This window comes from Pipistrellus kuhlii, unplaced genomic scaffold, assembly GCF_014108245.1.
Source record: "Pipistrellus kuhlii isolate mPipKuh1 unplaced genomic scaffold, mPipKuh1.p scaffold_m20_p_120, whole genome shotgun sequence".
NCBI classification, from domain to species: domain Eukaryota; kingdom Metazoa; phylum Chordata; class Mammalia; order Chiroptera; family Vespertilionidae; genus Pipistrellus; species Pipistrellus kuhlii.
Window position 1 is genome coordinate 1 of NW_023425428.1, and position 108978 is coordinate 108978.

The 108978-nt window shown below is 67.5% G+C and overlaps 4 protein-coding genes across 17 annotated transcripts; all 4 read left to right on the forward strand.

Annotated features, from left to right (window-relative positions):
• Positions 1-76: 76 nt before the first annotated feature.
• ADGRD1 (adhesion G protein-coupled receptor D1) lies at positions 77-20152 on the forward strand (the record flags this gene model as incomplete). The annotated part of the gene is made up of 17 exons (XM_036434299.2): positions 77-202; positions 262-381; positions 1016-1126; positions 1622-1697; positions 2471-2612; positions 7757-7830; positions 8171-8294; positions 10060-10163; positions 11970-12081; positions 12847-13000; positions 13859-13925; positions 14639-14705; positions 16000-16091; positions 16964-17090; positions 17772-17813; positions 19256-19348; positions 19974-20152. Coding segments are annotated over 17 exons (1727 nt in total), but the record flags the coding sequence as incomplete, so codon positions are not given.
• A 21721-nt stretch (positions 20153-41873) lies between these two features.
• LOC118716851 (splicing factor SWAP) lies at positions 41874-64944 on the forward strand. Of its 7 annotated transcripts, XM_036434308.2 has the most exons (19): positions 42113-42251; positions 43901-44030; positions 44447-44569; positions 45167-45298; positions 45588-45673; positions 46544-46769; positions 47682-47788; positions 48283-48418; positions 52578-52815; positions 53398-53529; positions 54289-54382; positions 54460-54631; positions 56202-56432; positions 56995-57185; positions 59119-59386; positions 62264-62387; positions 62909-63073; positions 64390-64462; positions 64711-64944. In XM_036434308.2, exons 3-19 carry the CDS (start codon positions 44560-44562, stop codon positions 64774-64776), a joined length of 2451 nt encoding a protein of 816 aa, XP_036290201.1. In that variant the 5' UTR covers positions 42113-42251; positions 43901-44030; positions 44447-44559; the 3' UTR covers positions 64777-64944. The 7 variants fall into 7 exon arrangements, with proteins under 7 accessions (XP_036290198.1, XP_036290199.1, XP_045436261.1 ...); XM_036434305.2 differs by lacking the exon at positions 43901-44030 and having other exon boundaries at positions 41874-42251; positions 44447-44616; positions 59119-59384; positions 62268-62387; XM_036434303.2 differs by lacking the exon at positions 43901-44030 and having other exon boundaries at positions 41875-42251; positions 44447-44616.
• A 2493-nt stretch (positions 64945-67437) lies between these two features.
• MMP17 (matrix metallopeptidase 17) lies at positions 67438-82537 on the forward strand. 7 transcript variants are annotated; one of them, XR_006741346.1, is made up of 11 exons: positions 67438-67660; positions 72653-72785; positions 73368-73497; positions 74508-74791; positions 75568-75744; positions 76520-76619; positions 77212-77294; positions 77646-77798; positions 78543-78800; positions 80531-81257; positions 81358-82537. XR_006741346.1 is itself a non-coding variant. In XM_036434361.2 (10 exons), exons 1-10 carry the CDS (start codon positions 67523-67525, stop codon positions 80860-80862), a joined length of 1788 nt encoding a protein of 595 aa, XP_036290254.1. In that variant the 5' UTR covers positions 67438-67522; the 3' UTR covers positions 80863-82537. The 7 variants fall into 7 exon arrangements, 1 of the variants encoding a protein (XP_036290254.1); XR_006741347.1 differs by having other exon boundaries at positions 81421-82537; XR_006741350.1 differs by having other exon boundaries at positions 81442-82537.
• A 9593-nt stretch (positions 82538-92130) lies between these two features.
• ULK1 (unc-51 like autophagy activating kinase 1) lies at positions 92131-108076 on the forward strand. Of its 2 annotated transcripts, XM_036434300.2 has the most exons (28): positions 92131-92522; positions 92790-92882; positions 92995-93036; positions 97461-97493; positions 97730-97766; positions 97949-98122; positions 98201-98274; positions 99073-99174; positions 99437-99495; positions 99581-99663; positions 100838-100888; positions 101037-101125; positions 101852-102002; positions 102153-102213; positions 102342-102431; positions 102705-102830; positions 103163-103311; positions 103401-103487; positions 103756-104024; positions 104366-104538; positions 104687-104796; positions 104889-105032; positions 105158-105351; positions 105705-105877; positions 105971-106089; positions 106288-106445; positions 106684-106819; positions 106896-108076. In XM_036434300.2, exons 1-28 carry the CDS (start codon positions 92412-92414, stop codon positions 106946-106948), a joined length of 3141 nt encoding a protein of 1046 aa, XP_036290193.1. In that variant the 5' UTR covers positions 92131-92411; the 3' UTR covers positions 106949-108076. The 2 variants fall into 2 exon arrangements, with proteins under 2 accessions (XP_036290193.1, XP_045436277.1); XM_045580321.1 differs by lacking the exons at positions 104889-105032; positions 105158-105351.
• Positions 108077-108978: the final 902 nt, after the last annotated feature.

Sequence of the window (108978 nt, forward strand, 5' to 3'; positions counted from 1 at the left end):
CCCCCTCCTCCTCCCTCCCTGCCCCTCCCCTGCCCCTCCCCCTCCCTCTAACAACCGAACACACTTTCCTGGTGAGGACCCACCACACGGGGGGAGGGGACGAGGTGCAGCCCCGGTCCACATCGCCCCCTCCCCCCGGCCCCGCCCCCGGCCACGGGGCTGGGCCAGCGCGGGCGGCTCCCGTCCCCCTCGGCCGTGTCCCGAGCACGCGTGTGGGGCCGGCGCCGGGCCTGGGTCGGTCTGAGCGGTCGGTGTGTTGCCAGGACGCCGCCGCGGTGCTGGGCCTGGTGGAGACGGTGGACGTGGTCCTGAGCCACATCGCCTCCTGCCTGCAGGCGCCCCACCCCCGGGTGGCCATCGCCGGCTCCTCCTCCGTGGCAGGTGCCTGGGGGGGCGGGGCGGGGGGCGGGGGGCGGGGTGGAGATGCGCGGGGGGGGAGGTAGGGGGGGGCCTGGCCCGGGGCCCCGGGGGGCGGGACGGACACTGAGCCATGAGCTGGGGCGCCCTCCCGGGACGCCCGGGGTGTCAGCCCTGCTTTGTCACAGGATGGCACCCCCAGAGCTGGCTGCACCCCCAGAGCTGGCTGCACCCCCAGAGCTGGCTGCACCCCAGAGCGGGCTGCACCCCCAGAGCTGGCTGCACCCCCAGAGCGGGCTGCACCCCCAGAGCTCGCTACACCCCAGAGCTGGCTGCACCCCAGAGCGGGCTGCACCCCCAGAGCGGGCTGCACCCCCAGAGCGGGCTGCACCCCCAGAGCTGGCTGCCCCCCCAGAGCGGGCTGCACCCCAGAGCGGGCTGTACCCCAGAGCTCACTGCACCCCCAGAGCGGGCTGCACCCCCAGAGCTCACTGCACCCCCAGAGCGGGCTGCACCCCCAGAGCGGGCTGCACCCCCAGAGCTGGCTGCACCCCCAGAGCGGGCTGCACCCCCAGAGCGGGCTGCACCCCCTGAGCAGGCTGCACCCCAGAGCAGGGCCCAGCCCGCCCGGAGCACTGACCGCCCCCCCTGCACACAGAGTTCTCGGTGGCCAAGCTCCTGCCCGGGACCCTGAACTCCTCCAGCTACCGCTTCCCGGCCCAGGGCCCCAGCTACATCGAGGTCCCAAAGGAGGCCTTCCGCGGCCACGGTGCGCTGGCGGGGGGGGGCCGGGCGGGGGGGGAGGGGGGCACCGGGCAGGGGAGGGGGGCGCCGGGCAGGGGAGTGGGGCGCAGGGCAGGGGAGGGGGGCGCCGGGCAGGGGAGGGGGGCGCGGGCGGGGCGGGGGGGGAGCCGGGCGCGGGGAGCCAGGCCGGGGGGGGGGGGGGCGCCGGGCAGGGGGGAGCCGGGCAGGGGGGACGGGGCAGGGGGAGTGGAGGGAGTCGGGTGCCCTGGGCGGGAGGCGGCCCTGCAGGCAGGAAGGACGGGGGGGGGGGGCGCGGGAGTAGAAGGCGTTTGGGGGGAGGGGGTTTGGGGGGTCGTGTTGCTGTAAATGCCCCGAGGCAGTGGCTGTGGGAGAGTTAGGAGCCGGGGCCCCGCCCTCTCCTCCCGGCTCTGGGGGAGGCCTGGGGGGCTGGGTGTCGGGGGGCTGGGGGGCCGCGTGCCCCTCCTTTCGCCCCCGGACGCTGAGGCCGCCTCCCCCTCAGCCTGGACCACGATCGTGGGGCTGCTCTACCACACCATGCACCGCTTCCTGGGCCCCATCCGGCCGGAGCGCACCCGGTGAGTGCGTGTGCGTGTGCGTGTGCGTGTGTCTCTCTGTGTATGTGTGTGTACGCGTGCGTTTGCACGTGTGTGTCCGTGTATGTGTCTGTGCGTGTACATGTGTGTGTGTGTTCATGTGTGTGTCCATGCATATGTCTGCGTCCTCCTGGGGGCCGGGGTACCGGGGCCGATCTCACCATGAGCACGCAGTGCGTTAACTGGATTTTTTGCTTTTTTATTTGTTAATACTTCTGTTGACTTCAGAGAGGAAGGCAGAGAGAGACACACCCAGAGAGGGACACCCATGAGGAGAGAGATGGGCCGGCTGCCTCCTGCACGCCCCCCTGGGGATGGAGCCTGCACCCCGGGGCTGTGCCCTGACTGGGAGTCGAACCCTGGCCTCCTGGTCCATAGGGCGGCGCTCACCACTGAGCCACGCTGGCCGGGCCAGGAACAGGGTTTGGTGGGTGCAGTTGGAGCTGCAGGACTCACACACTGAGCGTGGGACCCGCCCTGGGGGCCAGCGCCCAGCCTGGCGGGAGCCGCGGGCACAGGCGGCTGGAGATCCCACATCCATCCCCGGCCCCCGCCCCGGCGCCCGGCGCCCCGCTGCCCCGCCCCCGTCCTGACCGTCCCTGTCCCGCCAGGATCCCCGAGGCGGCCGCCTACCCCGGCTGCCCGCTGCCCCGCCCCCGTCCTGACCGTCCCTGTCCCACCAGGATCCCCGAGGCGGCCGCCTACCCCGGCTGCCCGCTGCCCCGCCCCCGTCCTGACCGTCCCTGTCCCGCCAGGATCCCCGAGGCGGCCGCCTACCCCGGCTGCCCGCTGTCGGCCGCCAGCTACCTCATCTCCCTGGAGGTGGTGCCGCCGCCCGCGCTGGCCCACAACCTGTCCGGCTCCCCGCTGACCACCGTCCGGCTGCAGCACCAGCTGGTGAGTGAGGCGGCCGCCATCGCACCGCCCTCCTCTCTGCTCGGGATCGGTGGACAGAGCGGGGCCGGGGGCGTCCGGGCTGCCAGCGCATTAAGGGGGGAATTCATTAACCGTTCGACCACGGATCACCGGCCAGTGGTTAAGTGGATGCATTTTGGCAAGTCCGTGCGGATGCGCTTTTTTTGCTGAGTCATGGTATTGGTTTTTTGCTGAGTCATGGTATTGGTTTATGCTGAGTCATGGTATTGGTTTTTTGCTGAGTCGTGGTATTGATTTTTGCTTAGTCATGCTGGCGATTTTTTGCTGAGTCAACTAGTCAATCGCCAGCATGACTAGTTGTGCTGATTTTTTGTTTGTTTGTTTGTTTGTTTGTTTGCTGGGTCACGGTATTGGTTTTTTTCATATTCACGCCGATGAATTTTTTTTTTTTTGCCGAGTCATTGATCCGTTGCCCCACACTGGGGACCTGGGGCTGTGCCCTGACCTGGAATCGAACTATGACCTTTTGGCTCATAGGTCGGTGCTCAACCACGGAGCCACGCGGGCCGGGCTGGCGGGGGCTTTTGCGGCCATGAGACGCTCAGGTCTGTGGTCGGGGCAGGCAGCGCCGAGGAAGGCGGTGGCGGGGACGAGGCGTGTGAGGCTGGCGGTTCCCCGGGGGGAGGCGGGAGGGGCCGCGCGAACCGGGGCCGCGGGCCCGTCCTGGGACCGGCTCCGTCCGAGCCTGAACGGCGTGGATGAGGCCGAGCTGGGAACCTGCGTTGGACCCGGGGCCGGGCCCTGCGGCCGAGGGTGGCGCGGCTCTCGGAGCTTCTGCAGCTCCTGGCGCTGGGACGCCGTCCCTCCTCTGGCTGTAAATCAGCTCCGGGCGTGTGGCCGGCAGCTGATCGCGTTTGCTTTTAACGTCGTCATCCGGGATAAATCCGTGGTGGACGCCAGCCAGGCCAGCCCGCTCGCTGCCTCTCCCTGCTCTTCTCGTCTTGGCTTTTCATCTGAACTCCGACATCCCAACCAGTTCTTGGACCGAGTTCCCAACCGTTCAGCCACCGCACCCTGGCATTAATTTTCTTTTAAAGAAAGTGATTCCTTTTATATTTATCTTATTGATTTTAGAGAGGAAGGGAGAGGGAGAGAGAGAGATAGAAACATCTAGAAACATCGATGAAAGAGTCAATGATTGGCTGCCCCTTGCACGTCTGCCACTGGGGATCCAGCCCGCAACCCAGGCCTGTGCCCTTGGCCGGAATCGAACCTGGGACCCTTCAGTCCGCAGGCCGTTGCTCCATCCACTGAGCCAGACCGGCCAGGGCCAATTTTGATCTTCAGTCTCAGCCTACGTTCAGTGTCGCCGTGGATGGCCTTCGGGCGTCCGGCACAGCCGTTAGACGGCCCGGCCCTTGGCACGGCGGTCCCGTATCGGTGCCAACGCAGGACAGAGTGGGGAGGCCAGGTCCCCACCCCCTGACCGCTCCGTGACCGTGCGTGTGTGTGTGCGTGTGTGTGTCTAATGCACGTCTGGACACACGGCACTCCTGCTGTCGACAACACAAGACGCGTCTTATAGATTGAAGGTTAGACGCTCCCACGCCCGGGGCCCGGTGGGAGCCAGGGCCGGCCTCCGGGGGCCGGGAGGTTCCCGGGAGCCGGGGACAGAGGGGGCGGCAGCCGGGTTATTTCTGAAGCGGAGGCTCTGAGCGGCGGCCGGCGGGCGGGCGGGCGTGTCGTCCCAGAGACCCGTAATTGAGGCCGGGCGGCCGGCTCTCCCAGGCTTCGGGTTTCCTTTGAAGGTCGCTGCTTTCTCGTTTCTGAGGGCGTTCGGCGCTTTGGAGCTGAGACCGTTTGTTCGGTGGGAACCGGGGGGGGGGCTGGGAGAGAGGTGGGCCTGCACTCGGTCCCTGCCCTCCTGGACGGGGCCCGGGGCCCGGGGCTGAGGCACTGGGTTCTCCTGGCCTGGAGTGGGGGGGGGGGGCCGGCGGGACCCAGGGCCTGTCCCGGGGGGAGGCGCCTTAGACTGAGGCGACCGGACGTCCCGCTTTTTAACAGTTTGTCTAGCCCAAACCGGCGTGGCTCAGTGGATAGAGCGTCGGCCTGCGGACGGAAGGGTCCTGGGTCCGATTCCGGTCAAAGGCATGGACCTTGGTTGCGGGCACATCCCCGGTGGGGGGCGTGCAGGAGGCAGCTGATAGATGACTCGCTCTCATCGATGTTTCTAACGCTCTCTCTCTCTCCCTTCCTCTCTGAAAAGTCAATAAAATATATATTTTTTAAAAATCGGGTCTGTCCTGCCAAAAGCAGGACATCTGGTCACCTCCCCTCAGAGGGGATCTCGGCCTGCACCGGGGTGTGCCCGCGGGCGATGTGGTGTCGTCCGGCCGGGAAGCCAGCTCCCGAGGCCCCCCGCCCCCCGCCCCCCCCACCCCACACCCCCCCGCCTCGGCCCCCCTGCCCCGCCCCCCCGCCCCGCCCCCCCCCTCGGCCCCGTGGAGACACACGGTCTGATCGATCGGCCCCCCGCCCCCCCCCCCTCAGCCCCGTGGAGACACACGGTCTGATCGGTCGGCCCCCCGCCCCCCCCCCTCGGCCCCGTGGAGACACACGGTCTGATCGGTCGGCCCCCCGCCCCCCCCCTCGGCCCCGTGGAGACACACGGTCTGATCGGTCGGCCCCCCGCCCCCCCCCCCCGGCCCCGTGGGGACCCACGGTCTGATCGGTCGGCCCCCCGCCCCCCCCCCTCGGCCCCGTGGAGACACACGGTCTGATCGGTTGGCCCCCCCCCCCCCCCCCGGCCCCGTGGAGACACACGGTCAGGATCCATCGGCCCCCCGCCCCTCCCCCGGCCCCGTGGAGACACACGGTCTGATCGGTCGGCCCCCCCGCCCCCCCCTCGGCCCCGTGGAGACACACGGTCTGATCGGTCGGCCCCCCGCCCCCCCCCCCGGCCCCGTGGAGACACACGGTCTGATCGGTCGGCCCCCCGCCCCCCCCCCTCGGCCCCGTGGAGACACACGGTCTGATCGGTTGGCCCCCCGCCCCCCCCCCGGCCCCGTGGAGACACACGGTCAGGATCCATCGGCCCCCCGCCCCCCCCCCCGGCCCCGTGGAGACACACGGTCTGATGGGTCGGCCCCGTGCAGACACACGGTCTGATCGATCGGCCCCGTGGAGACACACGGTCTGATCGGTCGGCCCCCCGCCCCCCCCCCCGGCCCCGTGGAGACACACGGTCTGATCGGTCGGCCCCGTGGAGACACACGGTCTGATCGGTCGGCCCGCGGAGCTGCCCGCACGGAGGTTGTAGCAATTTCTGTCGCCGCCGGAGGCCCACTCAGCCTGTGCCGGACCCGGTCTTGTTTTGTTTGCATTTCCTTCTTTAAAAAAAAAATAAAATTGTTTTTTATTGATTTCAGAGAGGACGGGAGAGGGAGAGGGAGATAGAAACATCCATGAGGAGGCCTGGCCGGCCTGGCTCCGTGGACAGAGCGTCGGCCTGCGGGCTGAAGGGTCCCGGGTTCGATTCCGGTCGGGGCCCAGGCTCAGGTTGCGGGCTCGATCCCCAGTGGGGGGCGTGCAGGAGGCAGCCGGTCCGTGATTCTCTCACCATGGGTGTTTCTGTCTCTCTCATTCTCCCTTTCTCTCTGAAATCAATAAAGAATTTTTTTTTTTTTAAGAAAGAAAGTAACATCCATGATGGGAGGGAATCACGGACCGGCTGCCTCCCACCCGCCCCCTGCTGGGGATGGAGCCCCCAACCCTGGGCTGTGCGTTCCCACGGCCGGAGGGCGGACGGGTGTGACCTCGGCCGCGCCCACCGGGCAGCCACCTCCGCCCGCTGACCACACACAGACACACACACACATACACACACACAGCAGCCACCTCCGCCCGCTGACCACACACAGACACACACACACATACACACACATACAAACACACACAGCAGCCGCCTCCGCCTGCTGACTACACACACACACACACACATACATACACACACATACACACACACATACACACACACAGCAGCCGCCTCCGCCCGCTGACCACACACAGACACACACATACATACACACGCACACGCACACTCACACACGCACACACATACACGCACACACACAAACACGCACACACATGCACACACGCACACGCACACACAAACACACATGCACACACGCACACGCACGCACACACACACGCGCACACACACACGCGCGCACGCACGCTCACACACAGCGGCCGCCTCCCCTGCTGACTACACACACATACACACACGCACGCACACGCACACACACGCACACACACACACTCACACACACTCACACACACACACCATCTCTCTCACACACACGCACGCACACGCACACACACACACAAACATACACGCACGCACACACACGCACACACACACAAACATACATGCACGCACACATACACGCACACATACACACGCGCGCGCACACACATGCACGCACACACACAAACATACACGCACGCACACATACGCGCACGCACACATACACGCACACATACACACGCGCGCACACACATGCACACACACGCACACAGCGGGCTGCAGGGGGGGCTGAGCCTCCGCCGAGGTGGGAGGTGGGGGGAGGGAGGGCTGGGCTGGGCGCCGCCCTGGGTGGGAGTGGGGCCTCCGGCCCGGCTGCAGCCGAACCCTCCTCCCCCGCCTGGGCCTCGCCGGCCGCCCCCGCGGTGCCCTCCCGGACCTCCACCTCCGGGGGCTGTGTGACCGCCCGGGGCTGTGTGACCGCCCGGGGCTGTGTGACCGGGGCTGTGTGACCGGCCGGGCTGTGTGACCGGGGCTGTGTGACCGGGGCTGTGTGACCGCCCGGGGCTGTGTGACCGCCCGGGGCTGTGTGACCGCCCGGGGCTGTGTGACCGCCCGGGTCTGAGCACAGGCAGAGCCGACAGCGTGGAGCTGGGGTGAGGGTCCGAGGTCCACGTGTGGATGTCGGGGAGCAGGGGAGCGGGGGCACAGCTCTGTGTGGACAGGGGGTCTGGGGACGGGGCCCCGGCAGCGAGGTCCCGGGGAGCAGCGAGCGGGAGGGGCCCCGCCGTGCGGAGCCTGAGGCGGAGCCCGGCCCCCAGCCCGTCCGAATGGCCTCACGGCGCCCGTCCTCTTCCAGACCAGCCGGCAGCAGCGCGAGGCGGCCAATGAGACCAACCGCGTGTTCCTGTACTGCGCCTTCCTGGACTTCAGGTGCGGCCCGAGGCGGGGATTGCTGGGGGGCGGGGGCTCAGGGGGCGGGCAGTGGGGGCGCCAGCGGCCGAGACCTGACCTGGGTCCCTCCTGTGCGTGTCCTGTCCCCCCCGGTGTGTCCCCCCGGTGTGTCCGTCCCCGGGCGGGCCTGGGTCACCGGCCCCATCCCCCTCAGTGAGCACCCGGTGCCCGGTGCCCGGTGCCCGCGCTCAGAGGGCCCCAGCAGGACACGTCCCGCTGCCTAATGGGCCAGGCCTGGGCGCCGTTCGGCCGCGTCCCCCCCCCAGAGGCCCCTCGCCGGGCCGGCCGCCGCCTCCGCTGACCGCCCTCCGGCCCGCAGCTCCGGGGAGGGCGTCTGGTCCAGCGCGGGCTGCGTCCTGGCAGAGGGGGACCTGGGCTACTCCGTCTGCCGCTGCTCGCACCTCACCAACTTCGCCATCCTCATGCAGGTGGTGCCGCTGCAGGTGAGGGCCCGCGGGTCAGGGGGTCCCGCTGGGTGGGGGGCCCCCGGCCAGGCAGTCCCCCTGGGAGGCAGGGGGCAGGGTTTGCCCCCCGGGTGCAGGCCTCCTCCAGGTCCCTCCCTCTCTGGGCTCAGGGCTGGGGGGTAAGCAGAGGAGAGGCAGAGGGAGGCAGAGGGATGCAGAGGGGAGGCAGAGGGAGGCAGGCAGAGGGGAGGCAGGCAGAGGGGAGGCAGAGGGAGGCAGGCAGAGGGGAGGCAGGCAGAGGGGAGGCAGAGGGGAGAGAGAGGGGAGGCAGGCAGAGGGGAGGGAGAGGGGAGGAAGGCAGAGGGGAGGGAGAGGGGAGGCAGGCAGAGGGGAGGCAGAGGGAGGCAGAGGGGAGGCAGAGGGAGGCAGAGGGAGGCAGAGGGAGGCAGAGGGGAGGCAGAGGGGAGGCAGAGGGAGGCAGAGGGGAGGCAGAGGGAGGCAGAGGGATGCAGAGGGATGCAGAGGGGAGGCAGAGGGAGGCAGAGGGGAGGGAGAGGGGAGGCAGAGGGAGGCAGAGGGAGGCAGGCAGAGGGGAGGCAGAGGGAGGCAGAGGGGAGGGAGAGGGGAGGCAGAGTGAAGGCAGAGGGAGGCAGAGGGAGGCAGAGGGGAGGCAGAGGGAGGCAGAGGGATGCAGAGGGATGCAGAGGGGAGGCAGAGGGAGGCAGAGGGGAGGCAGAGGGAGGCAGAGGGAGGCAGAGGGAGGCAGAGGGAGGCAGAGGGGAGGCAGAGGGATGCAGAGGGGAGGCAGAGGGAGGCAGGCAGAGGGGAGGCAGGCAGAGGGGAGGGAGAGGGGAGGGAAGCAGAGGGAGGCAGAGGGAGGCAGAGGGGAGGCAGAGGGGAGGCAGAGGGAGGCAGAGGGAGGCAGAGGGATGCAGAGGGGAGGCAGAGGGGAGGGAGGCAGAGGGGAGGCAGAGGGAGGCAGAGGGAGGCAGAAGGGGAGGCAGAGGGAGGCAGAGGGGAGGGAGAGGGGAGGGAGAGGGGAGGCAGAGGGAGGCAGAGGGAGGCAGAGGGGAGGCAGAGGGGAGGCAGAGGGAGGCAGAGGGAGGCAGAGGGGAGGGAGAGGGGAGGCAGAGGGAGGGAGAGGGGAGGCAGAGGGAGGCAGAGGGGAGGGAGAGGGGAGGCAGAGGGAGGCAGAGGGAGGCAGAGGGGCGGGAGAGGGGAGGCAGAGGGAGGCAGAGGGGCAGGAGAGGGGAGGCAGAGGGAGGCAGAGGGAGGTAGAGGGATGCAGAGGGAGGCAGAGGGAGGCAGAGGGAGGCAGGCAGAGGCAGGCAGAGGCGGGCAGCTGGGCAGCCGGGTCCCCTGAGCTGAAGGCAGAGCGGGCGCACAGGCAGCGCGGGGTTCAGCCCGGCCCTGGGTGTCTTCCTAGAAGCACATCCAGCCACTCATCGCAGGCCCGGCGGCCTCAGCGGTTCAGAATCATCCCTGCGCCACCACGGCTGCCCACGCTGACAAATAACCAGATCCCCCAAATAAATGAACAGCCAGGTCCACGCCCAAGGGGCACCGTCCTGCGAGCTACGGGGAGGGGGCCCCGGGGGAGGGAGGGTTCGCAGGCGCAGGTCAGGCTGGGGCCATTGGGGCATCGGCCACGTGCCGCCCAGGGCTGACCCGGAGGCCACGCGCACCCCGGAGGCGGGGCCGGGGCCCGGGGGCCGGAGCGCCCGCCGTGCCCACCGGTTCGGTCCCCCGTCCCCTGATCCCGGTCCCGGGCCTGACCTCCGCTCCCGCGCCCCCGCCCGCACAGCTCACGCGCGGACACCAGGTGGCGCTCTCGTCCATCACGTACATCGGCTGCTCCCTGTCGGTGCTCTGCCTGGCGGGCACGCTGGCCACCTTCGCCATGCTCTCGTGAGGCCCGCCGCCCCTGTGTCCTGTCCTGTTCGTGCCCTGTCCGTGTCCTCTCCGTGCCCTGTCCGTGTCCATGTCCGTGTCCTCTCCGTGTCCTGTCCCTGTCCTGTCCTGTCCGTGCCCGTGTCTGTGCCCATGTTCATGTCCTGTCCGTGTCCATGTCCTGTCCTGTCCGTGTCCTGTTCGTGTCCTCTCCGTGCCCTGTCCGTGTCCTCTCCGTGTCCTATCCGTGTCCATGTCCGTGTCCTCTCCGTGTCCTGTCCCTGTCCTGTCCTGTCCGTGCCCGTGACTGTGCCCATGTCCATGTCCTGTCCGTGTCCATGTCCTGTCCTGTCCGTTTCCTGTTCGTGTCCTCTCCGTGCCCTGTCCGTGTCCTCTCCGTGTTCTGTCCGTGTCCATGTCCATGTCCTGTCCGTGTCCATGTCCGTGTCCTCTCCGTGTCCTGTCCATGCCCGTGTCCTGTCCTGTCCGTGTCCTGTCCGTGCCCGTGTCCTGTCCTGTCCGTGTCCATGTCCTGTCCTGTCCGTGCCCTGTCCGTGTCCTGTCCATGCCCATGCCCGTGCCCATGCCCGTGTCCGTGTCCCAGGAGGCTCCGTGCAAACAGGACCCCCTGCCCCCCCCCGCTTGGCCCCCTCTCCCCCCTCGGCCCCCCCGCCGGCCTTTGCATGAGCTGGGTCTGCAGATTGACTCCTCAGTCACTTTGTAAGAAATACGTATTTTTTTAAAAAATTAATTGATTCTTTACAGAGAGGAAGGGAGAGGGATAGAGAGCTAGAAACATTGATGAGAGAGAAACATCCACCAGCTGCCTCCTGCAACGCCCCCCACCGGGGATGTGCCTGCAACCAAGGTACATGCCCTTCACCGGAATCGAACCCGGGACCCTTCAGTCCGCAGGCGGATACTCTGTCCATTGAGCCACACCGGTTTCGGTGAGATACCTATTTTCTAGCCCGAGGCTTGGCCCAGTGGACAGACCGTTGGCCCTCGGACTGAAGGGTCCCAGGTTCGATTCCCGTCAAGGGCACGTACTTGGTTGGAGAGAGGGAGAGAGAGAGAAACATCCATAATGGGAGAACCATAGACCGGCTGCCTCCTGCGGGCCGCCTGCTGAGGATGGAGCCCGCCACCCGGGCCTGTGCCCTGGCCGGGATCGAACCCCGACCTCCTGGTTCGCAGGTCGCCGCTCAGCCCCAGCCCCGCGGCCTGCGTCCCCGGTCGCTCCCCGGGCTGAGGCCTGGGCTGCAGGGGGACCTGGTGGCGCTGGAGGACATGGGCTTCCACTAAGCCGCGGGGCTGCCCAGAGCGGGCCATTTCCCAGGGCAGCCGGAGCCATCGAGGGGCCGAGAGGGAGGGCATCTGGGCCCGCTTCCCATGGGGCTGGTCCTGGCTTCACCCCTGCCCCCTGCCCCTGCCCCCTGCCCCTGCCCCTGCCCCCTGCCCCTGCCCTCTGCCCCCTGCCCCTGCCCTCTGCCCCTGCCCCCTGCCCCCTGCCCCCTGCCCCCTGCCCCTGCCCTCTGCCCCTGCCCCCTGCCCTCTGCCCCTGCCCTGCCCCCTGACCCTGCCCCTGCCCTCTGCCCCTGCCCCCTGACCCTGACCCTGACCCTGCCCCCTGCCCCTGCCCTCTGCCCCTGCCCCCTGACCCTGACCCTGACCCTGCCCCCTGCCCCTGCCCTCAGCCCCTGCCCCCTGACCCTGACCCTGCCCCCTGCCCCTGCCCCTGCCCTCTGCCCCTGCCCCCTGACCCTGACCCTGCCCCCTGACCCTGACCCTGACCCTGACCCTGCCCCCTGCCCCTGCCCTCAGCTCGGTCAGCACCATCCGGAACCAGCGCTACCACATCCATGCCAACCTGTCCTTCGCCGTCCTGGTGGCCCAGGTGCTGCTGCTCGTCAGCTTCCACTGCCAGCCGGGCACGGTGAGCCCCCAGGCCCCCCAAACTCCCCTGCTCCCCAGGTGCCCGGCGGCGCCTCCTGCAGCTGGAACCCTCCGGCCCGATGCAGAGGGACCCCCCCCCCCCCCACAAGGCCGGGTCCCCCAGGGAGACGACGCGCTGGTGCAGAGGACACGGTGTCCGGCTGGCGGGCACCGCGAGGCGGACAGACGGGCGTCCCGGAGTCCAGGGGGAGGCCCCGCCTCTGAACCCCGTGCCCCAGGCCCCCCAGGGGCGGGGACCAGGGTTCCGGAGGGAGGCGGGAACCCTGAGCCAATCCCGTCGCTGGGAATGGGGACACGCGTGCTGATTGGCCGGACCTGATTCCCACGTCTTCCTGGAACCAATCACGGTGCCTGGGAGGGCACCTGGGGCGCTGATTGGTTCCCCACGAGTCACGTGCCCCCACCAGACCGGAAGTGGGAAGGAGCCCTGACTCCCAGGGCTGAAGTCAGGCCACGTGACCCCCGAGGATGCCCCAGAGGGGGCGCTGGGGGGCCTGACGGGGGCGCTAGGGGTCCCGCACCCCGGGAGCGCCCAGGGGGGCCTGACGGGGGCGCTGGGGGGCAGAGAGGGGCTGGGGCCGCACCCCGGAGCGCCCGCGGGGCCTGACGGGGGCGCTGGGGGGCAGACGGGCTGGGGCCGGGACCCGGAGCGCCCAGGGGACCTGACGGGGGCGCTGGGGGGCAGACAGGGGCTGGGGCCGGGACCCGGAGCGCCTGGGGCTGACCCGGCCTCCGCCCTCCCCAGATGCCCTGCCGGGCGCTGGCCGTGCTGCTGCACTTCTTCTTCCTGAGCGCCTTCGCCTGGATGCTGGTGGAGGGGCTGCACCTATACAGCATGGTCATCCGGGTCTTCGGCTCCGAGGACAGCAAGCACCGCTACTACTACGGCATCGGCTGGGGTGGGTGCGGGGCTGGGCGGGGGCGGGGCTGGGGCGGGTGCCACCAGGCTGGGTGGGTGCGGGGGCTGGGGTGGGTGCGGGGGCTGGGGTGGGTGCCACCAGGCTGGGGTGGGTGCGGGGGCTGGGGTGGGTGCGGGGCTGGGGCGGGTGCGGGGCTGGGGCGGGTGCGGGGCTGGGGCGGGTGCCACCAGGCTGGGGTGGGTGCGGGGGCTGGGGTGGGTGCCACCAGGCTGGGGTGGGTGCAGGGGGTTGGGGTGGGGCCCCGGGCAGGGCAGGTGCCGCCTGGCTGGGGGCGGGGTGTGGGGGCGGGATGGGATGGGGTTTGCTCTCCTCTTGGCCTTCTCTGCACCTCGGAGAGGCCAGGACATAAGGGAGAACCACGTTGGCCAAACAGAGCAAAGGTCTCACATCCTGGGAATCACTTGCTCCCCGCGATTCTGACGTCTATGGGGGTCCTTTTAATTTTCTTATTTATTTTAAACATTTGCATTGATTTCCGAGAGGAAGGGAGAGGGGCAGAGAGAGGAATATCCATGAGGAGAGAGAATCATGGACCGGCTGCCTCCTGCACGCCCCCTACTGGGGACGGAGCCCGCAACCCAGGCCTGTGCCCTGACGGGAATCGAACCCTGACCGCCTGGTTGGTAGTTGGATGCTCAACCCCGGAGCCACCGGGCTGTTCCCTCTTGTTAAGGTCGGAGGACTCGGCTGCTCTGCGTCCCAGCCTGCCCGTGGCTCTTGGCGTGAATCGGGCGTAACTGCCCGTGGCTCTGGGCGTGAATCGGGCGTACACGAGTGAATGACCTCGGGAGTGGGAGGCAGGGCAGGGCTCACGGGCGCCCCCTGGTCTCCCTCCAGGGTCCCCGCTGCTGATCTGCGTCGTCTCCATCTCCTGTGCCCTGGACAGTTACGGGACCACCAACAAGTAAGCCGGCTCGGCTCCCGCGTCAGCCGGCTCCCGCGGGGACGGGCAGAGAGGGTCCAGGTTCCCGGGGGCGGGGCTGGCCGGGGCGGGGCGGGGACCGGCCGAGAGGGTCCCAGGTTCCCGGGGGCGGGGCTGGCGGGGCGGGGCGGGGACCGGCCGAGAGGGTCCCAGGTTCCCGGGGGTGGGGCTGGCCGGGGCGGGGACAGGACAGAGAGGGTCCAGGTTCCCGGGGGCGGGGCTGGCCGGGGCGGGGACCGGCCGAGAGGGTCGAGGTTCCCGGGGGCGGGGCTGGCGGGGTGGGGACAGAGGCATGGGGGGTGGAGGAGCCGGTGGGCAGAGGGTGCGGACGGAAACGTTTTATTCCTGTGGACTCCCTAGACATGGGTCAGCCCGGATCCCCGGTCGGTGACTGTAGCTCTATTGGGGGAGGGGGGTCCGCAGGGGCCTAGGGCGCCCCATGCCCCGTAATTGCAGCTGGGAACCCAGGGGTGCGGAAGTGCAGGCGGGCGCACAGGCCGGGCCCGGCGTGCAGGGCGCAGCCGAGGGGATTTCCCGGGCGTCGCCGCCTCCCGCCACGTTCCCACGGGCGGTGGACGGCCCTCGGACCCGGATGAGGAGGGATGGCTGGGGGCCAGGCCGGGGGTCGCGTCCCAGGAGAAGGCCCCGCCGTCCGTAGAGAGAGAGACGGGCTGAGTGGTCGCTTCCCTCCCCAGCTGCTGGCTGTCCCTGCACAGCGGAGCCATCTGGGCCTTTGTGGCCCCCGCCCTGCTGGTCATCCTGGTAGGTGCCGCCTGAGGTGGGGGGGGAGCAGGAGCTGGGGGGACCCTGGAGCTCCCCCTGGTGGACCCCTCCCGGCTGTGGTCTGGTGCCGGGAACCAGCTCCAGCCTCTCCTAATTACGAGTGTCCTCGAAAGGTTGCTGAGGCTTGGGGGCTGAGCCACGTATATAAATTACCTGTTGGAACAGCTAAAAAGCATGTCCCCCAAACCTGACTGGGATGATCGTCTGCTGCCAGACAGCTCAGGGCATCTTAATCTGTTCGTTATTGCCTCCTGTTGGCCAGACACCTGAACAGCGGTGGGCTATTCCCCAATCTGACGATGCTTCTGTAAACCCTGCCCTCTGAAGTGCAGGATCTCCACCTTGCCTTAGGGCGGGATCCTGAGACAAGGGGTAGGCTTAGCTCCTTCAGCTGAAGCCCCTCTGACCCCCCAGTGCCTGCAAAACTACCTTTCGTCCTCGGACTGTATTGAGCCTACGCACAGCCTTTCTCCAGATTGCTGAGGACCCCTTTGTAACGCTGGGACAGAACCCCCACGTTCATGGCCACCCGAACTGGGGCTCCAACCCTGGAAACACCAGCGTTAATGATACCGTTTACGTCGGGTTTAAAGCTTGAGCCTGGACTCAGGTCCCAGGGTCGCAAGGCCACTCGGGGTCGAACCGAAATGGGATTCCTAAGCTGGTGGTCAGGAGCAGGTGCCTTCCGTGCTGGGTCAGGGTCAGGGGTCAGGGGTCAGGTCAGCGCCCTGCAGGGTCTGGGTCAGGGACTGTCCCTGGGATCCCATGGGATTCTAACACCAACCGCAGCTGGGAAACACCCTTGTTCTTTTTAAAAAATACTTGTTTTCATGGATTTCAGAGAGGAAGGGAGAGGAGGTTAGAGAGAGAGAAACATCCCAGAGAGAACCATGGACCGGCTGCCTCGTGCACGCCCCCTCCTGGGGATGAGCCCGCCACCCGGGCCTGTGCCCTGCCCGGGAATCGAACCCTGACCTCCTGGTTCCTAGGTCGATGCTCCGCCCCTGAGCCACGCCGGCCGGCAGGACGGGCCTGTGCTGCTGTCCTCTCTCTGCCCCACGGATGGGCCCCCAGAGGGCAGTCCTGGGGGGCTGGGGGGCTGGGGGGCAGGTGCTCAGGGGCCGGGGAGGGCGGTGCCAGGAGGAGGCGGGTGCTGGGCGGGTGCCGCCCAGCCCTCACCTGCCCCTTCTCTCCCCCCTCCTCCCCCCTTCCCTCCTCTCCCCCCCTCTCCCCCCTCCTCCCCCCCTTCTCTCCCCCCTCCCCCCGCCCGCAGGTGAACGTGGGCATCCTCGTCGCCGTCACCAGGGTCATCTCCCAGATCAGTGCCGACAACTACCAGGTCCACAGGGACCCCAGCGCCTTCAGGTATGTGGGCCCGGGCCGAGGGCGCCCCCCGAGGGCGGGCTGGGCCGAGGGCGCCCCCTGAGGGCGGGCCGGGCCGAGGGCGCCCCCCCTGAGGGCGGCTGGGGCTGAGGGTGCCCCCCGAGGGCGGGCCGGGCCGAGGGCGCCCCCCCTGAGGGCGGCTGGGGCTGAGGGTGCCCCCCGAGGGCGGGCCGGGCCGAGGGCGCCCCCCCCGAGGGCGGCTGGGGCTGAGGGTGTCCCCATGAGGGTGCCCCCCCGAGGGCGGCCTGGGACGGCGTGGGGAGGTCCTGCCTGGCTCCGGGTGCAGTCAGACGCCCACACCCAAAGCACAGGCAGGAGGTGGAGGGCGGCTCCTCCGGGAACCGGGGCTGGAAAGCGGGGCGCAGGGCCGGCGGAGAGGGGGGACTGGCCTTGGCGCCCGGCCCTGGCGTCAAGGAGGAGCCGCCCTCACCGGCCAGCGTTTGCCGACCGCGGGGCCGAGGGGACAGGCGGCCCGGCCCTCGGGCTCTTCGGCCTCCGCAGAGTGGAGGGCTGGGCCCTGGCGCAGGTCGACCCTGGGTCAGGGGTTACGGGTCAGGGGTCACGCCCTGCGAGGCCGCCCGTCCCGGCCGGAGTCGGGCAGCCGGGCACAGGACCCTGCATACCCACACTCTGTCCTCTGTCCCGGCACTCGGGGCGCGGGGGCCGGGTCCCTTTGCCCACGGAGCCCTCCCCAGCGAGGACACGGGGTCCCCCGGGCCGGCTGCAGGGGCCGGGTGCTGGGCACGTCTCCCCTGCACCCTCTGTGGGCGCTGGGGACCCGTCCAGGCTGCTCCGGTGTCCGGGGTGCCTGGGCCCGGAGCCCGCCCGCCCCCAGCACCACCCCTCGCCCCCAGGCTGACGGCGAAGGCGGTGGCCGTGCTGCTGCCCATCCTGGGCACCTCCTGGGTCTTCGGGGTGCTGGCCGTCAACAACCAGGCGGTGGCCTTCCAGTACGCCTTCGCCGTCCTCAACTCCCTGCAGGTGGGCGTCCGGCGCTCCCCTCCCTCCCTCCCTCCGCAGCCCCTTCTCGGCCCCGCCCCCGCCCGCCCACCCCTGCCCCCAGGTGCAGCCTCTCCCGGAATCCGGGCCGAAGCACAGCCCCCCCCATCCACACCTGCTCCCCCACCCACACCTGCTCCCCCACCCACACCTGCTCTCCCCACACACCTGCTCCCCCCACACACCTGCTCCCCCACCCCACCCACACCTGCTCTCCCCACACACCTGCTCCCCCACCCCACCCACACCTGCTCCCCCACCCCACCCACACCTGCTCTCCCCACACACCTGCTCCCCCCACACACCTGCTCCCCCACCCCACCCACACCTGCTCCCCCCACACACCTGCTCCCCCACCCCACCCACACCTGCTCCCCCCACACACCTGCTCCCCCACCCCACCCACACCTGCTCTCCCCACACACCTGCTCCCCCCACACACCTGCTCCCCCACCCCACCCTCACCTGCTCGCAGCTGCTGCCTGCTTGCAGGTCATGTGACCGCCATCCAGGATGCCCCTCCCTCCTCAGGGACCCAGAGCACCGAGCTTGCTCCCTCGGGCTCCCCAACAGCAGGCGGGCCGGGTGCGAGCCAGGAGCCCTGGGGGTGTCTGTGCGCGGGGGCGGCAGTGGGCCTGACTCTCCCTCCCTTCCTGCCCCCAGGGCTTCTTCATCTTCCTCTTCCACTGCCTCCTGAACTCCGAGGTAGGCGCCCCTCACTGCGCTGGGCGGGGGCAGCTGGGAACGGGTTTTCGCTCCTTTTTTTAAGAATAAATATATTTTAATTGATTCCAGAGAGGAAGGGAGAGGGGGAGAGAGAGAGACATCCATGCTGAGAGAGAATCATGGGCCGGCTGCCTCCTGCACGCCCCCTGCTGGTGGGGATAGAGGCCACACCCGGCCTGTGCCCTGGGGGAATGGAACCGTGACCTCCGGGTTCAGAGGTTGGAGTTCAGCCCCTGAGCCAGGGGCGGGCGGTGTGGGTGGCAGGTCTCAGCCCCTTCGGCTCTTCCCGTCGCTAAGCAACCACCAAGCCTCCCCCGGATGTCCTGCGGGGAGAGGGTGGTGCGGGGTGAGAGTGGGGCTGGGTGGAGGGTGGGGTGCAGGGTGAGGGTGGGGCTGGGGTGCGGGGAGAGGGTGGGGCAGGGGTGCGGGGTGAGGGTGGGGCTGGGGTGCGGGGTGAGGGTGGGACTGGGGTGCGGGGTGAGAGTGGGGCTGGGTGGAGGGTGGGGTGCGGGGTGAGGGTGGGGCTGGGGTGCGGGGTGAGGGTGGGGCTGGGGTGCGGGGAGAGGGTGGGGCTGGGGTGCGGGGTGAGGGTGGGGCTGGGGTGCGGGGTGAGGGGGGGGCTGGGGTGCGGGTGAGGGTGGGGCTGGGGTGCGGGGTGAGGGTGGGGCTGGGGTGCAGGGAGAGGGTGGGGCTGGGGTGCGGGGTGAGGGTGGGGCTGGGGTGCAGGGAGAGGGTGGGGCTGGGGTGCGGGGTGAGGGTGGGGCTGGGGTGCGGGGAGAGGGTGGGGCTGAGGTGCGGGTGAGGGTGGGGCTGGGGTGCGGGGTGGGGGTGGGGCTGGGGTGCGGGGAGAGGGGTGGGGCTGGGGTGCGGGTGAGGGTGGGGCTGGGGTGCGGGGAGAGGGTGGGGCTGGGGTGCGGGGAGAGGGTGGGGCTGGGGTGCGGGGTGAGGGTGGGGCTGGGGTGCGGGGTGAGGGTGGGGCTGAGGGTGGGGCTGGGGTGCGGGGAGAGGGGTGGGGCTGGGGTGTGGGGTGAGGGTGGGGCTGGGGTGCGGGGTGAGGGTGGGGCTGGGGTGCAGGGAGAGGGTGGGGCTGGGGTGCGGGGTGAGGGTGGGGCTGGGGTGCAGGGAGAGGGTGGGGCTGGGGTGCGGGGTGAGGGTGGGGCTGGGGTGCGGGGAGAGGGTGGGGCTGGGGTGCGGGGTGAGGGTGGGGCTGGGGTGCGGGGAGAGGGTGGGGCTGGGGTGCGGGGAGAGGGGTGGGGCTGGGGTGCGGGGAGAGGGGTGGGGCTGGGGTGCGGGTGAGGGTGGGGCTGGGGTGCGGGAGAGGGTGGGGCTGGGGTGCGGGGTGCAGGGAGAGGGTAGGGGTGGGTGGAGGGGGGAGACCTCCTCCAGGAGCCCCGATTCCCACGGCCCCGTCCCGCCCGAAGGTGAGAGCCGCCTTCAAGCACAAGACCAAGGTCTGGTCCCTGTCGAGCAGCTCCGGCCGCATCGCCCCCCCGAAGCCCTTCAGCTCCGACGTGGTGCGTGCGGGGGGGCCGGCACCCTCACACCCCCCTCCGCCCCCTCACACCTCCCTCCTCCGCCCCCTCACGCCCCCTCCGCCCCCTCACACCCCCTCCGCCCCCTCACACCCCCCTCCGCCCCCTCCCACCTCCCTCCGCCCCCTCACACCCCCTCCTCCGCCCCCTCACACCCCCTCCGCCCCCTCACACCCCCTCCGCCCCCCTCCCACCTCCCTCCGCCCCCCCTCACACCCCCCTCCTCCGCCCCCTCACACCCCCCTCCGCCCCCTCACCCCCCCTCCGCCCCCTCCCACCTCCCTCCGCCCCCTCACACCCCCCTCCTCCGCCCCCTCACACCCCCCTCCGCCCCCTCACACCCCCTCCGCCCCCTCCCACCTCCCTCCGCCCCCTCACACCCCCATCCTCCGCCCCCTCACACCCCTCCCGCCCCCCTCCGCCCCTTCACACCCCCCTCCGCCCCCTCACACCCCCTCCGCCCCTTCACACCCCCTCCGCCCCCTCACACCCCTCCCGCCCCCCTCCGCCCCTTCACACCCCCCTCCGCCCCCTCACACCCCCTCACGCCTCCCCTCCGCCCCTCACACCCCCTCCGCCCCCTCACGCCTCCCCTCTGCCTCCGCAGACGAACGGGACCCGGCCGGGCACGGCCTCCTCCAAGCTCAGCCCCTGGGACAGGAGCAGCCAGTCCGCCCCCCGCGCCGACCTGCCCCCCGCGTGAGCCCAGCCCGAGCCCCGGGCCCTCAGACAGCGCCCTGACAGCACGAGACCCCGCCCCGCCGGGACCCCCTCCCGCCGTCCGGCTGCGGGTCCCGGACAGAGACCCCGCCCCGCCCGGACCCCCTCCCGCCGTCCGGCTGCGGATCCCGGACAGAGACCCCCGCCCCGCCCGGACCCCCCTCCCGCCGTTCGGCTGCGGGTCCCGGACAGAGGCCCCCGCCCCGCCCGGACCCCCCTCCCGCCGTTCGGCTGCGGGTCCCGGACAGAGACCCCGCCCCGCCCGGACCCCCTCCCGCCGTTCGGCTGCGGGTCCCGGACAGAGACCCCCGCCCCGCCCGGACCCCCTCCCGCCGTCCGGCTGCGGGTCCCGGACAGAGACCCCCGCCCCGCCCGGACCCCCTCCCGCCGTCCGGCTGCGGGTCCCGGACAGAGGCCGCCCCCGGCTCCGCCCCCGCCGGCGGCCGGCGGACAGCCCGGGGCTCCCGAACTCGGGGCGCTGACCTGCCCCCGGCCTCCCCGTCAGACCCGGGACGGGGCCCGAGGCCCAGCGGCCGGCACAGGAGGCGGCTGACGTCCGCTCCCAGAAGGGGACTCGGACCCGGGCCGGGCTCAGGCCTCCGCGCAGCCCCAGGGCCGGGCGGGGCGGGCGGGGCCGTGCGGGGAGGGGAACGCCAGCCCGCCGCGCGCCCGAACCCGCTCCCGGAACCGGCCGCTGGGGCGCGGGGTCCCAGACCCCCGGCCCCGGGGAGCGGGAAGAGGCCGGGGGCCCGCCGGGACGGAGGCCCTCGTGTCTGTGAAGGGGCGGGACGTAGACACTGGAACCCTCCCCCCGCCCGCCCGCACGCCCCCGCGGCCTGTGTGGCTCCGCGGCCGCCCACGCCGGGCACCCCCTTCCTCAGTCTGCGCCTGGGATGTGTTCTCCTTTCGGAGGAGCGAGGGAGGGAGGGGGCGCTGGAGAGAGAGACGGGGCTGGTTGCCTCTTGCGCCTGCCCCGCGCCCAGGGCCGGGCTCGAACTCGCCGCCCCCCGGGCAGGACGTGCCCTCGACTCTGAGTCGAACGCACGCTCCTGCGGTCCACCGGCCGGCTCTCCAACCCTGAGCCGGTTAAAGCCGCGGTCGGCAAACCCATCCGTCCACAGAGCCAAACACAGCAGCCCCACGATGGACATGTCCGTGGAGAGCCACGTGTTTAAACGTAGACTTCCAACGCCACGTCTTCAGCACAGACGCCCGGGCCGGGGTGTTTCGTGGAGGAGCCGCCGTCCCGGGGCCAGAGCCGCGTGTGGCTCGCGAGCCGCGGTTTAAAGAAAGGGCATTCGAGCCCTGGCCGGTGTGGTTCAGTGGGTAGAGCCTCAGCCTGAGGACTGGAGGGTCCCGGGTTCGATTCGGTTCCAGGATACGTGCCCGGGGGGCAGGCTCGATCCCGGAGGGGCAGAGGGGGCGTGCCACGATTCTCATCATGGATGCTCCTCTCTCTCTCCCTCCCTGTCTCTCCCTCTCTCTCTCTCTCTCTCTCTCTCCACCCCCATCACCCTTTCTCTCTGAAATCAATAAAAATTTATTTGACAAAAAAATCTTAATAAAAAATATTTTTTTTAAAGGAGGGAAGTGGGATGCGAAGTTGCAGGCGGCGGTGGGTGAGCCGGGCCCTCGCAGGCGGGAGGCGGGGAATCCGTCCCGGTGGGACCTTCCCGGACTCCGCACGGCGGCCACGGGGCCCGTCCCACGGGGCCCGGAGCGACGTGGGGGCCGTGGCTCTCACAGGGCCTCTGCGTGTCCCTCCCCGTGCGCCCGCGCTCTGCGGGCGGACGGACGGACGGACGGTCGGGCGTGTGCTGGGCCGGGGCCGGGGCCGGGGCCGGGCCGGGGCCTCTGCGCCGGCCCAGGCGGGGGCGCAGCCGCTCTGAGCCGGCGGATGCGGGCACACCTGCCGCCGGGCTCCTCGCCGCCCCCTCCCCCCCCAGCACGGGGGCGGCCGCTGAGTTTCAGGAAATTACACCCACGTCCTCCGTTCTGGAAGGTTCTGCTCCCACCTCGCTGCAGCAGCACTGACACCAGCCCCTGCAATCCGCCGCCAAGGTCTCGGTTTCCATGGAAACCGTGTTCTTCCCCCGGGAGAACGGGACCAGAACCTGCCAGGTGCGCGGGGGCTGCGGGGGGGGGGGGGTCCCCTCCGAGGGCGGCTCTGGCCCCGGGGCCTCCGGCTGCGGCTGCTGGAAGCCGGAGCAGCCGGGATCCGGCGATAAGTCCTCCCCACCTTGAACTTGAGGCTTTAATTAAACGGAAACATCGCTCGCCCAGCGCTCCTGCCTCCCTCCCGCCCGCCCGCCTGGCTCACCTGGGCCCGCGGGAAGGAGGGGACGGGATGGTGTGGAAAACACGGTGTTTGCCGAGACCGGTGTGGCTCAGTGGATAGCGCGTCGGCTTGGGGACTGAAAGGTCCCGGGTTCGATTCCGGTCAAGGGCATGTACCTTGGTTGCGGGCACATCCCCAGTAGGGGTGTGCAAGAGGCAGCTGATCCATGACTCTCTCATCGATGTTTCTAACTCTCTATCCTCTCCCTTCCTCTCTGTAAAAAATCAATAAAATATATTAAAAATGCTCGGGAGCCCTGGCTGGCCTGGCTCAGGGGCTAGAGCGTCCGCCTGCAGACGGGAGGGTCCGGGTTGGATTCTGGTCAGGGCACAGGCCTGGGGCTGCGGCCTGATCCCAGTAGGAGACCTGCGGGAGGCAGCCGGCCCAGGATTCTCTCTCCTCGCCCACGTTTCTCTCTCTCCCTCCCCCTTCCTCTCTGGAGTCAGTAATGACACGCACCGCCCAGTGGCTCTGCAGAACGCATGCAGAGCAGACGGGCTCCACTGAGGATGCAAAACGCAGGCTGCATGGAGAGCATCTGAGAAGTCGTGCGGGATGGACGTCCCTGTTCCTGTCCCAGAGGAACCCACTCGCGCTCTCTCTATCTCTCTTTTAAAATATATTTTATTGGCTTTTTACAGAGAGGAAGGGAGAGGGATAGAAAGCTAGAAACATCCATGAGAGAGAAACATCGATCACGTGCCTCCTGCACACCCCCTACTGGGAATATGCCCGCAACCAGGGTACATGCCCTTGACCGGAATCGAACCCGGGACCCTTGAGTCTGCAGGCCGACGCTCTATCCACTGAGCCACACCGGCCAGGGCCGCTCTCTCTTTTTCTTGCTAAAATGCAGGTGCTGGGAGCTTATGGGTTGCACGTGGGGGCGGCGAGAATGTAACGCACACAGTTCCAGCATGGCCGCCAGAGAGCGGGCGGGGGCACGCCGCCCACTGGGCAGCCCAGGGGAGGAGTTGAAGGCCTGCAGGTCGAGAGGGCGCCAGGGCCTCACAGACAGGCTGACCCTCTGGGACCGACGGGGAGTTCCGGAAATTCCAGAAGCCCCTCAGGATGCTCCTCTGGAAGCACCCTCACCAGAGCAACAGGAAACGGGGTTAAATCACCAAAACACAGCGGGCCGGAGGCTCAGGAGCTGAGCATCAACCCCCGCACCAGGAGGTCGCGGTTCGATTCCTCATCAGGGCACCTGCCCGGGGTTGCGGGCTCCATCCCCAGCAGGGGGCGTGCAGGAGGCAGCCGGTCCGTGATTCCCTCTCATCATGGACGTTTCTAACTCTCTCTCCCTCTCCCTTCCTCTCTAAAATCAATAAAAAATATATTTCAAAATAATAATAACCGTCAAAACTCAATTTTTCCCGTCTAGACATCACTAATGTGATTTCCCTAGAATTGTAATTCTGAGTGCGCCGTCTCTCTAATGTAATTTTCTCCCGTAGAAATGGATCAGCCGGACGGCCTGGTCTGGGGACAAACGGTGGAGACGGCTGAGCCGGGACGGGAGCCGGTCCCCGCTCCCCGAGCCACGCCCGTCCATCCGCTCACCCCCACATGGCACACACCCTGTGGCCAGCCGGGGGGACAGGCTGGGGGGACGGACCCCCTGCCCAGGGTCAGGACTGGTCGGCCGGCCCCTGGGAGCTGAGCTGAGCGACCCCCTCCACCCTAGACAGAGGCAGGGACTGCAGTTTCAAGGGACCGGGGCCGAGACCGCTCAGCACAGGAGACACCCCAAAACCCGCTGCCCTGCTTCGTGGGCGTTTGACTCAGTTGCAGGCTTTTCTGCAGGTGAAGGGATGGGGGTGGGGCTCCTGGTGGAACTTGGAGGCACGGGGGGAGGGGGGGACAGCCAGGGCCCGGGACACTGGGGGGCAGAGGGCGGTGAGGGGAGGGGGGTCTGGGGGATGAAGCTGCCCTGGTTGTGGAGAGTGAGGGGCTCCCAAGGGGGTCCAGTCAAGTCCTGTGTTCGGCAGTGGCTCTCCTTGGCCGCAGCCCAGAGAGACATGATTTGTCCACGGACAACGCTGAGCGCCATGTGAATGGGGTCTTTATTTTTTAATATATATTTTATTGACTTTTTTTACAGAGAGGAAGGGGGAGAGAGAGAGAGAGAAACACCCATGACGAGAGAGAACCTTGCATCAGCTGCCTCCTGCACACCCCTAATGAGAGAGAGAGAGAGAGAGAGAGAGAGAGAGAGAGAGAGAGAAACACCCATGACGAGAGAGAACCTTGCATCAGCTGCCTCCTGCACACCCCTAATGAGAGAGAGAGAGAGAGAGAGAGAGAGAGAGAGAAACACCCATGACGAGAGAGAACCTTGCATCAGCTGCCTCCTGCACACCCCTAATGAGAGAGAGAGAGAGAGAGAGAGAGAGAGAGAGAGAGAGAGAGAAACACCCATGACGAGAGAGAACCTTGCATCAGCTGCCTCCTGCACACCCCTAATGGGAATCAAGCCTAGAACCCGGGCAGGTGCCCTGACGGGGAATCGGACCCTGACGGAGCCCGCCTGGTGGGCCCGTGGGAGCTATTGAACCTGTGAAGGTGAGGGTGCGGGGGGGGAGTGCTGAGCCCGGAGTGAGGAGTGGGGGGACGGGATCCCCGAGGACGAGCTTGCTGTGCACAGCGAGGAGGAAGGGCTGGCGCTGACGGCTCCCGGTGCTCACGGGAAGCTGTAAAAAGCCACCTGCCGGTTAGCACGCTCACCGAGGGCCCGGGAGCAGGAGGAAATTTTGCTGCAATAAAACCCGCCATCTGGTGCGGACCGAGCGTGGGGAGCTCAGACCCCAGAGGCACCTGCACGCGCCAGGTGGGGCCGGCGATGAGGCGGCTAATGAGCCCGGAGATTTCCGCAGACGTGAGCGGTGCTCGCCGACACCGTGTGGCTCAGTGGATAGAGCGTCGGCCTGCGGACTGAAAGGTCCCGGGTTTGATTCAGGTCAAGGGCATGTGCCTTGGTTGCGGGCACATCCCCAGTAGGGGGTGTGCAGGAGGCAGCTGATGGATTTTTCTCTCTCATGGATGTTTCTAGCTCTCTATCCCTCTCCCTTCCTCCCTGTAAAAAATCAACAAAATATATTTTTTAAAAAGAAAAGAAATGGCGGTGCTCCTTGAGGGCAGTAATTGGTTACAGGTGGCGGTAGCCGGAGGGGTTCCTGCCCTGGCTCCGGGGACAGAGCCTGGGCCTGTGCCCCGGGGTTGATCCCAGTTTAGGGCTCAGGCCCAGGCTGCTGGCTCCAACCCCAGTGTGGGCGTGCGGGAGGCAGCTGATCCATGATTCTCTCTCCTCATGGGTATTTCTCTCTTTCTCCTTCCCTCTCCCTGCCTCTCTGACATCAATGAAAATATATTTGAGAGAGAGAGAGAAAGGGGGGGGGGCGCCTTAGCTGGTGTGGCTCAGTGGATAGAGCCTCTACCTGCAGACTGAAGGGTCCCGGGTTCAATTCCCAGCCAGCGCACAGGCCCAGGCTGCTGGCTCCATCCCCAGCGTGGGGCGTGCAGGAGGCAGCTGATCCATGATTCTCTCTCATCATGGCTGTTTCTGTCCCTCTCTCCCTCTCCCTCTCCCTTCCTCTCTGAAATCTATAAAAATACATGCATTTTTTAAAAGAGCAGCTCTCCCGCTTACACCCCAAACACAGGGGTGGGGCGTGGGCCCTCCTCCAGGGACAGAACTCGGGGACCCAGTGACCCGGGGCCAGGCGAGCCCCCCGCGCCCCTCGGGCTCCCCCGGCGCCCCCGGAGCTCCGCTTCCTCAGCCGCGGCTCCGGCGCAAATCGAGCGGAAAATCCGGGCTCCGCTCGGGCGCTCAGGCGGCGGCTGCGGGCGCGGAGTGTTAAACACTCGGATCCCATCGGAGCCGCCGGAGCCGAGGGTGCGGAGCCCGCTCTTCCCGCCGGTCCACGCGGACCGGACCGTTCAGGGAGCACAGCCCGGGGCTGGGAGGAGGGGGAGGCGGGGAGGCCCCCGAGCAGGGGAGGGGGAGGGGGGAGACCGGGGAGGGGGGGAGGGGGAGGTGGGGAGGCCCCGGGGCAGGGGAGGGGAGGCCGGGGAGGGGAGAGGCCGGGGAGCGGGGAGCGGGGAGAGGCCAGGGGAGCCGGGATGCAGGGAGGTCGGGGGAGGGGCTGGCCTGTGGAGCCTGGACCGGCATCCGCAGGACCCGGAAGGCTCAGGACAAGGCAGGGGTAAGGGTGGGGGTTGGGGTGTTGGGGGCGGCTCTGCCAGGACTGTCCGGGCGGCCCTGGTCCTTTGGGTCCAATCAGGGGCCTAGACTGGGGGGGGGGGGATAATGCTCAGGGGAGAGGGTGTCTGTGGGGGGCACGGGAAGAGACTGGGCAAAATCACACCCCTGTGGGTGAGGACAGGGGGTGGGTGGGGGTGGGGGGGAGGTAAGGGCAGTGGGTGGGGTCGGGACCAGGTGGAGGGAGCTGGGGGTGGGAGAGGAGAAACAATTGTAATGATCTGAACAATAAAGGTTTATTAAATTTAAAAAAAAAAGACACAGGTCCAGGGCCGGAAGTGAGGAGGAAACAATGGGGTCCCCCGTAGGGGCATCGGGGCATCATGGGGGCATGGACCCAGATCCTGCTGGCGGACTCCCAGCATGCACCTCTCCTGCTACCACCCCAAGTTCTCACCCCTGTGATCTGGGCGGGGCTCCCTGGGAAGGCCTCCCCAGGACTGCAGTGATTGGTTCAAGGACGGCCCCCACGGCCTCAGCACATCCAATCAGAGTGAGCACCAGGGGTTGAGCAGGACCAATAGGAAAGGCTCTTACTTGCCACTGGCTCTGCCTGGGCTGCAGGGATTGGTTTGGAGATGGTCACCTGACCTGCACATGGCCAATCAGAGAGCACTGGGGTTTGTCCAGGGCCAATAGGAAAGGCTCTTAACCTGCCACGGACGCTGCCCAGGCTGCAGTGATTGGTTCAGAGCTGGTCACCTGACTCCATGTGGCCAATCAGAATAAGCACCAGGGTTTGTTTGTCCAGGGCCAATAGGAAAGGCTCTTACCTCCCCTGGCTCTGCCCGGGCTGCCGTGGTTGGAACCTGGAGCCCTGGATCCAGCTGTACCTGAAGCCGGCCCTGACCAGGCAGGTCTCAGGTGAGGAGCCGGCTTGCGGTGGGTTTCTGTCGCTTTTAACCGGAAGAGCCCGCCTGCGTACAGGGTGGGACAGATGGGAATCTAGGATTGGGATTCGGCCCCTCCCAGCTGTGCAGCCTTGAACCCGGGCCCCGCTGGCCTCAGTGTCCTCGGCTGTCAAAGTAGCAGCCACCCCGGGGTGCCTGTGGGACGCCCACGACGGCCGCAGGGGCACTGCTCGCACCCGGAGCACGGGTCATGTGGAGGGGCAGCAGATCCAGGAGTCTCTCTCATCATTGATGTTTCTCCCTCTCCCTCTCCCTTCCTCTCCTCGAAATGAATAAAAAAGAAATAAAGAATAAAAACTGCAGAAAGAGCCCTGGCTGGTGCTCAGTGGTAAGAGCGTCGATCCACACACCGGTGTCTCGGGGTTGATTTCTGGTCAAGGGCGCATGCCTGGGTTTGGGGTTCACTCCCCACCCCCAGTTAGGGCGCATGTGGAAGGCAGCCGGTAGATGGTCTCTCCCACATTGAGGTTTCTCTCCCCACCCCACCCCACCCCCCGTCCCCTTCAACTCTCTGCAAAGCAATGGGGGAATATCCTCAGGAGAGGATTAACAACAAGAAACACTGGGAAGGAACTGTGAGCTTCCTGAGAAGAGGGCCCGTTAGTGAGGCTCGGATCCAGGCTGCGGACTGTCCCCGCCCCGGGGAGAAACCGGATCTGCCGGGTGGACCACGGGAGAGCCAGCCCCTGGAGCAAGCCGTGCCTGAAGCCATCGCCCCGGACGCCCCGCCAGGGGAGGCGGTGGAGCTCCGGCTTTGCACCGGCTGCGCTGAGCTGTGTTTCTGCCCCGTGAGACGGAACTGAGAGAAGACAGAGCTGCCTGGCCTCTTTCATGCTGTGGCAGAGTCTCTCGGGAGGACTGGGAGTTGGAAAGAAGCTCGAAGACGAAGAAACACACTTTTAAAAACAGGCTTTCCGTCCTTCTTCAGAGAAGGGCCCCGAGGTCACAGAGCTGCGGGCGCGCGGCCTGACGCGGGCGGCCTTTCTGGCCCTCTCTCTCCCGGGGCTTTGGCGGCTCAGAGCCGGTGAGCCTCCGGGGGGGGGAGGGGGGAGGTGCAGGGTTCTGGGGAGCCAGCGCCAGGGCTCACGTCCGCACGCACCGCGGATTCCCGGGCGAAGCCCCAGGAGTCCGTTCTGTTTCTGCCCACAGCCCGCGCTGGCCCGGGAGGGCCGCACCCTCAGGGCCCCTGTCTGGGCAGCCGAGCTGAGACGCTGAGACGGCAGCCTCTCCCTGGCTCCCCGGCAGTGGGGCGGGCGGGGGCGGGGGGAGGGAAGGCAGCCACCCACCCCCGTGCCACCCGCGGGCCCTCCCGGAGGGTGTTCAGCCAACAGAACGCAGAGCTGCCTCCTGGCCGCCGGGAGGAGGAGTGGGGCAGCAGGAGCCCAGGGGCAAGTGCTGGGGTTCTTTGGGCTTCGAGGCCGAGGCTCCTGCGTCCCGGAGTGGGCTCTGAGCCCAGCTCTGGAGGGCCACAAGGAGGAGGGGGAGGAGGAGGAGGAAGGAGGAAGGAGGAAAAAAAAGGAGGAAAAGGAGGGGGAAGGAGGGGGGGAGGGAGTTGAGGACGAGGAAAAGGGGGGGAAAGGAGGAGGAGGGGGGGAGGAGGAGGAACAAGAGGAGGAGGGGGATGTAGAGGAGGAGGAGCAGGAGGGAGAGGGAGAGTAAGTGAATAGAGTGTTGGCCTGCAAACAGGATTCCGGTCAAGGGCACATCCCTGGCCTGGGCTCCTGGAAGAGGCAGCCCATCGATGTGTCTCTCTCACATCGACATGTCTCCGTCTCTCCCTCTCCCTCCGCTCTCTCTAAAGGTCACTGGGAATAGCCCCGGTGAGGATTAACAACACAGAAAAGGCAGCTTCGGGCCCTGGGCCCGAGCTCCACAGCGCTGGGCCCCTCGGGGTGCTGAAGGCAGAGCCTGCGCCGTCCCCGGGGTGACAGGGAGCTTGGGGGGCCCGGTCCCGCCTCTGAAACTCCGCCCTGTGCGTGGGAAGCAGGAATTCGGGGGGAAGAGGTCACAGGATAACGGAAATAGCCACCCCTCGATGCACTGTCCCCTCTCCCTTCGCGGGTGCCCTCCCAGCACCTTTGTTTTGTTTTTTTTTCCTCAGTATCCGTGTAGTTTGGGCTGCAAAGCTATTTTACAAGCATTTGCCGGCTGCTCCAGCTGCTTCGCATAAAAGCGCGTGTGGTGTTACATTGTTGCCATAAAAGGCAGGTGCGGTGTTACATTGTTGCAGTAAAAGCACTGGTGGTGTTACATTGTTGCGATAAAAGGCAGGTGTGGTGTTACATTGTGCAGTAAAGAGCATATGTGTGTTACATTGTTGCCATCACTGCGGGATAAGCAAGCGCCTCTCGCTGACACCACCTGTCCCAGGAAATCACTAATGAGACCGGAATCGGTCACTTGGGAAACACCCGAGGGTCCGCAGGCCCGAGCTGAGTCTGCGACGGGGCCGGGCCGAGCAGGTGCGGGAGCGGAGACCACGGCTCCCCCCTGAGAGGAATCGGCGCCCCCAGGCCCTGCCCCGGGACCCCGCCCCGGGGGCTCCATCCGCCAGCGGCCCCCAGGCCCTGCCCGGGGACCCCGCCCCGGGGGCTCCATCCGCCAGCAGCCCCCAGGTCCTGCCCCCAGGCCCTGCCCCGGGACCCCGCCCCGGGGGCTCCATCCGCCAGCGGCCCCCAGGCCCTGCCCCGGGACCCCGCCCCGGGGGCTCCATCCACCGGTGCCCGACGCCCGGTGCCCCCGGGAGGGGCAGGCCGCCGCTCAGAGCCCCAGGGTAGGCTCTTTGCGGTTTGTTAATCCTCGCCCGCGGGCATTATTTTTTCTGTGATGTGGAGGCCTTGGAAAGGGAGACGGGGAAAGACAGGGAGAAAGAACATCGATGTGGGAGAGGCCCGGGACCGGCTGCCGCCCACACGGGCCTCAACGGCGGCTGGGATGGGGCCTGCGACTGAGATGCGTGCCCTTGACCCGACGTGAGCCCGAGGCTCCGCCACGGCCACCCCAGCCGGCGGCACGGGTTTCCACGTGACAGTCACCCCGGCAGGCACGCGTGGGGCCCGCCCCGGGGTGGGGGCGTCTGAGGACCCCGGAGAGCGGCCGCCACGCCCTCCGGCCCCGGGGGATGGGCCGGGCGGACAGGCAGCCGCGGGGACAGGCCGCCGCTCCCTGGGAAGCTGACCTTGGAGCCCGGACGTTCTGGTCTCCGAACGGGGGAGACGTCAGAGCGGGGACAGCGGGTGGCCAGGAACCCGCGGCCGTGGGAACGGGGAGGAGGCGGCCTCTCCCCCGGACACTGGCTGCCCGCTGGCCCTCACTTAGTCCACCCGCCCCCCTCCCCTCCCCCCCTTTCCCGCTCCTGCCCCCCGAGGGAGGGACGCCCCGGGAGCTGAGGAGAGAGCGGGGCTGCACCCACGCCCTCTGGGGAGGGGTGGGGGGACTCCCCGGTGGGCGAGCCCCCCGCCTTCCCGGCTGTGACCATTTGCACCAGAATCTGTCCCTTCTTCTCTTTCTCTCCTTTTTCTTCTTTAGTTGATTCCAGAGGGACAGAGAGAAACATCCGTGATGACAGAGGATCATGGACCGGCTGCCTCCTGCACGCCCTGCCCTGGAGCCCCCAGCCCGGCCTGTGTCCTCGATGCTCCACCGTGGGCCCTGCCGGCCCGGCCGGAATCTGTCCCGTTCCCCTGCCGCCGCCTCTGTCCCGCCCTGAGGGCCAGAGCTGCCCGGGGTGGGGGGGGCCCTAAGGAGCCCCCTCCTGCCCTGCGTCTGGGAGGGGGCTGGGGGGAGCGGGGCAGCTGTGCGGATCCGGCTCCTTCACGGCCCGCCCCCCACAGCTGTCTGCTCCCGTCCTGGCCAGGTCCCCCCACGAAGGGCCTGCCAGGGTCCCTGTGGGAGAGGCTGCGGCTGGGCCTCCGGGGGCAGAGGGGGAGGTGGCGGGGGTGTCAGGCGGCCATAAAGGGCCTCAGAGAGCCGCACAAGGCGGCCTTGTCCGGCCGGCCGCCCACGGGCAGGAAGGTGACCCCGGGGCCCGGGGCCCTCGCCGTGTGGGGTCACCGCGGGTCTATTTCTAGCTCCAGCTGCTGGCCCTGCCGACCTCGACCCGGGGCCGGCCGTGAATGGAACCATTTAGGCCCCAGCGTCCTGTCCCCCGCCGCCCCCATGTCCTCCCGCAGCTGGGCCTCCCCTGGGGCAGAGGGGCCGGCCGCAGGGGGCGGGGCTGGGCCCAGCGGCCCCGGGAGGCCCCCGGGGGCAGAGGCAGAGGGACCTCCCTCTACAGCCTGCCATGGCTCCCCGCCGCCCTGGAGGAGCCCGAGCGCCCCTCCCCCATCATAACCGCCCCTCAGCGCCCCACCTCCCGCCTCCACCTCGTCCCCCTGCTGAGGCCCGAGCCCCCCAAGGGGCCTTTTCCTGGCTCCAGCTCCTGGAGGGCAAGCGGGAGGGGGAGGGCGAGGGGAGGGGAAAGGGGAAGGGAGAGGAAGAGGGAGGGGAGGGGAGGGGAATGGGAGGAGAGTGAGAGAGGGAGGGGAGGGGAGTGAGAGAAGGAGGGGAGGGGAGGGGAGTGAGAGAGGGAGGGGAGGGGAGGGGGAGGTCAGAAGCAACAAAGGAACAAACAAAACCAACCCAAACTCACAGCACAGGCAGCAGCAGGGGGTCCGGGAGGGGAGGAAGAGCATCAGGGGTCAAACACAGGGACAGAGAGAGACTGGGGGGCGGCGGGGGGGGGGGGGGAGGTTGCAGCAGCTGCATGGAGAAGCCTAGTGTGGAAGGCAAGGTCACCATCCAGTTCCTCCTCAGAACCCTCAGCGGCCGGCGGGCGCTGTGGGAGGGTAAATGATGAGCTGGCGGCGGCAGGCAGCGGGCGGCCGGCGGACCTGCGGGCAGACAGCGCCATGTGGTGCCCAGACTGCGACTCCGGGGTCCGGAGCAATCACTGCTCTTCTCCGCGAGCATTGGTCCGGGCGGGAAGGAAGACAGAGCGCCAGGCAGGCCTGCTCGTGGGAAAGCACCTGTTTCCGAAGTCTGAATCCCCGGCCGGCGGGCTCAGGGGCTGAGCGGCCACCTCGGAGCCAGGGGCTCAGGGTCCGGCTCCCGATCGGGGCACAGGCCCGGGTGGCGGGCTCCATCCCATGTGGGGCGTGCAGGAGGCAGCCGGTCCGTGGTTCTCTCTCTCTCTCCCTCTCCCTTCCTCTCTGACATCCATACAAATATATATTAAAGAAACAAGAGCGAGGGAGACCCTCCAAGGTCCCCAGAGAAGGTGTAGGCCCCCGGAATGCCTTCCCTGGGGCTCCATGGAAGGACCCCCGTTTCCACCGGCGACAAAATGACTGCTGACGGACAACTCACTGCTTTGCTGTTTATGTGGCTAGTTATGTCTTCCCACAGCCCTTCTGACAAACTTTTACATTTATTGTAGAAATAATTTTTAAAGAGAATTCTAAAAATCCCCCCCAACTTCTCTAAAAATAGGAATAGTTCATGTGCCATGCAATCGCCCCCAAAGACAGGCTAGGGACAGCTCAGGGGGATCCAAAGTGGATTATTGCCAAGACCGGTTTGGCTCAATGGATAGAGCGTCGGCTTGGGGACTGAAAGGTCCCGGGTTCGATTCCGGTCAAGGGCATGTACCTTGGTTGCGGGCATATCCCCAGTAGGGGGTGTGCAAGAGGCAGCTGATCGATGTCTATCTCTCATCGATGTTTCTAACTCTCTATCTCTCTCCCTTCCTCTCTGTACAAAATCAATAAAATATATATTTTTTAAAAAGTGGATTATTAATGTGGACTCCTCTCTGCGCCTGGACCTCGGGCTTCGGAACCCCCCTTCCTCCTGTAGGCTCCCACCGGCCCCCTCTCCTCCTCTCCCCCCTTCCCACCATAACTCAGGTCCTGGGGGGCTCACCGGCCTCCTGGCTCCTGCACCCCCCTGCCCCCCTCCCACCTTCAGGCTGCCCTGCAGGGCTGTGTGCTTTTTATTCTTAAATAACCGACCTCCTCGCAGGTGGCTATGGAACGTTTCTATTTAGGATGTAAACGCACTTTTGCAAAAAAAAAAAAAAAAAAAAAGTAAATACACCGTCTCTGCCATTCCTCATCTGCGGCCAATATTGGCATTTAGACAAACTGCTACATCATTCTTCTCCCCGCTCCTGGGGAGACAGGAACCCGCGGAGCCGTGCCAGCCGCTTAGAATTGTGTCATCTGTTTAAAGTGACACGCGAGACGGATGCGTTCCCGCGTCCCCGGACGCTCGGCGATGCTCGATACTGATGGCGAGATTGTGCCGCCCCATCACGGGAAGACATCCGCCTAAATACCAGTCTTCCAGGCTCACAGAAAACAAATGGTGCGTCTAAAAGGCCTCAGGTGCTCAAGTAATTCCTCCGGATTGAGTCGTAATCGCATTTCAGTAGCAGCCAATTCTTCTAAACAACACAAACAGATTAAATGTTTATATCATGTGTAAAGAGAAGTTATAGTTACATAAGTATATTGCATATATTTTAGATGATGCGTGAGATAAATACTGATATGCATAATATAGAAAGGTTTTATATATATATATGTTTATATTTTTTATTGATTTCAGAGAGGAAGAGAGAGCGGGGGAGAGAGAGAGAGAGAGAAACATCCATGATAGAGAATCAGGGATCGGCTGCCTGCACGCCCCCCACTTGGGATCGAACCCGCAACCCGGGCCTGTGCCCTTGACTTGAATCGAACCCGGGACCTCCGTCCGCAGGCTGACACTCCTCCCCTGGGCACACCCGCTGGTGCAGTCGCACACTTTTCCAAAACCAAATCCAGGAAGGGAAACGCTTTGACAACCTGAGGGATGGCCTACGTCGTGCCCAGCGATTTAAAGAAAAAGAGAGACGGCTGTGCTCCTAACCCCACGCCGTGTTGCGGAAAATGGATGTGCGGCCCGGGCCCATGCATTCTCAGGAGGGCGTTTCTGCGGAAGAAACCGGAGCCCACGGGTGCCCGCCGCTCCCGCACTCCCGCGTGCCTGCGCTCATCTCCGGGTTCTGGGCGGGGCCGGGGCGGGGCCTTCTGCTGAGTGACAGGTGCGGGGAGGCAGGAGCAGGAGCACCTCCGGGTTCTGGGCGGGGCCAGGGCGGGGCCTTCTGTTGAGTGACAGGTGCGGGGAGGCAGGGGCAGGCCCCCTGAGCACCTGAGGCAGCAGCAGGTCCTGGGCTCGGCTTGCGGCCCGGGGTTTGCAGACGGAGCTGCAGCGAGTCCGCGTCCAGCCGTCCCTGCCCGGCGGTCCTGGTCCTGGGCCCGGCAGTCGCGGGCTGTGCGGGAGGAAAGTCTCGGAGAGCGAGCGTGGGGGAGCCGTGTCCTGGGCCCGCCGTGGGCTGAATTGAGGGGAGGGGTCTCCTTTTATGTGGGGAGGGGTAGCCGGGCTGCTGGACACACCGTTTCTGGAACTTAATTCCCATGAAGGCCCCTGGCCGGTGTGGCTCAGCGGGTAGTCAGCCTGTGACGGAAGGGTCCCGGGTTCGATTCCACCCAAGGGCACGGACCTCGGTTGCAGGGCTCCTCCCTGGCCTGGGCAGGGGGCACCCCATCGATGTGTTTCTCTCACTTCCACTCTCTCTAAAAATCGAGGGAAATATAAACTGGGGTGAGCATCAACCTAGGAACCAGGAGGTCAGGGTTCGATTCCCGGTCAGGGCACAGGCCCGGGTTGTGGTCTGGATCCCCAGCTGGGGGGGTGCGGGAGGCAGCCGGTCCATGATTCTCTCTCATCACGGGCGTTTCTCCCTCTCCCTCTCCCCTCCTCTCTGACATCAATAGAGATACGTTATATTTTAAAAGGATGGTTCTGGGGCCGCTCTCTGCCCTTCCAGGCCCTTCGGGCACAGGGGCTCCAGGCAGCGGTCAGGGCTGGGCCGGGGGAGGGGGCCTCCTGGTCAGCGATGACTCACGCCCGCCCGTTCCCCAGAGAAATGCCCGGAATGGAATGTCCCTGCGCCGCGGGAGGCGGCTTCCAGGAAAGGAGGGCGGACCGGGCGGCTCCCAGCCAAGCCCGCCCTCCCGGCCGCCTCCCAGCTGCAGGGCGTGGGCTCCGGACCGGGGAGAAGGAGGCGGATCCGGTCCCGGCGGCCAGGAGCCAGGCAGGACCGAGAAGCTGAGCCCCCGGCACCTCGGAAGGACACAGCCCCCCGTCCTGTGTGTGACCAGGCCCGGGGTGACCGAGAAAGAACAGAGTTTACATCAAAAGGGCAAAGGCGCCGGTCGGTGTGGCTGAGCGTCGACCTAGGGTCCTGAAGGTCAGGGTTCGATTCCCATCAGGGCACAGGCTTGGGTCGGGGGCTCCATCCCTGATCCCCAGTGTGGGGCGTGCAGGAGGCAGCCGATCCACGATGCTCTCTCATCAGGGATGTTTCCCTCTCTCCCCCTCCTCTCTGAAATCATTTTATTAAAATACATTTTAAAAACACACTAGGAGTTAAGGGGGGAAAAAAGAGCAAAGGCATATGTTGGGTTAAGGCACTGGAATCTGAGTTTGCCCTGTTTCTCTCCCTCTCCCTCTCTCTCTCCTGACATTACCAGGTGGCAGCGCCAGGGGGCGCCCGGCACCTGCGGGCTCCGTTCTCTGATTTCTGAGGGCTGAGCCTGCTTTCCCGGAGCTCCATCCAGCCAAGGAGGTGACTCGCCGGCCGCGGATGCTCATTGGCTGTGGGAAATGCGGTATCCCCCGTGACCAGGCTGGCCTAAGCCGCCCTAACGAATGGGCTGAGCCCAAACCGGTGTGGCTCAGTGGATGGAGCGTCAGCCTGCGTACTGAAGGGTCCCGGGTTCGATTCCGGTCAAGGGCATGTGCCTTGGTTGTGAGCACATCCCCATTAGGAGGTGTGCAGGAGGCAGCTCTCATTGATGTTTCTCACTCCCTATCCCTCTCCCTTCCTCTCTGTAAGAAATCAATAAAATATATTTCTTTAAAAAATGGTCTGAGCAGGGGATGTGTTTCTGGAGAGAGGCAGGACAGGGGCACACACACAGCTACACACACCCACATGCACACATGCACCTGTGCATGGGCACGCGCACACACGTCCACACTGGGAGGAGCAGAGAGAGTCCTGGGGTCCCCTTGCTTTATTTTTCAAAAATATATATTTTATTGATTTTTACAGAGAGGAAGGGAGAGGGAGAGAGACTTAGAAACATCAGTGATGAGAGAGAAACATCGATCAGCTGCCTCCTGCACGCCCCCCATTGGAGATGTGCCCGAAACCAAGGTCCATGCCCTTGACCGGAATCAAACCCGGGACCCTTCAGTCCGCAGGCCGACGCTCTATGCACTGAGCCACACCAGTCAGGGCTAGAGGACTTTCTAGATCCAGGCCTGCAACTTGGGAAGAGTCTCAAGGAGCTTCCGGCCTGGGAGGGAGAGGTGGGGCTGCGAGGGGCGGGGCTGGGGTCACAGCTGGAGCCCAGCGCATCATGGGACCAGGCTGGCCGGGGGTGAGCAGGGCTCAGGGTGGCATGGGGGACACGGGAGGTGCCTCTGCTCCCTCTGCCCCCGCAGACGCCCTCCCGGGGTGCGGAGGGGTCCCGGGCAGGTCTCCGCGGGGTCAGAGATGGGAGCAGAGCTCCAGGGAGAGGGGCTGAGGGAGACTCCGCTGTGCCCACCTGGCCCCTAGGCCCTCGGGCAGGTACGGAGGCGGGTAGGAGCTCTGGGCGCCCCTGGGAGGGGGACCCGGGGCAAAACCCGCGAGAGGGTCACGTCCCATGAGCATCCTGCCTTCCCACGGGGATGCTGCTAAGGCCCACGTAGGATTGCAGTCGCCGGGCGCCGCTGCCATGGTGACGGGTGCCATAGCAACCCCCCACGCACAGCTGCTCCGGGCGCAGGTGGGATGCATGAGTTTGGGGTAATTTGGTCACGGAATTGCCCTGGGAATCAGGGTCTAGACCTAGAGCCTCTTAGCTCGGGAGGGCCTGGCGGTCAAGGGCCAGATGGCAGGGGGTCAGGAAGGACCCCAGGCCTGAGGCCCCCTCCACGGCCGGGGGCAGCCTGAGGTCCCTCCCGGGGCGCTGGGCCGCAGGTGCAGCCACGCCAGGCCCCGCGGCTCAGCGACTGGGCGCTGAGAGGCTGCTGGGCGGATCCCCGTCAGGGCCCATGTCTGGGTGTGGGCTCTGTCCCTGGTTGAGGGTGTGCAGGAGGCAGACAGTGGGTGATGGTCCTCTCTCGTCCGTGTTCCTCTCTCTCCCTCCCCTTCCTCTCTCCAAACATTGATAAAAACACGTTCTTTCAAAAAAAAGACCAGGAGGTGCTGCTGGCCACATCCACGGGATCCCAGATTCTGCCCCGGGCCCGAGGAGACTCAGGCTGTTCCTCCACCCCCACCCCCCGCCCCCACGGAGCACAGGCCGGCCCTGGGGCTGAGCTGATGAGCTGGTGCCTTTTTATTTAAATATATATATATTTGAAATTAAAAAAATAAAAAGTATATTTGAGCCCTGACCGGTTTGGCTCAAGTCTCAGGCGTCTTCAAACTATGGCCCATGGGCCACATGCGGCCCGCAGAGGAGTCTGATCCGGCCCGCCAGGTTTTTTGGGCAGTGAGCGCAGCCGAGTGTTACAGTAGGAATCAGTAGTTCATATAGTCCGGCCCTCCAGCTCTCTGAGGGACCGTGATCTGGCCCCCACTTTAAAAAGTTTGAGGACCCCTGGCTCAGTGGATAGAGTGTTCAGCCTGCGGACTGAAGGGTCCCAGGTCCGATTCCTGTCAAGACCATGTACCTTGGTTACCGGCACATCCCCAGTGGTGGTGGGGGGGGCGTCCAGGAAGCAGCTGATTGATGTTTCTCTCTCATTGATGTTTCTAAGTCTTTCTCTCTAAAAAATCAATAAAATATATTTTTAAAAAAGAATGGCTTGTGAGACCCACAACAGCGCTTCAGCACCTTGGACAAGGGCAGCGGAGGGACCCTGGCCGGTGGGTGGGGGACTCAGATAGGGCCTCGAGCTGTGGCCCATCCACGGCCATGCCCCTTGGGTGGCGTTTCCCGCGCGAAGATGGGCGTTGGAGAGAGGGGGCGCCCCCGGGTGGCAGCCAGTACCCAAGGCATCTGTGTGCCAGCTCATGTTTCCTTCATTTCCTTCCCTAGTTAAGACTCCTAAGAGGTTTACAAAGTATAGATGGAATAGAAGATGGGACAGAAAGCCCTGGCTGGTGTGGCTCAGTGGACAGAGCGTCCGCCTGCGGACTGTGGGGTCCCAGGTTCGATTCTCAGTCAAGGGCACAGGCCTGGGTTGCATGCGGCTCGACCCCTCGTAGGGGGCATGCAGGAGGCAGCTGATCCGTGGTTTTCTCTCATCATGGATGTTCCTCTCTCTCACTCTTCCTTCCTCACTGAAAGCAATAAAGAAATACATTTTTTAAAAGAAAATAAAACGTAAGGGAGTTTGCAGGAAGCTTTAAGGAAGCTTGAACCGGCTCAGCCAGGCAGCCGGACTGCTAAGCTGCCCTCGGCTGGCCAGGTTCTCCCGGGAGTCTCAGCTCACGCAGAACGCGCCAATTACCAGGCAGCCTGCCTGGTTCAGACGCCGCGGGTTTTGGGGTTTTTTTTTGTACGTGTGCATGTTTGTTTTTGTGCTCGTCAACTCCCTGGTGGGCTCATGTTTCTGACTTTGATCTTCTGAGCATGCGGAGAGGTTGGAGAATGAAGTGATTCTCTCTTCACTTCCACAGAATTGCCCGCTCAGTAACGGGACTCGGAAAATGGCTTGTCTTTTTTGTTTTTTAAAACCCTTTGTTAGCGTTTACATAATGGAATTTAAATGGATGTGAATATGCAAAAGGAGAAATTAAAATGTTTGTGCTGCACAGCGGAGCCCTGGGAAATAACAGTACAGATAGGCGTTTTGCAGCATGTCGGGAATTCTGAATTCTGGGGCCCTTTATTAGTACACACATGCACACCCCGAAACTGATGCTTCATAGACCACGGAAAGTAACAGTATTTTGGAGGTAGAGAAGGGTCAGCAATTATTATTGTTTTTTAAAGTATATTTTATTATTATTTTTTTAATAAAGAGGAAGGAAGAGAGTTAGAAACATTGATCAGCTGCCTCCTGCACCATCCTCTCCCCCCCACCCCCACCCCCACCCCCACCCGGGGATGTACCCGCAACCAAGGTACATGCCCTTGACCAGAATCGAACCTGGGACCTTTTAGTCCGCAGACCAACGCTCTATTCACTGAGCCACACCGGTTTTGGCGGCAATGATTAATATTAAAAACAAGATGCCCTCCCACATTACCTTATACCTGTATGCTAGGCTATGTTTTATCTACTCCCTCCCCTTATTAAGACTTGGGCCATGGTTACAAAGTAACTGAATACAAATGGTTACGAAGTAACCGAATATAAATGGTTACAAAGTAACCTAATATAAATGGGACCCAGTGCCTGGTTATGTGTTGGCCAACGCTCTACCTACTGAGCCACACTGGCCAGGGCTCAGCATTACTTTGATGCACCCTTGGAATGGGACCAGCGGTAATTTACTTAACGGGTCCCTCCTCTCTGCTGCTATACACAGCACAGCCATGTCCATCGATCTCGGCGTGCAGCCCTGACGACTCCTGGGGATGTGTTTCCAGAAGCAAGTGCTGGGTAAACATGTGTGTGTGTGTGTTTTAACATATATATTTTATTGATTTTTTTTTACAGAGAGGAAGGGAGAGGGAGAGAGAGCTAGAAACATCGATGAGAAACATCGGTCACCTGCCTCCTGCATCCCCCCCCCCATCAGGGATGTGCCCGCAACCAAGGTACATGCCCTTGACCGGAATCGAACCCGGGACCCTTCAGTCCGCAGGCCGGCACTCTATTCACTGAGCCACACCGGCCAGGGCTGGGTGAACACGTTTTAACCTTTAAGCGGCTTTGGGCCCGTTCTCCCAGGGCTGAGTCAGGGCTGGCCCGCTGCACTGCTGGCGGGTGGGTGTCTCGGCTGAACGCTCCGCAGTGTCCACGGTGATGTGTTTGTGGGAGTCCTGGCAAAGGGTCCGCTCCCGTCCACAGTGAGTGGCCGGGGTCACCTCAGATCGACAGAGCACTCTCAGGGGTGGAAACCAGCTATGGGGGAATTCCCTTCTCGGACAAGCTTCTGAGACTGGGTTCTGCTCAACCCGGGCGGAGGTGGCCAGATCCGAGCCCGCCGGATGGGGCGGCTCCCGGCTGTGCTCGGGGACGTGGTGCAGGGACCGTGGGCAGCGGCAAAGCCTGTGTGGGTACCAAGGGTGCCTTTTGAGATCCTGGGCTTTCAGGGTTCACCCTGGGCCTGGTGAGCTCAGTGACTAAATCTGGGGAAGAGCCCTGGCCAGTGTGGCTCAGTGGGTAGAGCGTTGGCCTGTGGCCGGAAGGTTCCTGGTTCCAGTCAGGATAAGGGCAGGCCCCTCAGTTGCAGGCTCCTCCCAGCCAGGGCCCTGGTCCAACCAACCCATGTGTTTCTCTCACATCTGTGTTTCTCTTTGTCTCTCCCTTCCACTCTAAAAAACCAATGGAAAAATATCCTCGGGTGAGGATTAAAAAATAAAAAGATCATCACTGATAATCTAATTAAAAAAAAACAAAACCTGCCAGAGGAGTGGCCGGACTGGGGGTTCAGACTCCCCGACCCCCCAACTCCCCAGTCCTATGCCTCCCAGGAGCCCCAATCCCCCACTACCCCAGGCCCCCAGGATCCTGGTACCCCAGTTCCCAGCTTCCCCCCTCCCCCAGTCCCCAGATCCCCAGGATCCCCGATCCCCCAGTTCCCAGCCCACCAGGACCCCTGTCTCCCAGAAGCCCCGGCCCCCCAAGTCCACCTGCCCCCCAAGATCCCGGGACCCCAGACTCCAGCTTCCCAGGTTAGTCAAACCCCCAGTCCCCCATGACCCCGGTACCCCAACCTCCCAGCCCTCTGCCTCCAAGGACCCCGGACCAGCCAGGATCCCTCGATCCTCCAGGCCCCCCTCCACCCCCCCACCCCAGCGCCCGGTGCCCGCGGGTCCGGTTGCAGGTGGCGCGTGATCCGGCGCCGCACTTTCGTCAGCGCCGCCGCCGCCGCCGCCAGCCACCTGGGAAAACCGAAACCAAAAAAAAAACCCCCACTCTCTCTCCCGAACCCGAAATCTCCTGCCGCGGAGGCGCCCCCGAGGGCCAGGGGCCGGAGCCGACTTATTTCCCAGCGGCTCCCACGGCTCGGAGTCCTGGCGAATCTGCCGCCCCCGCCCGCCGGAAGTGGGCCGGCCCGCCGCCGGAAGTCCCGCGCCCTCCATTTTGTTGCCCGCTATGGCGGCGGCGCCCGGATCCGAGCCGCGGTGCGGCGCTTCTGACTGAGGGGGCCAGGCCATCGGGGGCCTCGGGGGCCGGCGGGGCGGCGCACGACGCAGCCCGCCCGGGCGCCGGGGACGCTGTCATGTTCGGCGCGAGCGGCGGCCGCGCCAAAGCCGAGCGGAAAAGTGGCGCCAAGGAGGAGGCCGGGCCGGGCGGCGGCGGCGGCGGCGGCGGCGGCGCGGGCGGCCGGGCGGAGCTGCTGGTGTTCGGCTATGCCTGCAAGCTGTTCCGGGACGACGAGCGGGCCCTGGCCCTGGAGCAGGGCCAGCACCTCATCCCCTGGATGGGGGACCACAAGATCCTCATCGACAGGTCGGTCCCTCCCGCCCGCCGCCGCCGCTCCTCCCGCCCCGGGTGTGTGTCGTCTGACGTTGACTTGGTGGCCGGGACTGCAAAGGGGTGATCGGAGCCGGCGGGGAGTCGGGGGACCCCCGCCCTGACCCCCCAGCCTCCCGGTGCTGGGAGGAGGAGGAGGAGGAGGAGGAGGAGGAGGAGGAGGAGGAAGACGGGGAGACCCGCCCAGAGGCTCAGGCTGGGCTCGGCGCCCCGCACCCCGGGCGGCAGCCTCCGTCCTCGATCCGGGGCGCCCGTGTGACTGGCCCTCGCGGGCCTGGGACACTGGGTCCCCACGCGCCCCCCGCCCCCGCCGGCCCCGCCTGGGGCGCCCGCCGGGCTGGACGGTTCCGGCGGCGGAGGGCGCAGAGGCCTGGTCCTCCGGGCGGGGCTCCCCGGCTCCGGGGTCCAGAGGCGCTTCTTTTCACATCGAACCCCGCGCCTTTGCGCACAGGGGTGTCCCCGGGATCGGGGTTCCTAAAGGCAAATTCGATTTGAAAAGGGCGACGGCACATGATGTGGGTCGTTTGCTCCCCTCCCCCTCCCCCCTCCTCCATGTCTCCAGTCCCCCTGCTCCTCCCCTCCTCGGGCCTTTTGCTTACTGGCCTCGCTGTGTTGGGGTTTGGAGTGTTGTTGTTTTTTTTTTTGGGGGGGGGGGGGCCGTTTTGGCAACTCCCGCTTCTGGGGCCCGGACTGAAAATCTAACCGAGACCGCCAGCCAGTAAACTGTGAATTGAAGTGAATTGAAGGAAGCCCATGGTCCGAGGCAATTTAAAAGCGGATTATTCTCCGAGCGCTGGCCCCAGCCCGTAGGGCTGCCCCCTGAGGGGGCCACAGTGGGCACATCCAGGAGCCCTGGCCTCCGTGTGGGGGTAGAGCGAGGCCTGCAGGCCTGCAGGGAGGGTGGTGCAGCCAGGCCCGGTGGCCCCCGGGGCTCCGAGCTCCCGCCGTCTCCTCGGAAGCCGCTCCGCTGTCTGTTGGGACAGTTCGGGAAGCGCAGGCATCCGAGCTTCCCGCATCGGCCTGCCCCAGCGTCCTGCCCTGGCGTCCTGCCCGCGGTGGGAGGCAGGTCCCCCAGGCCTGGCGGGGAGCAAACGCCACACATGTGCCCGTGTATGTTCTCAATGACAACACGTGTGTAAGTTAAGGAGGTTTACGCCAAAGTAAAAGTCCTCTTGCAGTTGAATAAAATGCAGCCACTTTGAGACCCTGGAGTTGTTGGCCTTTTTGTCTTGAAAATGCCTTTTTTTGGGGGGGTCCTTGTTGCAAAAGTCGGCACTGAAACACCGGGCAGACTTTTGTCTCTAAGTCTGTGCGAGTGACCCCACGGCTCTGGACGTGGAGGTGAGAGCCGCCGGCTCGCTGGGGGCCCCGCGCTGAGCGCTTATTTTAAAGGCACAGCAGAAAGGGCCTCTCTCACTCCTGCCTGGCTGGAGGCCCGTGGGCCCGGCCGGAGTGGATCGTGCACGGGTGTCCTGTGCACCGCTCCTGGGGGTGCTCCCGCTGCCCCCCCCCCACCCCCACGCGGTTTTGCTCTGGCCCCGGTGAACCTCCTTGACCTGCATGCCCTGTCGCTGTTCCTATGTCTGTGTGTCTCTCTACCACGTAACCAGCACTTATTTCCTCAGCCAAGTGGCTAGGGGCCAGCCTGGCCACGGGTTTACCTCCCACGGACGCAGTTTCTGGTGAAGACCTCCTGCGCGGTCGGGACTAGCAGAGAGAAGCGAGGAAATTTCTACCGTTGGGTCTTACGGATAGGTATTTATGTATTCGGCTTGTGTGAATGTGAGCGGTGATATTTGACTTTCCAGAAAAGTACTTTTTTTTTTTTTTTTTTTTTTGCAAATGACATTGAATAGTTGACCAAACCATAAACGGTAAGAACTGCCATGAAGTGGATCTACCATTTATGCTATTAAAGGATTGCTTACCTTTAATTATATCTCTTACCATGTCGTAAAAAAAAGAACTTAGACTTTGTTAGCGTAACTTGAGTTTGCGAGTAGGTGAGATGTGGCTAGTCAAGTTAAATGTAAAAAGTCAGAGAGCAGTCCTTACGTTTGTCTTGACGCCTTTATTTCTGTGCTTTGGTCGGTAAGTATGTAAACACGTGTCCGCTCCCGCACGACCCCGGCCGGCGGCCGCCCTGCCCTGACCGGCGGCTCGCGTTGCAGGTACGATGGGCGCGGTCACCTGCACGACCTCTCGGAGTACGACGCCGAGTACTCCACCTGGAACAGGAGCTACCAGCTCTCCGAAGAGGAGGCGCGAATAGAGGCCCTGTGTGATGAAGAGAGGTATTTAGCCTTGCATACGGACTTGCTTGAGGAGGAGGCGAGGCAAGGTACTGCTCAAGAAAAACTTCCTTAAGCCACAAACGTTTTAAATTTTTCAGTATTTAAATTTGCTCCCAGTCATTTTTTTATACTCACTCTTTCTGATGTTATCTTGACAGTACCCAGTGGATTGGAAAAAAGGCGTCTGTGCGTTCTGGGAGGACCTCAGGATAGTTTATATGTAGAGCCACAGAGACTTTTCCCAGCCTTTGAGGGCAGACTGGGATTTGACAAAACAAAAACCAAACTCTTTAACTGTTCTCCTTTAACAGTATCGTATACACTACCGTTGATGTTCTTGTCTTTGCCTTCACAATCTGTGCTGCGGCTCCTAACCCCAGGTTTCTCAGCAGGAAGCCATTCCCACCAGAGTGTGCTCTGCCGTCGGTGAAATGCTGGCAGAGCACAGGCTGGTAGATATGAAGTGGGGTTTTAAGCATTGCCCCGAAAAGGGGCTGAAAAGGGTTTCATGCTTACCGATAGCTACGGCCTTAGAAATATGTGACGTTTTTCTCCGTAACCTTCCGTTGTGTAATGAAGTTCTCGTTTTTATTCAAGAGGAAGAATACAAGCGCCTGAGTGAGGCCCTGGCGGAGGACGGGACCTATAACGCCGTGGGGTTCACATACGGGAGCGACTACTACGACCCGTCCGAGCCGACCGAGGAGGAGGAGCCCTCCAAGCAGAGAGGTGGGCGGAGCGGCCTGGGTGTGGGAGCTTTTACCCCCTGGCCCGGTGCACGCTCCCCGCCCCCCCCCCCCCACACTATATCTATCTATCTATCTATCTATCATCTATCTATCTATCTCTATCTCGGGGTTTGCTGACGGGGTTTTACTTCCTTGTGGATGGGATGGGAAACGGGGGTGTTTCTAGAAGGAGCGATGGACAGGGGAAGGACGGTCACTGCTCTGCATCGCTGTGTGGTGGTCGGGGCTGCCTCCGGGCCGGCTCTGAGCTGTGTGCCTTCTTCCTGCAGAAAAGAGCGAGGCTGACCGCGCCGAGGAGAACGAGGAGCCCTTCATTGCCCCCGCGGGGCTGACCGTGCCGCCGGACGTGGAGCTGGTGCGTCGCTGTTGGCCAGCTCGGTCTCCCTTCCTCCTTACGACCAGGGAAAGAGCCAGAGGGCCAGGCTGTCCTCGGCACGTCCCTTAGCTTATTCCGAAGCACAGGACAGACCGCTGGTGTGCTCAGCGGGGGCGCTGCCAGGCGCTGCCAGGAACACGGGGCCAACGGGGAAGTATGGGGCTCTGAGCCAGCGTGGACCCAGGGCGTCGCCTGCCGGACTCGGTCCTGAGGTGCAGGCGCGGCCCCTCCAGGCGCTGGTGCAGGCGGCGTCACTGCTCGTGGGGGAAGGGGCTCTGCTCGGTGAGAGCCCGGCAGCCACCGGGGCACAGCCCACTGCCTGGCCGTCAGTCAGCTCAGAAACCAGGCCGTTTGTGTGCTTCCTTTTTTATTTTATTTTATTTTTTAGATATTTTTTAAAAATATATTTTATTGATTTTTTACAGAGAGGAAGGGAGAGAGACAGAGAGATAGAAACGTCAATGAGAGAGAAACATCGACCAGCTGCCTCTTGCACACCCCCTACCAGGGGTGTGCCTGCAACCAGTGTACATGCCCTTGGCCGGAATCGAACCCGGGACCCTTCAGTCCGCAGACCGACGCTCTACCACTGAGCCAAACCGGTTTCGGCATTGTGTGCTTCCTTTTTCAAAGAGGATGACTTCATTTGGGGTTCACCTTCTCTGGTCCTCACCGGAGACATGCTCTGTTGGTTTGAGAGAGAAGCAGCGTGCCCCTGGGGCTGCGCCTGAGAGTCAGGGAGCCGCCTGTGGGAGGAGGGATGACGTTCCCACCAACGAGCTGCCGGTGGAGCACCGGGGTCCGGTAGCTGGGCTACGGGGAAACCAATCCTGTGCTCTGTCTCCCCAGCCGCCCACGGCCAAGATGCACGCCATCATCGAGCGCACCGCCCGCTTCGTGTGCCGGCAGGGGGCGCAGTTCGAGATCATGCTGAAAGCCAGGCAGGCCCGCAACTCGCAGTTCGACTTCCTGCGCTTCGACCACTACCTCAACCCCTACTACAAGGCCGTCCAGAGGGCCATGAGGGAGGGCCGCTACCCGGCGCAGGCCGAGAGCCGGGGCGGCGTGGAGCAGGGTGAGTGAGTGAGGCGCTGGCTCCTCTTCCTGTGGGGGGCGGGGGGGGAGGGGGGAGGACACGGGAGCACTCCCACGCACGCCACCAACGCCTGCCCTCGGCACCCAGAGTCTGCCGGCCCTCCACGGTGTGCACACCAGAGAGGGTGAGCATAAGGAAATGGCTTTTTAAAAATTTATTCTTACTGATTGCAGAGAGGAAGGGAGAGAGAGAGAGAAACTTCAGTAATGAGAGAGAATCATTGGTCTGCTGCCTCCTGCACGCCCCCTACTGGGGATCGAGCCTGCAACCCGGGCATGTGCCCTTGACCGGAATTAAACCTGGGACCCTACAGTCCACAGGCCCTCGCTCTGTCCACTGACCCCACCAGTGAGGGCCACAGTTAAATGTGGACGCTACTGGGACACACTGTCTCGGCCAAGAGTGTCCCCTCCCTGTCTGGCCCTCGCCTTTGCAGAGAAAGCAGTGTCCTGCCCTGTGGGCTGGGCCCGAGCCCACTGCTCCCCGGGCACGGAGACATGCTGGCTGCACCGTCTCGCCCCTCTGTCCCACTGGCGCCCTGTGACTGGCGTCCTGTGACTGTGCGTGTGGGGCTGGTACAGGGGCTTCGGAGCCGTGTGCGCGGGCCGCGGGCTCCACGGACGTCCCGTGGCTTTTCCCTCAGCTGAGACGCGGCTCTGAAAAGCAGCTGTGTAAATCTCAGCTCTCGTCGCCTTCGTGTGTGGTAGTTTTACTGTTGCTGTTACTTTACATTTCACAAATCAGTAAGGAGTCTCTGTCTTTTTTGCTAAAAAATTGATATACACGACGGCTCTGACTAGTGAGGGCTGGTGAGCCGGGCCTCCGTCCCCCGCCTCCTGCTGAGCCCGGGCGGCAGCGGGACCGCCCCCCCTGAGACTGTGTTTCTTGCAGAATCGGGGGTCAGCTCTGACGAGGACGAGGACGAGGGCGACGGCAGCTACCTGCACCCGTCCCTCTTCGCCTCCAAGAAGTGCGACCGCCTGGAGGAGCTGATGAAGGTTCTTATCTCCTTATCCACCACAGGCTGGCTCAGTTTCAGGACGTTATTAAGAAAGCACTTCTTTTCCATAATAGCTGTATCCTATTTCGTCTTTTCCGTAATAACTGTGGCAAAGGAGTTTGCTTTTTACATATCTCATTTTATAAAACTCGTGAGCAAATCGCTTCCACGTACTATGACTGCGGTTGGGATAGTTAGATAAGTAAAACGCAGTTAAGACTCGGAGGTGGCTGTGCAGAACCCACGGGGATAGGGTCGGGTCTCAGAGGTGTGCAGGGTGTGGCAGTCCAGTCCTGGCCTGCCTTCCCCTTTCCTCGGCTGCTCCTAGGAAGACGGAGCTATCTGTCTGCTCAGTTCTTCCGGGAATCGCAGCTAGAGGCTGAGCCAGTCTGGGCATGCGTGTGTGCGTGTGCGTGTGCGTGTGCGCGCACCCTGAAGCATGCACGCTGTGTCGAGTGAAGCTGAGTATGCGCGTGCTCCCTCTGTCTGCAGCCTTTGAAGGTGGTGGACCCCGATCATCCCCTGGCCATGCTGGTCCGCAAAGCCCAGGCCGACAGTCCTGCCCCCACCCCCCCCTCGGCAGAAGGCGCAGCCGGTCAGCCCTCCCAGGTGGAGTACACCTCTGACTGTGAGTACCTCGCTGGCGCCCCTCGCTGGGCGCCTCCCTCCCTCCCTCCCGCGCCGGTGGCGGCAGGGCTTGGCCGGCAGGGCCCAGCCGGCAGGGCCCAAGGGCGCAGGCAGGCGGCAGGCAGGCCTCAGAGGCGCCTCGGAGCGCTCCATCCTGTGGTTGGTGGCCCTCCATCAGCTCTGGGTTCCAGGAGGGACGAGCCCGGGGGCAGGAAGCCGGTGCTGGGACCCTGTCCTCTTCCCGCTTCGGGCGCTGTGCAGGGCTCCTCGCTCGGGGCGGTGTCGGGGCCGTCCTGTCCTGCCGCAGAGGCTGCGGACGGGCTTCCAGCGTGGCCGCCGGACAGCCAGGCCGTGGGGAGCGAGGACTGGGTGGACGTGCCTGCTGCCGTCACACTCCCTTCCTTCAAGGGCGTGCGCCTCTCTCCCTCTCCCTCTCTCTCTCCCTCTCTCTCTCCCTCTCCCTCTCCCTCTCTCTCTCTCCCTCTCCCTCTCCCTCTCTCTCTCTCGACTTTAATTGCTTAAGGGTTGTTCATCGAGGGCAGATCTCAGCGTTCTCTCCGGGAAATCATTGAAAATATTTGACCTTGGTCTCACTATCAGCTCTATTTATTTTTCTACTTTTTTTAAAATATGTTTTTTATTGATTTCAGAGAGGAAGGTAGGGGGAGAGATAGGAACATCAGTGATGAAAGAGGATCATGGATCAGCTGCCTCCTGCACACCCCCTACTGGGGATCGAGCCCGCAGCCCAGGCCTGTGCCCGTGACCAGAATTGAACCTGGGACCCTTTAGTCCGCAGGCCGACGCTCTGTCCACTGAGACAAACCGGCCAGGGCTCAGGCCCAACCGTGCGGACAGTGCGGTCCTCTGGGACGGCCCTCCGTGACCTCCTCCTGGACCCACTTTCCCCTGAGCCTCCGCCGGGGTGCGAGACACAGGCGTGAGGACGGCTCCCGTCAGGGAGCCAGCGAGGCACGTGCGCCTTCCCGCCGTCTGTGCAGTGAGACAGGCGTTTCTTCCGCGGCTGCCGGACGGGAAGCCTCTGCCAGCAGAAGGAAATGCTGCACCCAGCCGCACGCACACGCACATACACATACACGCACGCACACACACACTCGCGCGCCTTCCCGCCGTCCGTACAGTGAGACAGGCGTTTCTTCCGCGGCTGCCGGACGGGAAGCCTCTGCCAGCAGAAGGAAATGCTGCACCCCAGCCACACGCACATACACATACACGCACGCACACACATGCATGCGTGCCTTCCCGCCGTCCGTACAGTGAGACAGGCGTTTCTTCCGCGGCTGCCGGACGGGAAGTCTCTGCCAGCAGAAGGAAATGCTGCGCCCAGCCACACGCGCATGCACACACACACACACACACACGTTTCCACACGGCCGCTGCTCTGGCCGGTCGCACGGAGCAGAGCGCTGTGTTTCTGCTGGATTACAGTCCTCCTTCCCATCTTGGCCGTAAGGGCTGTTTGTATGTTAGACCCATTTCCTGCTTTCTCAACAGTCCACGCTTTCCTCATCGAATGTGCTGGGGGCTTAGACAGGGTTCCTGTCTGCTAAAGGGCCTGGCTCCCCGAGCTCCCATCTGGCACTCACATGCCCAGGGCACAGGGTGGACCTCGCCTCCCTGCCAGCGGGGGCGCTTCCCTTTCGGGCACTTCCTCCCCTCCCCCGGGGTGCTGTCTCGGGTCCCACCCCGTCCACCTGCACGAGGACACGGCCGCCCCCGCAGACAGCTGGACAGTGGCCTGGGAGGGTGTCCCGGAAGTCCGTCCCAGAGGGCCAGGCGCGGTCTTTAAAAACAAGCAAAGTGCACGAAACGCTAGCTGTGTTTTTCTGATGTTCCACTATAAATAGCCTAAGTGAGATTAAATCACATCATGGGCTGGACTTGCTCTTTCCTTAGTCTGTTTTTTCTTTTTTTAATGTGGTTTGGCTGTTGTGTTTATAACATTTTTCATTCTACAAAGCCATGACCTTGAAGTGACTTTCCAAGCCTTTTAAAAAATGCTTTATTGTTAGTCAAGAGAAGTATAAGAAGAAAGTAAAAATATTACCCAAGACCCCACCATCCCAAAACAGTCCTTTTCACATTAGGGGAACGTTGTGAGACAATGTAATCGTGAGAAGGAAGCTCACGTGTGCAGTTCAAAAATAATCTTTATGTGAGCACAGCTGTGTGGACAGAAACCCTAAAGTGGAAATTTAAAAACTCTCCTTGAATTTAACTCAGGAGCCTTATAACCAGAGAGAAGTCACTGCCTGGCAGTAACTCGGTTCTAAACATTAAGAGGATGTTGAAGAGGTGGGAACTGTAGGTTTTAAAGCTGCGTTTGTTACCGGGGGTTTTGCTCGCCGTGAAGCCAGAGGAAGTGAGTGTCCGTGACACACCTGCCCTCCCCTCCCCTCCTGTGTGTGGGGAACGTGTTCTGTCCACGGCCGCTCCTCCCTGTGACCCTCACCGGTGAGCCGCTCAGCATCCCGCAGACTCGCTCACACAGCTTCTCTCCAGCAACTCGTCCCGCTGGTCGCAGGGTTCAGGTTCGGTGAATAAGAGCCCCTCCCGAGTTCTGTGAGTGAGGAATGCTGCCCCCGCCTGGCCTGAAGAGGAAATGGCGCTGAGTGGGAGATGCTCGGTGGCATTTGCACATCAGCCTGGCCGGGTCTGCCAGGCGGGTGGGGGGCTTGCCGGTGGGTGGTTTGTTAGCTGCTCCGGTGCTGTGCTCACATCCCTTGTGTTTGGAAATGTCTGCTGCCTCCTGGCCGGCAGCCTGGCAGAGAAGGGCACGGCTCCCACACTGGCGGGGAGCGAGGGGCATCGCTGAGCGTGCTGGCTGGACGTTGTGGAGGGCGGGTCAGCTGCGTCTTCCCAGCCTCGCGGGCGGGTGGCGGCTCTGGCCGGACACCGGCCGCTTCGTTCTTTGGTTCTGACGTTTGACGACTCAGTCAGCTCCGTGCCCCATGCCCTGGGCACACGGCACCTCCGCACTCTCCTTCCCAGGACCCTGCGTGTCGCCCTCAGCTTCTTTGCGGAAGGTCACCAGCCTCCGCCTGGGGCTGTCTTTCTCCTCCCATCATCGTCCTTGTTCTTGGCCTTCAGCACGGCCATCGCCGCCCACCCCGTCTGTCCCGGGGCCGGTTCAGCCGTGTCTTCTGTCCGGGCGGTGAAAAGCCGTGGCCGCCGTGTCTTTGTCAGCCGCAGCCAGGCTTCTCTGGGGCCGGACGCTCGTCCCCCTCCTCCGGCTGTGCCCTCTGTCCGTGACGGTCCGCACAGCCCTCCTGTGCGGCGTGGTTTCCCCGGGGGCCAGGGTCACAGGAGGGAGCAGTGGCGGGAATCCCTGGCTGCAGGCGTGGGTCAGCGGTCAGTGGCTGGCAGGGAGCTGCGTGTTGGGTTGAATATCTATCGTGACTTCTGGGGGGAAGGCCTTCAGGTGAAGGAGCGTAACTGACTCAGGTCAGGGGCTGCTGCCCTCGAAGGACTGGGAGCCCCGTGCGGGTGACCTCCCTGAGGTCAGTGCCGTGTGGAGGCGTGAGTGGTCACCAGGAAAGTAACTTTTCTGACGTTGGTCCGCAGCCGTATGCACAGAGGGTCTGTGGGCGCTCAGTGTGGGGTGCCCATGGGTGGGGTTTCACTGCACACGGCGCCAGGCCGCCAGGCCGGGATGTGGAGAATGTACTCCCTCCCCGTGGCCATTGGAGACGGAGCAAACAGCACCGCCGGGGCGGGCAGCGAGGGGAGAGGAGGAGCCAGGGCTGTGGAGTTAGTCACAGGAGGGCAGGGTCAGGCAGAGCCGCCTAAAGAATCTCTGAACGGGCCCCGAGTGTGCAGGAGGCAGCTGAGCAGAGGCGTGTGGAAGGTGACCAGGCAGCTCTCTGCCCGTGCAGGCTGGCTCTGCTTCCACACACGTGCAGGGCACACGCAGCGCACACGCAGCGCACACGCAGCGCGGGACGTGCTTCTCAGGGCCTGACGCCTTTAGCAGCCGGGCTTCCCTGCAGCTCCTGTGCTCCAGACGCACCCCCTCGGCGTCGCTCCCTCTGTGGGGAGCTGGCGGCCTGGGGCTCGGGTCCTGGGAACGTGGAGGTAGCGGGCTGGCAGGGGACAGCGGTGCCCCTCCTGCCGCTCTCACCCCACACGTGTGTTCACAGCGACGGTGGCCGCCATGTACTACAGCTACTACATGCTACCGGACGGCACCTACTGCCTGGCCCCGCCGCCCCCGGGGGTCGACGTGGCCACGTACTACAGCACCCTGCCGGCCGCCGTGGCCGTGCCCGGCACTGCCGGGGTGACAGCCACCGCCCCGCCTCCGCCCGGAGCCACCCCCCCGCCCCCCACCACCGCCGAGACCAGCAGCGGGGCGACCGCCACCACCATCACCACAAGGTGCGTGCGCCCGCCTGGTCCCCGCTGCCCTGTGCTGGGGGGGGCGGGGGCGGGGGCGGGGCTTCCGGGTGGCCTGGAGGGTCTGCTTTCCGAGTGTTTATGGTCCACACCCCTCGGGACAGGGGTGAGTCCCGAGAGCACCAGCACCCGCCTCCCACACCTGCCCTTCCACATGCGGCAGGATCAGCACCCGCCCGCCTCCTGTGGCCGTGCGTGTGCGTGTGCGTGTGTGTGTGTGTGCGCGTGTGTGAGTGTGCGTGTGCGTGTGTGCGTGTGTGTGTGTGTGTGTGTGTGTGTGGCATTTCTGCACAGTGACCCTGTCTGGCGCTGAGCAAGTCACGCCCACGTACAGGAGGACAGGCCATGCCAGCCAGCTTTCGCTTTTTAAAATATAACGAAAGTCAACACTTGGCTTATTCTTGTTGCTCCTAAGCATTAGCTGGTCCCGGGGGGAAGTGTCAGGACGCGAACCTGTATTGGCGACTTCGTCTCCTGTCTGGGTTGGCATGGTGCTTGTCCCCGTGGGGCGTGGGGTGGCTGGTCAGGGCCCGCAGCCCCTGTGACCAGACGCCCTCTCTGCAGTGCGCTTGCTCCCGTGGCCGCCATCATCCCCCCGCCCCCCGACATCCAGCCCGTAATCGACAAGCTGGCCGAGTACGTGGCCAGGAACGGCCTCAAGTTTGAGACCAGCGTTCGCGCCAAGAACGACCAGAGGTGAGGGGAGGAGTCTGCGAGCGTTACACCGACGGTCACCGCTAGTTTAGCTTCTTTAGGAAAACCTAGCTGCACGATTTCCTCATTATTATTACCATTGGTTTCAGAGGGGAGGGGAGAGGGGGAGAGAGAGAAACATCGACGACGAGAGAGAATCATCAGCTGGCTGCCTCCTGCACGACCCCACTGGAGATCAAGCCCGCAGCATGGCCAAGTGCCCTTGGCTGGGATTGAACCCGGGACCATTGAGTATGACGATCGACGCTCTATCCACTGAGCCAAACCAGCAAGGGCCATAATTGCTTTTTTAGTGTTTTTAACCCTTACGTGTCCAGATAAATACATCTTGTGGTGATTTTGTTGAATTACTTAGAGTGGTGATTTTTTTATTGCGTCACCTGTTGTACATTGAAGCTGGCTCAGGAATTCAGGCTTTTCAGGAGTCTGCTAGGGAAATTTAGACACACATCTGGGATATTTGTGGATTTTTTAAAATCAAATAATGTCCTGTGCCTCGGGAGTAAGACAGCGCGAGGTGGGTTTGCAGCGCTGTGTGTGATAGGGACCAGCGATTTGCCTCCGCGCCCAGCTCCCTGAGTACGAAGTGGGCGGGCTGCCATGGGCTGCAGCGCAGCGCTGAGCCGTGGAGGCGATTGGCTAGTGCTGGTGACGGCGTCCGGCTCCCGAGGTGCAGTCACCACAGCGGCCACCGGGCTGTGTGGGTGATGACCCTCCCCACCGTTCCCTCCTCTGTGGCAGGTTCGAGTTCCTCCAGCCCTGGCACCAGTACAACCCGTACTATGAGTTCAAGAAGCAGTTCTTCCTGCAGAAGGAAGGGGGCGATGGCGCGAAGGTACCTGTGGCTGGAGGCGGGCGGGCCCAGGGAAGGTCTGTGTCGCCCAGTGATTCTCAGCCCGTTGCTGTCGGCAGGCGGTGTCGGCACCGGAGGAGGCTCCCGCGGAGGCGGCCCCCGAAAAGACCAGCGACCCGGGGGAGGAAGGCTCGGCCGAGGACCCGGCGGACCCCGGAGGGAGAGGCGGCCCCGGGGGCAAGAAGGAGTCGGCGTCCGGGAAGGCGGCCCCAGACGGGAAGCTGGTGAAAGGTACGCCACACGCCCCTGGCCTGCCCGTGTTCCTGGCGTCCCACAGAGGGGTGAGGGCCCGGCTGCCCCATGCCCTCGCCGAGGGGCTGTCCAGTGAGGCCCCCTGTGCCCTCGCTGGGGGGCTGTCCAGTGAGGCCCCCTGTGCCCTCGCTGGGGGGCTGTCCAGTGGCCCCGGTGGCTGGTGGGCAGTGCAGGGCCGCGCTAGCTTAGCCGCCTGCTCTGCAGGGCGGGCCCTGCAGACATTTCAAGGGATTAGTCTTGGGCTTCAGAGCCTCCTTGACTTGCAAACGCTGTCCCGGAACCTGTTCTTCAGGCAGGACTCCGCTCATTCATTTCAGATCCCTTTATGTTTGCAAAGGGTACCTCACCCACCAGGACAGACCGACGTGACAGCCAGTACAACGAGATAGAGGAGGAAAGCTGGCATGGGCATGTGGCACCTGCAGGGGGCTGAGTCCCGCCCCACGGCGGGAGGGAAGCGAGTCTGGGCCGGGCCAGGCGTGGCCGCAGACAGAGGCACTGGGTGTGGGTGGGGCAGTGGCAGGACCTGGGAAGGTGACCCTGCCAGCTCGCGGGGCCTGGCTGCCCTGCGGCCCTGGGACTGCAGCGGGCAGGGCACCGGGACCAGAGGAGAGGCCTGGCTGGCTGCCGAGACCGAGGCAGCAGAGCGGTTGGAGGCTCTGGTGGCTCCATGGCCTGGAGTGGAGCGAACGGGCGGAGGCGGTGCCGGGAGCAGGCTGATGGCGCCGGGTCCCAGGAGGGGCAGGGGCAGGGCGGTGAGGACTGCATTTCCGTGTTCAGGAAGGCAGCCCACGGGGACTCAGTCCAGAGCCCAGAGGAGGGCGCTGTGGGTTCAGGGCAGTGACGCCGGCGGGAGTGTGTGGAGGAGGCGGGGCCGCTTCCCTCCCCAGCTGAGCCTGAGCGGCGAGAAGCCCGCCCCCCGCCCCGCCCCGCCCCGCCCCGCCCCCAGCCCCGCCCCGCCCCGCCCGTGAGGACACAGTCTGCCACGGGAGGACACGCCTGAGCGCGCAGCACGTGGCACCTGGCAGTTCCTAAGTAACGGGAATTTTACATCTAATTGTGTTCTCACAGAACGAGATAGGATCAAACTAGTGCAGCCCACTCCACACCTGGCGGGGAGAGACGCTTAGAGAGAGTTTTAACACAATGAGAGCTCGGAGCTCGGAGGGGGGGCGGGGGGTGGGCGGGCCCAGCCTCAGATCTCCAGGGGGAAGGGCGGGACGGAGGGAGAGGCAGCGGCAGAAACAGCGGGGACCAGGTTGGCCAGCAGACAGGTCTGTAGCTTTAAATGCCAAACAGGCCTGCACAGAATCAGCTCCGAAATAATTGGTCCAGAAAGCGAGCACTGTGAGAGCATTTCTTATAAAAAAAATCACCAAACGCAACAAAAGAGCCAGGGAAAGACCTGGTGACGCAGACGAGTTCTGCAGGCGCGAGCCTCCGCCTGCAGCGCGGTGCTCCCCGGGGGCGCGGGTCGGCACTGCGGGGGCGGGGGCAGGAGGATGGCGCTGCTCTGTCGCCTAACCCGGGCCTCCCTCCCCCCAAACAGCCTCGTTCGCCCCAATCAGCTTCGCCATCAAGGCCAAGGAGAACGACCTGCTGCCCCTGGAGAAGAACCGTGTGCGGCTGGACGACGACAGCGACGAGGACGCCGAGAGCAGGGAGGCCCAGGAGGGCGCCGGGCCCGCCCCGAGCACCGAGCCCGCGGCCGCCCCGCCCTGCGCCGCCGCCGAGGAGAAGCGGCCGCCCCTCACCCAGGAGGAGCTGGAGGCCAAGCAAGGTTCGTCCGAGTTTGTTGTTGGTTTCTGTTAATCCTCACCCGGTGTTCTCCCTTGGCTTTTCGGGAGGGGAAGGAGGGAGGGAGGCCGCGAGAGAAACGTGCGTGTGAGCGGGACCAGCGAGTGGCTGCCGCCTGCACGGGCCGCCCAGGGCCCGGGAGAGTGGAATCGAACCCAGGACCCTTCAGTTCGCGGGCTGCTCTGCCCCCTGGGCCACGCCGTGTGTTAAACTTGGGGACTGATGAGCTGCTGGCCGTGCTGAGGCTGCCGCCAGGTCGCAGCCTCCGGATCGGAGCCTCGGGAGGTGGGATGCTTCCCGCCAGGGACAGGCGCTCGGCCTCCCACTCCAGCCGCCCTGCTGGAAGCCCGCCACCATCTGGCTTGGGCTTCGAAAGTGGAATCTAGAAATGCTGCTAATCAGCATTATAACTAAAGCCCGTTGGTCTGAGTTGCTGGCCTGTCCTGAGCTGTCTGTCAGGCTCCTCTTTTAAACAGCTGCCGGGTGGGGACGAGCCGGGCTTTAGAGACGCTGCTGGCTCACACGTCGCTCTCCTGTTCCTGCAGCAAAGCAGAAGCTGGAGGACCGCCTGGCGGCCGCCGCCAGGGAGAAGCTGGCCCAGGCGTCCAAGGAGTCCAAGGAGAAGCAGCTGCAGGCAGAGCGGAAGCGGAAAGCCGCCCTGTTCCTGCAGACCCTGAGGAACCCGGCGCCGGAGGCCGAGCTTGGGAAGGCGGAGGAGGGTCCTTTCCCCACGGAGGTGAGGCCGCGGCCCGCGCCGCGCTGGGTGCGGCCGCCTGGCCGAGTGGGCGGCGGGGCCGTGGGCTCTGCTTGGCGGCTCCCGCAGGGCCGCCCGTGTCCCCGCTGCAGTCAGAGCAGGCCGCTCCCGCTCCTTCCCAGCGTGCTCTGCGCGGCAGAGCCCCCCTCCTGGGCCGGGGCCGCACGCTGTGATTGCGTCCGGTCCGAGAGCCGGCCCCAGGCAGCGGCGTGCTCCCCGTGGAGGGCGAGGGCAGCCTCCCGGTGCAGAGCCCAGCGTTCGGAGGCGGGGTCGGCGTTCTGGCCTCAGGGTCGGCCTGAGGCTCTCAGAAATCCTCGCGGAGTGGGGGGAGCAGAGTGTGGGTGAGGCCTGTCTGGGGCTGTGTGTGGGGGGACTGCGGGCTCTGTGCTCCCTGAGACACACCCCGGCTGAGGGGCTGGCTGCCCCGGCAGAGGTGGTGGAGGGCACGGGGGCCGACCCTGACTCCGGAAGACCTCCGGCCAGGAGGAGCAGCTCCCGGAACCACTGGCGTACCATGTCAGAGCCTGGCCAGTGTGCTCAGTGGTAGAGCGTCCAAAGCGTCGCAGGTTCGAATCCTGCTCCAGGGCACGTCCCTGGGGTGCAGGTTCCCTCAGCCCCGGTCGGGTTACGGGTGGGGGACAGCCAGTCGACGTGTCTCTCACATCGATGTTTCTCTTTGGTCCCTGCCCCCTGTCCATTCTCTAAAAGTCAGTGGAAAAGTATCTCACGTGAGGACTAACAAACAAAACAGGAATGGAGCGTAAATCAGGGCCACTCCTCCGGCTGCAGCTGCAGGAATGACATTCCAGCCGGGGAAGCCGGAGCGCGGTGCGGGCACTTGTGTCCCGTTACTGCACTGTGTCAGGCTGTGGTGAATGACGGGCTTAATTAAAGACATCTGCATACGCAGGCCTCGCCGGCTCTGTCTTCCCAGGGCGGCTGTGTGCGTGAGCGCCCGGCCCCGCCAAGCAGCCATGTCAGCCCTGGTCCCCCGCGCTGCTCCGTCCCCGCTGTGCGTCTCCGCCTCGTGGTCGCCGCGCAGTGCTGAGCTGCAGGCCTGCGGGTCTGCCTCTTGTTTAAATCACTGGCCGATCCTGCCGGGAGGCGGGTGGTGTCGCCGCTGAACGGTTTCAGCAGGAGTGCCAGCACCAGCCGGCGGTGATGGATGCCTTTAATTGCTCTGAACAAAGACACTGGCATTAAATTGGCGATTGTCACAGATGAGGTTCACACTTGGAGATGTTTCCAGCTGAAGCAGCCCTGGGACGGAGTCCTGGCTCCCGGGGTCCGGGCAGGGCCCCTGGCGGCCCAGCGCACTGGGCAGGGTGTCAGCCTGCAGCGCAGCAGGCGTGGGGGTCACCCCCCATTTTGGCTGCGCGTGTTCTTATTCCAAACGGAGAGAAGCCAGAGGCGTGGCTTGTGCGCTTGTAGGTGATGTGATTGGACCCTCGGTGTGCGGTGTGCGTGGAGCCGTGCATGGGAATGGGATTGCCTGTGGGGCTCGCTGGCTCAGGCGGAGCCGCTCAGCCTGGCGGGTGTCCTGCTGTGAAGCCCAGCACAGCCCAGTGGCAGTGACCGGGAGGAGCGGCTCCGGTGAGGGCGGCCGGCTGTTACCCCGCGGCAGAGGGCGCTGGTCTTGTTTGTGGCCTTTCACCAGCTGTGAGCTTCTCTTTCGGCCACTTTCTGAGCAGCGTCCGTCACAGTTCTGTGTGCAAGAGCGAGTGTGGCTCTTCCTGGGACCGTGTCTGCCCGTCAGGTCCAGGCGCGTGGCTGCGGCGGGGAGGGTCCCGGTGGGTCTGGGCGCGTGCCCGTGAGGCCGGCCGCGGAGAGGCGACCCTGCAGCTGCTGGTCGCGGTGCGGGGCCGGGCGGGGGGTGAGGACGGCCTCAAACGGCCTTGTCTGCGCTCCTTCCCAGGAAGCCAGCCCTGCGGCCTGCCCTCTGCTGAGCGGGGGCCGCCCTCTGCCGGCCGCGGACATGAAGCCCCCGGAAGGGCCCGCGGGCAGAAGCCGAGACCCTCCTCGCGAGGAGGAGAGAGAGAAGAAGAAGAAGAAGCACAAGAAGCGCTCTCGGACGCGGTCGCGCTCCCCCAAGTACCACTCGTCGTCCAAGTCCCGGTCCCGGTCCCACTCGAAGGCAAAGCACGCCCTCCCCAGCGCCTACCGCACCGCACGGCGCTCCAGGTGGGTGTGCGTGTGCGTGTCTCTGTGTGTGCGTGTCTGTGCGTGTGACCTCCCCAGCGCCTACCGCACCGCACGGCGCTCCAGGTGGGTGTGCGTGTGCGCGCGTGTAAGTGTGCGTGCGTGTGTGTCTGGGGAGAGGGGGTGCACGTGCGTGTGTGTGTGTGTGTGTGTGTGTGTCTGTGTCTGTGTGGTGGGGGTGAACGTGTGTGTATGGGGGGGTGCACGTGCGTGTGTGTCTGTGTGTGTGTGTCTGTGTGGGGATGCATCCTGCAGGCCCAGATAAGAGCTCTTAGAAGTAGTTTTGTGCCCTGGCTGGGGGCTCTTAGTGGGGGTTCATGCGGGAGAGTCATGTTGACGCTTCTCTCCTCCTTTGCTCTCTAAAAAAAAAAAATCAATAAAAACCTCCTTGGGTGAGGATTTAGAAGAAGACAGTATTTCTATTTTGTACTTAACTCTGACCCTCAGGAGCTATGGCAGGTTTTTAAGGAGATTTATCAAATCTGACTGAAGCACCCGGGGCTGGGGGGTGTGAGGGGGTGCGTGGGAGTGTGTGTGCGTGTGCGTGTGTGTGAGAGTGTGCGTGTGTGCGTGTGTGTGTGCGTGCGTGTGCGTGTGAGTGTGTGCGTGTGTGTACGTGTGTGTACGTGTGTGCGTGTGTGCGTGTGTGTACGTGTGTGTACATGTGTGTGTGTGCGTGTGTGTGTGTGCGTGCGCGCGTGTGTGAGTGTGCGTGTGCGTGTGTGTGTGTGCGCGCGCGCGTGTGTGTGAGTGTGTGTGTGTGCGCGTGTGTGTGCGTGTGTGCGTGTGAGTGCGTGTGTGTGTGTGTGTGCGTGTGTGTGCGTGTGTGTGTGTGCGTGTGTGTGTGTGCGTGGGAGTGTGTGTGTGTGTGTGGGAGTGTGTGTGTGCGTGGGAGTGTGTGTGTGCGTGTGTGTGTGTGTGTGCGTGTGTGTGTGTGTGTATGTGTGTGTGTGTGAGTGTGTGTGTGTGCGTGTGTGTGTGTATGTGTGTGTGTGAGAGTGAGGGGGGGACCCTGTGCCTGTCCTCCCACCTGCTCTCACGTGACCGGCCCTCCCGCCGAGGCCGCTGCTGCCGCGGAGCTGCCTTTGCTGGGAGCCTCCTGAGCGGCCAGAGCTCGCTCCTCTGACGCAGCTGTTTGTGTTTGAGGAGCGGCCTCGGGCGCAGAGACTCCTGCTTCAGACTGTGGGTGCGGGGGTCCTCCCGGGGGAGTGCTCTGTGCTGGGTCCTCCCGGGGGAGTGCTCTGTGCTGGGTCCTCCCGGGGGAGTGCTCTGTGCTGGGTCCTCCCGGGGGAGTGCTCTGCGCGGGGTCCTCCCGGGGGAGTGCTCTGTGCTGGGTCCTCCCGGGGGAGTGCTCTGTGCTGGGTCCTCCCGGTGGAGTGCTCTGCGCGGGGTCCTCCCGGGGGAAGGCTCTGTGCTGGGTCCTGTCCTGTCCGCTCTGCGCTGGGTCCTCCCGGGGGAGTGCTCTGCGTGGGGTCCTCCCGGGGGAGTGCTCTGTGCTGGGTCCTCCCGGGGGAGTGCTCTGTGCTGGGTCCTCCCGGGGGAAGGCTCTGTGCTGGGTCCTGTCCTGTCCGCTCTGCGCTGGGTCCTCCCGGGGGAGTGCTCTGTGCTGGGTCCTCCCGGGGAAGGCTCTGTGCTGGGGCACCGCTGCCTGTCAGCGTGTGTGCGGGCTCGTCCAGCATCCCGTGGGGACCGGAGTGCCGGCCTCGGCTCCGGGGGGTGGCCAGGAGCTCCCAGCCGTCTCGTCCAGGCTCGGCGGGCTGTCAGCTCCGTAAACCACCGCTGCCGCTGAGGCTCTTCCCGAGGCAGGGCTCCCGCTCACTCCCAGCCCCGGCTGTGGCCGGCGTGCCGCCCCCTCGGGGATGCGCAGGTGGCGCAGCGAGGGCTTCTGGGGCCGCGTCCGCCTAGAGTTCCCGTGCGGGCGGCCTGTGCCTGGGTCACAGCACCCCCTCCCGCTCCCCAGACAGCTCACACCCGTCTCCGCTGCGGGCGGCGCAGAACAGGCAGACCCGGTGAAGTAACGGGCTCCTCTGCCCGGTTACGTGGGCCTCAGCAGAAGGGCGGGGAGGGGGCGAGAAAGGGGGGAGGACACACACGGCCTCTGAGCAGCGGCTCTCCCGCGGGCGGGCGGGCGGGGCGGGGCGGGTCCGGGTGCCCACACCTGTCTTCAGAGCACACGCTGGCATTTGGACGCTCCACTGTAATTAAAGTGATTCGATGTGGGGTTTTCTAAACTGGCAGAATCAAACCGCTCTTCTGATTGTTTTTTGAGTAGGTTGTCATAGAAACAGAACAAAAAGAAACTGGGTGCTTTTTTTCCCAGATTTTTGCTTATTGCACGTCTTCCCAAAACAGTAATTTCACAGAACGAACAGAAACTAGAGGAAGGTCCTGGCCCGTCAGTCGAGGACTCCGCTGAGGACCGTGTCCCTGTGGGGTCTCGAGGGGGGTCGCTGGCCTGGTGGGTGTGGGTCCTGTCCCTGCCAGCAGGGGGCCCGCGCCACGTGGAGGGACTGGCCATCGCGATGCCGGCTCTGGCGGCCGCTCGGCCCCCGTCGCCGCGAGGCCAGGTGGCGTGGCCAGGGAGCGGGGCTGCGTGCTGAGGAGCTCAGGCCTCCCCCCTCGGTGCAGTGTCCCTGTTGCCATGGCCGCTGGGATTTCCGTGCCTTCCTGCCGGCTGTGGTGGGAGCAGCGGAGAGACAGGCAGAGGCACCGGCGCCGTGAGGTGTCGCTGAGGCGGTGCTCTGGGCTGGAGGGTGTCCCGGCGGAGCGGGGAGCGGGCGGCCCCCGGCAGGCACCCGCCCCTGCCCCCGGGCGAGCCATCGCGGCCGGCCGCGGGGCCGAGCACTGAGTGCCGCCTCTGCCCAGGTCCCGGTCCCCTCGGAGGAGAGCTCACTCCCCCGAGAGGCGGAGGGAGGAGAGAAGCGTGCCCACCGCCTACCGGGTGAGCAGCAGCCCGGGCGCCAGCAGGAAGCGGACCCGCTCCAGGTAGGCAGCCGGGCGGGCCCCGCTCCGGACGCCGCCCTCGCAGGCCTCCGCCTGCCCCTTGCCGCCCAGCGCTGCCCTCAGCTCTTACGTCCCTGTGCAGACAGGGCGGGAGCCACGCAGGGACAGCGCCGGGCTGGGTCATGGTGCCGAGCCCAGCCCGGAGGGCGGGCGGTGGCCTGGGTGCGGACAGCGCCCAGCTCTGAGGGGCATGCTCCCAAGGAAGGGGGGTGGGGGACCAGGAGGGCTCCATGCCCTCGGCACCTTGTTTCTTTCCTGGTCCTTCCTGGGTGGGGGCGGGGGAGGGGGTGCTGCGGAACCAGGCGACTCGGGGTGACGACGGGCGCATGACGGCCCGCGTGGGGCCGGGGGCGGGCGGTGCCGCCTCGTACCCGCCTTCTTGTTGCACAGCTGGAGGCGGCGTCCTCAGCGGCGTCGGGGAGCGGGCGGGCGGGGTCTCGCCACTGGAGAGCGCTGGTGTGACAGGCGTGGCCGCTGCAAACACCACCCCTCCCTCCTCCCAGGAGCCCCCACGAGAAGAAGAAGAAGAGGCGCTCGCGGTCCCGGACCAAGTCCAAGGCCGAGTCCCGCTCAGCGTCCCCCAGCAAGCAGGCCCCACACCGGCCCTCCGCCCACTCGGCCAGCATCTCTCCCGTGGAGAGCCGGGGCTCCAGCCCGGAGCGCCCCAGGTAACCGGGGCCCCGGCCCGCCCGTCCCCCCCGTTAGGGAGCCCCTTCCCCCCACCCCTGTTAGGGAGCCCCTTCCCCCCACCCCCCCGTTAGGGAGCCCCCTTTCCCCCCCCCGTTAGGGAGCCCCTTCCCCCCACCCCCCCCGTTAGGGAGCCCCTTTCCCCCCCCCCCGTTAGGGAGCCCCTTTCCCCCCGCCCCCCCCGTTAGGGAGCCCCTTCCCCCCACCCACCCCCGTTAGGGAGCCCCTTTCCCCCCCCCCCGTTAGGGAGCCCCTTTCCCCCCCCCCCCGTTAGGGAGCCCCTTTCCCCCCCCCCCGTTAGGGAGCCCCTTTCCCCCCCCCCCCGTTAGGGAGCCCCTTTCCCCCCCCCCCCCGTTAGGGAGCCCCTTTCCCCCACCCCCCCCGTTAGGGAGCCCCTTTCCCCCTCACCCCCCTCCACAGCAGTCACGTTCTGGCGTCAGCAGTGGCGGAGGTGGGCGGGCGCCGCACCCACAGCACCATCACGGTCCTCAGCCCACGGCCGCTCCCCGACGCCCTGTCCTCAGTTGGCTTCTGGGGGGGCGTCCACACAGCCCCCTCCACACCTCGGGCCGCGGGGTGCGTCCACGCTGTCCCGGCCCCGGCGGCTCCGGGCGGCTGGGGGCTCCGGGCGGCTCCGGGCGGCTGGGGGCTCCGGGCGGCTGGGGGCTCCGGGCGGCTGGGGGCTCCGGGCGGCTGGGGGCTCCGGGCGGCTGGGGGCTCCGGGCGGCTGGGGGCTCTCAGGGCGGCTGGGGGCTCTCAGGGCGGCTGGGGGCTCCGGGCGGCTGGGGGCTCCGGGCGGCTGGGGGCTCTCAGGGCGGCTGGGGGCTCTCAGGGCGGCTGGGGGCTCCGGGCGGCTGGGGGCTCAGGGCGGCTGGGGGCTCAGGGCGGCTGGGGGCTCCGGGCGGCTGGGGGCTCCGGGCGGCTGGGGGCTCCGGGCGGCTGGGGGCTCTCAGGGCGGCTGGGGGCTCCGGGCGGCTGGGGGCTCCGGGCGGCTGGGGGCTCCGGGCGGCTGGGGGCTCCGAGGGCGGCTGGGGGCTCCGAGGGCGGCTGGGGGCTCCGAGGGCGGCTGGGGGCTCCGAGGGCGGCTGGGGGCTCCGAGGGCGGCTGGGGGCTCCGGGCGGCTGGGGGCTCCGAGGGCGGCCGGGGGCTCCGGGCGGCTGGGGGCTCAGGGCGGCCGGGGGCTCCGAGGGCGGCTGGGGGCTCCGAGGGTGGCTGGGGGCTCCGAGGGTGGCTGGGGGCTCCGGGCGGCTGGCTGCTCCGGGCGGCTGGTGGTGATGCTCTGCCCTGTGTGCCTCAGGGGCGTGTCTCAGGAGAAGGAGGGGCACATCTCCTCGGCCATCGTGTCTTCTGTGCAGAGCAAGATCACGCAGGTGAGGTGTCCGCCATGGGGGTGTCTGCCTCGCGGGGGCACGTGTCCCCAAGTCTCCCTTTTCTGGGGCCGTCTCAGCTCCCGGGGTCCCCGGGTGACCTGGCCGCCTGCCGCCCGCACTGAGAGGCACTCAGCCACCACCTTCCCAGGCCGGCCTCGGCCCCGGCCCCCGGCTGTCAACCCCTCCTGCCCCTGGCCCCCCGGGGCCCCGCAGCTCCCAGAAGCCCCTCTGTCTGTCTCCTTCCCCAGGACCTCATGGCCAAGGTCCGCGCGATGCTGGCCGCCTCCAAAAACATGCAGACCAGCGCCTCCTGATTGGCCGCCCTCCCCGGCACCGTGGACGGGGTGGGTTTGTAAATGCATTTTTGACGATAATTTTAGTTTAAGATTTTTGACCAGCAGCCTCTTACCTGTATATTTGTAAATAGTATCATGTTTCTGTGAAATGTATTACCAATAAAATGGAAGAAAACACCTTTTCTAGCTACGGACTGGCCGCTCCTTCCTCGTGTGGCTTGTGTTCACACGTGTCTGTCACCACTCACACGCCATCACGCGTGCACTCCGTGGTGTGTTCCCGCGGTGCAGCTGCCGAGCAGAGGGCGGCGGGGGTGGGGTGCCTGTGGCAGCCGTCGACCCAGTGGTGATTCTCATCAGCGATGTTTCCCTCCCTTTCTCTGAAATCAGTAAAAACGCGTTTTAAAAAGTAAAGGAAACGGTGCCCTGGCCTCTCCAGTGCGCACGGCTCCTCCGGGAGGCAGGGCCCCGCCTGCACCGCCGCGCGCAGCCCGGTGGCTCGGAGCAGTTTGCCAGCGACGTGTGCTCGCCTCCCGTGCAAGGACGGCGAGCTTTCTGGGGCGGCAGGAAATGCCTTTAAATTTTAATCGGCTCCCGGGGGCCTCCGAGCGAGGCGTGCCGGCTGGTCCCCGCTCCGCGGCCCGCGGACCTGTGCCACACGCTGCTTCTCCAGCCTCCGGGGGCCTGGCTTCCGGCCACGTCCCAACCCCAGATTCCGTGGTGCTCGCCCCGACAGCCTCGGCTCCCGCCCCCTCTCCGGCCCCTCCGCCTGTTGGGAGAACCCTGTCTGTAGGCCGTTGGTGTATCTATTTGTCTTGTTTTCTTAATCCTATCGGAGGATACTTTTCCATTGCTTTTTAGGGAGGATGGGAGGGAGGGGGAGAGACTCCTCGATTGGTGGCCTCCTGCACACACCCATACCAGGGCTGGGGATGGAGTCTGCACCGAGGCACATGCCCTTGACTGGAATTGAACCTGGGACCCTTTGCGCCACGGGCCCATGCTCTGACCACGGGCACACCAGCCAGAGTGAGGCCCTTCCTGTGTTCCTGACCCCAGGCCCCTCTCACCGCCCTCCCAGGCTGGTCCCGCACAGGCCTCGGACAGCCCCTCAGCCAGTCCCCACAAGTCTCCGAAGCAGGCAGACCTGGTCCACAGTGGGGTCAGCACTCGAGTGCCTCCCCAGACCCAGTGATCCAGCCTTGCCTGCCACCCACCTCCCTGCCTCAGACCAGCACCTGCACTTCCTTTTTGTAAAAAATATTTTTATTGATATCAGAGAGGGAGAGAAACATCCATGATGAGAGAGGACCATGGATCTGCTGCCTCCTGCACGCCCCACACTGGCAGCGGAGCCTGCCACCCAGGCCTGTGCCCTGACTGGGAATTGAACCCTGACCTGGTTCATAGGTCGACGCTCAGCCACTGAGCCAGGCCCCAGGACCCTCCACTTCCTTTTCAGCTAACCCCTCCTCCCAGGCCAGTGCACGGAGTGGGCCCACCCAATGACGGGGCCCTGGGCCTGCGGCTGGGAAACCCTGTGTGGCTGTGTGGATGCGGAGGATGTGGCGGGAGCTGTCTCCAGGCTCTGGGAGTGACAGGGACAGGGGGAGTGGGGATGGGGGGGGGGGCGTGAGGAGGGGACTCTGCCTGGAGCCCAGCTCTCAGTGGAAGGGCCTGGGCCTCAGTTTCCCTGTCTGTAGAATGGGACTTCCATCCTGACACACCGGCAGTGACCGCGGGGTGAAGGGGGAGAGGGAGCCAAACCCAGTGTGAGGAAGGGTGGCATCCCAAGACCCTCCGGCGCTGGGCCCTCCCCCCAGCAGGTGCCTCCGCGCCTCTGGGCCTGTTTCCTGGTTGGCCATGGGGACCGCAGTTTTAAGGAGATGTGAGAAGTGAGCGCGATTCCATAAGGGAGGACACACCAACAAGCCAGCGTTCCCCTGCCCCAACCCAGTGACCTCAGACCCTCGCCCTCGCTGACCCCGCCGCTGCCAAACCTGCTCCCCATCCCTCCCTCCCCACAGCCCACAGCCCCAAACCTCAGCCCCCAGCTCCCAGCCTCAGCCCACAGCCCCCAGCCCCACAGCCCCCAGCCCCAAACCTCAGCCCCCAGCTCCCAGCCTCAGCCCACAGCCCCCAGCCCCAAACCACAGCCCCACAGCCCACAGCCCACAGCCCCAAACCTCAGCCCCCAGCTCCTAGCCTCAGCCCACAGCCCCCAGCCTCAGCCCACAGCCCCAAACCACAGCCCCACAGCCCACAGCCCCCAGCCCCAAACCACAGCCCCACAGCCCACAGCCCCCAGCCCCAAACCACAGCCCCACAGCCCACAGCCCCCAGCCCCAAACCTCAGCCCCCACCCCGCCGGCCCCGCTCCAGCGCCTTCCACTGCGGGGCAGGGGCGCCACGTAGCGGTTGCTCGGCGTGCGGCTGCCAAGCGGGGTCCGGCGGGAGCAGGGTCGGGTCCTGGGGAGGGGGTGGCCGGGACCCCGGATTCCGCGCCCACCCGGCGGGGACCCCAGGCAAACCCCGCCCCTCGGGCGCCCAGGTGGACTCTGACCGGCGCTGGGATTCGGAACATCCCGCGGGGAGCGGGCCCTTTAAGAAGGTGGGCGGAGCTAACCACCGCTCATTAGCATACGTTAGCATGCCCCGCCCCGCCCTCCGCCGGGCTGCTCAGTCGGCCGGGAGCGGCGCGCGGGGCGCTCGGGACGCGGGGCGCGGGGACCTCACGCCGCCCGCCCGCCGCCCCGCGATCGCGATGCCCGGGCCGCCGCGGGCCCGGCCGCAGGTCCCGCCGCCGCCGCCGCCGCCGCTGCCGCTGCTGCTGCTCGTGCTGGCGGCCTGCGGGGGCCGCGCCGCGCCCGCGCCCCGCGCCGAGGACCTCAGCTCGGGGGTGGTGAGTGCGCAGCCGCGGGCGCTCCGGGCGGGCGGGCGGGCGGGCGGCCCCTCCGGCGCCCGGACCCGCTGCCCGGCGGCCGAGCCCGCTGAGCGCGCGGCGGAGTGCGGGGCTGAGCGCGGAGCGACGCGGAGCCCGCCCTGCCCGCCCCGGGCGCCCGGAGCGGAGCGCGCTGCAGCCCAGGAGCCGGAGGGCGCGGGCCGGGGGCAGGTGTCCGGGGAGGGCGGCCGAGGGGCGCCCCCGCCCGGAGAGGCCGGGGCCGCGGAGCGCGGGCGCCCGGAGCGCGGCGGTCCTCGAGTTGGCTCCGTGGAGGGCGCGGGGGAGCCGGGGCGCGAGGGAGCCGGGGAGCCGGGAGCCGGCCCCGCACCGGGCAGGGCTCTGGCCCTGCGCCACCGCCACTCGCTCCGTTCGGGCGCCCAGTCCGGCCCCGCCGCCCCCGGCCCTGCCCCGAGCGCCACTGGGCCCCTGCCGTCCCGGGCTCCGCGGCAGCCCCGGCGCCCCCGCCCCCGCCCCCGGCGCCCACGTCCTGCTGCCCAGCTGCCCCGCCGGCCCGGGAGCCGCGCCTCTCCCCGCCCCCGTGCAGCCCCCGGCCCGGGAGCCCCCTCTGGACCCGGGAGGGTCAGCTCAGCCTGGACGTCCGCCGCCCGCGCTCCCCCGGGGCCAGGCCGGAGCGCGGGTCCCGCCGCAGCCGCCCTCCCTGCGCCCGGGGACCGGGCCTCCGGGACCCTCTGCCCCAGCGGGCAGCCTCCTGCGGGGAGCTGGCGGCCCCCGTCCCGCGGCATCGGGGGCTCCGGGCGCCTGTGGGTGCACCGGCACCCCGTCCTGGGCCGGAGCTGCCGCAGGTTCCGGGTGACACGCAGGCTCTGGCTGCCCGCCCGGCTGCCCGGCCTCGGCCACCCTGAGGGGTGCAGTCAGGGTCTGAGGGGCCCCATCGCCGGGGCCTCCCAGCCACCCTGCCTCTGAGACGGGGCGCCTTCACCCCACCTCCTCCCGGCCCTGTAGGGCTGGGGTGTCCGGGATCCGCCCCACCCCACCCCGGGGTGCACGCTGTGGGGAGATCGCGCTTCCCATCGGGGCTGAGGACCGGGAAGGCTGGTGGGGGCCACGGGCAGGGCACGGGGCTCCGGTCCAGCCACGTCCTTCCCTCGAACCCGGGGCGGCTCCGGTTCCCCCGGCGGCCGGGGGAGGGAGGGAGCGAGCAGTCAGGCACCACCCGCCAGCCCCGCTGGGTGCGCCTCCTCCCCCTGCTCCCATGGGCTCCCAGCACCCAGGGGTCACCCGGATGTGCCGGATGGACAGGGGGAGGGCCACGGCTCCCTAGCCTGGAGCCGGAGCCCAGAGACTGCAGGGCCCTGGCGCCGGGCCCTGTGGGGGGAGAGAGAGAGAGAGAGAGAGAGAGAGAGAGAGAGCGAGCAGAGGACGCTGCCCTGGCTGGGGAGCTCCCACCCCAGGGAGCCGGGCTCGCCCACAGGGTGCGGGAGAAGCCGGCCTGCCTGCCTGCTTTCTGCCCCTGGTTTGTGGGCAGGGCGCGCCCTCTGGTGGCCGCCGGGGGATGGCACATCGGAGCCTGAGCCTAGGGGTGCAGGAGGCCTGAGACTCCGGGACGGATGGGAAGCGGGGTTCCCTCCCGCCACCCCTTCAGACCAGTGGGGGGACGACGCAGGCTGGATGCTCAGTCAGGAGAAGGGCCCTTTGGAAGCGCCACCCAGCTTCACCCCGAGGGGGTCCAGGCGGCGGCAGGTCCCAGGCCGGGGGACCCCCCCCCAGCCCAGCCCAGCCTCGGCCCCAGCCGGGCGGGAAGCCGCACTGAGGCCCTGTGCCCACGCTGATGGGTGCTGCTGGCCCGGGGCGCGGGGTCAAAGGGCCCGGCTGTGCCCTCCTGGGCCCCAGGTCTGCCTCCTCCCCTCTTCCTGTGCCCCCTGATCCTCCCCGAATTCGGGGTCTGGGCCCCGGACACCCTCAGCCCCGCGGGTTCGAGGGACAAGCTGCTGCCTCCATGTGCCCCCGCCCACCCTCGCCGTCTGACCTGGGACGCCCGGGGCCCCGTCTGCCCGGTGGGAGCTCCCGCTTGTTGTCAGCCTGAGGCCGGCCCTGCGGGCGGCCCCCACGTGCCCCTCGCGTCTGCTCCCGGCAGGGCTGAGGGTGCCCGAGGCCTGGCTCGGCTCCGCACGCCCATCAGTGGCACAGCCGCTGCCTGGCGCCCAGAGGGGGCCGGGGCCGGGGCTGGGGCTGAGGCTGGCGTGTGGGTGGCGGGGTGCGCAGGGCCCTCAGTGGCCCGGGAGCCGCCAGGGGCCGAGCTGGACGGACGGGGGTGATGGGGAGCGGCCCCAGGGCCTCGCTGGGGCACCCTGTCCCCCTCCTGGGGCGGCAGTCACCCTGGCCTGGGCCTGCGGCCTCCGGACCCAGCGCCCCCGAGAGCCGTGCACCCCCGGGGGCTCCGGATGGAGTCACAGGCCTGGCAGCTGAGCTGAGAAAGCGGCCACATGCCCTCTGCCGGGAGCCGGGGTGCAGGGAAGGGTTAACCAGGAGGAGAGGGGAGGGGAGAGGAGGGGAGGGCAGGGAGCTCGCATGCACATGGTGGGCAACTCCTGAGCCCCCGGCGGCTCTCCCAGCGAGCCCGGCTCCGGGCCGGTGGCAGGCCAGGGACTGAGCCGTCTTTGTGGGCTCCGTGTGGGAGCACCCAGCGGGACGCCTGGCTGAGCTGGGCGGGTGCCCCCAGGCTGCTGCTCGGCGGCCGGAGACCTGACTGGGCGCTGGCCTCAGTCTGCTCATCTGGAGGATGGGCCGTGAGGACAGGGCGGGGGGGGAGGTAAGGGCCTCAGTCTGCTCATCTGGAGGATGGGCCGTGAGGACAGGGCGGGGGGGGGGGGGGGTAAGGAGGAGGGGACTCGAACTGGGCAGCATCTGGCAGGTGGGAGTGGGGGGAGGGGGGGCGGTAGAGGAGGGGGCGAAGGAGGCCCGGGGAGGATTGGGGTTCGCAGTGTTCTGCGGCACAGCGCCACCTGCAGGCACGGCCGGGCGGTGCTCCGGCTTCCCTGAGTGTCTGGTTCCTCCCGGCCTAATGGGCTGTGGCTGGGAAAGGTGGTGCTGACGGCCTCGGGCCGCCCTCTGGCAGGCGGTGCCGACAGGATCCCACAGGCCCTGCTCCTGGGCCCCCCCCCCCTGCCCGCCCCCCTCTGCCCGCCCCCCCCTGCCCGCCCCCCCCTGCCCGCCCCCCCTGCCCGCCCCCCTCTGCCCGCCCTCCCCCTGCCCACCCTCCCCTGCCCACCCCCCACTGCCCGCCCTCCCCCTGCCCCGCCCCCCCTGGCCGCTCGCCCCGCCCTCCCCCCTGCCCGCCTCCCCCCGCGCCCCCCCCATCTGCCCGCCCTCCCCCTGCCCACCCTCCCCCTGCCCGCCCCCCTCTGGCCCGCCCTCCCCACTGCCGCCCCCCTCTGCCTGCCTCGCCCTCACACCCCTGCCACGCCCCGCCCCCCACTGCCCGCCCCCCCCCTGACCGCCCCCCCCGCCCCTCCCCTTCCCCCCCCTCTGCCACCCCCCCCCTCTTGCACCCGCGCCCCCTCTTGCCCGCCCCCTCTGGGCCCGCCGCCCCCCAGCCTCCAGACGAGCCGGCCGCCTCGGAGGGGAGGCCGGTGCTGCGAGGGGGCCGGGGGCAGGACGCCGGGCGCCGGCTTTCATCTATCCCGGACCCCGGACCCCCTTCTGTCTCCCCCCTGTACCCCCCTGTACCCCCTCTGTCCCCCCGCACCCCTCTGTCCCCCCCCGCACCCCCTCTGTCCCCCCCCGCACCCCTCTGTCCCCCCGCACCCCCTGTCCCCCCCGCACCCCCTCTGCCCCCCCCGCACCCCCTCTGTCCCCCCCCCGCACCCCCTCTGTCCCCCCCCGCACCCCCTGTCCCCCCCGCACCCCCTCTGTCCCCCCCGCACCCCCTCTGTCCCCCCCCGCACCCCCTCTGTCCCCCCCGCACCCCCTCTGTCCCCCCCGCACCCTCTGTCCCCCCCGCACCCCCTCTGTCCCCCCTCCCCGCACCCCCTCTGTCCCCCCCGCACCCCTTCTGTCCCCCCCGCACCCTCTCTGTCCCCCCCGCACCCCTCTGACCCCCTCCCCGCGGGGAGCGCCGGCCCCGGGGCGCCCCGGAGCCACAGTGGGGCGCCTGGGGTGCGGCTGCGCCCCGAAAGGGACCGGAGGCGCCGGGAGGAGGGGGGGCGCCGGCACGGACGCGCCGCGGGGACAGGCGAACCCGGGGCGGGAGCCGCGCGGGGAGGGGGGCGGGGGCCCCAGGCCGCGGGGGCGGTGCCCGGGGTCGGCGCTGATCGGGCGCCCCCTCCGGCCTCCGGAGGCTCCGCGCCCTCCCGCCCCCGCGGCCGGTTGCCCTGGAGACCGTGCGGCGCCTTGGCAACGGGGGGGGGGGGGAGGTGTGGGGGGGCGGGGAGGTGGGGGCGCCCCCTGCGCCGACGTGACCGCGACCGACCAACCGATCCCCTCCCCTCCCCTCCCTCCCCTCCGCTCCTCCCGGAGCCTCGGGGGCAGAACCCGCCCTGGGCCCGCATCGCCGGGTGTGCTGCAGGCTGGCCCGTTAGACGCCGGCCCCTCCGGCGCCCTCCCCCGGCCCCGATCTGTCTCCTCCGACAGCCTGTTCACTCCGTTTGATGTGTCCGCTCGTTCTCACCGGGGATGTTCCCGGAGGTCTCAGGAGGGACGGGGAGACAGACAGATGCAATGCGCTGCCCGCCCGCCCCGGGCCCTGGGCAGCTGGGGTCCGAGCCTGCGCCTCGGTGCACGCCCTCGGCGGGGATCGAACCCCCCACCCTTCCGCCCCAGGGCCGGTGCTCCGACCCCTGAGCCCCCAGCCGGGCTCCTGACTGTCCGCGTGTGATCGTGGCGGGCGCCCCGGGCAGGCGGCCTGGGGGCAGGCGTGCGGCCGGGTGTCCCCTGTGGAGCCGGACGGGGCTGGCCCGGGGGCCCCGCCCCACCGCCCTCCTCTCCCTCCGCCAGGCGTGGCTGGGCCGGTTCGGGTACCTGCGCCCCGCGGACCCGGCCGCCGGGCGGCTGCCGGCGCCGGAGGAGCTGGCCGAGGCCCTGGCCGCCATGCAGCGCTTCGCGGGCCTGGAGGCCACGGGCGTCCTGGGTCAGTGCGGGCCGAGGGGGTGGGCGTCCCCGCCTCCCCCTGCACCCCCCCTCCTCCCTGCGCCCCCCTTCCCCGGGGGGCCCCCCGCCACCCTCCCCTCCCCCCCGGGGTGGGCACAGCCGCCCCAGGCCCGGCCCCACACCAGCCGGCCGTGCCCTCTCTGTGACCCCTGCCCTGCGGGGTGCCGGCCGGTCCTGCCCGAACACCCAGCTTTCCAAGAGGAACCAGAAACCGGGGGGTGGGGTGAGAGAGCACCCCCCTTTCTAAATATATTTTTATTGATCTCAGAGAGGAAGGGAGGAAGAGAGAGAGAGAGAAGCATCGATGATGAGAGAGAACCTGCCTCCTGCACACCCCACACTGGATGGAGCCCCCAGTCCTGGCCTGGGCCCCGACGGGAGTCGAACCCCCACCTCCTGGCTCCTGGGTCGGCGGTCAGGCTCGGAGACACGCGGCCGGCCGGGCCGGTTCCGGTTTTGTGAGGGCCCTCCCCGGGCCCCGCGGAGTCACCCGTCCCCACCGAGGTGCCGCGGGGCGGCAGGCTGGGCCGGCTGGGTGCTGACCCTCCCCCCCTCCCCGCAGACGCGCCCACCCTGGCCCGGATGCGGACCCCGCGCTGCTCCCTGCCGGACCGCCCGGGCCCCGGCCCCGCCCGGCGGAGGCGCCAGGCCCCGGCCCCGGCCACGTGGAGCAAGAGGAACCTGTCCTGGAGGTGCGGGCGGCGCCCCAGGTCCCGCCGTCCGCCCCAGTCCACCCGGGGCCCTCACCCACCGGGCAGGGCGTCCCAGGTCCCGCCGTCCGCCCCAGTCCACCCGGGGCCCTCACCCACCGGGCAGGGCGTCCCAGGTCCCGCCGTCCGCCCCAGTCCGAGCAGGGCCCTCACCCACCGGGCAGGACGTCCCCAGGTCCCGCCGTCCGCCCCAGTCCACCCGGGGCCCTCACCCACCGGGCAGGGCGTCCCCAGGTCCCGCCGTCCGCCCCATTCCACCCGGGGCCCTCACCCACCGGGCAGGGCGTCCCCAGGTCCCGCCGTCCGCCCCAGTCCGAGCAGGGCCCTCACCCACCGGGCAGGGCGTCCCCAGGAGCCGCCTGCAGCCTGTGGGGGGGGCACAGCCTGTCCTGGTGACCCGCCCCCACTCTGACCCCTCTCTGACCCCGGCCCTGACCCCGCTCTGACCCCGGCCCTGACCCCGCTCTGACCCCGGCCCTGACCCCCGCTCTGACCCCGCTCTGACCCCCGCTCTGACCCCGCTCTGACCCCCGCTCTGACCCCGGCCCTGACCCCGGCCCTGACCCCCGCTCTGACCCCGGCCCTGACCCCGCTCTGACCCCGCTCTGACCCCCGCTCTGACCCCGCTCTGACCCCCGCTCTGACCCCGGCCCTGACCCCCGCTCTGACCCCGGCCCTGACCCCGCTCTGACCCCGGCCCTGACCCCCGCTCTGACCCCGGCCCTGAACCCCGCTCTGACCCCGGCCCTGACCCGCTCTGACCCCGGCCCTGACCCCCGCTCTGACCCCCGCTCTGACCCCGGCCCCGACCCCGGCCGTGACCCCGGCCCTGACCCCGGCCGTGACCCCGGCCGTGACCCCGGCCCTGACCCCGGCCCAGACCCCGGCCCTGACCCCGGCCGTGACCCCGGCCCTGACCCCGGCCCTGACCCCGCTCTGACCCCGGCCCTGACCCCGCTCTGACCCCGGCCCTGACCCCCGTTCCGCCCCAGGGTCCGTACGTTCCCGCGGGACTCGCCGCTGGGCCGGGACACGGTGCGGGCGCTCATGCACTACGCCCTCAAGGTCTGGGGCGACATCACGCCCCTCAACTTCCACGAGGTGGCGGGCAGCTCGGCCGACATCCAGATCGACTTCTCCGCGGCCGAGCACAACGACCCCTTCCCCTTCGACGGCCCCGGGGGCACCGTGGCCCACGCCTTCCTGCCCGGGGAGCACCCGGCCGCCGGCGACGCCCACTTCGACGCCGAGGAGGCCTGGGCCTTCCGGGCCGCGGGTGGGTGCGGGGGGGAGGGGGTGCGGGGGGTGCGTGCAGGGGGTGTGACCGGGGGTGCAGAGCCACGGCCGCCCCGACGGGGCCTGCGCCTTCCGGGCCGCGGGGGGGGCGGGGGGGGGGGGGGGGGCTCGGTGCAGGGGGGGTGCGGGGGGGCGGGCTGAGTGCAGGGGGGGGCTGGGTGCAGGGGGGTGCGGGGGGGCGGGCTGAGTGCAGGGGGGTGCGGGGGGGGCGGGGGGAGCGAGCCGGGCGGGGGGGTGAGTGTGGGGGTGACCTGGAGGGTGCAGCAGCCACGGTCGCCCCGAGGAGATGGAGACACACCCCAGGCACAGCTGTCGGGTCCTGGGAACAGCTGGGCGGTTCCCGTTCTGGCGACCTCACTCCCCACCCCTCCACCCCCCGTGGCTCACCACCCCCCATGGCTCACCGTCCCCCGTGGCCCACCGTCCCCGTGGCTCACCGTCCTCCGTAGCTCTCTGCCCCCCGTGGCTCTCTGTCCCCCGTGGCTCACCGTCCCCCGTGGCTCGCCGTCCCCCGTAGCTCTCCATCCCCCATGTCCCACCGCCCCCCGTGGCTCACCGTCCGCCGTGGCTCACCGTCCGCCGTGGCTCACCGTCCGCCGTGGCTCACCGTCCCCGTGGCCCACCGTCCCCCGTGGCTCACCGTCCCCCGTGGCTCACCGTCCCCGTGGCTCACCGTCCCCGTGGCTCTCCATCCCCCGTGGCCCACCGTCCCCCGTGGCTCACCGTCCCCGTGGCTCACCGTCCCCGTGTCCCCAGATGCCCACGGCGTGGACCTGTTCTCGGTGGCCGTGCACGAGTTCGGCCACGCCATCGGGCTGAGCCACGTGGCGACCACGCAGTCCGTCATGCAGCCCTACTACCAGGGCCCGGTGGGTGACCCGCTGCACTACGGGCTCCCCTACGCGGACCGGGTGCGCGCCTGGCAGCTGTACGGTGAGTGTCTCCCCGGCAGGGCGCCCGGGGCGGGCACGGAGCTGGGCCCTGGGTGCAGAGGGTCCCCCCGCTGGGCACGGGTGTGTGTGTGTGTGTGTGAGAGGCGGGACCGCTGGGGAGGAGCAGTGAGACCAGGCGCCCTCTGCTGGGGGCGCGGGGGAAGTGCCGCGGAAGGAAGGAGGCCCAGCCGTGAACTCCCTGGTCGCCCTCCAGGCCACCCGCCCGCGTGCTCTCCCCACACCGCTGCCCTCTGGCGCCGGGTCGTTTTATTGCAGTAAAATTTACCGTGGAAATGTTTTAATTTAGAAAGAGGGAGGGAGAGAGAGAGACATCCATGATGAGACAGAGCCATGGACTGGCTGCCTCTTGCACCCCCCCCACTGGGGATGTGCCCATAACCAAGGTCCATGCCCTTGACCAGAATCGAGCCCGGGACCCTTCCGTCCGCAGGCCGGCTGCTCTATCCACTGAGCCACGCTGGCCAGGGAAGTTCTCCGTCCCTTTTTAGAATGACTTCCTCTCTCTGCATTTGCTGCTGTTACGTCTGGGTTGCCCCTGCCTCGGCGTCAGGGGCCACGCCGCCGGGAGCACCCAGTCGGGGTTTTTGTGGGAGCACCGTCTGCTTCTTCAGGGTCCGTGCCCAGGGCTGGCGTCTCGGGGGTCCAGGCACCTGTGTCTCAGGACCGGTCGCTGGCTCCGGCCGGTGCTGGGCCCCGCGGGCTGGGGTTCGAGGGAGGCGGGCGCACTGCGTTTCACGCAGCCTCTGTCTCCGCAGGCGTGCGGGAGTCCGTGTCCCCCACAGCACAGCCGGACACCAGGGAGCCCGGGGGCCCTCGCCTCCTGCCGGCACCCCCTGACCGCCGGCCCAGCGCCCCGTACGTGAGCCCGTCACCCCTGCAACAGCCCCCGCCCCCGCCCCCCAGGGACTGGGCACCCCGAACCCCAGGCTCTTCCGAGAAAGGCACCCTGAGCCATCGATGACGAGAATCGCTGAACGGCCACCTCCCGCGCGCCCCCTACTGGGGACCAAGCCCACAACCCGGCAGGAGCCCTGACCGGGATTGAACTGTGACCTCCTGGTTCACAGGCCGACACTCAACCACTGAGCAACACTGGCCGGCAGCTTTTTAAAAAAAAAATCTTTATTGATTTCAGAGAGGAAGGGAGAGAGAGAAGCATCAATAATGGGAGAGAATCACGGACCAGCTGCTTCCTGCACACCCCCCACTGGGGATCAAGCCCATAACCCAGGCCTGTGCTCTTGGCCGGAATTGAACCCGGGACCTTTCAGTCTCCAGGCTGATGCTCTATCCATTGAGCCGCACCGGCCAGGGCTGGGAGGGCGGTTCTTGGTCCAAGTGCTGTGGGTCCCAGAGCTGCAGGCGTGGGGCTCCCTCAGGGACGCCGCCCCCCCAACCCCCCACCCCGCCCAGGAGGGGCCGCGGCCCACGCGCGCTCTGCCCGCAGGCCCGGCAGGGACGTGCCGCACAGGTGCAGCGCCCACTTCGACGCGGTGGCGCAGATCCGCGGCGAGGCCTTCTTCTTCAAAGGTACCCCCCAGCCTCCCCGGAGCACCCCCACCCCCCGGAGCACCCCACCAGGAGGCCCCCATCCCTCCAGGAGCCCCCCCGCCCCCCTGGAGCCGAGCCCCCCGGATCCCTCCATGAGCCCCCCCGAAGCCCCCCCACCCCACCAGGAGCCCCCCTACCCCCCGGAGCACCCCCACCAGGAGCCCCTCCACCCCCCCGAGCACCCCCACCAGGAGCCCCTCCACCCCCCGGAGCCCCCCCACCAGGAGCCCCTCCCCCCTGATCCCTCCAGGAGCCCCCGGAGTCCCCCGGAGCCCCGGCCGGGGTGGGATGGTGCCCCGGGCCGGCCCCAGCCGTGCCGCTTCCCCGCAGGCAGGTACTTCTGGCGGCTGACCCGGGACCGGCACCTGGTGTCGCCGCAGCCGGCGCAGATGCACCGCTTCTGGCGGGGGCTGCCCGCCCAGCTGGACGGCGTGGACGCCGTGTACGAGCGCGCCACCGACCACAAGATCGTCTTCTTCCGAGGTGGGCCCTCCGGCCGCCCCGCCCCCTGGGGCTCCCATTGGCCCGGGGCTGCCGGAGGCCCCGCCCCCAGAGCTCCCATTGGCCCGGGGCTGCCGGAGGTCCCGCCCACAGAGCTCCCATTGGCTCTGGGGGCACCCGGAGGCCCCGCCTCCTGGGAGCTCCCATTGGTTCGAGGGCACCAGGCCCCGCCCCCTGGAGCTCCCATTGGCTGGGGGGGGCAGTGGCAGAGTGTTTGCTGAGCACCTGCTCTGGGTCCCCCCCGGGGGGCGCTGCAAGAACTGGGGGGGGGGGCAGGATGAGCAGCCGCAGGGGATGGGGGCAGCCGTGCAAAGGTCCTGGGGCAGGGACAGCCCGGCCAAGTGGGGAGAGAGGATGCGGCTGGCGCCAGGGGAGGGGTGAGGATGCAGGGGTCTGAGATGGCAGGTGCGCCCCCACCCCTGCTCCGGGGGCGCGCAGTCCGTCTGGGGAGCAGGCAGGACGGGCCTGTCGCAGGCGCCTGAGGCTGCGGCCCTGCCTCCGTCCCTCGCAGTGTGTGTGTGCAGAGGCTGATGTGCTTTGGGGTGACAGGCCCCCCCAGCCTGGCCTCTGTGTGGTGTGTGGGGCCCGTAGCAGGTGCTCAGGAAACACTGTGAGCTGGGGTGCTGCGGGGGTGAGGGGCAGGAGGGCGAGGTCACGGGGACGGGTGCCGGGGAGACGCCAGGACGGGAGCCCCATCTTCGCGGCTGAGCCCCGCTCTCTCCCCAGGAGACCGATACTGGGTGTTCAAGGACACGCACGTGGAGGAGGGATTCCCGCGGCCGGTGTCCGACTTCGGCCTCCCGCCCGGCGGCGTGGACGCCGCCCTCTCCTGGGCCCGCGGCGACAAGACGTACTTCTTCAAGGACCAGCTGTTCTGGCGCTTCGACGAGCTCACGCGCAGCATGGACCCCGGCCACCCGGCCCCCGGCCCGGCCTGGGGGGGCGTGCCCCGGACGCTGGACGCCGCCATGCGCTGGTCTGACGGTGAGCGGGCGGGGAGGCTGGGAGCTGTCCGGGTTCGAGAGGAGGGGCCTGGGGACCCTCACCCCAGCGTGGCCGCCAGCGCCTGTCCTGTCCCATCGTCCCTCCCTGACCCGGCCGCACCGCGTCCGTGGAAAACCGGGCGTCTCATCCAGGCCCCGCGGCCCCGGAGCGTCCTTGGGCCTGTGAGGCTGCGCCCGGGGGAGGGGCCTGGCCCTGCCCCCGCCCCGCCCCGCTGTCCCTCCGGCCGCGCCCCCCCCCCCCCGCTGTCCCTCCTGCCCCTGCCCTCCCCCCGCCTCGCTGTCCCTCCGGCCCCTGCCCTCCCCCCGCCTCGCTGTCCCTCCGGCCCCTGCCCTCCCCCCGCCCCGCTGTCCCTCCGGCCACGGCCCCCCCCCCGCTGTCCCTCCTGCCCCTGCCCTCCCCCCGCCTCGCTGTCCCTCCGGCCGCGCCCCCCCCCCCCCCGCTGTCCCTCCTGCCCCTGCCCTCCCCCCGCCCCGCTGTCCCTCCGGCCCCTGCCCCCCCCCCCCCGCTGTCCCTCCTGCCCCTGCCCCCGCCCCGCCCCGCTGTCCCTCCGGCCACGCCCCCCCCACCCCCCGCTGTCCCTCCGGCCCCTGCCCCCCCCCGCCCCGCTGTCCCTCCGGCCACGCCCCCCCCACCCCCCGCTGTCCCTCCTGCCCCTGCCCTCCCCCCGCCCCGCTGTCCCTCCGGCCCCTGCCCCCCCCCCCCCCGCTGTCCCTCCTGCCCCTGCCCCCGCCCCGCCCCGCTGTCCCTCCGGCCACGCCCCCCCCACCCCCCGCTGTCCCTCCGGCCCTGCCCCCCCCCCGCCCCGCTGTCCTCCGGCCCCCGCCCCCCCCCGCCCCGCTGTCCCTCCGGCCCCTGCCCCCCCGCCCCCCGCCTCGCTGTCCCTCCGGCCGCGCCCCCCCCCCCGCCCCGCTGTCCCTCCGGCCACGCCCCCCCCCGCTGTCCCTCCTGCCCCTGCCCCCCCCGCCCCGCTGTCCCTCCAGCCCCTGCCCCCCCCCCGCTGTCCCTCCGGCCGCGCAACCCCCCGCCCCGCTGTCCCTCCGGCCGCGCCCCCCCCCCGCTGTCCCTCCTGCCCCTGCCCCCCCCCCCCCGCCCTGCTGTCCCTCCGGCCACGCCCCCCCCGCTGTCCCTCCTGCCCCTGCCCCCCCCCGCCCCGCTGTCCCTCCGGCCCCTGCCCCCCCCCCCGCTGTCCCTCCGGCCGCGCCCCCCCCCCGCCCCGCTGTCCCTCCGGCCGCGCCCCCCCCCGCTGTCCCTCCGGCCCCTGCCCCACCCCCCGCCCCGCTGTCCCTCCGGCCGCGCCCCCCCCCCGCCCCGCTGTCCCTCCGGCCGCGCCCCCCCCCCCGCTGTCCCTCCGGCCCCTGCCCCACCCCCCGCCCCGCTGTCCCTCCGGCCGGGCCCCCACACCCCCCCCCGCCCCGCTGTCCCTCCGGCCGCGCCCCCCCCCCCGCCCCGCTGTCCCTCCGGCCGCGCCCCCACCCCCCCGCCCCGCTGTCCCTCCGGCCGCGCCCCCACCCCCCCGCCCCGCTGTCCCTCCGGCCCCTGCCCCTCCCCCCCCCCCGCCCCGCTGTCCCTCCGGCCGCGCTCCCCCCCTTCCCCCCCCCCGCCCCGCTGTCCCTCCGGCCGCGCCCCCACCCCACCCCACCCCGCCCCGCTGTCCCTCCGGCCGCGCCCCACACCCCCTGCCGCGGAGCTCAGCGCCCCTCTCCCCGCAGGGGCCGCCTACTTCTTCCGCGGGGCGGACTACTGGAAGGTGCCGGACAGCGAGCCGGCCGCGGTGCCCGGCTACCCGCAGCCCACGGCGCGGGACTGGCTGGCGTGCAGGGACCCGCAGGCCGGCCCCGGGGGCGCGGGCACGGAGGGCGAGGCGGGGGCCCACGCCCCGGCCGGCCGGCATGACCGCAGCCGCGCGGAGGACGGCTTCCAGGTGTGCGCCTGCAGCTCCGGGGCCGCCCGCCCGCCCCTGCCCGCCCGCCCGCTGCTGGCCGCCGCGCTGCTGCCCCCGCTGGGCCTCCTGCGGCGTGGCGCCCGCGCCCCCGCGCTCTGAGCGCCCGGCGAGGGCGGGGGCACGGCCCTGGGGGCGGAGGGCACGGCCCCGGGGGCGGAGGTCAGGGCCCCGGGGGCGGAGGGCACGGCCCCTGGGGCGGAGGGCACGGCCCTGGGGACAGAGGTCACAGCCCCCGGGGCGGAGGGCACGGCCCTGGGGGCGGAGGTCACGGCCCCCGGGGCGGAGGGCACGGCCCCGGGGGCGGAGGTCACGGCCCTGGGGACAGAGGTCACGGCCCCCGGGGCGGAGGTCACGGCCCCGAGGGCGGGGGCACGGCCCCGGGGGCGGAGGGCACGGCCACGGGGACGGAGGTCACAGCCCCGGGGGCGGAGGGCACGGCCCTGGGGACAGAGGTCACAGCCCCGGGGGCGGAGGGCACGGCCCTGGGGACAGAGGTCACAGCCCCGGGGGCGGAGGGCCCTGGGGGCGGAGGTCAGGGCCCCGAGGGCGGAGGTCAGGGCCCCGAGGGCGGAGGTCATGGCCCCGGGGGCAGAGGGCACGGCCCCCGGGGCGGAGGGCACGGCCCTGGGGGCGGAGGTCATGGCCCTGGGGGCGGAGGGCACGGCCCTGGGGGCGGAGGTCAGGGCCCCGGGGGCGGAGGGCACGGCCCCCGGGGCGGAGGGCACGGCCCCTGGACCAGGGCCACGGGGGCTGGAGGGGGCCCAGCCTCCAGCACCGGGAGCCGGAGGCCCTGGACCCGCCCGGCAGCCCGAGCAGAGCCCCAGGTCAGCCTCCCGGATGGAGGGACGCCCCCTGGCCGTCTGCACAGACTCGTGGACACAGGAGCGCCGGCCCCACTCCTGCTGGGAGGGTCTGTCCAGGAGACGCCGTCCCTGCTGGCCGGCGGGGACTGGGCAGCGGAGACCGGGCCTCACCCCGAGCCCAGCAGCTTCACCCCCTCGCCTCCCCACAGCCCCCTCATCCCCGGTGCTTCCGTCCACCTGCCCCCCAACACTCCGAAGAGCCCCCCGAGCCAGGGCCCCCGGACATGGCGCCACCCACAGAGGAGCGTGGCCCGGCTGCTTCCTGGCGGCTCAGGCTCGGGCCCTGATGCCTTTGGCGGGGGCCTGGGGGCTTCTGCTCGGGGTCGCACCTCCCCTCGGGGCCCCCAGCACTTCCTCCCGGACGGCGTGGAGGCCGGGGAGGGAGCCTCTGCCGCAGCGGACGGAGGACGTGGCTGTGCATGTGGGACGTGCAGGACGGGAGGCCTCCTGGGCGTGGGGAGGCCCCGGGCGTGGCTGCCAGCCCGCCGGCCGCCCACATGGCAGGGGCCGTTCGCCAGGGTTCGAGAGCTGGGCCGGGAGGCGCCGCCTCAGCCCTGGAGGGCATGGGGGCTCTGCTCGGAAGAGGCCGTCACCAAGGAGCCAGGGGCTGGATCTGGGGGCACCGTCTGGGCTGGGTCAGTGTGAAGCCGGCTGTTTTGGGGTCCGGGGAGGCCGCCTGAGCAGGAATAGGGAGGAGGGGGTCCCACAGGAGGGGGAGGGGCCAGACAGGAACTGCCGTCCCGGTGGGTGTGGCTGCCTCCCCCCTGAGCCCTGCCAAAACCCTCAGGGCTGCAGGTGCTGAAGGGCCTTGAGGTCACCCTGGTCCCCGGAAGTTAGCAACGAATTTCACCCCGGCTGCCGAGGGAGGGGCACGAAGGGTCCTGCTTTATTAAAATTTTATTTAATATGTTTTTATTGATTTCAGATGTGTGAGGGGGGGGGAGAGAGGGACATCCATGATGAGAGGGAATCATGGACCAGCTGCCTCCTGCACGTCCCCCACTGGGGATGGAGCCCGCAACCCGGGCCTGTGCCCGGACCGGGAATCGAACCCTGACCGCCTAGTCAGTGGATCAATGCTCCACCTCGGAGCCACCCGGCCGGGCAGGGGCCAATCCCGTGTCTCACCCAAGGGCGCCCTCTGCCTGGCGCCCAGGCAGCAAGAGGCAGACAGACCTTGGATGCGTGGCTGCTGCCACGGCCGCCGGCTCCAGGCCAGGCCCCGCCCCCGTGTCCACCGGTCCGCCCTGGGGTCCCTCCCCCGCCCACACCCCCATCTCCTCCCCAGCCTGGTCCCACCCGCCCTCTGTGGCTGCAGGGGGAGCCCTGTGCACGTGGGGAGGGTCCGAGGGTGGGCACGGGCTGGGGGACAGCGGACCGGGGACCAGGGCTGTGGGGAGCCGGCTGCCTGGGGCGTGGCCTCAGCTGTGTTAAAGCCAAACACGGGGCGCAGTTCTGTCTCCGTGACGCCCTGTGGGTGCTGGGCGGGGTGGGGGGGCAAGTCATCAACGACATCGCTGTTTCCGCCCGGAACCCCAAAGGCAGGCAGAATTCTCTGCTCCCCTGACCCTGACCCCCCATCTTTTTACAAACGTGTGTGTGTGTGTGTGTGTGTGTGTGTATATATATATATATAATTTTTTTAATATATTTTTGTTGATGTCAGAGAGGAAGGAAGAGGGAGAGAGAGAAACATCCATGATGAGAGAGCATCATGGACCGGCTGCCTCCTGCACGCCCCCCACTGGGGATGGAGCCCCCAACCCGGGCCTGTGCCCTGACCGGGAATCGAACCCGTGACCACCTGATTCATCGGCTGAAGCTCCGCCACGCAGCCACGCCGGCCGGGTGTCAGCCAAAGCCTCTTGTGTCCCCGGCTGTGCTGGCTCTGCTCGGAGAAGCCGTGGGCCTGTGGGGGCCCCCACCCTGGGGGCAGACCCCAGAGCCCCCGCCCCTCCCCCCAGGAGGACATCAGGGGACGCAGGCACGGAGGGCGGGACTCCGGGGGGGCCACGGGGAGGAGGCCCGCGGAACGCACGCCGGGCCCAGGTGCCGCTGACCTCGGCGTGACTCGGCCCGTGAGCGCGCGCGCACACACGCACACACGTGTCCCCGTGGGTGTGTGTGTCACGTAAACAGAGCACGGGTGGCCTCCGGGCCGGCACACGTTTGCCGGTGGGGAAGCCGTGGCTCTGGTCTCCGTGCTGGGGCCCCGAGGCGGTTCCCGGGGGACCACGTGGCCCTGGGGTGGCCGTGGGCCAGGACACAGGGACGGGCACCGGGACCGTCCCGGGCACTGGGCTAGGACCCGGGAATGTGAGCTCCGGGCGGCCCCTGGGCGTGAACTCCCTTCAGCCCAGCCCTGGCCAGTGTGGCTCAGTGGATAGAGCGCCGGCCTGTGGACTGATGGGTCCTGGGTTCGATTCCCGGTCAAGGGCACAGGCCCTGGTTGCAGGCTCGATCGCCAGTAGGGGGCATGCAGGAGTCAGCCGATCCGCGATTCTCATCATCAATGTTTCTATCTCCCTCTCCCTTTGCCTTCCTCTATGAAATCAATTAAAAAATTTTTTAAAAAAAAGGTGTGGGAACCAGGGGCGTGAAGGTTCCAGAAGCCTCAGAGCCCCAGGGGATGCTTGGGCAGCCATAGCCGAGCGGCCGGACGGCCCCGTGGGCCTGGGCGCTGGGCCGGCCGGGCTCCGTCCGTGGGCGAGTGGCCGCCGGCCAGGGTTGCATCACCTGGGACGACCCGGGCGCCCCAGCCACTCGCACCCTGATGCAATCGCCCGTCACCTTGCAGCACCCATGCCCTCAGGGGCCCAGCCCACCCGCCCTCTCCCTCCCCTCCAGCCTCCCTTTACTGTGGTTATTTTTTGTTAATCCTCACCCGAGGGTATTTTTCCGTTGATTTTTTTAGGGAGAGAGGAAGGGAAGGGGAGAGACCGAGAGAAACATCCATAAGTACCTTGGTTGCGGGCTCATCTCCAGTAGGGGATGTGCAGGGGGCAGCTGATTGATGTTTATTTCTCATCAATGTTTCTAACTCTCCCTACCTCTCTGTAATAAATCAATAAAACATATACCAAAAAAAAAAAAAAAAAAAAAAAAGAGAGAGGCACCTCCAGCTGCTGCCCAGAGCTGGGATAGGATCCAGGCTGCAAGCAAGGTCCACGCCCTTGACCGGGATCGAACCCGGGACGTTTCACTCCGTGGGCTGACGCTCTGTCCGTGGAGCCAGAGCCACGGGGGCTGGTCCGTCTCCACCTGCCTGGCTGTGTGTTTCCGAGCCTCCCCTCCTGTGAGGAGCCAGGTGGTGGCTGCCCCAGGTCAGCCCACCGAGGCCCGAGCGTGCCTGGGTGCAGGTGTGCTGCGGGCCTCGCCGGTGTGATGACCATATTCCACAGAGCCCACCTTTAAAAAAAAAAAGTTATTGATTTCAGAGAGGGCGAGAGAGACACACCAAAAACCCTCCATCCGCTGCCTCCCGCACGCCCCACCCTGGGGATGCAGCCCAGAACCCCGGCCCGGGCCCTGACCGGGAATCGAACCTGCGATCTGCTGGTTCCCAGGTCAGCGCTCAACCCCCGGGCCACGCCGGCCGGTCCACGGTGTCCCTCTGTCTTCGTGAGATTGGGAAGTGTCTTCACGTGAACACGGGGCCAGAGGTCGCCCCCCAGCCCTCTGTTCTGCCGCCTGGCACGCACGTTAACCGCATTGGCGGCGCGCACACGTGTTCGGAACGGCCTGGGCGTTGCAAACGCCGGCGGCGGGCTGGGCCTGGCTGTGCCGGGGGCTCGCAGGTGGCACCGGGGAGGCCCGGGCAGGCCGGCCCCGGGACCGGCACCAGGAGGTCACAACCTCTGGTTCCAGAGGTGGCAGTGAGGGGTGGGTGAGTCGGCGCGGCCGCCTGTGATGCCGGAGGCCGTGCCGGGTGACGAGGGCGGTGACGGGCTCGGGCGGGGTAGTCACGGAGGGCTCCCTGGAGGAGGTGGCGTCGCCGAAGGCCAGTGTGCCGGGAGGACGGCCTGGGCGGCGGTTCCGGGCAGAGGCCACATCCGGAGCGAAGGCCTGGGGCCGGTGCCAGCCTGGCTCTGCCGGGAATCGGAAAGAGGACAAAGGCGGGGGCAGCCAGCCCGGCCACGGGCTCCCACAGGTGGAGCCTGGCTGCGAACCAGGGAGCGCGCGCCGCCGGGGACCGAGCCGGCTGCTCCGGGGACACGGGATGGCCCCCGACCGGCCGAGGCTCGCCAGCCCGGCGGGCGGGCGGGCGTGCTGCTGGCTGACGTGTGGATACGCCTCGGTCTCTGTCTTGGTGTGCCTGGAGCTGTGTTTTCCTGGGTGGCCGCTGTGGGGTGGACATAAACATCGTCATAAAGGTGTACCTTAGCCCGGCGGGTGTGGTGTGGGGGTTGGGTGTCGACCCTGTCGAACCAGGAGGTCAGGGTTCGATTCCCGGCCGGTCAGGGCACAGGCCCGGGTTGCAGGCTCCAGCCCCAGTAAGCGGCGTTGCAGGAGGCAGCCGGTCCATGGTTTTCTCTCATCGTGGATGTTCTACCTCTTCCTCTCTGAGATCAATAAAAATATATTTAAAAACAAAAGGTGTATTTTTTTTTTCCTTTAAATATATTTTATTGAATTTTTACAGAGAGGAAGAGAGAGGGATAGTGAAAAACATGGATGAGAGAGAAACACCGATCAGCTGCCTCCTGCACACCCCCCACTGGGGATGTGCCCGCAACCAAAGCACATGCCCTTGACCGGAATCGAACCCGGGACCCTTCAGTCCGCAGGCCAGAGCTTTATCCACTGAGCCACACCGGTTAGGGCTTAAGATGTCTGTTACGCTGATGACAACCGATGCTCCATGCATACGGAGCCCCTAGACGTTGGCCTCCGCGCCCCAACACGCACACACTTCAGGGGAGAAGACAGGCCGGGAGGGGCGCAGGGACCCCGAGTCCAGCTGGGCCTCAGAGGACCCTCATGGCTCCTGGCCGTGTCCCGGCCAAAGGCACGGCCCCCTCCCCCCGGGAGCGGGACCCTCCGGGCTGGGGAGCAGGTGTTGGGGGGCGGATGCCAGTCCTCAGACGAGGACCAAACCCTTGGGCCCTGCGTCACCGGGCGGAGCGCGGGCCACACCCACCACAGCCACCACCGCATCCTCACGCCTGGCCTCCGGCACCGGGTGTGAGGCCCTGGGCGCCTTCCTCGTCTTCCCCCTTTTTTTATTTTTAAAATATATTTTACTGATTTTTTATAACTTTTTAAAAATATATATTTTATTGATTTTTCACAGAGAGGAAGAGAGAGGGATAGAGAGCTAGAAACATCGATGAGAGAGAACCATCGATCAGCTGCCTCTTGCACACTCCCTACCGGGGATGTGCCAGCCACCAAGGTCCATGCCCTTGACCGGAATCGAACCCGGGACCCTTGAGTCTGCAGGCCGATGCTCTATCCACTGAGCCACACGGGCTTTGGCTACTCCCCTTTAAAAAAAAAATTTTTTTTTTTTATTGATGTCAGAGAGGAAGGGAGATTGAGAGAGAGAGAGAAGCATCCATGATGAGAGAGAATCATGGACCAGCTGCCTCCTGCATGCCCCACACGGGGGATCCAGCCTGCCACCCTGCACAGGTGCCCTTGACCTGAATCAAACCGGGAACCCTTTCGTCCACAGGCCCACTCTGTCCACTGAGCCACACCAGCCAGGGCCCCGGTTGGGGATTTATGATCAGACCGCTGTGTGGGATCACTTCCCCTGAGCCCCGTCTGGTTCCGAGCGGGAGAACCCGTGCTGCGCTGAACACGGGGCCCTCACGGCCCTTCCTGGGCTGTTCCCCAGGGGGGCCACGCACACACACACAAACACATGCTCACACACACACGCTCACTCACACACACATGCACACACACACGCTCACACACACATGGTCTCACACGTGCTCACACATGCTCACACACACGCTCACTCACATACACATGCTCTCACACACTCACACACATGTTCACTCACACACACATGCTCTCACACACGCTCGCACACACACTCACACACATGCTCTCACACACATGCTCTCTCTCACACACACGCGCGCGCACACATCCACACACACATGCTCACACACACACACGGGACTGGGCGGCCGGCAGGGGGACCCGGGAGGGGAAGGAAGCCGGTCTCTGAGAGGAGGAAGCCCGCAGCGGCCGCGTCACCAGGACACACCTGTGCCACGGGCTGCGGACGGAGGGAGAGCAGGTTTGCCGGGCGGGGAGGCGGCGCCCGGAGCTGGGGAAGTCCCGGCCCGCAGTGACGGAGCGGGCAGCGGCGGCCGTGGCAGCTGCGTGCCTCTCGGATGTCCTGTGAGGCTCGTGAGGGCCGCCGCCCATGCCAGCAGCTCCTGTCATGGCCGCTGAGTCACCACGCAGAGGGCACGGGGCCTGGGCACCAGCTGCAGCCTCTGCAGGAACCGGTCCGGCCAGCGGCAGGCTCCCGGCCAGCCCGCATCCCTCAGCCGGTTAAAAGTGCGGATTTTGGCCAAAAGCGGTGTGGCCCAGTGGGTAGAGTGTCAGCCTGTGGACTCAGGGGTCCCAGGTTCGATTCCAGTCAAGGACACATCCCCAGTGGGGGGTGTGCAGGAGGCAGCTGATCAAAGTTTCTCTCATCGATGTTTCTAACTCTATCCCTCTCCCTTCCTCTCTGTAAAATAACAATAAAATATATTTTAAAAAGTGGATTTTGTAACCAAAGAAAACAATATAATTTCAAGAGAAACATCAAAAGTGCTTTATCCAAAGCGATGTCCGTCGCCAGCCACACATTCCCCATCTTCCAGGTCACTGGTGGGCACCGTCCCAATAGAACTGTCCTTGTTCGGGGCAGACCATGCGGAGACCCCACTGTCCACGTCTGCGTCCGTGTGGAAGTGCCGCTCACACAGGCGTGTGCCGTCGATGGGAACACGGGTCCTCTGAAGGAGCGAGACAGCAACACAGCACACACATCACATCGCATGGATATCAACATACGTGTGACTCCATCTATTGGGGAAATCCGCATTAGTAACTGGTACACCTGGCATTTTAAAAAATATATATTTTATTGGTTTCAGAGAGGAAAACAAGGATAACCATGGCTGGTGTGGCTCAGTGGATAGAGCATCAGCCTCCAGACTGGGGGGTCCCAGATTCAATTCTGGCCAAGGGCACAGGCCTGGGTTGGGGGCTTGATCCCCAGTATGGGGCTGTGCAGGAGGCAGCCCATCCATGATTCTCTCTCATCATTAATGTTTCTGTTCCTCTTTCCTCCTCCTTTCCTCTCTGAAATCAATCAATCAATCAATATATATATATATATATATATATATATATATATATATATATATATATATATATATATATATAAAGAAACATAAATGATGAGAAAGAATCATCGGTCAGCTGCCTCCTGCACGAGCTTGCAACCCGGGCATGTGCCCTTGACTGAAATCGAATCTGGGACCCTTCCGTCCGCAGGCTGACGCTCCACCCACTCAGCCACCCGGGCCGGGGCTGGCTTCTCCCGTTTTTTGCGTGAAGTGCTTCAGAGATGAGCGTTTGTTTCCCCGTCGCCTGGCGACCGCCGTCTGTTTCCGGGTTCCGGCCACGCGGAGCACATTTCCTGGTGTCCTGGACCGAGGATGTCCGTGCCCAGGAGGGGGGCTGGCTGGGCCGGCAGGCGGGTACGGCCCATGTCGGGAGACACGGGTGCAGCCATGCCCTCTGGCCTCGGGGCCGGTGGGGGCGGGCTGCCAGCCGCCATCCCGGGACTGAGCTCCTGGCTGTCACCCTTCCAGCCGTCCCCCTGGACGTGACTGGCCGCCTCCCGAGGGCGGAGACCTCCAGCTCGGCCCTGGCCGGTGTGGCTCAGTGGGCAGAGCGCAGGCCTGCGGGCCATAGGGTCCCCCGGGTTCCATAAGGGTCAAGGGCCACGTACCTCTGTGGCAGGCTCCGCCCACATCAATGTTTATCTCTGTCTTTCCCTCCCCTTTCTACTCTCTAAAAAAATCAATGGACAAATATCCTTGGGCACTGTCGGCAAACTCATTTGTCCACAGAGCCAAGTATCAACGGGACAACAATGGAAATTTCTTTTCAGAGCCAATTAAAAAAAATATACTTTATTGATTTTTTTTTTTTACAGAGAGGAAGGGAGGGGGAGAGAGAGCTAGAAACGTCAATGAGAGAGAAACATGCATCAGCTGCCTCCTGCAAAGCCCCCACTGGGGATGTGGCCGCAACCAAGGTACATGCTCTTGACCGGAATCAAACCCCGGACCCCTCAGTCCGCAGGCCGACGCTCTATCCACTGAGCCACACCGGTTTTGGCCAGAGCCTAATTTTTTTAAAGAATATATTTTATTGATTTTCCACAGAGAGGAAAGGAGAGGGATAGAGAGCTAGAAACGTCAGTGAGAGAGAAATATCCATCAGCTGCCTCCTGCACCCCCCACTGGGGATGTGCCCGCCACCAAGGTACATGCCCTTCACCGGAATCAAACCTGTGACCCTTGAGTCCACGGGCTGACGCTCTATCCACTGAGCACTGAGCCAACCGGTTTCAGCAGAGCCAAATTTTTTAAACTTAAACTTCTTCTGCGGAAACTGGTTTGGCTCATTGGAAAGAGCGTTGGTCTGCGGACTGAAAGGTCTGCGAGTTCCGGGGGAATACTGACTCTGGCTCAGGCCTGGGGGTTGGGGAACTCAGGCCTCAGCCCTCAGGGCTGTGGGAAGGGACCGCCCCGGGCAGAGTCTCTGGAGCCTTTGAGGTGGGTCCCCCTCTGGGCATTGTGCCCTGGGGAACTGGGGAGGGTCCCAGGGGGAACAACATTTGATATTTGGAAAACAAAAAAACCAATCTAGAACTTGTCGATAAGGAGGCAGGAGGGTCTTTCCTTGTCACCTTGGAGTGTCCTTTAATACTCACGCCTCTCCCCTGAGGATTTCTTCAAGGCCGGGACCTAACCTGTTCCTAGAAGGGCCGGACCACAATCCCTGCGGACCCACAGGGAGTGGGCGTGGCTGGGGTCCGGGGAACCCGATTTACCGAAACAGGTGCTGACTATCCGGGTGGAGAGAGAAGGACCCCTCTCTCCAGCGCACACCCCGTCCGGGGACCTGAATAGACACGTTCAGAGCAGACTCCCCAACGGCCTTTAACCGCGGTCGGCAAACCGCGGCCCTTTGGCCCCTGGAGTGTGGCTCCTCCACAAAACTCCCCGGCCTGTGCGAGTCTGTGTTGAAGACGTGGCGTTCGAAGAAGTTTACGTTTAAAAAATGTGGCCCTCCAAAGACATGTCCATCGTTGTGCTGCTGATGTTTGGCTCTGTGGACGGGTGAGTTTGCCGACCACTGGCCTATAAGCACGTGAGAAAGTCACCCCCCTCGAGTGGCTTTCTCTTTTAAAATTATTTTAATGTATTTTTTATTGAATGTATTGGGATGACGGTGCTTAGTGAAGCCATACAGGTTCCATGTGCATAATTCTATCGTGTGTCATCGGTATGTGGTGCCGTGTCCACCGCCCACGTCACGTCACCATCACTCAGCCCCTCCCGCCCTCTCCTTCCCCCCCTCCCTCTGGGAACCTCCACACTGTTGTCTGTGGTGGAGGGACTTCCTGCTGTGTGTCTGGCTTTCACTTAATTACAAAATTACAAACTCTGTGAGCACCTTTCTCTGAGGTTGCCATGTGTCCTTCCCCTGGGACTGACCTACCCTCTCCTCCCGGCCAGACTGGGGGGCCATTTCCCAGGTTTGGGTGACCTTTAGCCAACAATCTTAAGAGAATAACCTTCTTGCCCTGGCCAGTGTGGCCCAGCGGATAGAGCGTTGGCCTTCGGGACTGAAGGGTCCCGGGTTCGATTCCCGCCAAGGGCACAGGCCCGGGTGGCAGGCTCGATCCCAGGGGGCGCGGCGTGCAGGAGGCAGCTGATTCGTGATTCTCTCTCAACACGGATGTTTCTCTCTCTCCCATCCTCTCCAAAATCAATAAATGCATGTAAAAATTTTTTTAAAAGAGAGAATAATTTTCTCACGGCTGTTCTCCCCCTAAGAATGTATTCTTCCCGCTCCCCAGCCTCGGGGTGCGCGTGCCAAGACCCAGGTGTGATTATGGCGAACCGGCAGCCTGGAGGGAACACAGGGCCCAGCACGCCGCGGCTGGCCCCGCCCCCGCCCGTCACGCTCCCAGCAGGCCCCGCCCCCGACTAGACCCCGCCCCAGCCAGCCATGCTCCCAGCAGGCCCCGCCCCCCGGAAGGCCCCGCCCACGCCAGCGCCTGACCCAGTGCAAGCCCAGGTCCCCTCCGGCCCGCCCCGCCCCATCCAACAGGCCCCGCCCCCTCACCAGCCCTGCCTCCCAGTAAGCGCACGGCCGCTCGCCAGGCCCCGCCCCCAAGGCCCCGCCCCGCCGGCCGAGGCCCCGCCCCCAGCTCCCACCCCACCCCCACCGCGCCCGCCGCCCTCGGCGCTCAGTGCGCGTGCGCGGGCGTCTGAGGCTCCGGGCCCTGCGGCCGCGGCTCTTTTGTTTCCCCGCCGCCGGGCCGAGCCGAGGCCGAGCCCCGTCCGAACCGGGTCGTCTGTCGCCCCAGTCGGAACCGTAGCGGAGACCGTGTCGGAACCGGGTCGTCGGGGAGCGGGATCCGAGCGGCGGCCGGGCTGGGAGCGGGCCCGGCCTGGCCGATGGCGCGCGCCCCCCGCCCGCGGCCCCCGGCCTGAGCCCGGCCCGCCCGCCGCCCCGGCCCGCGCCATGGAGCCCGGCCGCGGCGGCATGGAGACCGTGGGCAAGTTCGAGTTCTCGCGCAAGGACCTGATCGGGCACGGCGCCTTCGCGGTGGTCTTCAAGGGGCGCCACCGCGAGGTGATGTGGGGCCGGGGACCCCCTCACCCCCAGTCCCGGGACCCCTCCGCCCCCAGGGCCCGGGGACCCCCACATACATCTCCCCCTCCCCGGGGACCCCCTCCTCTCCACTCCCGGCCCGGGCACCCTCCCGGCCCGGGCACCCTCCCGGCCCGGGCACCCTCCCAGCCCGGTGCCCGGACTCGCCAGCCGGTCCCTGGACGGGGGGCTGCCTGCGGGAAGGGGTTCCCTGGCTCCCCGACTGAAAGCAGCCCTTTGGGTTCTCAGAAGCACGACCTGGAGGTCGCGGTCAAGTGCATTAACAAGAAGAACCTGGCCAAGTCCCAGACGCTGCTGGGGAAGGAAATCAAGATCCTCAAGGTGAGGGGGGGGGACTGGGGGGCCCGAGGCAGGAGGGGCGAGGCCGGTGGAGGGCGAGGCCGCGGGGGAGCCCCGCTCCGCCGCTCACCGGAAACTTGGGGTTCTGTCCTAGGAACTGAAACATGAAAACATCGTGGCTCTGTACGACTTCCAGGTAAGAGCCAGGAGCTCCGGCTCCGCCGGGGTCCCCGTCCTGGTGGGGAGGGTCCCCCGGGCACTGCGGGGCCCGCGGCCGTGTTGGGGGAAGGGGCCGGGCCTCCCCATCTGGCCGGACGCGGGAGCCTGGGAACCCGGACGCTGTGGTGAGCCCGCTCCCTCAGCCGTGCCGGGGGGAGCCCACCTCCCCGGCTGCCTGCTCGGCCAGGGAAGGGCGGCCGGGCCGGGCCCAGCGGGCGACCGCGGCGGCCCTGGCAGGGAGGAGGGCCGCCCGGTTGGCGCTTGGCGCGGGGTCTGGCCCGGTGGCCCTGACCTGGAGTCCTGTCTGCGGCCCAGGCCCCGGTAATGGGGCCGCCGCCGGCCGGGCCCACCTGTCTGGGCAGGCCCAGTGTTTGTTGACATTGCTCCGGGGCCCGGCATTGGCCGGCCCGGCTCTGCGTCAGAGCGGGGGGAGGGCAGGGGCCGCCGGAGATTCCTGGGGCCGGGCGGGCGGGAGGCGGTGGCCTGGGGGCTGAGGCCGCTCAGGCCTGGCTGGCCCGGAGGGAGCAGGCGGGTCCCCCGGGCCCGGTGGAGGTGGAGGTGGTGGCCGCGGGGGCCTCAGCCGGGGTCCGGGACCCCAGATGCTCCCTGTGGGGACTTGGGAACCGGAGGCGGCGGCGGATGGGGCCAAAGTGCTGACTAATGGTTTTGAAACCTGTTTACGGAGGCCACGGGACCGGCTGGGGCGGGCCGGCTGTGTTTGGGTGGCCGCCTCCCTCCTTCCCTGTCCTCCCCACCCCCCTCAGAGCCGGCCCTGGCCTTGGGGGACCCCCCTTGTGTGGCACAGCGTGAGGTGCCCCGGGGAGGGCCCGGTCCTGTGCCTGGCGGCCCGCATGGAGGTACACTGTGTCCTGGCGGCCCCCTCCCTCCTCCTCCTCCCTGTCCTCCCCCTGGACGGACCCCCCCCCCCCCGCCTCCCGCTGGCCGCACACCTGGTTGTGGGCAGTGCCACTTCCTCCAGGGCTGGCAGTGCTCGGCTTCCCCACAGAGGAAGTGCTCGGAGCCCGGCCTGGCCTGCCTCCTATGCGAGGCTCCTGCTCCCTTGAGGGGTGTGTGTGGTGGTTCCTGTCTGGCACTGGGGTGGGGGGGATTGGGAGGGGGGAGAGGAAGGTCTTTTAAAAATAGGTTAAGCCCTAACCCGTGTGGCTCAGCGGATGGAGCGTTGGCCTGCAGACAGGGATCCCGGGTTCGATTCCGGTCAGAGGCATGTACCTGGGTTGCGGGCACATCCCCAGTAGGAGGTGGCTGATCGATGATTCTCATGATGTTTCTGACTCCGTTCCTCTCCGCAGGAAGTCAATAAAGTATATATATTTTTTAAATAGGATAAGCCCGGCTGGTGTGGCTCCGTTGATTGGGCACCATACCATGTAGCAGGAGGTCACGGGTCCGATTCCCGGTCAGGGCACAGGCCCAGGTTGCGGGCTCCATCCCCAGCAGGGGGCGTGCAGGAGGCAGCCCATCCATGATTCTCTCTCATCACTGATGTTTCTCTCTCTGTGTCCCTGTCCCTTCCTCTCTGAAACCAACAGAGATGTATTTTTTTAAAAAGTACGAAACGGGACGGGGGCGGGGGGGGGGGAGGTGGGGCCCACCCCCCAGAGGTGTGTGCCGAGTCTGGGTCTCGGCGAGGTGGCGTGGGCATGGCAGGCATTCTCACTGCCCCCTCCCCGCCGCCCCTCCCCACCTCCCCCTGCCTCTTGGAGGGGTGCCCCTCACTCCACACAACCGGCTCACCCCGTGTGTGATGGGTGACACCCTCCTCCCAAGAGCAGGACCCCGGGGTGCCCTCAGCGAGGCCAGCGCCGCCAAGCCTGTGGTCCGGAGCCCAGACCCAGTCCCAGTCCCGGCGCTGCAGCTTAAGCTAGCTGTGTGTCCCTGGGCCACTGTCTTACCCTCTCTGAGCCCCGCCTCTTCCTTTAAGACTGAGGCCCCAGAGTTGTTTGGTTTGAAACTGGTCATAGGACACAGCATGGGTGTTAGCTGTTGGGGCGGCCGTGGCCGTGGCCGTGGCCGTGGCCGTGGCCGTGGCCGTGGCTGTAGCTGCAGCTCTGAGGCGGTCACTCGCCCCCTGTCCGATCGCTGGCCGATGGGGCGGGAGGTGATCCCGCCGAGTGGGAATGGCCCTGCTGGTGCTGGCCTCTGCCGGGAGTGCGTGGTCTGTGGGCGGATTCCTAGAAGTCCATCCCAGGTGAGAGGGACGGTGCTTTGAGCTCAGGACGGGGGCCAGACTGGTCCGTGGAGGCCGGGCCGGGCCGGGCGGCAGGCTGCCCGCGTGCGGAGGCCTCTCCTCGTCCCTGCCAGCTGCGTCCCAGGGTGGGGAATGCATCTCGTCTTTAAAAATACATTTTTATTGATCGCAGAGAGGAAGGGAGAGGGAGACGGAAACATCAACGACGAAAGAGAATCACAGACAGGCTGCCTCCCGCACGGCCGGCAGCCCGGGCCTGTGCCCTGACCAGGAACCGAACCCTGACCTCCTGGCCTAGGCCGACGCCCAGCACTGAGCCACGCCGGGGTCTCTCACTGACGCCCGCCGTGCGGTTCTTGCACTGCCCTGACCAGAGTCGAACCCGCCACCCGGGCTCTTTGGGGCGCCGCCTCAGGCCCCGTGGCTGGGCCTCGCCTTCTGCCGCTGGCCTGGAGCTGGCCGGGCGGGCAGGGCAGGTTAGGACACTCAGCTGGCCTGCCGTGTCCTGTCTTATCGGGAGGCCTGGGCACATGTCCTCCCAGGGCCCGGTCACACGGAGGCGGCCCCTCGAAACTCCGTCCCCGGCTGCCCTCTCCCGGCCTCCGAGCCCACAACCAGGGGATGCTGTCAGTGCCGCAGGGACCTGCTCTGGGGGTGCCGTGGATCTGGAGGCCCCCTCAGTGGTGTGGGGTCTCTGTCTGTCCTGGGGGACAGCTCCCGGGGTGGGTGCTGTGATTGCTGCCCCTGCCCGTCTGCTTGGTGGTGAGCTCAGGGCTTTCGGGGGAGCCAGCCGTCGGGAAGACGGGCGAGAGCTGGCGGTGCCGGCCTGCCCTGGCCTCTCCGAGGAGCCCATGGCGCCCAGAGCTGGTGCTGGAGGGGGTTGGCGAGCACGTCAGCACTCACAGGAGGTGGTGGTCAAGGTGAGGGCAGGCGAGGGCGAGGGAGCAGGTGGCCGGGGCGTGCCGAATCCCGGTTATTTCTGGGTCCGTATCCCGGCTCCTCTCTGCCTCCCTCCGCTGGGTCTCTGCCAGCGCCTCCCCCGCCTCCTGTGGCCACCTCTGACCTGTCCCTCGTCGGTCCCCAGTGACGGTGACGGGCCTCCAGCTCCCGCCCTGTTATCTCTGCCCCTCAGCCGGCCTGCGGGCGGGGCCTGTGGGGGGGTCAGGCGGGGCTGAGGCGGCCTCAGCGTCCGCGCTGGCGCACGCCCCACCGAGAGGCCTGGGGACTAACGCCAGGTGGGCATGCTGGAGCCAGCCTGCCTCTCCCAGGGGTGCCCAGCCCGGCCCCACGCCCTGAGAGCTCACCCCACATCGCAGTGGCTCCTGAGGCGTCTCCACCCTGGACCCTCTCTGTGGGCTGGGGGGGGGGCTGACATCCAGTCCCCAGGGGCTCTGTTCCCTCCTTGCCCTCCAGGGGGCGGGCTGCTGAGAGGGTCCCCTGTCCTCCTCCCTCCCCAGGGCCCACGCTGGAGGGCTTTGGGGCTCCCCTCACCTGGTGCTGGGCCGGGGAGCGGGTCCTGTTCCCAGGCCCAGCAGTGCTGGTGCTGTCGGGCTTGGGGCCTTGTTCCTGCGGACGGAGGCCCTCTTTGGGGGACCCCACCTGGGGAAGAGCTGGGGTTCCGCACGCCAGCCTGGCACGGCTCCTCCGTGTCCTGGGCGGGCGGAGCTGGCCTGAGTGGCTCTGATTCCGGAACCTGGGTCCCAGCAGCGTCCACACCGAGGGCCCTGTCCCTTCCCGGGTGGCCTGGGCCCCCGAGTGGGTCCCCAGCCAGGATGCGTCACTCCGAGCAGCAGGCTGAGCCCTGGCCCAGCCCCAGGCCTGGTCTGGCCGGGCGGCTGAGGGCTGCACCGGGAGGCGGGGTCCACACCCCACTCTGAGGCCTCTCCTGGGACCTCAGCCCCTCCCCCAGACCTGGCAGATGAATGTTCTGATTGGCTCCTGCTCCTGCCACTCAGGGAAGTGACCTCAAAACCCAAACACCAGAGCCCACTTGGCTCTCCCCTGTCCTGTCTCCTGCCGCCGACCAGCTGGCTGAGCCTGGCACGCAGGCCCCCGGCAGCTGGCGCCAAGCTCACTGGCGGCTCCTGCCCGCGGCCCAGGTGGCGTGTCCACGGCGCCCAGTGCCCAGGCCACACGCCTGAGACCGGCTCCCCACGGCTGCCCGCCCTCTCACGCCTCCCCTCTGTCCGCAGGAAATGGCCAACTCCGTCTACCTGGTCATGGAGGTGAGTCCCCGCGGCCCCCCGGCTCTGGGACCCCTGTCTCCCGCCCGGGCAGGTGGGCGGGCTGCACTGCCCTCGCCCTGTGTCCGGGGAGCACCCTGCGGACCTGCTCAGGCGTGGATTGCCGGCTACCTGCCTGAGGGGCGGGGGGCAGCACCGAGGCCAGCAGGGGCGGTGGGGAGACGGGCAGGGCTGGAGGTGCCGGCACTGACGGGCGTGGGGCTGTCTGTCTCCTGCAGTACTGCAACGGCGGGGACCTGGCCGACTACCTGCACAGTGAGTGGCCCGCGGCCGGGGCCCTGCCCACACCCTGACCAGCCCCACACTGAGGAGCGGGTGGTGGGCAGCCGCAGGGAGCTGCCGGGGGTGACTGCCGGGGTCAGGGCTGGGCGGGCGGCCCCGGGCGGCCTCGGATGGACCGGACACGTGGCCGCACCCTGAGCCCCGTCTCCCCACAGCCATGCGCACGCTGAGCGAGGACACCATCCGGCTCTTCCTGCAGCAGATCGCGGGCGCCATGCGGCTGCTGCACAGCAAGGGCATCATCCACCGCGACCTGAAGCCCCAGAACATCCTGCTGTCCAACCCCGGCGGCCGCCGCGCCAACCCCAACAACATCCGCGTCAAGATCGGTGAGCCGGGCCGCGGGCGCGGGCGCGGGCGCGAGGGCTGCCTGCCCACGGCCTCCGCTCACCCGTCCTCTCCCGCAGCCGACTTCGGCTTCGCCCGCTACCTGCAGAGCAACATGATGGCCGCCACGCTCTGCGGCTCCCCCATGTACATGGTAGGTGCGGCCCGGCCTGCCCCTCCCCGCCCCGGCCTGCCCTCCCCGCCCCGGCCTGCCCTTCCTCACCCACAGCTCGCCCCTCCCCACCCCGGCCTGCCCTCCCCGCCCCGGCCCGCCCCTCCCCGCCCCGGCCTGCCCTTCCTCACCCACAGCCTGCCCCTCCCCGCCCCAGCCTGCCCTCCCCGCCCCTCCCCGCCCCAGCCCGCCCCTGCCTGCCCCCCCCCCCCCCCCGCCTGCCCTCCCCGCCCCGGCCTGCCCCTCCCTGCCCACAGCCGCTGTCCTGTGGCCGCACTGGGGTGGTCAGCCAGTGTGGCTGTCCCATTGTTCCCCACCACGGCTGTGGTGACTGGCTGGCACCTGGCTGGTGTCTGTTCTGATTGGCTGACACTTCATGGGTGTCTGCTCTGATTGGCTGGCACCTGGCTGGTATCTGTTTTGTTTTGTTTCTAATATATTTTATTGATTTTACACAGAGAGGAATTGAGAGGGACAGAGGGAACCATCAACCAGCTGCCTCCTGCACACCCCCCACTGGGGATGTGCCCGCAACCAAGACACATGCCCTTGGCTGGAATCGAACCCGGGACCCTTCAGTTCGCAGGCCGATGCTCTATCCACTGAGCCAAACCGGTCCCGGCTGGTGTCTGTTTTGATTGGCTGGCACTTCATGAGTGTCTGCTCTGATTGGCTGGCACCTGGCTGGTGTCTGCTCTGATTGGCTGGCTCCACACGAGGTCAGTGCTCACTCGGTGTCTGCTGTTGCCGAGGCCCTGACCCCGTGCTTGTCGCCCGCAGGCCCCCGAGGTCATCATGTCGCAGCACTACGACGGGAAGGCGGACCTATGGAGCATCGGCACCATCGTGTACCAGTGCCTGACCGGGAAGGCGCCCTTCCAGGTGGGTGCCCGGCGCAGCTTCTCGGGTGGGGGCGTGGGTAAGCCCTCGATTTCAAGGAGCAAACGCCCAATTGCACCAGACCCCTGGGGTCCCCAGGGCCAGCTGCCTCTTAGACAGCGCGGGCCGCGGCTGCCCCCTGCCGGCCCCACGCTCCTCAGCTGCCGGGGGGGGGGAGGACGTCGCAGAGGGGAGCGGGCTCCTGCCCCAGCCGGGCACCCGATGGCGCAGCTGCCAGCTCCACGCCTCCCCCCGTCCCCCCCAGGCCAGCAGCCCCCAGGACCTGCGCCTCTTCTACGAGAAGAACAAGACCCTGGTGCCCATGTAAGCCCCGCCCCGCCCGGCCCGGCCCGGCCCGGCCCGCCCCTCAGGCCCCCAGCCCCGCTGACCTGCTGCCCTCTGCCCCCAGCATCCCCCGGGAGACCTCGGCCCCCCTGAGGCAGCTGCTGCTGGCCCTGCTGCAGCGCAACCACAAGGACCGCATGGACTTCGGTGCGGGCCCTCCTCCGGGGGGGGGGGGGGGGATGGGAGGACCAGGCGGGGGAGGGAGAGGGGGAGGGGGAGGGGATGGGAGGACCAGGCCGGGCCGGGGGAGGGGGGGGAGGGGAGGGGAGGGGAGGACCAGGCCGGGCCCCTCCTCCGGGGGAGGGGGGGGGAGGGGAGGGGATGGGAGGACCAGGCGGGGCCGGGGGAGGGGGAGGGGAGGGGAGGACCAGGCCGGGGGAGGGGGAGGGGGGGGAGGGGAGGGGAGGACCAGGCCGGGCCCCTCCTCTGGGGGAGGGGGGAGGGGAGGGGAAGGGGATGGGAGGACCAGGCCGGGGAGGGGGGGGAGGGGAGGGGATGGGAGGACCAGGCGGGGCTGGAGGAGGGGGAGGGGGAGGGGAGGGAGGACCAGGCGGGGCCGGGGGAGGGGAGGGGGAGGGGATGGGAGGACCAGGCGGGGCCAGGGGAGGGGGGGGGGGAGGGGATGGGAGGACCAGGCGGGGCCGGGGGAGGGGGAGGGGGAGGGGATGGGAGGACCAGGCGGGGCCGGGGGAGGGGGAGGGGATGGGAGGACCAGGCCGGGCCGGGGGAGGGGGAGGGGGAGGGGATGGGAGAACCAGGCCAGGCCCCTCCTCTGGGGGAGGGGGGGGAGGGGATGGGAGGACCAGGCGGGGCCGGGGGAGGGGGAGGGGAGGGGATGGGAGGACCAGGCGGGGCCGGGGGAGGGGGAGGGGAGGGGATGGGAGGACCAGGCCAGGCCCCTCCTCTGGAGGAGGGGGGAGGGGAGGGGGAGGGGATGGGAGGACCAGGCGGGGCCGGGGGAGGGGGAGGGGAGGGGATGGGAGGACCAGGCCGGGGGGGGGGGGGGATGGGAGGACCAGGCCGGGGGAGGGGGGGGGGAGAGGGGATGGGAGGACCAGGCCGGGGGAGGGGGGAGGGGGAGGGGTGGGGGAACCAGGCCGGGCCGGGGGGAGGGGGGAGGGGGAGGGGTGGGGGAGGGGGAGGGGTGGGGGAGGGGGAGGGGGAGGGGTGGGGGAACCAGGCCGGCCGCTGGGCCTGGGCCAGACACTCAGGCGTCCCCGGGGCTCTGCCTGCGCCCGGGGCCAGGCCAGCTGGGGCTCGGGGGGAGCCTTCTCCCCTGAAGGCCAGGGCTGGGTCCTGAGGTCTTGCTCCCCTCCTGCAGATGAGTTTTTCCGTCACCCTTTCCTCGATGCCAGCGCTTCAGTGAAGAAGTGTGAGTCCCTGAGGGCCCCTCGCCCCCGGCTCACCCCTCGGGCCTGGGGGCGGCGGGGGCGGGGGTGGGAGCTGGTCCCTCTGTGCCGGGCAGCTGTCCGCAGCAGAGGGGGGGCAGGGAAGGCGGGGACTGACCGCCCGGCCCACAGCCCCGCCCGTGCCTGTGCCCTCGTACCCGAGCTCCGGCTCCGGCAGCAGCTCCAGCAGCAGCTCCACCTCCCACCTGGCCTCCCCCCCGGTGAGTGCCCGCGGCCGCTCCGGGGGTCCGGCCAGCCGGGGGGTGGCCTCAGAGGGGAGGGGAGTGGGCCCGGGGGTCCGGCCAGCCGGGGGTGGTCTCAGAGGGGAGGGGGAGGGGGGAGGGGGCCCGGGGGTCCGGCCAGCCGGGGGGTGGTCTCAGAGGGGAGGGGAGTGGGCCCGGGGGTCCGGCCAGCCTGGGGGTGGCCTCAGAGGGGAGGGGAGTGGGCCCGGGGGTCCGGCCAGCCTGGGGGTGGCCTCAGAGGGGAGGGGAGTGGGCCCGGGGGTCCGGCCAGCCGGGGGTGGTCTCAGAGGGGAGGGGGGAGGGGGCCCGGGGGTCCGGCCAGCCGGGGGGTGGTCTCAGAGGGGAGGGGAGTGGGCCCGGGGGTCCGGCCAGCCTGGGGGTGGCCTCAGAGGGGAGGGGAGTGGGCCCGGGGGTCCGGCCAGCTGGGGGTGGTCTCAGAGGGGGGGAGTGGGCCCGGGGGTCCGGCCAGCCGGGGGGTGGTCTCAGAGGGTGGGAGTGGGCCCGGGGGTCCGGGCCAGCCGGGGGGTGGTCTCAGAGGGGAGGGGAGTGGGCCCGGGGGTCCGGCCAGCCGGGGGGTGGTCTCAGAGGGGAGGGGAGTGGGCCCGGGGGTCCGGCCAGCCGGGGGGTGGTCTCAGAGGGGGGGAGTGGGCCCGGGGGTCCGGCCAGCGTGTCGGCCGGCCGGGCTCACCGACTCCCCGGGCCCAGTCGCTGGGCGAGATGCCGCAGCTGCAGAAGACGCTCATCTCCCCGGCCGAGGCCGCCGGCTTCCTGCACGGCTCCCGCGACTCGGGCGGCAGCAGCAAGGACTCGTCCTGCGACACGGACGACTTCGTCATGGTGCCGGCCCAGCTCCCAGGTCCGGGGGTGAGGGGTGTGGGCTGGTGCGTGGCCCGCCCGGCCCGCCTCTGTCGGGTCCCAGGTGGGGCTGTCGGGAGGCCCTGGGGAGGTGGTCTGGGAGGGCGTGGACACTCCGGCCTGGGCCCAGCTCGCCCGTCTCCGTCCGCAGGCGACCTGGTGGCCGAGGCGGCCGGCGGCAAGCCCCCCCCGGACAGCCTCATGTGCAGCGGGTAGGCCAGCCGCCTCGGGAGAGTGTGGGTAACCCCGTGGGGGGGTCAGCGTTCGGGGAGGGCTGAGTCTCCTGACCCGGGACAGCGGGGTCTGCACACGCCCACTCCTGTCTGTCTGTTCCCCCCAGGAGCTCCCTGGTGGCTTCCGCTGGCCTGGAGAGCCACGGCCGCACCCCGTCTCCGTCCCCGCCCTGCAGCGGCTCCCCCAGCCCCTCGGGGTAAGCGGGCCGGGCCGGCCAGAGCCAGGCTCCCCAGCCCTCGCCGTGGTCCCGTGGGAGGGACCGTGGTGTCCGGGTGGACGGCTGCGGGGACCACGGGGACCCCTGGGCCTCCCTGCCCCCAGTCCCTCCTTCTGCCGAGTGTGCCGGCGGCTCCTGACCAGAGGCCCGGGCGCAGGGGTGGGGGCTTTGAGCAGCCATCTGCCCAGACAGGGCCGAGCTGGGGTCAGCCTGGTGGCCGTCCAGGTGACCCGCCCCGTCTGCCACCCGCAGCCGGCCCGGCCCCTTCTCCAGCAGCCGGTGCGGGGCGTCGGTGCCCATCCCCGTGCCCACCCAGGTGCAGAACTACCAGCGCATCGAGCAGAACCTGCAGTCCCCGACCCAGTTCCAGGCCCCACGGTGAGCGTGTGCGTGTGCACGTGTGTGTGTACGCACAAGAGCCAGGCAGCAAGGCTAGTGAGCAGCGCTGCAGAGCCACACACCCAGACAGCGAGTGTCCAGGTGACAGCCATCTGCAGAGTTGCCAAGTGTCCTGAGTTCACAAGCCAGGGTCGGCTGTGGTGGCAGTTTCCAGCAGACGAGGGCTCCGTTCTGTCAGGCAGAGGGCCCTGGGACGAAGGGGCTCCCTGGGGCTCCCCCCCCCCGTCGTCGTCGTCCTCCTCCCAGCAGGGCCGGGCCGAGCCGTCCGGCAGGCAGGGCCTGGCTCACTCCCGGCCGGTCCCCGCCCCCAGGTCCTCCGCTATCCGCAGGTCGGGCAGCACCAGCCCCCGGGGCTTCGCCCGGGCCAGCCCGTCACCCCCGTCCCACGCGGAGCACGGAGCCGGCCTGGCCAGGAAGCTGTCCCTGGGCGGAGGCCGGCCCTGTACCCTGTCCCCACAAGGTGAGTCCGTGCGGGGGCGGCCCGGCGGGGGAGGGGCGGGGTGGGTGTCCTCTCCGCCCGGCACTGACCCTGCGCCCCTTTCCTCCAAGTTGGAACCATCCCGGAGCGGCTGGGATGGAGCGGGGTGCCCTCCCCCCAAGGAGCCGAGATGCGGGGCGGCAGGTCCCCTCGTCCAGGTGGGTGTGGCCCTGGCCCCGGGCCTGGGACTGGTCGGGGATGCAGGGTCTGCTCGGGGCAGGGGCAGGGGCAGGGGCAGGGGCACAGGGACGGGAGGGGCGGGCTGCCTTCCTGTCCCAGGAGGGGAGGAAGTGGTTCCACCCGCGCCTCCGTGGGGCCCGGCGGGGTCTCCCAGGGCCTGGCTGCTGCCGGCGGAGGCGTGACGGGCGGCCGGCGCCTCATCCCTGCCCGGCCCCGCAGTGACCGGGCCTGCCCCGCCCCCTCCAGGCTCCTCGGCGCCCGAGCACTCGCCCCGCACCGCGGGGCTGGGCTGCCGCCTGCACAGCGCCCCCAACCTGTCCGACCTGCACCTCGTCCACTCCAAGCTGCCCAAGCCGCCCACCGACCCGCCGGGGGCCGTGCCCGGCCACCCGCAGGCCAGCGCCCCCCAGCCGGCCCACGGGCTCCAGTCCTGCCGGCCCCTGCGCGGCTCCCCGAAGCTGCCGGACTTCCTGCAGCGGAACCCCCTGCCCCCCATCCTGGGCTCCCCCACCAAGGTACGGCCCAGCTTCCACGGCCCCGCGCCTGCGGTGGCTGTCTGCCCGGGCGTCCGTCCCAGGGCCAGGCCTGCCCTGCCGTGTGGCCCTCAGAGGAGCGCCCCTCCCAGGCTGTGCACGCGGTGTTCCTGTCTGTGAAACGGGACAGAACCCGCAGCCACCCTGAGCTCGTGTGTGCCGGCGTGTGCGTGTGGGTGCACACGCGGGCGGTGCTTTGTCAGCTCGGAGGAGGATGGGCCGCAGGGCTTGGTGCTCGGGGCGGGGCCCGGAGACGCGGGTGGATCTTGCCGGGCTGCCAGGAAGTCCCCGGCCGGCCGTGCTCAGCGCCCACTGCCCTCCAGGCCGTGCCCGCCTTCGACTTCCCCAAGACGCCCAGCTCCCAGAACCTGCTGGCCCTGCTGGCGCGGCCGCGGAACCGCACGCTGCCCGACCTCTCGGAGGCCGGCCCCCTCCCGGCGCAGCCGCTGGGCCCGGGCCTGCGGCCGGCGGAGGACGCCAAGGGCCCCTTCGGCAGGTGAGGGTGACGGGGACCCCTCCCCACAGAGCCGTCATTCCGTCCCTCTGGCCTGCTGGTCTGTCCGGGGTGACTGGCTGCCCCCGGGCGGGCGGGAGGACTGAGTGGCCTGGACCCGCGGCTCATCGCTGCCCCCCGACTCCTGCAGGTCCCTCAGCACCGGCCGCCTCACCGACCTGCTCCTGAAGGCCGCGTTCGGGGCGCAGGGCCCCGACTCCGGCAGCTCGGACAGCCTGCACGAGAAGCCCATGGAGATCGGTGAGCCGGGGGGGCCCTCGTCCCCTCTCCCTCCCTCCCCCTCCCCCTCCCCCTGGGGGACCGACCTCCCTGAGCGGCTCTCCCGCCCACAGCGCCCTCTGCTGGCTTTGGAGGGAACCTGCAGCCGGGCGCCCGTGCTGGGGGGGCCAGCAGCCCCTCTCCCGTGGTGTTCACGGTGGGCTCGCCCCCGAGCGGGGCCACCCCGCCCCAGAGCCTGCGCACCAGGATGTTCTCAGGTGAGGACGGCTGCCCGGAGTGCAGGCCACCCACAGGCCCGTCCCGGTGCCCAGGTGGCGTCTGGGTCACGGAGGGGCTCCGGGAGGTGGAGCCGGTCCTGGTCCTGACGGGGCCTCCCCCGCAGTGGGCTCCTCCAGCTCCCTCAGCTCCGCCGGCTCCGCCTCCGCCCGCCCCCTGGCCGCCGGGGCCTGCGGTGAGGCCGCCCCCGAGGCCCTGGCCCCCGGCCACTGCTGCGGCTTCGCCGACACCGTCACCGCCAACCTGGAGGGGGCCGTGACCTTCGAGGCCCCCGACCTCCCCGAGGAGACGCTCATGGAGGTGAGGGCCGGGGCGCGGCCGGGGTGGGGGCGCGGGGCGGGGCGCGGCCGGGGTGGGGGCGAGGGGCCGGGGCGCGGGAAGGGGCGAGGGGCCGGGGCGCGGGGAGGGGCGCGGGGCCGGGGCGAGGGGAGGGGCGCGGGGCCGGGCGAGGGGCGCGGGGAGGGGCCGGGGCGCGGGGAGGGGCGCGGGGGGCGGGGCGGGGGGCGGGGCGAGGGGCCGGGGCGCGGGGCGGGGCGCGGGGCGGGGCGAGGGGAGGGGGCGAGGGGCCGGGGCGCGGGGAGGGGCGCGGGGCCGGGCGCGGGCGGAGCAGAGGCCCTGGACGCCCGGCCCAGCCGCTCTCTGCCCCGCCCCAGCAAGAGCACACGGAGATCCTGCACGGCCTGCGCTTCACGCTGGCCTTCGTCCAGCTCGTCCTGGAGATCGCCACCCTCAAGGGCAGCGCCAGCGAGGCGGCCGGCGGCCCCGAGTACGAGCTGCAGGAGAGCGTGGTGGCCGACCAGATCAGCCTGCTGAGCCGCGAGTGGGGGTGGGTGTGCCCGCGGCTGGCGGGGGGCGGCCTGGGGCAGGGCCCCCCAGGGGCGGCTGTGTCCCCCAGCTCCTGACGTGCCTTCGCCCCCAGCTTCGCGGAGCAGCTGGTGCTGTACCTGAAGGTGGCCGAGCTGCTGTCCGCCGGCCTGCAGACCGCCATCGACCAGATCCGCGCCGGCAAGCTCTGCCTGTCGTCCACGGTGAAGCAGGGTGCGTGGCCGGCCGGGCGTCCGGGAGCCCGTCAGGCGGGAGGCGGGAGCGGGGAGCCGGGAGCCGGTCAGGCGGGAGGCGGGAGCGGGGAGCCGGGAGCCGGTCAGGCGGGAGGCGGGAGCGGGGAGCCGGGAGCCGGTCAGGCGGGAGTCCGGGGCGGACGGCCCTGTGCTGACGCCCCCTCCCCGCCCCCTGCAGTGGTGCGGAGGCTGAACGAGCTGTACAAGGACAGCGTGCTGGCCTGCCAGGGCCTGAGCCAGCGGCTGCAGCGCTTCTTCCTGGACAAGCAGCGGCTGCTGGACCGCATCCAGAGCGTGTCCGCCGAGAAGCTGCTCTTCAGCCACGCAGTGCACACGGTCAGCGCCGGCCGCGGGCGGGCGGGGCTCCGTGGCTCAGGCACACCCTGACCGCTCCCTCCCGGAGACTCGGTTCCGGCCAGGGCTCCTCCTGCCCCAAGAGCTCGGAGTCAGCGCCCGTTTCTGAGGCGGCGGTCGGTGGTTAAGAGCCTGCCTCCCGGGGGTGACGGCGGCCGGCCGCCCGGAGCCGGCTGCCATGGCCATGCAGGCACCTGTTAGACACCACCTCTGCCGGCAGGTGCAGTCGGCCGCCCTGGACGAGATGTTCCACCGCCGGGAGGACTGTGTGCAGCGCTACCACAAGGCCCTGCTGCTCATGGAGGGGCTGCGGCAGCTGCTGGCGGACCCCACCGACGTGGAGAACATCGCCAAGTGTGAGCGCGGCTCCCGCAGGGCGGGCACGGCGGGCGCGCGGGCGGGCGGGCGGCACTCACCGGCCTCCTCCCGCAGGCAAGCTGTGCATCGAGCGGAGACTCTCGGCCCTGCTGACCGGGCCCTGCTGACCGGGCGTGCCTGACCTGGAGCCTGCCTGCTGGGCCAGCGGCCGGACTTCTCTGCGGGCCCCGGGGAGGGCTGCGAGGCAGCCCGGAGCCCGGCCCGGAGCTGGGTCTGCAGCCACGGCTGTTTCCGGGCTCCGGCTGGCGCGGGGTGTGGGGCACTGGGGGGCCACACAGACTCGGCCCGGTCCGGCCCAGCGCCCCGGCCGCCCCCGAGGGCCCACTAGCCAAAGCCTGCAGCCCGCCGGCCGGCCCTCCCCAAGACCACCCGCCTCGTGAGGCACGAGCACTTTACCAGGCCGGCCCGGCCCCCGCGCCCTCGGCGCCTGTACATACGTATACACACACACACACATACATGCTGTGCGCCCAGCACAGCGTCCTATTTAATGTTCTTGGGGACACACATAGGGCGCACCGAGCTTCCCAGCAGGCGTGGCAGTCCTCACACTTCACTACGAACGTGTCTTACCCGCAGCTCTTGTTTAAAGGAGAGACGCGTAGTGTCAGATGGCACGGCTGGGTGTCCGCTGTCTCACCTGTAGGCGTGGGGCTCCTGCCACAGACGGGGCTGGTGAGGGGGTGTTTGTGCAAAAACCTCCCCATCTGGCCGTCCCAGTCGGTTTTTATGTTAAATTCCCTCACCCCCTCCCCACCCCCCAGGTCCCGCTGCTATCAGAGGGGCAGGGAGCCACCTTCTGGGCTTAGGGCCTCGCCCGTGAGTGCGCCCCCGGAGTTTGGGGGGCACCCAGGGGAGTCCCGGCACTGGCCTGGGTTCGAGGTCTACAGCTCAGACCCACAGGTCTCGGGTGTTCCTCCGCAATACTACTTGAAGAGTGCCGCTGTCGGACTCGGAAGAAGCCCTGTGACTGCTCTCCTGGCCGCACAGGACATGCTCCTATTTATTGCTTTACGGGCGGTCGGGGGACTCGGCTGCTGGGAGGCTGGTGCTGCGGAGGGGCCCCCTTCCTGCTCCTCACTCGTGGCACCAGCGTGCCCGCGTGCCTCCGGGCCGTGCCAGCCGGTCTCTCCGGGAGACGGCACTCGCCCGGGCTACTTCAGGGGGATCCCGTGGTCCCGCCTGTTGTGTTAATTGTGTAATACCGTTTAAGGAAATAAACCTTTGGAATTGTTGAGCTGCTGTCACTGATGATTGCTGGCCACTGTTCCAGGCCTGCTGCAGCTTCCCCTGCCCTCCCCCTCCCCCCCACCCCGCCAGCGTCCTGTGGCACCTTGGACGGGCCCGCACACAGGCCCCTGGCCATGTCCCAGTGGGACCTGCTTGCCTGGGACGCCTGCCTTTGGGGGCGGGGGGCGGGGGGCGGGGGGGTCATGTGCAGGGACCCAGCGCCAGACTGCAGGGCGCCACGCCCCTTCCGTCCCCACCCGCTTTCCCCACATCCTCACAGGGCTGGTCAGTCTCCGTTCTTTTTTAATCGTTTTTTTCCTCATTGACTAAGGTATTATGTATGTGTCCTTATTCCCCCATTTCCCCACCCCCCAGCCTCCATGCTGATTCCCCCGCGCACACTGTGAGGTAGGCTTGCCCATTCCTGGGTGACTGGTGACCGAGCATCTCCCTCGTTGGCCAGGTTACATCTTCCTCGGAGAAATGTCTGTTTGTGGCCCGAGGCCTTTTCTTAAACCCGGTGGTACCTCTTTCTAATGCTGAGTGGTAGTCTTTGCATTTTTTTTCAACTACATTAGTTAAAAATAGCCTAAGTGACCAAAAAGGCTCACCACAATGTGAAGCGAAAGTTCACGGAGAGGCAGCGCTGGAGGAAGTGAAGGTGGGGCCCCTGGGCGGCTTCCTCAAGTGCACAGCCCCTCCAGACAGGAAGCCCAGCCGGGCGGGGACCGGGCGGGACCCGCCCGGCTGCTCTGTGGGCTCCTGATGCCCAAAGGGGTGGAGGCAGCCCTGGCGTTTTGTTGTTGCTAAACTTAAAATCTATGATAATAAAAGGGTGATGTGCTAATTAGACCGGGCATCTTCCACACATCCTTCCTGACAAAGCTGGGCTGGAGGGAAGCCAGCC

What these genes read in the sequence shown, in the direction of transcription:
- LOC118716851 (XM_036434303.2), top strand. Translation starts at nt 42,022, where the DNA reads ATGTTCGGCGCGAGCGGCGGCCGCGCCAAAGCCGAGCGGAAAAGTGGC. An exon ending in GGTGGAGTACACCTCTGACT is followed by an intron (nt 48,419 to 52,577) that starts GTGAGTACCTCG and finishes GTGTGTTCACAG; the next exon opens with CGACGGTGGCCGCCATGTAC. An exon ending in GCCACCACCATCACCACAAG is followed by an intron (nt 52,816 to 53,397) that starts GTGCGTGCGCCC and finishes CCCTCTCTGCAG; the next exon opens with TGCGCTTGCTCCCGTGGCCG.
- MMP17 (XM_036434361.2), top strand. Translation starts at nt 67,523, where the DNA reads ATGCCCGGGCCGCCGCGGGCCCGGCCGCAGGTCCCGCCGCCGCCGCCG. An exon ending in GCGCGCCTGGCAGCTGTACG is followed by an intron (nt 75,745 to 76,519) that starts GTGAGTGTCTCC and finishes CTGTCTCCGCAG; the next exon opens with GCGTGCGGGAGTCCGTGTCC. An exon ending in CAAGATCGTCTTCTTCCGAG is followed by an intron (nt 77,799 to 78,542) that starts GTGGGCCCTCCG and finishes CTCTCTCCCCAG; the next exon opens with GAGACCGATACTGGGTGTTC.
- ULK1 (XM_036434300.2), top strand. Translation starts at nt 92,412, where the DNA reads ATGGAGCCCGGCCGCGGCGGCATGGAGACCGTGGGCAAGTTCGAGTTC. An exon ending in AGGAAATCAAGATCCTCAAG is followed by an intron (nt 92,883 to 92,994) that starts GTGAGGGGGGGG and finishes GTTCTGTCCTAG; the next exon opens with GAACTGAAACATGAAAACAT. An exon ending in GCCAAGGGCCCCTTCGGCAG is followed by an intron (nt 104,539 to 104,686) that starts GTGAGGGTGACG and finishes CGACTCCTGCAG; the next exon opens with GTCCCTCAGCACCGGCCGCC.